This window comes from Nyctereutes procyonoides, unplaced genomic scaffold (genome assembly GCF_905146905.1).
Source record: "Nyctereutes procyonoides isolate TBG_1078 unplaced genomic scaffold, NYPRO_anot_genome, whole genome shotgun sequence".
Classification (NCBI taxonomy): Eukaryota; Metazoa; Chordata; class Mammalia; order Carnivora; family Canidae; genus Nyctereutes; species Nyctereutes procyonoides.
This window is the reverse complement of record NW_026575040.1, coordinates 10,705,429-10,846,598: the sequence shown is the minus strand read 5'-3', so window position 1 is coordinate 10,846,598 and position 141,170 is coordinate 10,705,429. Positions and strand designations below refer to the sequence as shown.

At 50.4% G+C, this 141,170-nt stretch overlaps 2 protein-coding genes, 1 non-coding gene and 1 pseudogene across 6 annotated transcripts; 1 reads left to right on the top strand and 3 right to left on the bottom strand.

Moving 5' to 3' along the window:
* The first annotated feature begins 4,789 nt into the window (after positions 1 to 4,789).
* On the top strand, positions 4,790 to 4,905 carry LOC129506493 (U5 spliceosomal RNA). The gene has a single exon (XR_008663818.1). It is a non-coding gene; the product is annotated as a U5 spliceosomal RNA (small nuclear RNA).
* Positions 4,906 to 13,430: 8,525 nt separating this feature from the next.
* On the bottom strand, positions 13,431 to 13,881 carry LOC129506491 (prefoldin subunit 5-like; annotated as a pseudogene).
* Positions 13,882 to 38,235: 24,354 nt separating this feature from the next.
* On the bottom strand, positions 38,236 to 79,618 carry IGDCC3 (immunoglobulin superfamily DCC subclass member 3). 3 transcript variants are annotated; one of them, XM_055319577.1, is made up of 14 exons: positions 79,518 to 79,618; positions 76,982 to 77,287; positions 46,803 to 46,947; positions 46,323 to 46,453; positions 45,764 to 45,901; positions 44,328 to 44,486; positions 43,016 to 43,181; positions 42,488 to 42,735; positions 42,134 to 42,298; positions 41,690 to 41,881; positions 41,433 to 41,537; positions 40,818 to 40,956; positions 40,475 to 40,694; positions 38,236 to 40,229 (listed from the first exon to the last, which is right to left on the bottom strand). In XM_055319577.1, the coding sequence occupies exons 1-14, from the start codon at positions 79,606 to 79,608 to the stop codon at positions 40,005 to 40,007; spliced, it is 2,430 nt and encodes an 809-aa protein (XP_055175552.1). In that variant the 5' UTR covers positions 79,609 to 79,618; the 3' UTR covers positions 38,236 to 40,004. The 3 variants fall into 3 exon arrangements, with proteins under 3 accessions (XP_055175552.1, XP_055175550.1, XP_055175551.1); XM_055319575.1 differs by having other exon boundaries at positions 41,690 to 42,298; XM_055319576.1 differs by having other exon boundaries at positions 38,236 to 40,226; positions 41,690 to 42,298.
* A 5,330-nt stretch (positions 79,619 to 84,948) lies between these two features.
* On the bottom strand, positions 84,949 to 123,491 carry IGDCC4 (immunoglobulin superfamily DCC subclass member 4). 2 transcript variants are annotated; one of them, XM_055319989.1, is made up of 20 exons: positions 123,419 to 123,491; positions 113,402 to 113,746; positions 112,576 to 112,717; positions 105,548 to 105,684; positions 104,045 to 104,185; positions 99,818 to 99,973; positions 98,763 to 99,176; positions 97,944 to 98,108; positions 97,263 to 97,400; positions 96,206 to 96,376; positions 94,964 to 95,200; positions 94,712 to 94,813; positions 92,654 to 92,837; positions 91,791 to 91,918; positions 90,080 to 90,250; positions 89,691 to 89,828; positions 88,285 to 88,390; positions 87,581 to 87,809; positions 86,677 to 86,838; positions 84,949 to 85,376 (listed from the first exon to the last, which is right to left on the bottom strand). In XM_055319989.1, exons 1-20 carry the CDS (start codon positions 123,486 to 123,488, stop codon positions 84,966 to 84,968), a joined length of 3,747 nt encoding a protein of 1,248 aa, XP_055175964.1. In that variant the 5' UTR covers positions 123,489 to 123,491; the 3' UTR covers positions 84,949 to 84,965. The 2 variants fall into 2 exon arrangements, with proteins under 2 accessions (XP_055175964.1, XP_055175965.1); XM_055319990.1 differs by lacking the exon at positions 123,419 to 123,491 and having other exon boundaries at positions 112,576 to 113,164; positions 113,402 to 113,457.
* Positions 123,492 to 141,170: the final 17,679 nt, after the last annotated feature.

Here is a 141,170-nt window from a genome sequence, read left to right as displayed (position 1 = left end):
TAGCATGCGTCCATTTAATTAAGAAATGTATTTCCAGGGGATCCCTGGGTGGCGCAGCGGTTTGGCGCCTGCCTTTGGCCCAGGGCGCGATCCTGGAGACCCGGGATCGAATCCCACGTCGGGCTCCCGATGCATGGAGCCTGCTTCTCCCTCTGCCTATGTCTCTGCCTCTCTCTCTCTCTCTCTCTCTCTGTGTGTGTGACTATCATAAATAAAAAATTAATAATAATAAATAAATAAAATAAATAAAAAATCTCAATTCTAAAAAAAAATGTATTTCCAATACAATGACACTTTTATGTTTAATAATTACCAAAACTTGTAGTATGTTTATGTTGTATGGGCCAAGTGTGTCTTACTAATAATCGCAATAATAAATTAATCCAGAAAAACAATTAATACATAGTATTTTAAGTTAAAACACTGGAAAATGTTTTAAAATTCAATTAATGTACTTATTTTGTCATAGTGAAATACGATTGAGTAATCAATAAAACATTTTCTGGTATAAAAATATTTGTATTGGGACGCCTGAGTGGCTCAGCAGTTGAGCGTCTGCCTTAGGCTCAGGGCATGATCCCGCAGTCCCGGGATCAAGTCCCACATCAAGTTCTCTGCATGGGGCCTGCTTCTCCCTTTGCCTGTGTCTCTGCCTCTTTCTCTGTGTGTCTCTCATGAATAAATAAATAAAATCTAAAAAAAAATTTGTATTAAATTATTAGTGAAATGGAAGTAGAAAAACAACTTTGAGAAGAGAAAGGAAAATTTTAAATTTTTATAATAAGGGGCCCCCGGGTAGCACACTTGCTTGGGCAATGGACTCTTGTTTTTGGTTCTGGTCAAGATCTTGGGGCTGTGGGATCGAGCCCCATTGTCCTCCCCATTCAGCATGGAATCTGCTTGAGATTCTCTCCCTCTCCCTCTGTCCCTCCTGCTCACATGCTCACTCTCTCTCAAATGAAAAAATAAATCTTTTTTAAAAAGTATGATGGTAGGTATCAAATCTCTCAAGGCATTTATCTTCCATTGATTGCATTTTAAAGTGATATAATAGAGTATCAATATTTACAATGCATGAAATGTCCACCTTTGCTTCTATTTAAATGAATGATAGTGTAAGTTATCTTATGGAAACTATACATATGATCTTTAAAGTGTGCACAAGGAATATATATTTTCAGAATTCTCTCAGGAGCTCTAAGAGCAAAACATTGGACTCCCAGACCTTAGAGGTGGGCCTTGTTGCAGGAACTGAGCACTGAAGAGAAGCAGCGCCTCCTTGTGGCCAGTAGAGAGGCTGCAGCAAAAATGAGCAAGGAGTCCTAGAAAGAAGGTACATCTGGGGACAGGAGCTGAGACCTAAGGTTTAATCCATCTTTCACAGGAGAGTCTCTCTCCACTGTAAAATCTGTAAGGGTTAGGTGTTGCTCCTAGGCTCAGACCTGCTACTTGTAGCTGTGCTCCCTGGGATCTGATCACAACGAATAGGAACCAGAGAACAACCTACAAGAACACGTAAGGATGATTTTAACAATCTCTTAATGCAGACCTCCACTGGAAGAGATAGGAGCAAAGCCATTTAATAATAATCCCACGAGTGCAGAAAAAGTATTTAATGAACTCAAATACTCATTCACTATACATACATGTATATCAATCTTGACATACTAGAAATAGAAGGGAATCTGCCTAATCTAATGAAGAATGCCAGTTGAAACACCACATGTAAATAAAATGTAATGTTTCTCTTTAGAGTCAAAAAGAATACAAGAATAAAAATTTCAGTCAAAAATTCCAATTAAAGGATTTTGTGGTCTATTTTTTTTTGTTTGTTTTTCAGGTTATATCTTATATTAAATATCAGTATGAATTGTTGCCAGGAATGGAAGAGCCAGCCACATCATAAACAATGAAATTGTTCCAGTCCCTCCCTTGAACTCCACATTTGCAATCAGACATGGGGTCAGGCTTTGGATTCAGAAGCCCTGGGAACTCCATGATTCTCTATGGAGCCTGGGATGCTAAAATGAATGAATGAATGAATGAATGAATAGCCAACCTTCCTTGTGGTTCTCTAACCAGTGAAAGCTGCCCAGGACCCTTTCATTTTTATTTTTTTAATTTTTTTTTATTTTTTTCCAGGACCCTTTCATAATGAAGCAGAACAAAGTCCAGAAGGTGAATATCCCCTAAAACTTAGGAACAGGGAAATACTCTTCAGAGTGCACAGAATTGCTCCTTTCCTGTTCCCTTAGTGCCTTAGCCCCTGGCCAAGGCCTGTGATGGGAGCTATTACCCCGTCACAGGCCTTGGGAAAAGGCTGCAAAGTTCCCACTCTGTGCATGGTCACGGGTCTCTAATTTCCATTACATTGTGAAATACAGCAAGCACACACAAGTATCAAAACAAATGTATGCATGGATGAACCTAACAAACATTTCTCTAAGAAACCAGTCACAAGAGGCCACAGATTGTTTACTTCCATTTATATGAAATATCCAGAATAGGCACTTTAGGGACAGGAAGTAGATTAGTGGTTTCCAGAGTCTGATGAACAGGGAGTGTGTGTGTGTGGCAGGGGAGAGGGAGTAACTGCCAATGAGTAGAGTTCTCTTTGAAGTGACAAAAAAAGTTCTAAAATTAAATTGTGGTGATGACTGCACAACTCTGAATATACTAAAAAACCACTGAATTATACACTTTAAATGGATTAATTGTATGGCAAGTGAATCCTATATCCAGTAAAGCTGTTTTAAAATTGTATTGAAAAAAAAAATTGTATTGGAGGGATCTCTGGGTGGCGCAGTGGTTTGGCGCCTGCCTTTGGCCCAGGGCGCAATCCTGGAGATCTGGGATCGAATCCCACGTCAGGCTCACGGTGCATGGAGCCTGCTTCTCCCTCTGCCTGTCTCTCTCTCTCTCTCTCTGTGTGTGTGTGACTATCATAAATAAAAATTAAAAAAAAACCTATAAAATTGTATTGGATTTTTTCAAATATGAAATGTAAGGGGCACCTGGGTAGCTCAGTGGTTGAGCATCTGCCTTTGGCTCAGGGCCTGATCCCAGATCGAGTTCCACATCAGGCTCCCTGCTCAGTGGAGAGCCTGCTTCTCCCTCTGCCTATATCTCTGTCTCAGTCTCTGTGTCTCTCATGAATAAATAAAAAATTTTAAAAATATACCTTTTAAATAAAATAGATGTCACATATGATTGACTTGTTACAAGCCAAGGAACCAGCAAAGTGGGAGGGAAAGTGCCAATTTAAAGAAAGTGTCAGGGGATCCCTGGGTGGCTCAGTGGTTTAGCACCTGCCTTCCTCCCAGGGCGTGACCCTGGAGTCACAGGATCAAGCCCCACATCGGTCTTCCTGCTTCTTCCTCTGCCAGTGTCTCTGCCTCTCTGTGTGTCTCTCATGAATGAATAAATAAAATCTTTAAAAAATAAGTAGATAAGGTGTCAAAGTTGGGAAGGAAAATGTGTATACAATCAGCCAGAAAAAAAAAAGGAGCTGCAATGTCCTTTCTCAAGGTTGTTCAGTCACCACAATAGTTAGGGAACCTGTGCAGGCAGGTCGGATCCAGTAACTGAGCGCCACAGAGGAGAGAATAGCACATTTTAAAAGCATACTCTAAGGGTGGGATGCCTGGCTGGCTCAATCCAACAAGCACCTGACTCTTGATCTTGGGATCATAAGTTCAAGGCACACATTGGATTTAGAGATTACTTTAAATAATGAATAAATAAACTTAAAAAAAAAAAAAAAAAAAGTAAGAGCATGGGCTAAGGACACCCGGAATCGGAAACTGGAGCAGTAGCTTCATTTCCCAAAGCAGCAGCAGGTGGGGCAGGAAACCTGAAGCCAAAAGCAAGCAGCCTCCAGTTTTAAACAGGACACTGTCAAGAATTCTTCTGAAAAATGCAGAATGTTGAAGACCGTATACCCTGAAGGTGCACAGTTAAAACAAGGGCAAACAAACAAACACCCTGCACCTACCATGAAGCTTAAGACTATTATCAACCCTTGTGTGCTCCTCCCAGCCGTACCTCTCACTCCCCACTGAGGGAAGGACCTGAATTCTGTATCAATCACTCATTTGCTAATTTTCTCTTTTTCTATTTAATGGCAAAGTCTTTACTCAACAGAAATCAAACTCAGGCGTGCACATATATAAAACATAGAACCTAAAAAACAACAACAACAAAAACCCCCATAGAACCATTGGCAGCCCTGGTGACTCAGCAGTTTAGTGCCCACCTTCAGCCCAGGGAGTGACCCTGGGGTCCCGGGATCCAGTCCCACATCAGGCTCCCTGCAAGGAGCCTGCTTCTCTTTCTCTCTGCCTGTGTCTCTGCTCTCTCTCTCTCTCTCTCTCTCTCTCTCTCTGTGTGTGTCTCTCATGAATAAATAAATAAAATATTTTAAATAAAATAAAATAAAACAAAGCATAAAACCCTATTGATAAGTCTCATCAATAGGGCGTTTAGATCCCACGTCAGCCAAACCTCCGGCTCGCCCCCTACTGGTGACGCCGAGGTACAGCGTGGATATTAACCTAGTTTCCTAAGCGGAAGAGCGGTTATTTGCATACCCACAGTGCACTGCACACGGTACAAGTTTAAAACGAGAACATTTAAAAAAATCCTTCTACTCACATATCTTACAGTTAGATCTCTGCTTATAGAGTAACCTGAAAACTTTTATTCAGGCACGGGGTCTTGCGTGAATTAGACACCATCAGCGTACTAGGGGTACTTTTTACCTGAGGTGGGAGTTAGACCCTTACTGCGCATACTCTGGTTTCTCTTCAGATCGTATAAATCTTTCGCCTTTTACTAAAGATTTCCGTGGAGAGGAACAACTCTGAGTCTTAGACTAATTTTTTGAGGCCTTGTGTCTGCAAGGCTACGTGATGTCGTGAAAAAAAAAGACAATTGTAGGGTTTTTTTTTTTTTTTTTTTTTTTTTTTTTTTTTTAGTAATTCCTGCGGAAGCTTTAGGGTTCACTTGCTGATGGGAAGGAAGCGAGTTTCTTTTTCGTTTTCTTAGCACGGTTGAGAATCAGCGTGTTATTTCGCTGTATTTATACTCACTATTGTTGTAATTTTAGGTTTAAAAGGTTTTTTTGCTTCAAGTTATGGGAGTGTAAATAGTTTGAGTTTTTTGTGTGTTGGTATCTCTTTTTTTTGCTTCTGATTCTGTGGTCGACTACAAATAAGGGGATTTAAAAGGTTTTTGTTTTTGTTTTTCTTTTTACATTTATTTTTTTAAGTTTTATTTATTTATTTATGAGAGACACAGAGGCAGAGACACAGGCAGAGGGAGAAGCAGGCCCCCTGCGGGGAACCCGATGTGGGACTCGATCCCAGGACCTTGGGATCATGACCTGAGAAAAAGGCAGATGCTCAACCACTGAGCCACCCAGGCACCCACATTTATTTTTTTTAATAATAAATTTATTTTTTATTGGTGTTCAATTTGCCAACATACAGAATAACACCCAGTGCTCATCCCGTCAAGTGTCCCCCTCAGTGCCCGTCACCCAGTCACCCCCACCCCCCAGGTTTTTGTTTTTAAAGATCTTGTTTATTCATGAGACGCAGAGAAACAGGCAGAGGCTCCCCGGAGGGAGCCCGAAGTGGGACTCGATCCCCCGACTGGGATCTCGCCCTGAGCCAAAAGCTCAACCGCTGAACCACCCAGGTGTCCCTTAAAGGCATTCTTTTTTTAATTGCTTTTTTTTTTTTTTAGTTTAAAAGTTTAATTTAGTTAGCACATTCTGTATTATTAATTTCAGGCGTAGAGTTTAGTGATCCGCCAGTTGCATATGACACCCAGTGTTCCTTAAATCAAGTGCCCTGCGTGATGCCTGTCCCCCAATTACCCCATCCCCTCCAGCAACCTTGTTTCCTATAGTTGAGTCTCTTATGATTTGCCTGTTTTTGTCTTTGTTTTTCCTTCCTTTCCCCTGTTGCGTTTCTTAAATTCCACACAGGAGTGAAATATCTCTCTCTCTCTCTCTCTCTCTCTCTCTCTCTCTCTCTCTCTTTTTAAGACTTTATTTATTCATGAGAGACACAGTGAATTAGGCAGAGGCTCCCCACAGGGAGCTGGATGATGTGGGACTGGATCCCAGGACCCCGAGATCATGACCTTAGCCAAAGGGAGATGCTCAACCGCTGAGCACCCCCTCCCCGGGTGTCCCTAGGAGTGAAATCATATGGTATCTGGTTTTGACTGGTTTCTCTTAGCTTAATGCCCTCTAGTTCCACCCACGTGCTTGCAAATGGCAAGATTTCATTCTGGATTTGAAGTGTTTTAAAAGCCAGTTAAGCAAGGAGGACGAAGGCTTTCTGGCTTGCTTGTCAAGTAGAAGCAGAGGGATTTGAAGGTTTTTTTGGATTTGAATGTTTTTAAAAGCCGATTAAATAAGAAGCAAAGCATCTGAGGTTGATTTTATTTAATTTAATCCAAGATCTCATTTCAATGTGATACCAGTATAGAAGATTAAAGGTGCTCTGCATTATCTTTTTTTGGGGGGGGGGTGCTAAACCTTCTAAATCTAAGTATGTATCTTGCACTTTATATATATATATATATATATATATATATATATATATATTTTTTTTTTTTTTTATTTATGATAGTCACACACAGAGAGAGAGAGAGAGAGAGAGAGGCAGAGACACAGGCAGAGGGAGAAGCAGGCTCCATGCACCGGGAGCCCGATGTGGGATTCGATCCCGGGTCTCCAGGATCGCGCCCCGGGCCAAAGGCAGGCGCCAAACCGCTGCGCCACCCAGGGATCCCCACTTTATATATTTTAATTGGGACTAGCGGCTCTGAGCTCTCAACCAGCACATGAAACTAATGACAGTATTAGGCACGGTCTTCTATTTATTACGTTGCAAGAACAGACTAGTTATAGATCTTTCTCTCTTCATGGAGGTTTGGTTTCTTTGCCTAGATTTTAGTTATTAGAATGATGTTACTCACAGTGAGTGTGTGCAAGACTTTCTTTTCCTAAAGTGTGGAATGGAACCACTAGGTCAGGGCAAGTAAATGTAATAATTTCCATCAATGGCATTAGTGTTGGTCATCCATCAAGGCTTCTCGTCCTTACTGGCTGTTGGTTTGCTGATTTTAATTTTCGCCTATTTGGGAGTCATGAAATGATATCTGACAGTGGTTTTAATGTACATTTCCCTAATTACTACTTGTATATATTGTATATATTTTCCTTTTTTCTTTTTTTAAGATTTTGTTTATTTATTCATGAGAGACACAGAGAGAGGCAGAGACACAGGCAGAGGGAGAAGCAGGCTCCGTGCAGTGAGCCCAACGTGGGACTCGATCCCAGGACTCCAGGGTCATGCCCTGGGCTGAAGGCAGACGCTAAACCGCTGAGCCACCCAGGGATCCCCGGTTGTATATATTTTCAAAGATTTTTTTGGCCATCATGGTTTATCTTCATTGAAATGCCCATACATGTCTTGCTCATTTTCCCCCTTATATTGTGAATCTTTGTGTTAGTTATTTTGGGAGGTTTTTTTTTTTAACGCAAACTGTAGACTCTAGCGACTTCTTAAAAAGATGTATTTATCTATTTGAGAGAGAGAGAGAGCACGCATGAGTGTGAGGACCAGAGGGGGAGAAAATCTCAAGCAGATTCCATGCTGAGTGCAGAGCCTGACGACCCTGAGATCAGAATCTGAGCTAAAGGGGCAGCCCAGGTGGCTCAGCGGTTTAGCACCTGCCTTCAGCCCAGGGCCTGATCCCGGAGATCTGGGATCCAGTCCCATGTTGGGCTCCCTGCATGGAGCCTGCTTCTCCCTCTGCCTGTGTCTCTGCCTTTCTCTCACTCTCTCTGTGTCTCTCATGAATAAATAAATAAAATCTTTTAAAAAAGAAAGAATCTGAGCCAAACCAAGAGTTGGACACTTAACCAAATGAGCCACCCAGGCGCCCCTATAGAGACTTTACGCAGTAATTCTTTGATGATTATATAATACGGTTAACTTCTTTCAGTTTATAGCTTCCATTTCCATTCTTCTTATAATGTGTCTTGGTGAACTGGTCTTTTAATGTCAGATTGATTTTTTTCTTCATTCTGATTTGTTTTCTTTTTTGTTTCAATAAATCATTGCCTCAAAGGGCACCTGGGTAGCTCAGTCAAGCATCTGCCTTTGGCTCAGGTCATGATCCCAGAGTCCCAGGAGCCTCATGTTGGGCTCCCTGCAGAGTGAGGTGCCTGCTTCTCCCTCTCCCTGGGCTCTCCTCTCTCCCTCCTTCCCCCCCCCCCATAAATAGATAAATAAATAAATAATTTCAAGTTATTAAGAGAATTCTTTTAAAGTTATGTCTTTCGGGATCCCTGGATGGCTCAGCAGTTTAGCGCCTGCCTTTGGCCCAGGGTGCAATCCTGGATTCCTGGGATCAAGTCCCATGTCGGGCACCCGGCATGGAGCCTGCTTCTCCCTCCGTCTGTGTCTCTGCCTCTCTCTCTCTCTCTCTGTGTGTGTGTCTCTCATGAATAAATAAATAAAATTTTAAAAAAAGTTGTCAATTTTATTAGTATTTTTTTCCCAAAGAACCAAAGTTGGAGTTTGACGATCCTCTCTAGTGTATTTTTACTCCCCCTCCACCTTGCTGTTTTCTGGCCATATATCTTCAATATACTCTTCTGTACTTTTGGGTAGTTTTTCTTTTGTTTCAAGAGAAATTCTTTTTTTTTAAAGCTTTTTTTTATTTTTATTTATTTATGATAGTCACAGAGAGAGAAAGAGAGAGGCAGAGACACAGGCAGAGGGAGAAGCAGGCTCCACGCACCGGGAGCCCGACGTGGGACTCGATCCCGGGTCTCCAGGATCACGCCTCGGGCCAAAGGCAGGTGCTAAACCTCTGCACCACCCAGGGATCCCCTCAAGAGAAATTCTTGCATTCAGCAAGGTGATTTTAAAATTCATTTTGGGGGCACTTGGGTGGCTCAGTTAAGTGTCTGACTCTTGATTTTGGCTCAGGTCATGATATAGGGGTCGTGAGAGAAAGTCCTATGTCAGGCTCTGTGCTCAGCATGGAGTCTGCTTGAGGTTCTCTCTCCCTCACCCTCTGCCTTGCCCCCTTCTCACTTGTAGTTGCACATGCTCTCAAATAAATAAATAAACCTTTAAAAAATAATAACAATAAAAACTCATTTGGAAAAAAATGGTCTATCACAGTGATAGTTTGTTACTACACCTAGTTTCTCATGTTCCACTGGTATTCTTTATTTTTACTATTTTATTTATTCATGAGGGACACACAGAGAGGCAGAGACTTAGAGGAGGAAGCAGGGTCCCTGCGGGGAGCCCCACGTGGGACTTGATCCCAGGATTGTGGGATCATGACCTGAGCCAGAGAGAGATGCTCAACTACTGAGCCACCCAAGTGCCCCACTAGATGTTCTTATTTTGCTTTTCCTACCAGACTAGAAGCTTCTGACAACCTCAGTCTCATCTTTTCTTGTATGCCCTGGACTGGGCCATGGAATAGTATGTGCAAGGAAGCAGCAGGAGGAAGACAGTCTCCCGTTAAGTGGTCTCAAGAGGAGCCAGTCCTCTCTGTGAGAAAATGGGAGTTTCTTCCTGCCTGCCTCACAGAGTGTTATGAGAAGCAGATGAGAGGATGGATACACAACGAAAATATTTTAAAGCGATGTGCAAAATAAAGCATTGCTCTAATCTTCTAAAACCAGACAATAATGCTGAGGCTTCCTGCAGGGCTCCTCCCTGTGACTTCAGGACAGGTACAACCTTCTCCAGCAAGGCGGAGGCAGATGAGACGAGCATACACACACACCAGCATCTCCAAACTGGAGGCTTGAGGTAACTTGTGCCTTCCACACTGAAGAAACTCCATTGTCCAGCCAGTCCCTGCAACTAGAACTGTGATGCTGCTCTGGCCACACCATGTCACTGTGCAAACAGCACCTCAAGGATGCCCCCCACCACTACCCCCGATTAGTTATGATACCTTACTTTGTTTTGTTTTTGTTTTTGTTTTTTGTTTTGTTTTTTTAAGATTTTATTTATTTATTCATGAGAAAAACACACAGAGAGAGGCAGAGATATAGGCAGAGGGAGAACAGGCTCCCTGCAGGGAGCCGGATGTGGGACTTCATCCCAGGACCCCCGGACCACGCCCTGAGCCAAAGGCAGACACTCAACCACTGAGCCACCCAGGGATCCTGATACCTTACTTTGGGTCTTTGAAGAGTGAAGGGAGAGAAAGCAACCCCAGGCACTCACTTCTGTTTCCTCAGTGTCTGAATCAGCACCATTGCGGGGAAAGTGCCCTCACAGTCCAGAACTGCTGCCCCCAGCCCTCCCTGGGGTCCCACATCAGCAAGTGCTAGGTGCCTCTCCTTTCACAGGGCCCCCCACAAGATCCCTTTCCCATCCAGCCTTTCTAAGGGCAGCACTGGAGGGTCTCCAGAACACATAGGAATTCAAATTACCCTCCCTTTCCAAGACAGATGGGTTGCTATCTAGGGGAGCCCCTTCCCTGTCAATAAAGCAGACTCTTTGTTTCCTCAAGGGTATTTTACCTCCTGTGGTGACACAGGGGACTTTCTGATCCTTTCTCTCTCTCTCTTTAAAAATATATGTAGTCAGGAATTTATTAGGAGGTATTTATTTATTTGGGGCATTTTTTAAAAGTTCTTATTTAAATTCCAGTTAGTTGCGGCACCTGGCTCAATTGGTTAAGCATCTGACTCTTGGTTTTGGCTCAGATCATGATCTCACATGGGATCAAGCCCTGTGTCAAGGCTCCACATTCAGCAAGGAGTCTACTTGACGATTCTCTCCCTCTCCCTCTTCCTCTGTCCCTCCACTTGTCCATTCTCTCTCTAAAATAATCTTAAAGGAAGCCTGGGTTGCTCAGTGGTTTAGCCTCTGCCTGCAGCTCAGGGCAAGATTCCGGGGTCCTGGGATCGAGTCCCTTGTCTGGGTCCCTGCGGGGAGCCTGCTTCTCCCTCTGCTTGTGTCTCTGCCTCTCTCTGTGTGTGTGTGTCTCTTATGAATAAATAAAATCTTTAAAAAGCAATCTTTAAAAAATTCCAATTAACATACAGTGTAATATCAGTTTCAGCTGCACCAATAGTGATTCAACACTTCCATGATACATCACCTGGTGCTCATCAGAAGTGTACCCCTTAATCCCTCCCCATTACCTACTTAACCCATCCTTCCAGCCCTCCCCCCCCTCCCCTGGTAACCATCAGTACTCTATAGTTAAGAGTCTGTTTCTTGGTTTGCCTTTCTCTCACTTGCCCTCTTTTTTTCCTTCTTTGCTCATTTGTTTTGTTTCTTAAATTCCAGATACGGTGGAATTCCACATACGGTGGAATTTGTCTTTCTCTGACTTATTTCACTTAGCATAATACAATCTAGCTCCATCCATTTTGTTGCAAATGGCAAGATTTTATTCTTTTTTTTAATGATTGAAAAATACTCGTGTGTGTACACCACATCTTCTTTATCCATTCATCCGTCCATGGACACAGGCTATTTCCATAATTTGGCTATTGCAAATAATGCTGCAGTAAACATGGGGGTGCATGTGTCCCTTTGAATCAGTATTTTTTGGTTCTTTGGGTATATACCTAGTATTGTGATTGCTGGATCATAGGTAGTTCCATTTTTAACTTTTTGAGGAACCTCCATTCCGTCTTCCACAGTGACTGCACCAGTTTGCATTCCCACCAATAGTGCACGAGGGTTCCGCTTTCTCCACGTCCTCTGCAGCACCTGTTGTGTTTTGTGTTGTTGATTTTAGTCATTCTGACAGGTGTGAGATGATCTCTCATTGTAGTTTTGATTTTCACTTTCCTATTGATGACTGATGTTGAGCAGTTTTTATGTGTCTGTTGACCATCTGGATGTCTTTGGAGAAATATCTGTTCATTTCTTCTGCCCATTTTATAATTGGATTATTTGTTTTTTGGGTGTTTTTATTTTTTTAAGATTTTATTTATTTCAGAGAGTGAGAGCTCATGAGCAGGGGGAGGGGCAGAGGAAGAAACAGACTCTCCCCTGAGCAGGGAGCAGGGAGCTCCATGTGGGGCTTGATCCTAGGACCCTGAGATCATGGCCTGAGCTGAAGGCAGCTGCTTAACCGACTGAGGCATGCAAGGTACTCTGGGTGTTGAGTTTTAGAAGTCCTTTATATATTCTGGATAGTAAGCCTTTATCAGATATGTCATTTGCAAATATCTACTTCCATTCAGCAGATTGCCTTTAGTTTTGTTTGAGTGTTTCCTTTGCTGTGCAGAAGCTTTTTATTTTTATGTTTCCCGATGGATTATTTTTGCTTTTGTTTCCCTGGCCTCAGGAGACATATCTAGAAAAAAGTTGGTGCAGCTGATGTCAGAGAAATTACTACCTGTGCTTTCTTCAAGGACCTTTATCATTTCAAGTCTCACATTTAGGTCTTTAATCCATGTTGAGTTTAGTTTTGTGTATGGGGAAAGAGAATAGATTCATTCTTCTGCATGTGGCTGTCCAGTTTTCCCAGCACCATTTGTTGAAGGGGCTGTTTTTTTCCCATTGGATATTCTTTCCTACTTTGTCAAAGCTTAATTGACCATATAATTGTGGGTTCATTTCTGGGTTTTCTATTCTGTTCTATGGATTTATGTGTCTATTTTTGTGCCAGTACCATACTGTTTTGATCGCTACAGCTTTGTAATATAACTTGAACTCTGAACCTGTGATGCCTCTGGCTTTGCTTTTCTTTTTCAGGATTGCTTTGGCTATTCAGGGTCATTTGTGGTTCCATACAAATTTAGGATTGTTCTAGTTTTGTGGAAAATGCTGTTGGTATTTTGATAGGGACTGAATGAAATGTATAGACTGCTTTGGATAGTATAGGCATTTTATTTTATTTTTTTAAGATTTTATTTATTTATTCATGATAGACAGAGAGAGAGAGAGAGAGAGAGAGAGAGAGGCAGAGACTCAGGCAGAGGGAGAAGCAGGCTCCATGCAGGGAGCCCGATGTGGGACTCGATCCCGGGTCTCTAGGATGGCGCTCTGGGCCAAAGGCAGGCGCTAAACCACTGCGCCACCCAGGGATCCCAGTATAACCATTTTAATAATATTTATTTTTCCTATCCATGAGCATAGAATGTCTTTCCATTTTTTTGGGTCTTCAGTTTCTTTCATCAGTGTTTCATAGTTTTCAGAGTACTGGTCTTTCACCTCTTTGGTTAGGTTTATTTCTAGTTTCATTTATTATTGTTGTTGTTGTTGCCATTTTGCCCAGCTTGCACACTTATTAGCATTAAATACTAGACCTTTCTCTTCCCTGATCCCAGGAAGCCACACCCACAAAGTCCCAGGTTTCTGAAGCCCTGAAGCAGAGTCCCTCTGCCCTATTTCTGAAACAGGCTCTCAGGCCTTGGGAGTAGCCTGATTTTCTCACAGTGCTGTGAGCTGCTGAATCTTCTGGCTCATGATCTCCATGACAGCCTGTTTCATGGCTTGCTTCTACAGAGCTGGCTAGATTTTTTCCATTTGCTTGGTGAGGAAATCTCTCTTCCTCTTGAAAAAGTTCTTGGCATCCTCAGATATCTTTTCTACGTAATAGTCTATTCCCACAACAATGAGTACATGTTCCACATCATGTAGCTTCCCAGGGACATACAGAGAACTCGTCAGTGGGAAGAGTAATTCTTTCCCCAGCACATTCGGACAATTTCTGGCTTCCACATGGTCTGTACCCCTTGACCTGAGCAATGGACACGGACAAGAACTAAACTTCCTGGCTCAGCTGGTTCTCGAGCATCTATAGCATTGGCAAGTTCAGCTTCATCTTAACTGACTGCTCCATGTTGGGAAGGAGGACTATCTTATCATTGTAAATGGGATTGGTTCCTTAATTTCTCTTTCTGCTGCTTCATTATTACTGTATAGAAATGCAACAGAGAGGCACCTGGGTGGTACAGTCAGTTGGGTATCTGACTCTTGGTTTCAGGTCAAGTCTAATCTCAGGGTCGAGATCAAGTCCCATGTTGGATCCTGCACTCAGCATGGAGTCTGCTTGAGTTTCTCTCTCCCTCTTCTTCTGCCCGTCCCACTGCCTGCTCTCCTTCTCTGAAATAAATATTTTTTTAAAAAAGAAATACAGTAGATTTCTGTATAGCAATTTTGTATTCTGTGATTTTATTTTATTTTTAAATATTTTATTTATTTATTCATGAGAGACAGAGAGAGAGGGGCAGAGACACAGGCAGAGGGAGAAGCAGGCTCCTCGAAGGGAGTCCGATGTGGGACTCAATTCCGGGTCCTGGGATCACACCCTGAGCCGAAGGCAGATGCTCAATCACTGAGCCACCCAGGCGTCCCATGCAATTTTATTGAATTTGTTTATCAATTGTAGTGGTTTTTTGGTGGAGTCCTTCAGGTTTTCTATGTAGTATCATGTCATATGTAAATAGTGAAAGTTTTACTTCTTCCTGTCAATTTGGATGTCTATTACTACTTTTTGTTGTCTGATTGCTGTGTCTAGGACTTCTGGTACTCTGTTGAGTAAAAGTGGTGATAATGGACATCCCTGTCTTGTTCCTGACCATGGAGGAAAAGCTCTCAGTTTTTCCCCATTTAGAATGATGTTAGCTGTGGGTTTTTCATATATGGCCTTTATTATGTTGAGGTATGTTCACTTCAAACCTACTTTGTTGAGGGTTTTTACCACAAATGGTTGTTCTACTTGTCAAATGCTTTTTCTGGGTCTTTTAAATGATCATATGGTTCTCTTTTTTTGTTTTTTTTTTTTAATATTTATTTATTTGAGAAAGTGCATGCACAAGTGGGGGGATGGGCAGAAGGAGACCAGCAGGCTTTGTGTATTGGGAGTTTTTTGATTTCTGATTCAATTTCTTTGCTGGTTGTTGGTGTGTTCAAATTTTCCATTTTAGCCTTGGTAAATTCCTATGTTTTTAGGAATTCATCCATTTCTTCTACATGGTCCAATTTGTTGGCATATAGTTTTTCATGATCTCTTATAATTGTTTGTGTTTCTGTAGTGTTGGCTGTTATTTCTCCTCTCCCATTTATGATTTTACTTATTTGGGTCCTTTCTCTTTTCTTTTTGATGAGTCTAGCTTAATGTTTATCAATTTTATTAATTTTTTCAAAGAACAGTCTCCTGGTTTCATTGATCTATTTCTTCTTGTTGTGTATGTATGTAATCTCTGCGCCCAACATGGGTCTCAAACTTATGACCCAAGATCAAGAGTTGCCTCTCTACCAACTAAGCCAGCCAGGCTCCCCTGTTTCTAATGCTTTTGTAGTTTCTATACCATTTATTTCTACTCTAATCTTTATTATTTTGTTCCTTCTTCTGGCTTTAGGCTTTGTTCATTGTTCTTTTCCTAGCTCTTTAGGCGTTAGCTTAAGTTGTTTATGTGAGATTTCTGTTCCCTCACAGAACCACTTTTGTGGGGCACCTGGGTGGCTCAGTCAGTTAAGCATCCAGCTCTTTATTTTGGCTCAGGCCATGATCTCGGGCTTATGAGATGGAGCCCCATGTTGGAGTCTTCACTAAACACAGAGCTTGCTTGGGATTCCCTCCCTTTTCCTCAGCCCCTCTTTCCGCCCCCACTCCCACTCGCTCATATGCCCCCCCCTCAAAAAAAGAAAAGAAAAGAACCACTTTTGCTGCATCACAAGGGTTTATTTGTGTTTTCATTTTCATTTGTTTTCATGTTGTTTTTCTTCTTTTATTTTCTGGTTGACTCATTCATTGTTTAGTAGCATGTTACTTAACCTCTATGTATTTATAGTCTTTCTAGATTTTTCTTGTGTTTGACACCTAGTTTCATAGCACTGTGGTCAAAAAAAGGTGCATGGTAGGATTTGGGTTTTCTTGAATGTGTTGAGGCCTGTCTTGTGGCCTAATATGTGATCTATTCTGGAGAATGTTCCAGAATGCCTGTTCCCAGGCATGGGTGTAGGGACACCCAGGATGTAGGGACATCCTTTTTAAAAGTGAGTTCCTTGGGGATCCCTGGGTGGCTCAGTGGTATGGTGCCTGTCTTTGGCCCAGAGCATGGTCCCAGAGTCCCGGGATCAAGTCCCACATCGGGCTCCTTGCATGGAGCCTGCTTCTCCCTCTGCCTGTGTCTCTGCCTCTCTCTCTCTCTCTCTGTTTCTCTCATGAATAAATGAATAAAATCTTAAAAAAAAAAGTGAGTTCCTTGACTTTTTTTTTATATAGAAATATTCATTTTTACTGCTTTTGTGTTTCCTACCTTCATACTGTCACTTTTGGTCTTTCTTTTCCACTCAGAGTCCCTGTTAGCATTCCTACAGGGCTGTTTTCATGGTCATGAACTCCTTTAATTTTTTATTTATCTGTGAAACTCTTTATTTCTCCTTCTATTTTGAATGTTAAACTTGCTGGATACTGTATTCTTGGCTGCAGGTTTTTCCCACTCAGCATTTTGAATATATTATGCCAGTCCCTTCTGGCTTAAAGAGTTTCTGCTGAAAAACCTTTTTCCTTTTTTTTTTTTTAATTTTTATTTATTTATGATAGTCACACACACAGAGAGAGAGAGGCAGAGACACAGGCAGAGGGAGAAGCAGGCTCCATGCACCAGGAGCCTGATGTGGGATTTGATCCTGGGTCTCCAGGATCGGGCCCTGGGTCAAAGGCAGGCGCCAAACCGCTGCGCCACCCAGGGATCCCCTGAAAAACCTTTTTCCTTATGGGTTTTTCCCTTTTAAGTAACTGTCTTCTTTTATCTTGTTGTTTTAGGATTTTTTCCTTATCACTGTATTTTGCCGGTGTAATGATAATATGTCTTGGTATGGGTTTGATTTTTGTTGATTTTGATGGGAGTTCTCTGTGCCTCCTTGATCTGGGGATCTGTTTCCTTCCTCAGATTAGGGAATTTTTCAGCTATTATTTTTTCAAATGAATTTTCTGCCTCCTTTTTCTCTCTCTTCTTCTTGGGCTCCTATAATACAAATGTTGTTATGTTTGATGGAGTCACTGAGTTCCTTAAGTCTATTCTTGTGTCCCAGAATTCTCTCTCTTTTGTTCAGCTTCATTATTTTCCATTATTTTGTCTTTTTTGTCACTAATGCATTCCTCTGTTTCTTCCTGCCTGCTGTTCATTGCATCAAGCCTATTTCCAATCTCGTTAATTACATTTTTCATCTCTGATTGAGTTTTGTTTGTTTGTTTTTTTACCTCTTGTATCTCTGTAGTAAGGATTTCACTGATATCCTCTATTCTTTTCTCAAGCTCAGTGGGTAGCCTCAAGATTGTTGCTTTAAATCTTCATTAGGCATGTTACTTATATTTGTCTTACTTAGATCTCTGCCTGTGGCCTTATCTTGTCCTTTCACTTGGGATAAGTTCTTCTACTGTGGTGTTTTGTTTAAGTCTCTGCCTTCTTCTGAGTGTTAGAAAAGCTAGTTATGTCTCCTGCTCCTAAAAGTAATGGCTTTATGAAGAAGAGGTCATGTAGTGTCCAGGGCCTAGCACTTCAGGGAGTGTGTCTGGTGTGTGCTGCATTCAATCTGTTGTATTTTGGCTACTCTTTCCTTCAGCCAGTTATATGCTGAGGCTCTACTTGCCTACAGTGAACAGTGTTTGGCCCCTGGCCTGAATGTGGTGGGTTTTAAATAGGTATGCTCTGATCTGCTTGTGAAATGAGACCCATCACCACCTCCACCAGAACTGAGGCCCTGCAGAATGCTCTTATCTGGAAATGTGGTGTGGGCAGGAGTTTGTGCTGGTCTTCTGGGGAAGGGGCCTGCTGTGCTGGGACTGAGGCAAGCCTGACTGAAAAGGGCAGTCCTGCTAGAGCACAAGGGATGGGACTTGGTGTAAGCAAGTTAGGCAACCAGTGTCTTTGCTGCTTCCTACAGGTGACTCTGAGTTTATGCTGGGGTTGGGGGTAGGTGGGGAGGAAATGGTGCCAGCCAGCCAGCTCCTTGGTTCTTGGTCTTTCTCTGTGAACACTGCCTTTCAGGGGCATGCTCCAAAAAGAGCAAATAATCTCTCCACTGTGTGCCCCCCTGCCCGCCACCCCCCCACCCCACCCCACCCCCGCCTTTCTTCAGATTGCTGTTTCCACAATGCATACTCTCAGGGTTTTGCTGCCTCCACACTGGAGCCCAGCCCAGCCTGCCAATACTTCTAAAAACTTGAATTTGAGCCCTGCTGTGGTGAGAGATCACAAAATTCAACTCTTTTTGTTTTCCATGCCAATGGCTATGGGTAAACATTCTCCTTGTGTGTTCCCCCGTGTGCTCCTCCCTCTCTCTCTCTCTCCTCAACCATGGCTCCCTCCCCTCCACAGCACCACGTGTGTGCACTTCTACCTTCTTCAGTGTGACCTCTTCTCTCCCCTTAGTTGTGAGGTTTGTCCTGTCAGTCTTTGGGTTGATTTCTGGGGTATTTAAGATGATTTGATAGTTACCTATTTATGTTCATGGGATGAGGTAAGCCTAGGGTCCTCCTCCTCTGCTGCCATCATCCCTCCTGTGTGATCTTTCCTCTTGATGAAGGGGCTAAAAAGCACTCAAGTTCAGTCTCCCATGGCTTCTGTCACACTGTCATCTTTTTTTAAGATTTTATTTATTTATTCATGAGAGACACACAAAGAGAGGTAGAAATATAGACAGAAGGAGAAGCAGGCTCCTCACAGGGAGCCCGATGTGGGACTCAATCCCAGACCCTGGGATCATGCCCTGAGCCAAAGGCAGATGCTCAACCACCGAGCCACCAGGAGTCCCTGTCATCCTTTATCCATCTATTCCACAAACATTGTCAAGACTTTCATCAAAAACGCAATTTAATATTTTTTCATAAATTCCACATATTAAGAGTTTTGCCCACTGCATTTATCAAATAAGAATTTATTCATTTCCTATTTGTAATTAATTAAAAACATATTTGACCACAAGTCAGAGTTCTGATCAGCACAAGGAGATTAGAGTACTTTCCCAGAGTAGGCCTAATGCTGGTCCAAGTTGGGGAGGGCCACGGGAAAGGGTACAGCCATGGACTTGTGACTAGGGCTCACGCTTGCAAGAGCACCTGGCTCTAGAGGTCTCAAGCAGATTGCCACTGGCAAAATACAAAGTCAGAGAGTCAGGTGGCATGAAACAAGAAATTTGTTTGAATGAGGTCAACACTGGGAAGATCCAGACTAGTGTCTCAAAGACTGTCTCCAAAGTACTGAAAATACTTGTAGGTTTATATAAAGAGAATGTGAAACAAAAGTTGGTGGGTCCCTGCAGGTGGGCAGTAAAGGTCAGGTGGATCATTGTCTTGGCATCAGTCACTGGGAAGGCCTTGTTGCCTCAGGGCAGTCCCTATTGCTTGAGGGGGAAGTTTCGGTTCCATCAAGGGATGCTTTGCCTGCTGGGTCTTTTGCCTGAGTTAAAAGATAAACTGGAAAGAAATCAATTAGAAAGTACAAACTAGAGATGCCTGTGTGGCTCAGTGGTTGAGCATCTGCCTTCAGCTCAGGGCGTGATCCCCGGATCAGGTGGGGAGGGAGTCCCATATAGGGCTCCTCCTGGGGAGCCTGCTTCTCCTTCTGCCTGTGTCTCTGCCTCTCTCTGTGTGTCTCTTGTGGATAAATAAATCTTTAAAAAAATTAATTAAAAAAAGAAAGTACAGACTGAGGTCAGAATCGTGTAATTGAAATCCTCTGTCACACGTGAAGCAGCTCCCAGCTCCAAGATTGCCTTCTCTTTGCTGTGTCCTCAGCCCCAGCCTGGAAACCATTGGCCTCTCAGTTGCACACTTAGGGGCAGAAGTCTGGGCAGTGGGGTTGTGGCCAGGGTGTGCAACTGGGTGGGGTGGTGCGGGTTCTCATCCCAGCTGGGAGACCTCCTCCAGTCTTGAGTGCCCTCTCCAGGGCTTGATTTCCCTCCCCATCAGTCAGGGGACGGCCTGAGTGAGATAATCTCCAGACTTCCCTCCAGGCTCTGACCTTTTATGATATAAACCCTGGGCTCTATCCTGGACTCAGAGACTGGAGGTAAGAATGTGACAGAAATGAATAGCACAGCGGGTGATCAGAACCGTCCCCGCCTTCAGCTGCGCAGCTGGGCCCACTAGGTCTGAGACACTGCTCCCTGTGGGGATGAAAGACAAGGCTGGGCCAAAGCAGGGCTGCCTGGTCACACCAAAGTGGCCGGGTTGGACATGCTGGCATGCCCCATACACATGGGCGCTCATACAGTGCACACGCATGCACGTGAACATGCATGCACAACATGCGTGTGCCCATTCATCTACATGAGCATGTGTATGCACACATGCGCTCATCCCAAGCATACAGCATATGCTACACGGCACCAGCAAGTTTGCACACCTGTACACTTCTCCATCCTAGGTCACCAGCTACCATTCCTGGGGGTCTGTCTGTGAGGCTCCGTATGGGGCATCCTGCTGGCCCAGATGTGTCAGCGTCTCTGGGTGGGCTGAGCCACTGGTCTGCAGCCTGCTTTTCAGGAGCAGACATCAGGCAAGGGGTGCGGGCTTTCCTGTGTAAACGTGCTGCTTGGGGTCTCCACTGCTGCTTCCCATCTGTTAATATCTCACGAATCTTAATTGTGCCCCCGTATCTGCCACAGGATGACGGAGGCCAGCAAAAAAGGGGGCTCGCGTTGCTGACCGGTAGGAAAAGGGTAGCGAGGGAGTGGGAAGGGTGGGTGAATGGACAGCGGGCAGATAGGAGCTGATTCCATATTGGCCCACCAGGGGGAGAACTTGGAACATTCACATCTGCATCCCTTCATTTACTGGGCATCTCCTGGGCTCTAGAGATGTTTCCTGAAAGGATAAATAGATGCCTAACTAGATGAGGGAGATAAGGAAACAGAGAGGAAGGAAGGAGGGAAGCAGGTGGAGGAGGGGAGATGAATAAGCCTAAACTAGTGGGGACAGGGTGGGAGGAACTTTTCCTTTTCCATGGTAACTAAAAAGAACTGGACCAACACTGTTGGGCCTGTGAGGACATTAAATTGTGGCATGGCATTTCTTTTCCTTCCTATTTCCTTTTGAGATGAAATCTGTCCCTGTTATGCTGTGACCCTGGGCGATCTCTCTCTCTGAGCCTCAGTTTTCCCATCTTAAAACTGGGCTTTCTTTCCCTCACAGTGTCACCAAGAGATTCAAATGAAATAATGGGGGTAAGGATAGTGCTTTGGAAAACAAACTGCCTAATTGGAGGGATGACAAGCCCACGTGAAAGCTGAAAGACAGTGCGGCACAGTGGTTACCATTCAGGCTTTGGAGTCCCACTGCCTGCGTTCCCATCCCAAATTTTCCACTGACCGGCTGTGTGACCTCAAGTAAGTTACTTAACTTCTCTGTGCCGCAGTTGCTCCATCCGTGAAGCAAGTGTGATGATAACATTATCTACCTCATGGGTTTAGTGCTACATGTGTTGGCACAGGTGCTTGGCCCCTAGTCCGTGCCACACAAGGGAGACGATTACAGTGTACATTACCACAATCAGCCACTGGCCCACTCTGTTGATCTGACTCAAAACAAAAGAAAAACGAGAATTTCAGTTAAAAGAGCTGTAGGATGGGATCCCTGGGTGGCGCAGTGGTTTGGCGCCTGCCTTTGGCCCAGGGCGCGATCCTGGAGACCCGGGATCGAATCCCACATCGGGCTCCTGGTGCATGGAGCCTGCTTCTCCCTCTGCCTGTGTCTCTGCCTCTCTCTCTCTATCTGTGACTATCATAAATAAATAAAAATTTAAAAAAAAATAAAAATAAAAAAATAAAAGAGCTGTAGGAATGTGAAGAGAGACAGTGTTTTATTTTTAATTTAAAAATTTCCCAAATGTGGGACACCTGGGTGGCTCAGCGGTTGGGCATCTCCCTTCCGGCTCAGGGCGTGATCCTGGAGACCTGGGATCGAGTCCCACGTCAGGCTCCCTGCATGGAGCCTGCTTCTGCCTCTGCCTGTGTCTCTGCCTCTCTCTCTTTGTGTCTCTCATGAATAAATAAATAAAATCTTAAAAAAAAAATTCCCAAATGCTGAGTATTTGCATGTGCATGTTTTAGTTTCACTATGTGACCATTTCATTGTCGTGTCATGGCTTGTTGCTTTATGACTTTAATTTTTCTTTTTAAAAAAGATTTTATTTATTTACTTATGAGAGACGCAGAGACGGAGAGACATAGGCAGAGGCAGAAGCAGCCTCCCTGCAAAGAGCCTGATGTGGGACTCGATCCCAGGACTCTGGGATCACACCCTGAGCCAAAGGCAGATGCTCAACCACTGAGCTACCCAGGCACCACTGTGACTTTAATTTTTTAAACGTTTAGTTAATGTTCTTGGGTAGGTAATACACCCACAGAGCACAAAATTTGCCGGGTTGCCATGAAATGCACTGGCTGGGGCAGGTGGCATTCTAGGGTGCCCCCTGCCTGGCTCATGCATGCATCCTGTGCCCACTGTGGGCAGGAGCAAAGGGTAGGGACTCGAGTGGAGGACTTGTTCCAGAAGCAGCAGGTTCACTCCCAGCCCTGGCTCTAGGGACACTGGCCAGCCTGGCCGAGGAGGACTGCAGGGTCAGAGAGGCAGGTGGACATGGAGCAGGGGACAGGAGAAAGAGGGACAGAGAGAAACAAGAAAGAGTTCAGGTTAGTGTTAAAAAAATGACAGTAAGCCCAAAATGGATTTGTTTATGCTAAGCCTCACGTCACCAAACCAGGACTTAATTTACAGTTTTGGCTCTCCTAGAAATGGGCTCTTCCATCAGCCACTCAGGAATTACCTGATCAGCACCAGAGACTAATTTGCCTTTGCCATTTCCTAAAGGGAAGTGACCTTGCTACAACCAATCTACTCATAACTTTGCTCATAAACTTCCTTGTTCCCAGTCCCTTCTGCCTTTAAAAGTCCTTCATTTAAAAAATAAAATAAATAAATAAAAATAATAAAAGTCCTTAATTTTGTACAGCTCCTAAGAGCTTCTTTCTGTTTTCTAGATTGGATGCTGCTCAATTCATGAATCATTGAAGAAAGTCAGTAAGGGGGCACCTGGCTGGCTCAGTCGATTGAGCATGCAATTCTTGATTTTGGGGTCATGAGTTCAAGCCTAGCCTCACATCAGGCTTAAAGATTACTTAAGAAAAAAGAAAGCCAGTAAGAGCTTTAGAATGTTCTCAGTTGGGGGCACCTGGCTGGCTGAGTCAGAAAAGCAAATGACTCTTGATCTCTTGGAGTTTGATCCCACATTGGGTGTAGAGATTACTTAAAAAAAAAAATAGAATGTGCTCAGTTGAATTTTGCTCTCATTTGTTTTTTGTTTCTTTTTTTTTTTAAATTTAAATTCAATTTGCCAACACCCAGTGCTCATCACATCATGTGCTCTCTTTAACACCTGTCACCTAGTTACCCCATCCCCCCACCCACCTCCCCCTATTGCTTTTTTTTTTTTTTTAAGATTTTATTTATTTGAGAGAGAACCAGCCAGCACAAAGGGCAGAGGGAGAGGGAGAAGCAGATTCTGCTGTGCAGGGAGCCCGATGCGGGGCTCAATCCCAGGACTCTGGGATCATGGCCCAAGCCAAAGGCGGGACATCTAACCGACTGAGCCACCCAGGCCCCTGAATTTTGTTTTTTAACAAGAGGTTAATTCCAACCTGGAAACAAGAATATCTAGAGATTAAATCACTTCTAAATCAGCTAAAATTGACAGAGGGGGCTTGTTGGGATTGAACTAGGTGTTTGCCAATGGGAAAAGCTCCTGGGATCTCTTTTCTTTTTAAATGAGATAAAATTGTTATATAACTTGTATGTTTCAAGTATAGGACTTTATAATTCAACATGTATATATATAATCACCACTTAAAGGTCTACTTACCATTATCAGCATACAATGGAGCCCCTTCACCCATTTTGCTTCCCTCCCCACTCCCTCTCCCTCCTGTCTGAGAACTACTAGTCTGTTTTCTGTATCTAGGAGCTTGTTTTTGTTTTGTTTCTTTAGATCCCATATATAAATGAAATCTTACAGAATTTGACTTTCTCTGCCTGACTTATTTATCATAATACCTTCAGGGTCCGTCCATGTTGTCACAAATGGCAAGATTGCATTTTTTTTAGCTGAGTAATATTCCATCATATGTATGTATATAAATACCACGTCTTCTTTATCTATTCATCCATAGATGAACATTTAGGTTGCTTCCAGGTCTTGGATATTATAAATAATGATGCAGTGGATGTGGAAGTCAGATATTTTTTTGAGTTAGTGTTTTCATTTTCTTTGGATAAATAACCAGAAATGGAAAAGCTGAATCATATGGTAGTTCTATTCTTTTTTTTTTTTTTTTTAAGGACTCTTCATACTGTTTTCTACAGTGGCTGCATCAGTTCATGTTCCCACTGATTGGGTAGGAGGGTTCTGCTTTCTCCATATTCTCTTCAACACTTGTTTCTTATGTTTTTTGGTAAGCCATTGTGAGGTGATATCCCATTATGGTTTTAAATGGCATTTCCCTAATAATTAGTGATGTTCAACTTCTCTTTGTGGGTCTGTTGGCCATGTGTATATCTTCTTTGGAAAAATGTCTATTCAGGTCCTCTGCCCGTTTTTTAGTTCGGGTTGTTTGGTTTTTTGTTGTTGAGTTGTATGAGTTCTTTAAATATTTTAGATATTAATATTATTGTCAGATATATGATTTGAGAAAAATCTTATCCTATTCAGTAGGTTGTCTTTTCATTGTGATGATGGTTTCTTTCTCTTTGTGGAAGCTTTTTAGTTTGATGTAGTACCATTCATTTATTTCTGCTTTTGTTTCCCTTACCTTTGGAGTCTGATCCACAAAAATGTCAGTAAGACTGATGTCGAGGACTTACCACCTATGTTTTCTTCTAGGAATTGTATGGTTTCGGGTCTCACATTCAAATCTTTAAACTATTTTTTAAAAAATCTTTTAATCCAGCTTGAGTTAATTTTTGTGTATGTTGTAAAATAGTGGACTATTTTCATTCTTTGGCACGTGACAGTCTGGGTTTCCCAACACCATTGTATGTTTTGGCTCCTTTGTTATAAATTAATTGGCCCTATGTGTATGAGTTTAATTCTGGGCTCTCAATGCTGTTCTACTGATCCATGCATCTGTTTTTATGCCAAACCAGACTGTTTGGATTACTACAGCTTTGTAGTATAGTTTGAAATCAGGAAGTGTGATTTCCTAACCTCCAGTTTTGTTCTTTCTCAAGATTGCTTTGGCTATTCAGGATCTTTTGTGGTTCCAAATAAATTTTAGAATTATTATGGTTCTTAAAAAATGTCCTTGGAATTTTGGTAGGGATTGCATTGACTCTGTAGGTTGCTTTGAGACAATTTAACAGTATTAATCCTTCCAATTCATGAGCACAGAATATTTTCCTATTCATTTGTGTCTTCTTCAGCTTCTTTCATCAATGTCTTGTAGTTTTCAGAGCACATCTTTCACCTACTTGGTTAAATTTATTCCTAGGTATTTAGTTCTTTTTGATGTAATTGTAAATGGGATTATTTTCTTAGTTTCTCTAATAGTTCATGATTGGTATATAGAAAGATCTTACACTTCTGTATTTTAATTTCATATCCTGCAGCTGAATTCATTTATCACTTTGAACAGTTTTTTAGTGGAGTTTTTTTGGGTTTTCTCTATATAACTGTTATGTCATCTTCAAATAGTGACAGTTTTACTTCTTCCTTTCCAATTTGGATGGCCTTTATGTCTTTTGCCAATTGCTGTGGTTAGCACTTCTAATACTATGTTGAATAAAAGTGGCAAGAGTGGGCACCTTTGTCTTGATCTTAGGGACAAAGATTTCAGCTTTTCACCATTGAGTGTCATATTAGCTGTTGGTTTGTCACATATGGCTCTTATTACGTTGGGCACATTCCCCAGTTTGAGAATTTTTATCATGAGTGGCTGTTGATTTTTGTCAAATGCCTTTTTTTCTGCATCTGTTAAGATGATCCTCTGATTTTTATCCTTTTGTCAATGTGGTGTGTCACCTTGATTGATTTACAAATGTTAAACCACCCTTGCACTGGGGTAAAAAGCAGCCTTGGGAGAGAACGAAGCTGCCCATGGAAGAAAAACAGTCCTGGTCGTATCACAGACTGCTGGTAGAGAGTAAGGATGCACAGTGTCGGGGATCCCTGGGTGGCTTGGCGGTTTAGTGAGCCTGCCTTTGGCCCAGGGCATGATCTTTGAGCCCTGGGATCGAGTGCTGCATATCAGACTCCCTGCATGGGGCCTGCTTCTCCCTCTGCCTGTGTCTCTGCCTCTCTCTCTGTGTCTCTCATGAATAAATAAAATTTAAAAATCTTAAAAAAAAAAAAAAAGGATGCACAGTGTCTTGGGATCATTAGGCGGGCTTCTTTAGATTCACAATGCACATGCCCCAGGACCAGCAAATCCTCTCATGTCTACTCTACAGAAACACATGCTGATGAGAACAAGGAGACTGTAAGGTTCGGTGAGGTACTGGACATTGGAAACATTATTTAGCATATCCATATATGGAAGTCTGTGTTCCATAGAAAAAAAGCCTGGAAGAGTACCTGAAGCTGATAATGATATTGTCCCTAAGAGGGCACTGGGCTTGGGGGCAGTTGAGAGGGGACTTCTGTAACATTTTTTTTTCTTTAAACAAGGAGAATGTTACTGTGTATTGCTTGTTTGACCTAAATTAATACATTTTCCTTATACTTAAAAAGAACAAAATTGAATCCAAAGAAGAAGGATTGTGAAAGGAGAGAAAGCAGAGAGATTTGGAGGTGAAGGAGAAGCCATGAGATGACAGGGAGAAAGATGAATGGAGGGGATATTTAGGACTCTGGTGAATGACATGCAATCTAATTAATCCTCCAGCACCTCTTCCAGGCTGTTCAGCAAAGACTCAAAACAGCTTTTTGATTCATTATTGGATGTTGGGCTCTTCTTCCAAATGTAAAACTGAGATCACTCGCAAGGCAGACTGGCCTTATTTGGCAAATATTCATGGAGAACCTTCTATGGTGAACCCTGAATGTATAGGGGGCAGTGAGACCTCCACAGTGACCTTTACTACCTTGAGATGAATCACTCAAGGAGCCAGGCAACAAAGGGTTGTAGAATCAGAGAGGAGGGAGCATTGATTCTGAGAATTATGAAGGCCTCATAGAGGTGGAGATGTGGTTGCTGAGTCTTGATGCAAACATAGGAATGTTCCATCAAGAAGAATTGGGAAAATGCATCTCAGGCTGTGTTTGGTGGACTTTCTCCCAGGGTTCTGGTTGTAGTCTGTGGGTTGGAAGAGTCCCAGAGAGCATGCTCATCTGGTGGCCAATGCTAAAGATGCCCCTCATGCTGAGAAGCTTCTAGGAGGCTGAGAACAAGCATTGGCTGAAAACCCTGGCCCCCTCACCAAAAACAGTTGGCATCATGGGACTCCAGATGTGATGCCCTAAAATGAATTGCAGCCTCACATGTGAATGATTTGCAGCTCAAGGTACTATCTGATTCTCTAACTAGTCAGGAGGAAACATGAGACAAATCCACACTGAGGGTCACTCTGCAGGTCAACTGACCTTATCTCTTCAGAAATATCAGTGTCAGGAAAACAAAGAAGGCTGGGTCTGTTCTGGAACAGCAGAGTAAAGAGACCTAATAGCCAAGAGAGTGCGTGAGTCTTGGTTGGATCCTGGATCTGGGAAACACAGCTCAGGTGGATGATGTTGGGATAACTGGGGATGCTTAATTATGGTCCATGCATTAGAGAATAGCTTTGGATTTTTTTTCTTTTAATGATGGAAATAAAAAAAATTATGTGGTTTCCCTAGGGTTGGGAGGAGATGCCAGGGAAGAGAATCCATTATTTTACAAGGGGAATGAAAGTTTGGGTTCCAGTCTTGGCCCTACCACCCGGCTGTGACAACTGCAAACTGCTGTGGTTGGTACCAGTGGAGCCTGTTTCAGCCGTGGGAACAGGGACTCAGTGGTGTCCACCTGGCGAGGCTGCTGGGGGCTGGTCAGTGCACCCAGGGGGAGCTGCAACCCGTGGTCACAGTGGCAGTGTCCAAAGAGCCAGTCCCTCGCCCTGTGTGGGAGAGGCAGACCAGGGGGTGGTTTGCACCCTTCGCTTCCCTCTGCCACCCCCAGAATAGGTGCTGTGCTCCCAGCCAGCGCTTTCAACCCAGGGTGCAACCTGGTTTAGATCCCTTTTGTCGGTTTCCAGAAAATTAAAATTTATCTCTCAGGGAGGAAATGAGGGGGTTGAGGGGCTTTCTTCTTCTTCTTCTCTTTAATGGGCCCTGAATAAGGAAATGAATGCAGAAAAGGAATCAGAAATATGATCCCCCCATTTGCTGGCTTGGAAAAGTCTGGGGGCTCCCTGTGCCCTCACAGGGGGCAGCAGGGCACAGGGTGTTTTATTGTATAATTAACCTTGACCTCTTTGGGTTCAAAGAGAGAGGTAAGTTTGAAATAAATCAATAGTCTGGTCTGGTCACTTCAAAGGCTTCAGAACCCGGTGGAAGATTCCATATTGTTTCAGTGTGTAAATTGGAATGGGGTGTGCGGTTCTTTTTGAAAGACCGGGAGGATGAGGCCTAAAATTAAAATTAATTGTGTATCCGCTTCCTTTTTTTTTTTTTCCCCGCTTCCTTTAATCAAGCAATCAGGAGGCTTTATTGTCTGTGTGTGTGTGTGGGGGGGAGGCCCCAAACACCGTGGGACCCCTGTGTGGCCCCTGGGCAGGGCTCTAGGACAAAAGGCTCTCTCCAAGCTTGGGAAGCACCCCTGGTCCCCAGCAGCCTGCAGCAGCCTTTTATTCCGACCTGTCTGGAATTCTCAGAACCACCAACCTGTCCTGGCGCAGGCATTGATCGAGCACTTACAGTGGCCCAGGTGTCAGGGATCCTTTGATTGCTCTCCTCCATCCCCACAACAAGCCAATTGGATTAAGTCCCATTATTCTCCGTGCTGCAGATGGGGCAGTGGCACTTCCGGGGTGGGGGCTCCCCAGCAAGTCCAGCGTGAAGATCAGAGCCACAGCACGCTGCAGGTGGCCGGCCTCCAGCCTCCAGCCTCCTATCCCAAGGCTTCAGGAGGAACCAGCCCTGGCTGCTCCACAGTCTTCCTTGGCTTCCCGTCTTCCTCCCCTTTCCTCCCCACCACCCCCTTCAGCTTTGCTCCCCTGCCTTCTTGCTTTCCACCAGCGCCTGGGGGTCTGGGGGTCTGGGGGTCTGGGTGTCAGTGCTGCTCCGCGTCCACTCTGGGTGGCTCCTAGGCTCCAAGGGGAGAAGATACCAGGCTCGTCCTTAGGACGCTCGCTTGCCAAGGCCCCAAGCAGGGATGACAGGTAGACCCGTGGCACATATTTGCTGCAGAAGGAAGTAGTCCTGTATGAGAGGGTTAAGCAAGGTGCAGAGGAAGGGCCAAAGCAGAAGCGGTTCTAACTGGAGGGATCAGGGAAGACGGGGGGTGGGGGGGTGGGAAGGGATCTGGGAAAGAAGGGGCCGGTGGTTGGTCCCCCTCCAGGCTGAAGGAGGCCCCACTGTGCCTGGCGTGTGCTGGAGAAGCCCGGAGCCCAGCTCCGGATTGGACTCAGCGCCAGGAGCCAAGAATTAGGCTCTGTTCTGAACAAGAAGAGGAGCAAGCATGGTCTTGGCTGCCTTCCACAGCTGACGTTTACTGCTCACAGCACGCGAGGTAGGTGCTGTCCTCATCCATGGTTTCTAGAGGAGGCAGTGGTACCAGGGGTTCAGGGATAGTCCTGGTCACGTAGCAGGACAGCAGCTGAGGGGGGATTTCAATCCACGCCTGGGCTCTGAGCCCCTGGATGCCGCTGCCTCTTGGGAGGGGGCCCTGAATGCCAGCTCAAAGCTGCTGCACTGCCCTGGGAGCAGCGAGAAGCTATGGCAGGTTCCGGATGCAACCTGCATTTTAGGACATGCCCAATTTCTTCGACCCTCCCTACTCCAGGGTCTGACATTTCTGGGTCTCTCCTCCACGTTCAGAAAGAAAGACTTCATCTGAGCCAGTTTATTATTTTTTTTTATTTTTTTTTAAATTTTTATTTATTTATGATAGTCACACAGAGAGAGAGAGAGAGGCAGAGACACAGGCAGAGGGAGAAGCAGGCTCCATGCACCGGGAGCCCGACGTGGGATTCGATCCCGGGTCTCCAGGATCGCGCCCTGGGCCAAAGGCAGGCGCCAAACCGCTGCGCCACCCAGGGATCCCAGTTTAGACCATTCCCTTCGCTCCCCACGTTCCCCTGCCCCCTTCTCCTCAGCACACAGACAGCAAGTCAGCAGACAGCACGGCCTCAGCACAGGAGGCCCACGTTCCAGCCGCAGCTCCAGCTCCAGCACCTGCTTCCCTGGGCCTCGGTTTCCTCCCCTAGATGAAGGGATGACGGAGGGACCCGCCCTGCCCACCGCAAGGCTTTGAGAAGACTCAGATGGGGAACGTGGAGGTGTTCCACAGTAGCCACCGGAAGCAGTAAGAGAGGTATCGTCTTTTTTTTTTTAAGATTTTATTTATTTATTCATAAGATTCTACTTATTTATTAATGAGAGACAGACAGAGAGAGAGAGGCAGAGACACAGGCAGAGGGAGAAGCAGGCTCCATGCAGGGAGCCCGATGCGGGACTTGATCCCGGGACTCCAGAATCACGCCCTGGGCCGAAGGCAGATGCTAAACCACTGAGCTACCCAGGGATCCCCAGAGGTATCGTCTTTCTCACGGCGCACTCAGGACTCCAGGAAGGCTCTTTCCCTTCGCAGAGGAAGGCCCTGGCTCTCCGGCCCTCTGGCTGGCTCCCTTTCACCCGGAAGGCCACATCAAGCTTTCCTCAGACACCTCAGCCTGTGCAAAACAGCGCCCGCTCTGGAAATCTCGTAACCGTTCACTCGGCTCTTTCTTGAGCATCTACTAAGTGCCAAGCCCCGTGCAGCAGATGACAGCTTCCTGGCTGCTCCGAGGTGCAGGTGCAGGTCCCAGGTGCCCTTTCATGCCTCAGAGCCCTCCCCGCCCCTTCCTCCAAGGCCTCCTTAATCCCGACTCCTAGGAGCTGCGTTTCCTTCTGTTCCCGCAGCTTGTTGCTGTTACCGTCCGAGGACGCGTTAGGCTGGCTGGCAGTAACTGTGTTCAAGCCTGTGCTGCCGCCCTACTGAGGGCCTGGTCTGCCCCTCGGGTGTGGGCCGGCACCTCAGCCGCTAGCTGCAATCCTCAGTCCCCAGAGCCGAGCCTCGCCAAGTCCACAGGGTGGCAGCAAAGCCCTCTGGTCACGACCCTCCTCCCCGGAAAGCGGGGCTTCCAGGCTGGAAACCTGCGTCCAGAGACCCCCTCCGCTGTAGGAGGCCTGGCCAGGGGCAGAGGTCCCTTTGAGCTTGCTTTCTTCTTCTTTTTTTTTAAAAAGATTTATTTATTTATTCATGAGAGAGAGAGAGAGAGAGAGAGAGAGAGAGAGAGAGAGAGAGAGGCAGAGACACAAGAGGAGGGAGAAGCAGGCTCCATGCAGGGAGCCCGATGTGGGACTCGATCTTGGGACCCAGGATCAGGCCCTGGGCTGAAGGCGGCGCTAAACTGCTGAGCCACCCGGGCTGCCCGACCTTGCATCCTTCTTCTTTCTTTTTATTTATTTTATTTTATTTCATTTCATTTCTTTTCTTTTCTTTTCTTTTTTATTTTTTCTTTTATTTTTTTATTTCTTTTATTTTTTATATTTTATTTTACTTTATTTCATTGTTTTATTTTATTTATGAAAGACACCGAGAGAGGCAGAGACACAGGCAGAGGGAGAAGCAGGCTCCATGCAGGGAGCCAGATGCGGGACTCCATCCGGCAATTCCAGGATCACGCCCTGGGCCAAAGGCAGACGCTTAACCCCTGAGCCACCCCGGTGACCCTCTTGCTTTCTTCTTGATCCCACTCTTCACCTCCCACTTTGGGTCACCTTGCCCTGCCCACCCCAATTTCTCTGCCTGTGACAATGGGATCATTCGAACACAAACTGCATACTTTCCTCATTATGAATTCATTGAGTCCTTTCAGCTTCTTTTTAGAAATGTTTTCATTTTAATTTTAAGATTTATTTATTTTTAGAGAGGGAGCAGGGGGAGGGGCAGAGGGAGAGAGGGAATCACCCGCAGACTCCCCACTGAGCACGGAGCCCCACACCGGGCTCAGTCCCACCACCCTGAGATCATGACCCAAGCTGAAGCCAAGAGTCAGATGTTCAACCGACTGAGCCACCCAGGTGCCCCCAGCTACTTTTTTTTTTTAATGACAGTTTATCGAGATGTAATTTATATACCATACAACTTATCCGTTACAGTGGGCAATTTAGTAGTTCTTAGTATATTCGGAGAGTTGTGTAACCACCATCACAACCAATTTTATTTTTATTTATTTTTTTAAAGATTTTTAATTTATTTATTCATGAGAGACACACAGAGAGCGAGAGAGAGAGAGAGACAGAGACGCAGGCAGAGGGAGGAGCAGGCTCCATGCACCGGGAGCCCGATGTGGGACTCGATCCCAGGACTCCAGGATCGCGCCTTGGGCCAAAGGCAGGCGCCAAACCGCTGAGCCACCCAGGGATCCTCACAACCAATTTTAAAACATTTTCCTCACCCCCAAAAGAAAACCTGTGCCCGTTAGCAGTGACTCCCCATTTCCCCTAGCCCCCAGCCCTAGGCAACCACTTATCTGTTCTCTCCTCTCTAGAGATTTGCCTATTCTGGGCATTTCATACAAATGGAACCGTCTGATATGTGGTCCTTTGTGACTGACTTCTTTCACTTAGCATGATGTTTTCAAGGTTCGTCCATTTTACTGCTAAATAATATCCTATTATATGAATATACCCCATTTTGTTTATCCATTCATCAGCTGGGGGGGCATTTAGATAATTTCTACTATTTATCACTGATCATATAGCTATGAACATCAATGTGCAAGTTTTTGTGTAAACTTTTGTCTTTTCATTTTTCTTGAATGTACACTGAGGAATAGAACTGCTGGGTTATCTGATAACCATATGTCCAATCTTTAGAGGAGTGGACACTGCTTCTCACAACAGTTGTACCATTTTACATTCCCACTGGCAGTGTCTGAGGGTTTGGAGTTCTCTACGTCCTCAACAACACTTGATATCAAATGACTTTTTTTACTTTAGCTATCCTAATGGGAACAGAGTAGGATCCCATTGGGGTTTTACTTTTTGTTTAATGTGCTTATTGGCCATTTGCAGAAATATATCTTCTTTGCAGAAATATATATTCAGATCCTTTTTCCATTTTTATTATTTTTTAAAATATTTAATCTCTATGCCCAATGTGGGGCTCAAACTCATGACCCTAAGATCAAGAATCACATGCTCTACTGGCTAAGTCAGCCAGGCGCCCCACCTTTGCCCACTTTTAAATTGGGTTACTTGTATTTTTATCATTGAGTTCTTTTTATCTAGAATCTGACTTCTTCATATATTCTAGATACAAATCCCTTATCAGAGATGTGACTTGCAAATATTTTCTCCCATCCTGTATTTGTCTTGGTACTTTCTTGATGGTGTCCTTGGAAGCACAAAGGTTTTAATTTTGATGGTGTTGAATGTATCTGTTTTTTTTCTTGATTGTACCTGTGGCATTATGTCAATTTTTGCCTAATCCAAAGCTACAACTATGTACATCTATGTTTTCTTCTATGTGTCAGCTTTTACATTTTTAGGTTTTTGCTCCATTGTGATTTTTTTTTTACATGGTATGAGGAAGGGGTCCAAATTCATTCTGTTTCATGGGGAAGATCCACTTGGCCTATTGCCATTCATTGAAAAGTATTGTCTTCCCCATAAATGGTTTTGACATCCTTGTCAAAAATCAATTGACCGTATATGTGAGGGTTTATTTCTGGGCTCTCGATTCTATCCTATTGGCATGTATTATCTGTCCTTATAGTCATTCCTGTAGCTTTGTATAAGGTTTGAAATCAGGAAGTGAATCTTCCAATTTTGTTCTTTGTTTTCAAGATTGTTTTTGCTATTCAGGGTTCCCTGTATTTCCATATGAATTTTAGGCTTAGCTTATCAGTTTCTGTAAAGAAGACAGCTGAGTCAACAACCCTTTGAGGTAGGAACATATTATCCCAGTTTTACAGATGAGAAAACTGAGGGCTGGAGAAGTCAACTGCTCATGGTCACATGACTAGGAAATGGCTGAGCCCAGGGTTCAGACCACCATGCCAGCTCCAGGGGATGCCATGCTCCTCACTCATCATTCTCAAGAACAGAGCATGAGCTCTGGGCCAGCTCTCAGGTGGCAAAAGCCTGAGGGTTTATGGCCAGTGAACCACCAGCTGGAATTAGAGAAGGTCCTCTGTATGGTGGCACCTGAGCAGGGCATGGAAGGGAAATCACTCCTTCTCCTGGGGCTCCAGTTCTTCCTACCTTAGTCTCAGCCTGAGTAACTAGGGGGCTTAGTCAAGGGAGAGGTGACCCCAAGCTTCCGGGCACAAAACTCTCCTGTTACTTAACCCAAGATGGTACCATAGTAGCCAGGGATTGGACCAAAGGGTTTTTTCTTTGTGATTCCGGGACAGTGTCCCCAGCATTCCAGTTAGAGGTTCTGTTCCTGCAGGCCTGCCTTCAGCAGTTACTAAGTGGGTCCTGGGGATACAAACTCATGTAGTGGGGAGCCAGAGCAGGAGGCAGGGAAGTAAATTCAGAGCCCTGAGCAGCACAGGACATGAGAGGCATTCAGGGGAGAAGGAGTCTCAGGCTGTAGGCATTTTGGAGTGAGGGCCAGTGCCAGACCCTGCACTGCGGCAGTAGTGGGGACCATCGGTGACCATCGGTGTCCTTGGGAGAACCAAGTCCAGGTACATCCCTTGAGCCCAAGGAGCAAGGTCTTTCCTCCCTGGTCAGCCTGGCTCCCTTAGTCCTTCTTTCCACCTCCCCTCTCCTCCCGCCTTTCCTGCCCCAGGTGACTCCAAGAGGGCCAGGGAAGCAACAGAGTTCCCAAATCAGACCCTATAAACTTCTTTGTGAGAGGAGCAGAGGTCTAGACATCCCTGTCCGTGACCCTGGCCTGGACCACTCTTGGTTGTTCCCACCCCTTCATTTCCTGCTTCTAATCCAGGCTTCCTTTCCCCATCCCTCCCCCACCACCGCTCTTCTTCCTCTCCCTTCCCTCCAGGCTCCGGAGCACAGGCCACTTTTGGGAGTCGACTGAGGTGAGTGGAAAGGGCTCCAGCTGGGCTGCGGCCATCCTGGGTGCCAGCCCTGGCCCTGCCTCTAACTTCCCTGTCCCCTTGAGCAACTCCTGCCCCATGTGGGCACATCTGTCTCACGAGAGAGACAGTGGTCAGTTCCAGCACATCGTTCCAGGGTCTACCAACCCAGGCTGGTGGGGCTCTAGGCTCGCACCCACCTTCTTGGCCCCTCACCCCTCACCCACGAGGTTAGAGCAGGTGGTACTGCTCCCAGGGCCTGTCCCGCCTCCCTGTGGCTTCAGGACTGAACACCGGGATTGTCTTCACCAATAATAAGTGGGGTTTGTGCAGGAGTGGAGAGCGCCTCTATCTTCCTGCAGCCCCAGCAGCAGCCCCTTCTGGTTGTTGCCCTCCTGGCAGGGAGGCGGGGGCTTCTGGTCCACCGAGCCCCCAGCTCGCACTTGTTCTCCACCTGTACCCTGAAGTGGTCCTGGGAGAGTTTTAAAATCTGTCCATAACTTTGACTCTACTCCCATCAAAAAGTGGAATGTGGGGCAGCCAGGGCGGCTCAGCAGTTTAGTGTCTGCCTTCAGCCCGGGATGTGATCCTGGGGTCCTGGGATGGAGTCCCACATCAGGCTCCCTGTATGGAGCCTGCTTCTCCCTCTACCTGTGTCTCTGCCTGCCTCTCGTTGTCTTTCGTGAATAAATAAATAAAATATATTTTTTTAAAAAGTCGAATGTAATTCCCCTCCCTGGAATAGGACCGGCCTCAGCAACTTGCCTCTAGTGGGTAGAACGTGGCCAAAGTGACACCACGTGATGTCCGGGGTTGGATTCAAGATGATCAGTTTTGGCCTGGCTCTAGTCACTCGTCCTTGGATCGCCACCATGCTTTGAGGACCCGAGGCCACAGGGAGAGGCCATGTGGGGGTGCCGGGGCCAGCAGCCAGCATCAGCCACCAGACATGAGAGCCAGCAAGCCTTCCGATGATTCCAGCCCCAGGCTTCAAGCTGCCCCTGTCGGTGCCCGGAAAAGCAGACAACTGTCCTCCTGAGCCCTGCCCAAACCACAAGTGTATGAACAAAATAAATGTTAGATTAAGCCACGAAGTCAGGGGTGGCTTGTGACAGAGCATTAGACAATCGGAGCAGGTTGCAAGCCCTGGCGGCTCTCTGCCCAAAGACCCTGTGTGTATGGGGCCGGGTGTCTTCAGCCTGAGGCCATGGGACTATTTGAGATTAGGAGCCAGATTCCAGTCAGCACCCCCCACCACCCCCCACCCAACTTTGACGCCTATTTCTGCTAATCTTCCTAATTGGAACCCTGCTTCCCTTTACCTTTGCTTGGTTCGTCCTTGTTAGAACAGCCCTGCTTATATTTGCATGTAATTTGTGTATAATTTGCATACATCTACATGGGTCATATTAGGTGGTTTCTAAATGTTTCCAGATGCCTCTCTGGGGAGGGTACTAGCATCTTGGACTCTTGGAGGGGACAGGGGCACCTGGTCTACTCCTGTCCGCTGCAAGATCTGCTTGAACAGATGACAAACCCATCACCTTCCCAGGCAGCCCTTGGATGGCTGGCGGCATCGAAGAATTCCTGTGTTGCAAAGTTCTGTGTCAAGAAAGGTGAGGTTTTAGGTCTATATTGGGGTTTAGCTCTTTTCTCTGGGAAAATCAGGGCAAGTCAACCACCTCCCCTGGAGACTCAGGACAGGTTCCGCGGTGAGTCAGGTTTCTCAGTTTGGCGTCCACACACCATCACTGTTTCTGGCCTGGCCTCGGCCCAATGGCCCCTGCACACCTCTTCCAGAAGTGCCAGGCCAGGGGCTTTCAAATGTTCTCTTAGGAGCAGAACCCTGTTTTCTCTCTCACAGCCCTGAGATCAGAATCTGAGCTGAAATCAAGAGTTGGACACTTAACTGACTGAGTCACCCAGGCACCCCCAGAACCCTGTTTTCAAATGAAATCTCATGAAGAGCCCAACATATAAGACAGATGGAAGTGGAGCTGCTCTCGTTGAGTATGCGCAAGGAGAGTGGAATCCCCCTGCAGAGAGGTTCACCCCCATACCCTCTCCACAGCTGGAGAAGCCCAGCTTGCAAATCACTATTTTGGTTTGCTCCTTGAAAAAAATGCCTCTGGGTATGGAGCCCAGCCCCCTAGAGCTTCCCAGGGGGAGCTCTGACTCTGTTTCTGTGGTAGAGGCAACACTGACCTTAGCAGTTGCATCGCACCACTGCCTTTTACTAAGCTTGAGGCCCCCTGAGACCTCAGGGTCTTTGTCAGCACAACCACCTTTAAGCCAAGTCTCTCTCGGCCTATCCCGAGTTTTGGCAGCTCCAGACCTGGCTCTGGAGCCTGGACTGAGGAGCAGACAGGGAGTAATGGAGACGCCCGGATGGGGATTATGGCTGTATGCCCTGGAGAGAGTCACTCAGCCAGATCCCATTCCCCAACTTTAGATTGGGGACGAAAATAGTCCTTCCTGGTAGACAATGCATGAAGAGTACCTGGCTCAGTATGGGTGAGCTGTCACTACAGAGCCGAGGGACTGGCCTCAGATTCTCACTGCGGGCTAAGGAGATGCTGAGAGGTGGTCGGCACCCAGACCCTGGAACCCGATGGCCTGGTCTGGACACAAACTCTGATCCTGCCACGAGTGGCTGTGAGATTTTCAACATAGCCTTCATTTCTCTTCTCCTTTGTTTCATCATCTGTAGAATAAGGTGATAATAACTAGACTATCCACCCCCCCCAGAAAGGTCGTGGGGACCCAGGGGACCTAGGGGACCTCCGTATGTGTGCAGGGCCCAGGATGCATGGTGCCCTAAGTGGTACACCGGGCGGGGGGGGGGGGGCTGCTGTTGTTCTTATTCTATTCTGGGCTCTGAATTTGTGAGGGTCGGCCTGGCCCACCGCTGGCCACCCTAACCCCAGCACTCCCACCCCTCCCAGGACCCGACACAGCCACCAAAATACTCAAGGTTCACTTTGGCAACAGGACTTTTATTCAGTCAAAATGAGTAGAATGTGACAAAAGTCAGGTCAAGTCAGGCCAGGTGGCTCCTCATCCTGCTCCTACCCCAGACCACTCTTCCCATGGGAGAGGGGTCTGCAGGATTGCAGGGGTGGGGCACAGAGAGGCCAATGCGGGGACACAGGGGGCACCGAGTGGGAGTTCTGAGGGCCTTTGGCATAGGCCCAGCATTTGGGAGGAGGGGTGGACTGCCATTTCCCAAGTCCACATGGACAACTCCAGTCTTCTAGGAAAACACCACAAATCCTACCTTCTTTATCTAATTAACTAAATTTAAGGGGGGGTTCCCTAGAGGGTTGGGGGTCAGGGACTTTATGGTCTAATCTCATACTTAAGGGATACACTTATCTTTTTTTTTTCCTTTAAAAAAAAGTTTTCCTTCTATTTAAAAAAATGAGTTAACCAAAAATAGGTATTTGTTTCCTTGGTTGTTTTTTTTTTCTTCTTCTTTCTACTTTAAGTATTTCAAAAAACACCACGACAGAAAAAGAAAAACAAGAAGTCACAAGAACATAAATCTTTAAACACACCTTGTATAAAAATATCTTCCAGCCACATCTGCAGACAGTGGTCATTTCACTGTCCAGGGGTTGGGTCAAGCAGGCTGCGTCCCATGGGACAGAGGGCTGGGCCACCTCTGCCAGGGAACCCCCCGATCCAACACGCGCACACCGGTCACACACACGGTACCCACCGGGGCCCAGCCTGCTGCAGGGCTCTGTGTCCGGGCAGGACAGGAGGCAGGCTGTGGGGTGACGCCCCACCCCTGAGGCCTGGGCAGGGAGAAGGTCATCGGGATGGATCCCAGTCAAGGAGCAGTTGGCCAAGGGGTCAGAATTGGGAGTGGACAGATGAGACCAGGTGGGGCAGCGGCAGCGTGCTGGAAGGTGGCTGGTTTGGGGTGATTTATACTTCAAGGAACACCTTTTCCTCTAATTTTTGGCTTCTTTTCACATTTTCTTTGACTCATCCCATCTTTATTTCTGCAGGTCCTGAGAGGCCCACCGTTGGTGACTTAGCCTCTGGCCTCCTCTCTGGGGGGCGATAGAAGGGCTGCGGGCAGGAGGAGGGTCCAGTGATACAACACAGGCCCGGACAGACGGCGAGCCTTGAGGTAGAGGTTTTCTTTCACACCTGGAAATGGGGAAGTGCCTTTTTTTTTTCTTTTTCTTTTTTTTTTTTTTAAACTCTAGACGACAATATGGGGAGGGAGAGGGGGTGCCCCTATAGGGGCTTGAGGTAGGAGTGCATTTGGGGCTCTGTGGGGTGGGGGGGGCTGAGGCCACGGCCCAGCTCCCCCAAGAACATTCATTCCGGCTGAGGTAGGTACTGAGAGCCAAACAGCAAAAATCCATCCTGAGAAAACAAGGTGGTGGAGGGTGACAGTGTCAGGGGCCCAGCCACAGCAGGGGCGTATTTTTGGAGTCTAATTCACTGTCCTCTCTTCTTCTTCTTTTTTTTTTTTTTTAAAGGAAAACATTAGTTCAGTTTCAAGTCATGTGGACACCAAGCAGAAGTGAGGGGGGACGGGCTCCTCCAGGAACCCCTCCAGGTCCTGGGGGGTCCCTGCTGAGGCTACTTTAGATCTTGACCACCTGAGGGGCAGTTGGGACAGAAATGCTGGGAAGTCCCCATCCGAGTCCCACATGACAGGATAAATCTTGCCTTTGACCTGAGAACGGGGTGGGGGGTCACCTCCTCCAGCACCTGCCAGACACTGGCTACTGTCTCAAGCAAGCCGGCTGGGCAGCTGGTGCCGTGGAAAGCCGGGGAGCCTGTCCTTCACTGAGGAGGCCGGGGCCTGTGTTCTGGGGTGGCAGGGCAGCCGCCAGGCCTGGGCAGGGGGCCTTGGCTTCTGACATCATCTCCTCCAGAAGGCTGAATCCCTCAAGCGGCAGCCTGGAGAACTGGGTCTCCTCACACAGCGCAGGGGCCCCAGGATCCTGCTGGGGAAAGGGCCAGTCACGCAGGCGTCAAGCCCACGAGCCCCCAGCCACAGGGTCAGGCCCTGGGCCCCATCCCCAGGGACTCCAGGCCCCCCTGCCTGATTCAGGCGCTCCTAGGGCAGCACCAGCCATACTCTGTGCCTGGAGCTTGGTAAAGGGCGACGACCAAGGTGAAGGGAACGCAGGATTGGGAGGTGGTGGTCTGAGCCTGAAGCAGGAGGCCAGCTCAGGGTGGGGGCACTCACCATGGCTCTGGGGTCAGGTCTGGGGTCTGGCCCCCCTGCTGCCCCAGCTGGAGGGAACAGCTGTTCCAGTTCTTTCGCATCCACAAGCTTCTTATCTCGGCCCAGAGGGGCCCGCTCTCCCCGGCCCGCCCCGTTCAGTGCCAGGATGCCAGGATCCCTTGGGCTCCGGGCGCCCTGAGGAGGGGAGAGCTGGTTCTCTACATCCTTACACAAGAGGACCCTAAGGGGTGAGCCAAGAATTAGGGGGAGGGTTCAGGGGGAGGAGCAAAAACAAGGATGGACGCAGTGAGCCCCCAACTCTGCTCTCCCCACGCTGTCCCCCACCCTCCTGCCCCGGACCCACCTGCCCCTTTGGCCGAACAGGAGGAAGAGGACACAGAAGATGATGCAGGTGACCCCAATGTGAATGCCAATGACGATGCCTGTGGTGGACGTTTGGTTGGTGGCTTCCTCCTTCCGGCAGTCACAGGGTGGGCTCAGGGCTAGGGGCGGGGGCAGGTTGGGAGCTGTGGCTCTCCTGGCCTGCAGCACCTCTGGACACCCAGCCTCTGGGGGCTCCTCCTTCCTCAGCTGTTCCCACTTCCATGTCTGCACTGCCTTTGCCTTATGGGACCTCAGCCTGACTTTTTTTGGGTCTCTTTACCACCTTTGTGCCAGATACTGGAAATGACACTTTACGTGGACCATCTCATCCTTACCACAGCTTTATAAAGTAGGTATTATTATCCCTGTTTTATAGAGGACAAAACCGGGCTCAGAGAGGTGGAGTAACTTGCCCATGGCCACACAGCCAGGGTGCTTTACTGCCGAACTTCCAACTCAGGTGTAAGCCTGTGTTCTCAAGGGCTGCATGCACCGTCACACTCTCCTCCTCTCCCCCTCTCCCCATCCCTGTCCCCCCTCCTCCCTCGGCACCTGGCCTCCCCGCAGGAGCCTGGCAGCCCCTCCCCCGACATACCTGTCCTCTCAGATGCTCCCCTCAAAGACACGAAGCGGACTGTGGCATTGCCCTCCCCGTGCTGGTTGTAGGCGAGCAGCTTCACCTCATATACTGCAGTGGGGTCTGAGGGAAAGGCAGCGCTGTGCTGAGAGCTCTCCCCAGCCCCCAGGGGCAGCTCTGTTGCCGCAGGGAGGGAGGTGACCCCTGTGCCCCAGCGCCAGCCACCGCACCCCTGCCCGGCTCCCCAAGTGCGATCTGATCTGCGTCCGCCTCACCGAGCTGGCTGAGGTTGTAGGAGGAGACAGTTGCAGGCAGCAGGATGGGGCCGGTGAAGGAGGCCCTGCTCGCTGGGCGGTACAACAGCTTGAAGCCGCCCTCGTGCTGGGCCAGCCGGGGCCAGGGCTCCCACAGCAGCTGCAGGGAGGAGCTGCCCAGGACCCGCACCGACAACGGGGGTGGGGCGGGGGCTGCGGGCACAGGAGGCCAAGATGGGGGGGGCTTGCCACCTGCCACCTGTGACCCTGCACCCCGCCCGCCCCACAAGCCTGGCAGCTCTCTGGCCGCTGCTTGCATGAAGAATTGGAAAAGGATGTGCCTTTCTCCAAGTGGGCTTGGTGGGGACAGGCGCCGGGTGGTGTAGGCCCACCCTGAACAAACATGCGGGTGTTTTGCTCTAACTCCTGGACTATGTGGTAGTGCGCTCCAGGCCTGGGCCTCACCTTCACCCAGGGTGCTGGCCAGCACAGGGGCAGAGGCTGAGCTGGCCCCCCTCGTTGTGTAGGCCTTGATGTAGAAGCTGTAGGCGGTGGAGGGTTCGAGGTCGCTCAGCAGGTGCTGAAAGGTACTTTTGCTGAGTGCCTCCTGGTACTCCAGCTCCGGGGGGTCTGGGGAGATGAAGGGGAGGGTTGTGTCAGGGGCACGAGGGAGTCCCACCAACACCGGTGAGAGGAGGGCATCCGGGGTGCAGGGGGGCGGGCAGACGCAGGAGGGAAGGGGTTGGGTCAGGACACGCAGGATTGAAAGAGATGATCAACTGTGAATAAAAAGAAGGGGCTCTACAGAGCCCCCCTCACCAGCAGCCTTCCTGATGTGCAGGACATAGCCAATAATCTCCTTGGTGTTGACCAAGGGTTCATTCCAGGACACGCGGACCTCGGTGGATGACACAGAGACCGCCTGCACGTTGAGGGGGGGCCCAGGCAGCCCCTCAGCCCATAGTACGGTCAGCCTGGCACTGGCCTGCGAGGAGCCAGCACTGTTCTCGGCCACGCACTGGTAGATGGCCTCATCTTCAGGGCCGATTCCAGAAATCGTCAGGGTGCTGCAGGGGCAGGGAGAGCCTCAGGTCCGGTCCCCTCCTCCTCCCCGCGTGTCCCTGCAATTTGGCCAAACCACCCCATTTGAGAGATGGAGAAACTGAGCCCCCTCCAGAAGATAAACAACGAGTCTGAGGTCTCTCGGGAGGGCAGCAGCGGAGCTGGAGCTCGCCTCAAGTCTCCAGAGCCAATTAAGCGCTCTTTCCTGGCAGGAGGGGCACAGCCTGCTCAGGCCCCTCAACCGCATCTTCCCGGTTCTCACCCCAGCCCACACCACACACGTGCCTGTTGTTATTCTTGAGCCTGACATGGCCTCCTGGGCCCAGCACCTGTCCGTTCTTCAACCATGTGACATGAGGGGGCGGCTCCCCCTGGGCTTGGCAGGTGAACATGGCCGTGGTCCCGGCAGGCCTGGAGATGGACTGGGGGTGCTGGACAAACTCGGCTGGGGCTGGGGGGGGCGGGGCAAGACAGCTGTGAGTGAAGCAACGGGTGCGTATGGGGATAGCGTGGGCTTGTGATGCACACGTCCACCCCTTAGAGTCCTCAAGGTGGGGCCCACCCTGTGCCCTGGCCCAGGCTCTAGGAGCTGATGGCAGGCCCCACCTCACTGGCCCCAGAGAGGCAGACCCAGGAGAGGACTCCATTTTAATGACTATTTAAAAGACTGACATTTGTATCCGAAAGCAATCAAGCTGAGCTCCCTGTTCAGGAAATTGTTAAATAAATAAATGTGCTAATAGGTTTGGCTGCACCTCCGAAGGCGCGAAGGCGCGCGTAATGACGGGGAGATGGATGGGCCCTTGGTACCAGCTCCCCTCGCCTCTACGTGCAATTCCCCCCTCCTCCAATCCCCAGCCTCCAGCTTCCATTAGCACCAGAGAAATGAAATGCTCCATCACTTTCATTTGGACAGATTAACGGCACATGGAATGCTAAACAAACAGGCATTTAAGTTCCTAATTCCCCTACCTCCCACCCCTTCCCTAGCTCTCTGCGGGGGAGCCACCCCAGAAAACCCGAGACTAGGATCCCAGCCCAGTTCATGAGGACAGTGGAGCCCCAGGGCAGGAGGATGGACAGAACCACCTGACTGGCCTCAGAGGCTAAGCCCACTACCAGCACCACCACCCCTCGGCCCTGAACCCACCCTGTGCGTTAGAGACCAGTTGCGCCTGCGCATGCACAGCAGGAGCTGGGGTGTGAGTGTGAGAATGACAAACACCTGAGAGCGTGCAGGCAGGTGCCACGTGTGTGAATGAAAACTGCACGTGGGCAAGAGGGACACATGTGAAGAGCACGGGGTTGGGGGAAGCAGCTGAGATTATAAAATGGGAATGATGGGGGGGGGGTGGAGGGAGGCCAAGGGTCCCACGTGGGGGGCCAATAGCCAAGAATGTGATCCTATTCTCAGCACACGCATTCCTGGGGGAGAGGTGAGACCTGCCTTTTGGCCTGGGGAGATGAAGGGGCCAGGGGTAGGAGGAGTGCAGGCCCCTGAGCTTGGGCCATGGATGTTGATGAAGCAAGGAAGGAACAGCGCACGGGGAGAGGGCTGCGGGGCTGGGGCTGGGGCTGGGGCTGGGGCGGTCCGTACCTTGCACCACCAGCCGGCCCTGTGCCGTTCTCCTCACCCGGGTGCCTGGCCTGTTGGCTGCGCAGACATAGACGCCGGAGTGCTGGACCGTCACGTCTGAGATGATAAGATTCCCGGTGCCCAGCACCTGGATGCCCTCCACCCCAATAGGGCGGCCATCTGAGGGAGAAGGGGAGGAGGAGTGAGGGGGGAGGTCACGGAGATAAGCGTGGAAGAGGGCAAGTGAATGATCCAGATTGATGGACATTCCACCGTGTTCAGGGAACCTCAGTCTACGCCTCTGCACCCTTCCGCCCAAGCATCAGGGCATTGTGGAAGAAGCAGGAGCAGTGCTGAAAACGTGCCTAGCAGCAGAGACCTGGGCTCTAAGTCTAGCATTTTCATGGATTCACTGGCAACCTTCGAGTCCCTTCCCTTCAGGAAAGTGAGGGCTGTGGATTAGATGAGTGTTTCCCAGGCTGGTTTGTCTCTCTTGAAAAAAGTTCCACATTCAAATTTTCACTCTTCTTGGGGACTGTCACGTTGCTCTTTAATATAAAGACCCTGAGAAGTCCTGCAGCAAAGGAAGCTGGTTAAATCTGTTTCCCAAAGTTGTTAGATGTTAGACCACCAAGCCATTCTTTCCTCCCTGTGGATCATGCTTTGGGAAATGCTGGACCAGATGGTCCTTGCGGTGCCTATGGGCTCCTCCTAATGGTGAGGCCACTCTTTCCAGCCTCTCCCAGGGACTGGGCCCTCCCCCCACCCCAGGATCAGATTAGCACAGTCAGAATGCAAGGAGACAGCTCCCCATTCAGTGGCTGAAGTGGTGAAATCTACTCCATTATCCTGCCTGCTGCCCCCTCCTTCCCCGATCACTCAGCTGCTACAATGTGGCACAGTCTCCTTGTGAATGCGACCCCACCCCATCCCCTCCAGACTCTCCTTCCCCTAGTGACCTTTCCGCTCAGACAATGTGGGCCCATCTGCACCCTTTCATTTCTCTCCTTCAGCTGCCTAGGGATTTAGGCTGGGGATTTAGGGGGCCAGGCTAGAGACTGGGGGGCCCAGGGACAGGGTGTGACAACTGGCTGAGATTTTGCGGGGTTTGGAGCTGCGCTGCTGGGGAACACAGCCAGGGGAGAGAGGCCAGGGACACGCAGGAGGAAGGACCCAGGGAAGGAGAGCCGGACAGCAGGGAGGCAGGACCGCACTTGGGATGAGGTTACCCAGGGAGCTAAGCCATTGAGCAGGGGGAGGGAGAATGTAGGGGGCAGGCCGACCTCCCCAGTCCTGCCAAGAAGGGAAACTTACCCTCTTCCTAAGGCCTCACAGAGCATGGACCCCCATGGAGAACAAACAGGATTCAAAGTCCTCCCCCACAGCTGGGTGATGAGACCGCCCTCCCAGGGGGTGGAATGGGGTGGGAGAGGCAGGGGCTGTAGGATGAGGCTCACCCAGGCGGCTCCAGGACACAATGGGGCGCGGGTTGCCCGTGGCGACACACTCAAGCACCGCAGTCTGGTGCACCGTCAGGGTGAGGTTCTCAGGCCCCACAAGGATCGTTGGCTCCTTGTAGGCCCCAGAGCCCGAGCCTGGGAGGAAGATGCCATGTTTCTTTCATTTCAGCTGTGACCCTTCCCACCTCATCCCACCCACAAGCCAGGACATGGGGAAGAGGGGTAGGAAACAAGATCCAGCCCCGAAACCAGTCCTGTGGGCAGAGAGGAGATGCTAGGGGCCCCAGGGCCTGCACACAGCCTGCCCTCTGCTCCCAGCCTTGCAGGGCCCTCCAGCAATGGGAGAGCCCCAGGGTAAGCAGAGGATGGCTGGTCCAGGTAGAGCGGAGCCAGGGAGCCGCCTCGTTCCCTCCGGACCCTCGCTGCAAGGAATGCAGACTTTGAGCTCCGAAGCTGCTCTACGCACTTGGCTGGCAAATCCCCAGGGCTTGGCTGAACAGGGGAGAAGTCGGGAGGCTGGTTAGGGGCAGAACTAGTCAGAGCAGGAGACACTCACCTGACACGGTGAGCCTGGCCCCGTGGCTGACCCGGACGCTGGCAATGTTGGAGGCCACGCAGTGGAAGACGCCACTGTCCTCGGCCCGAAGTCCTGTGATCTGCAGGACCCCCTTGGGCAGCAGTGTGTACCTGTTTTTGAGGGGAGGGGCACAGTTGACCACCAGCACAACCCCCGGCACCAACAGCCACACGGACGCTGACGTCACAGACCCAGCCTGGTACCCAGGTGCTGTCCCGAAGTCACCAACGTCATCACAGACACACATCAGGGAACTCTGGCGATTTCAGCTGACCGCAGTCACACACAGTCCTTGCGGATGAATCTGCCAGCCTCCAGTCTGGGCCCCGCCAGCCACGTGGACACTTGATCTCGACGCCGTTACAGAAGCACCACCCTGGAGGCCGCGGGCAGCCCTTCCCGGCCCAGACACTGACCCGCCTCTCCGGCTTCCCTCCAGCTTGCCCATGCGTGGCTCACCTCTCATCGTCCGTGTTGATGGGGACTCTGTTCTTCTCCCACGTGATCAGGGGTTTGGGAAGCCCATGGATTTGGCACTGGAAGCGGGCCACACCGCCCTCCTCGCCCACGGTGGCCTGGGGGTGCACGTGGAAGTCCGACATGGCTGGTAAAGAATAGGGACGTGTGTGTGGAAGATGCACACTGCTGAGGCATGAGGTGGGTGGCACGGAGGGTGTCACGGTCCCATGTCCTGGAGCCCCAGAACTCATCTGCCCGGGGTGGCTGAGAGCTTTCCTGGAGCTGGCACACGTTGGGCAACAGCTTGTGAGGACACACCATCACTTACCCCGCCTCCCACCATAAGAAGCCTCTCTCCCGCTAAGGGGTGGTTATGTGGCCGGGACACTCTGAGAAAGGTCTGGACACATTCTTGGACAACAAGCCCCTAACAAGGAGATCTTGGGCTGGTGATCCACAAAGGCCAGAGAAAACCCTGTCCCCAAGTCCGACTCCTCACTGTTTTAGCTGCTTTCAGATTTATTGTATAAATTCCCCCTAAGGTATCGAAGGCCCGAGTATTGCGCTGCGTGGTTTACAGAATAGGAAGCAGGTCCAGGGAGGGGAAGCAGTCAGTCCAGTGGCGCCCAGCAGAGACACCAGTCATTAGACCCTGGTTACCCGTGCCCAGCAGCCTTTTTGCCTTTCCTGGGCACCCGCATCCCCAGTTCTTCCGCTGCGTCTCGACGCACCCGCACCCGGAGAGGGTGGTATATCCATCCAAGGTGACAAGTCTCTCAGAAGACTGTCAGACCTACAATCTACATTTCAATGTGTCATAAATATTCAGGGACCCCCTCCCCACCCTTTGGGGGATCTGAACTGCTCTGAACTCTGGTCTGAAGAGGCCGGGGTAGAGGGGCTGTGGTGCAGCCCCCCCCCACACACCCCATTTTAGGCTGGTTAAGTGTCCCTACCCACTGTCATTCCCACCATCCCCAACCCCACCCCATAAGCCCAGGGAAGGCGCCCCTCCCACTCCGGTTCCCAGCTTCAGCACCAGGGCTGCCATTTCATTAAAATCCACTTTGCTTCAAGTGCGGGAAGGCGGCTCACCATCTGTCCAGGCAGGCAGCCCCTCCCCTCCGGCACTCCATCAACTGGGACACTTGTCCCCTCCCAGAAGGAGCCCTCCCCCCCCATGGTAGCACGGGCACTGGAGCCAGTCCGGGCTCCTGCCCTTGGCTCCCTGGTGTGGGTGGGCACAACCCGTCTCAGGCCCCCTCAATCCACAGGCTTGTTCTGGACTCCAAGGCCGCCCCAGAAGGCCGAGCCTTTGTGCCCTTCCTCTCTGAGAGTCTCTGGGGGCTGACTCTTTTGTGGCGCATTCTCCATCTCATTTGCATGTGGTTCATTAAATATAAACATGCATAAAAATCCCCCGCCCTGCCTCCTCCTCTTTCAGGGCCTCCTGGGAGTGCAGCTGATGGGTGTGAGCAGGTCCTTGCACATGTGTGCAAGGCTGTTTCCTGGGAGGATGTGGCTGTCTGCATGTATGTGGTCTGAGTGTCTGTGGCTGGGTATGAATGGGGATTTGTATCTCTCACCTCCTGTGGCTAGTGTATGATCTGGGACTGTGCAGATAATCACACGTGTCCTCATGTAGGTACAGTCCTTATAAAGTGTACCTTGGGGGCCCTTGTCTGAGCAGGAGGTGAGGCAAGTACCCTAGCTGGTGTCCCCATCCGGCTTGGTGAGAGGATCCCCCAGAGAGCACTGTGAGGTCAGCCTGCTCTGTCTCAGGCCAAAGCTGTGTTTGGCCAAGAACCTGCAGGTCAGCCCAGGGGCTTGGGAGAGGGGGCCAAGGCACTGGCGGGCCCCCTCTGCTGCCTCCAGGCCTCAACCTCCAGGAGGGCAGGGCTGGAAGTGGGTCCAGGGAGTGGAGAGGGCACCCAGGCACCCAGGTTGGCTGCCTGTGCGCCCTGGGCTCTGTCCATTCAGGAGCTGGGGAGCTGCCTCCCCCCTCCTCACTCCAGCTGGAGAAGAGCTTGCAGCCCCCCAGGGACCTGGGGCGGGGACTGATGGCTCTGCTGACTACAGATGCCGACTCATTAAGGAACTGACTCCTTTTGTGTTTCTAGCCCCAGCCTGGGCTCCCCGGGGGGCGCCTAGAGCCAGAGGCTGGCCTGAGGAGAGTACTAGGGGAAGAGCTGCTTCTTAGCAGGGTGCTAGGGATGGAGAAAATCTGGGCTCCTCCGCCTCACCCCGCCTCACCCCCACAACCTCCCCCTAAAACTAAACAGGGACAACAACAGGGGTTGAAGGTGTGCCGGGAGGGAAAGGCTCAAGCAGGACGTGGGCACAGGTAAGAAGCCAGCCCACATTCATACAGTGGACAACAGGACTCCTAAGGGTCCCCTGGGAGGCCCTTGGATGCCGCTGAGCCCACTCTGCCCAGGGCTCTACATTTCCCTTCCACCAGAGCAGCCCCCCACCAGACCGTCTATTAGCTTTACTTAACTGCCAAACATTTCATTTGAAGGGCAGCTTTGCCTTTGAAAAAGTACTTGAGGGTAGCCCGGGTGGCTCAGCGGTTGAGCACCACCTTCAGCCCAGGGCGTGATCCTGGAGTCCCGGGATCGAGCCCCACGTCGGGCTCCTTGCATGGAGCCTGCTTCTCCCTCTGCCTGTGTCTCTGCCTCTCTCTCTCTCTCTGTGTCTGTCATGAATAAATAAATTTTAAAAAGATAGATTTTTTTTAAAAAGATAGAGGCAGAGACACAGGCAGAGGGAGAAGCAGGCTCCATGCAAGGAGCCCGACGTGGGGCTCGATCCCGGGACTCCAGGATCACGCCCTGGGCTGAAGGTGGTGCTCAACCGCTGAGCCACCCGGGCTACCCCAAATTTAAAACCTTTAAAAAATAAATAAATAATTAAAAAGTACTTGAAAACCACTCATCTGAAAGCCAACCCCTTCATCTTATGAAGGGGCCACTGAGGCCCAGGCCCTCTGTAGGGGATCCTTAGCTCTCTGGCAACTTTGTCACTCTCCAAGGGCAGGTAACCCCAGAGTGGACTGCAGGTCAGACCAATCTCTTCTCACTGGTTGGGAGTTGGCACCATGTTACAGGTTGAGGGAAGATAAGCTTTGGAGGGGCTCCCATCCCTTGGAATCCAGCTGGGTGCACAGGTGTACTCTGGGGGAGGTGGGTGCAGTAGGAGGGGTGGTCCTCTCTACCTGAGGCTCCTTCTTGCATCACCTAGTCCTCACACCCCTATCCAGCCCTTTGGTCAGCCCTATATCTTCCTGAGATGTCCAGGGGGGTTGCCCTGAGACCCTGGGTACACAGTGTCACACACCAGTCTACTCGTCTATAAAGAAAGGGGAACTGGTGCTCCTCAGGGCCCTTCCAGCCAGGACTCCCACTGCTTCCATGAACAGGCCCTTGTCTGCACCCACAATCTTGCAGCCACTCCTCATTCACAGGCAACATTTTTTTTTTCTTTAGGAAGTGGGAGAAAGTTTCTAGGGGCCACTTAGGCTTCCTCCCACCTCTTGAGGTGGTACAGATTTGGTTCACAAGTTGGTTTTTGCCCTGGTTTGTGCTAGCAGGCCACAGAGTCGGAGGGAAGACGTCCTTCATCATGTCTCTCTGGGGACAGGATTTCTGGGCAACCATGGGCACACATGCCTGAGGATGGCAGCTTGGAGGCATGCTGAGCCCTGAACAAGTCATCCTGGAGGCCACGGTGTGATGGGTAATGGCATGCACAGGTTACTGGTGCAGCTGGAGACACTGTTTGTGGCCAGTGTTGGTAGTATCGTGTCCATGGCGGGACCCACCACCCATGAAGGGGGTGCTGTAACTTGTAGGGACTGCTTCGGGTCCCTCACTTCAGGCTGGGTAATGGGCAGTGGCTTGGAGGCCCTTCCAGTGTGAGGGCCAGACAGAGCGACAGGCGGACAAAGGCCTGCTTGGGGCCCATTGTGGAGAAAGCATCTTTGTCTTTTCCCAGTCCCTCTCTGCCCCCACTGCGGGTACAGCCAGGGGTGAGGCAAGATGGGCAGAGCAAGCCCAACAATCCTCGGGGGTGGAAGGGAGCGGGAAGAGGCAGGAAACAGCTCCTGGACACCCCCTATAAATCACCCAAGGGGAGGTGGTCTCCTGAGAGCCAGATCTAGACCAGCTTGGGGAGGGGAGGGAGGACTTTCCTCCTGGTCCAGGACCTCTGGCAGGGTCAGGCCTGGATCTGATTAGACAGGCTCCAGGGGGACGCTGGGGGGCAGGGAAGGGTCGAGGCAGCAACCCCCAAGCCCAGCCTCCCACTCTTTGACTATGGCCACATTCCTATCCGATATATATGATGACAAAAAGATCAGCGGGCATGTTGGGATGGAGAATTCAAAACACAGCCTTTACAGAGCGGGTGGCATTAGGGGTGTGAGACACCACCTCCTCCCCTCCCCTGCCCCAGCCATTCAAAAGGAACAACCACAAACAACAGCCGCTTCTGAAGGCCACTAAGGCAATCCCCTCCTTGTATCCATTCCCGCCAAGGATCCGGATCACCCTGGATGCCTAGCTCAGGTGACTGTAATGTTTTTCCTTACACTACAGACATGCCTGAAGCCCCACTGCTTCTACTCAATACCCCATCTCCTCTAGAATCACAGACTCCAATACAGTAGCCAGCTATTAAGCACTTGAACTGTGGCAAGTCCAAACTGAGACGGGGTGTGAGTGTAAAATACACCCTGGAGTTCAAAGATTGAGTGTAAACTAAAAAGACACTTGCATTAGGGAAAAGCAAATCAAAACCAAAGTGAGATACTACCTCACACCCATTAGCATAGCTACTGTCAAAGCAAAAATAGAAAACAAAAAAATAACAAGATAACAAGTGTCGGCAAGCATATGAAGAAGTTGGAACCCTTGTGTACTGTTGGTGGGAAAGTAAAACGGTGTAGTATGTACAGTATGGCAGTTCATCAAAAAATAAATAATAGAATTAGCATATGATCCAGCAATTCCACTTCTGGGTACAGACCTGAGAATTAAAAGCAGGATCTTGAAGAGATATTTGTATCCCTGTGTGCATGGCAGCATTATTCCTAATAGCTAAAAGGTGGAAGCAGCTGGAGTGTCCATCAGTGGATAAACACAATGTGGTACATACATAAAATGAAATATTATTCTGCCTTGAAAAGGAAGGCTATTCTGACATGCGCTACCACATGGATAAACTTTGAGGACATTATGCCAAGTGAAATAAGCCAGACACAAAAAGACAAGCACTGGATGGTTCCATGTAGATGAGGTACTTAGAGTGGCCACACTCATAGAGACAGAAAATGAAGTGGCTGTTGCCAAGGGCTGGGGAAACAGGGAAATGGGAGTTGTTTCACTTTTGGAAGATGGATGGTAGTGATGGTTCACACAATAATATCAATACACCATTGAACTATATACTTTAAAAAGTGGTAAAGGGGTGCCTGGGTGGCTCAGTGGTTGAACATCTGCCTTTGGCTCAGGTCGTGATCCCGGGGTCCAGGGATCAAGTCCCTCATTGGGCTCCCCGCAGGGAACTTGCTTCTCTCTCTGCCTATGTCTCTGTTTCTCTCTGTGTCTCTCATGAATAAATAAAATCTTTTAAAAAATGGTTAAGATGTTAAATTTTAGGGATGCTTGGGTGGCTCAGTTACTTAGACATCTGATTCTTGATTTTGGCTCAGGTCGTGATCTCAGAGTCATAAAACTGAGCCCAGAGAGGAGTGTGCTTGATATTCTTCTACTCCCTTTGCCCCTTCTTGCCTCCGCCCCTCCCTCCCCACAAGTGTGCTCTCTAAAATAAAAATTAAGGGCAGCCCTGGTGGCTCAGCGGTTTAGCGCTGCCTTCAGTCCAGGGCTGGATCCTGGAGACCTGGGATCAAGTCCCGCATCGGGCTCCCTGCATGGAGCCTCCTTCTCCCTCTGCCTTTGTCTCTGCCTCTCTCTCTGTGTCTCTCATGAAAAAATAAATAAAATCTTTTAAAAAATAATTAAAATTAAAATAAAAAAAACAAAACCCAGGAAATTTTATGTGTATTTTGCCACAATTAAAAAATTGGAAAAATTGTAATTGATAGTAGTAATTAATAATTTCAAATACTGATTACAAGTTCAAATAATATTTTAAAGACTTGGTTCACAAAAATCCAAAATCCTTATTAATAATTTTAAAATAACGATTATATTGGAGCACCTGGCCAGTTCACTCCATAGAACACGTGACTCTTGATCTTGAGGTGGTGAGTTCAAGCCCCACCAGTCTCTTGGTGTAGAGATTACTTTAAAAAAATACAAATAAATAAATGATAAAAAATTAAAAAATAAAAATAATGATTATATGTTGGAATAGTATTTAGATATGTTAAGTAAAACAAAATTATTAAAATTAACTTTGCCTGTTTCTTTCCTTTTTTTTTCTTCTAATAAATGTGACCGTCCCCTAGAAAATTTAAAATTACCTATGTGGCTCACATTATATTTCCACGGATAGTGTTGCTCTAGAAGACAGTTTTGTTCTTCACAGGCAACCCTTCAAATACTTGAGGTCTGGGTTGTTCCCTGAGAAACATCTTCTGAGGTGAAACACCCTTCACTCCTTCAGCCATTTGTGATGTGAAAGGATGTTCAGATGCCTTGAGCCGGGAGACTCTCATCTAGCCAAGTTCTAGGTGGGCAAGGCCCCCTTAAAGTGTGGCATCTAGAAATGGCCAGAGCCCCTTGGGGATGGTCTGGTCCTTTTATCACCAGGGGATCTTGAGCAGATTTCAGCCATCACTGTAGTGAATATCCCTGTGCTGTCCCAGTTTGGTAACCACTAGCCTCATGTGGCCATTTAAGTTAAAATTATATCAAGTTGACAGGCAGGTGGGTGGCTCAGTGGTTGAACATCTGCCTTCAGCTCAGGTCATGATCCTGGGGTCCTGGGATCGAGTCCTGCATCAGGCTCCCCATAGGGAGCCTGCTTCTCCCTCTGCCTGTGTCTCTGCCTCTGTGTGTCTCTCATGAATAAATAAATAAAATTATATCAAATTGAAAAATTCAGTTCCTATGACTTACTAGCCACCTTCCAAGTGCTCAACAGCCACATGTGACTACTGGCTACGTTATGGGACAGAACCAATAGAATATTTGCATCATAGAAAATTATATGGGACAGTGCTGGTCTAAATCCACTAGAAGTCTTCAGACCCCCAGCTGAGAGCCTCCCTTCCTCACCACCTTTGGCACCAGCCTCACAGCGCTCCTGCTGGCTCCCTCCCCTCTTGGCCACGCAGACTCAGACCAATGACAGGGCCCTTATTTGATCATACCCTAGGGCTAGCACATTGCATGACACAGAAGGCCTCACACAGCAAGATTTTAGCTCCTAATGGGGAAATAGTTGCTAAGAGCTTTTTGACGTAGTGGGACAGTAAATGGCATGGGTTCTGGAGTCATATAGAACTAAATGTTCAAAACTCTACACCACTGCTCTCAGCTGTGTGACCTTGGGCAAGTTACTTAATCTCTCGGAACCTCTACTTTCTCACTTATAAACCAGGGAGGATAATAGCTCACGTTGTTATGCTGCTGTACCAGGGGACCCAATGAGATATACTTGTAAAGTGCTTAGCACGTAATAAATCCTTGCTAGCAACTGCTGAGGGAAACTAGTAGAATTTGGAGTTAAAGGGAGCTGTGAAGTTACAGAAGAGCACAGTGGGCTTGTGGGGAGAGGGAGAAGAAGCTATCTTCTCCAAGGGGGAAGCCAGCCATCTTCCCTCGGAGAGGCTAGGGCTCAGAGAGCTAGTGGTAGGACCTCAAGTCCTCTGGAGAAATGAATGAAGACAGAATTTGTAAGGCCGGAATGGTGAGGGAGCGTCAGTGCCAGGGGACGGGGCAGCCAGGTGTAAACCAAGCTTACCTTCATTCTAGCTCACTCTTGCCTGGGGCTTCACAGAGGCCCCAGTAGGCAAGCTGTCAGCTGGAAGAGGCCATTGGGTAATTGAGGCCTTGATTTTTCTAGTAAAATGTTTATGAAGTCCATAAACTCATGCCTTTATTGGCCAGGCTCATTCCGGGGGATGGATGTGGCTCTCTGAGGTGTAGTTAAAGCACCTGCTGAACTCAGGCACCCGAGGGCTACTGTGGTCTCCACCTAGACCCAGCAGGCAGAGTGACCCTTGGAGGGCAAGGAGGCCAGCCAAGTCCTACCTCAAACGCTCTTCAAACTCCTCAAAGCACTTATGAATGTCCTATCTCTAACCTTCCATGGGAAGGAGGGAGGTGGTAGCAGAGGACCTTGAGTCCTTAGGATTGGCCACAATCCCCAGCGGGATGTTGGTGTTGTCCTCGGGGTTATCTGGCCCAGGCTAACCTTCCCCAGAAATCTATCCCTGTTGTCCTACTGTCTCAGTCCCCACATTGATTAGCCCTTGCCATTTGGGGTGGGGGAAAGTATGAGCTTAGAAGACCTGCATTTACTTCTCTGAGCCTCCAAAGGGAAATCTGAGAGTCCAATTAAGGTTCTGAATCCAAAGAGTATGTTTTTGGAACTGGGGGCGCTTCGTGTTGGATGATATGGGTGCACAGTGTCTGCTTACAGACAGCCCCAGAGGACTGCAGCATCTCAGAGGGCATGCTCAGCTTCGCCAGCGGTGATTGATTCCTCTAGGCCTTTGGTTGGTGACCCTGCTCTGAGAAGCCTCTGGATCCCTTTGTCTGCCTCCTTGCCTCCTCAAGCCCCTTACCCCCTGCCTCAGCCCCGAACCCCAGCCTGTGCAACTCCAACACCAGCTCACCACCCCCGCCCCAGCCCCAATTCTAACACAAAAGGCAACTTTGTCTTTCAAGTCAGCAGCCATAAATCCACATCTCTCCCCTCCCTCCTGGCAGCCACCTCTGACAAATGGGGGCCTGGATGGGGAGCGGTGGGGAGCAGTGGGAGGCCAGCCTCAGCTTGGGAAAGCCCCTGCATCCAGCTGTTGGCCTCTGTAGGACTGGGGAGCATCGAACCTTTATGGCCTGATCTTGGAGTCCAATGGACTGTAAGGCACAGCTGCAGGGGAGGCAATCTGGGGCTTCTCTGCACCTCTGGGCCGAGCTTTTACAACCCAAGAAGAATAAAACCTCTCAAAGCCCTACTTTTATGACTCTGCCCATAATGCAGGGATCAGGTTCTTCCTCCAGCTCCAGCTGTGAGCTCCTCCTCTCTGCACCCTCCAGCCTTCGCTGGCTGGCGGAGAGTATGCGGAGGGACAGGCACACACCTGCTTTACAAAACCTGGCGGATGGACCCTCTGGGTGGGGGTGCCTACTGCTCACACTGGTGGCACATTCAGGGACGGGGAAAGGGTGAGACGTGTCACCTACCTCCTGTGACCACCCTACCTGCCCCACTGCTAGGTTTTCAAAAGCAGTCCCCATTTCAAATATTTTGCCCAGTTTTCATCTCATAGGTCAGGCAACGAGTCAGAGGACGTGTCCTGGTTTGGGGTTTGGGAAATACAGTCATCTGTCGTGTGTACACAGCAGACCCACTGAATCAACTCTAAGTATTCATTTGACAGATACTTACTGACTGCTAACATGTTAGAGAAGACGTTCTGGGACCCCAGGAGCAAACGCCTTCCATCCCACAGACCCTGTCCTTAGCTGTCCCCACCCCAGTTCCTAAGTATTAGAAGGGTGAGAGTACAGGGCCAGGATCCCAGATACTATCACAATAACACAGCCCTGAAAAACAGCCCTGCAGAAGCCACTGATGGTCAAAGGCTACATGTGACATCACATGAGCCTGAGAAGTGAGGACTGCTACCCCTCTGGGCTCAGGGAGGTTATGTGACATAGCCAGTTACTGATGCTACAACAGGCATTTGAACTTCGAGTGGTCTAACCCCACACCAGGTGCTCTCTCCCTGCATCACGACTAGGCTGGGATGGGGTGTGGGCACACCTATTCAAATGCTTCTCAGACAGGACAGGGGTTCCTGCAGACACAGAAAAATGCAACATCCTAGACTCTGATGAGCATCATGCCTACTCAAGTTCAGAGACACCCATGGCAGAGCAGGGCAGGTATCTCTGGAGGGAACTCCTCCAAGGGCTTAGGGGCAGGTTTTACCAAGTATAACTCATGCAGATAAGCACCATGATAAGGTGATGTTATCCACTAATGATCCCTGAGCCCACACATTTGCTAAGTTCTATGAACACGAGTGTATCAACAACCCAGATGCTCTCTTCCTTGCAGCATTTCCAAATCAGCAATCCAGGACCCCGACCTGCAGGGCCCGGAGAGGGTGGGGCCTGCATTGTCCATTGGGCCTTATACAATAGAGAAGGAACTTATTTTCCTGGCTTGGGGCAGGAGGGCAAAGCACCGTGAAATATCAGTGGCTTCTGTGGGGTGGATGGCAGAGAGGAGGAAATGTAAAAGGGAGGAAGAGTTGTGAGCCGGACTCAGTCCTTTTCATAACTGGATGGATGATCTTGATAAAACCAGAGCCCCTCTCTGGGGCTCTGTATCCTCCTCCGTAAAATGAAGGAGCTGAGCTGGACAGGTTGTAAAGGCTCACCCAGCTTCAGCCTTTGAGGCCATTTGCTTCTAAGTGCGCCAGCCAGGGGCACAGGGTCAGGGGCTGGGGGCCGAATGGGGAATCCCTCTCTTAGACTTGAGAATGTCCAGGCCCAGCAGAGCCCCTCGCCACAGACTGCACGTCTCTGCCCATGTCAGGGTCACCAATCTTCCTTGTGTAAACCTGCCCAGGCCTACAACATCCTTAACTTCCCGTCGTTCTGGTCAAGACACCGGATCTCTCTCACCTCCCGGAAGGGCGTCTGGTTAGGTGGCCCAGGCTGGAGCTATTAAGTAAATTGCTTTCACATGACCATGAGGACAACTCAACAGATACTTCTCCCACATTTCCAGCGTCACATATTAGGATTTGTGGAGACTCATATGGCAGGGGTCAGGTAATGGGACAGGTGACCTGGGCTCGTGCCTGCCTCTGTCAGAGACTCTCTATGTGGCCTTTCAATTGTGATCTTAGTTCTTCACATTTGTAAAATGGGAGTGGGGCAGGATAGACAAAATAATCCCTAAGGCCCTTATCAACATTAAGATTCTAGGATAACTGGGTAAAGTGGTCTCCTCTGCATCCATGAAAGGACCCTCTCCTATTCTCAAACCTTGGATCTGCTGCTTTTTTTGTTGTTGTTTCATGGCTCTACAGAATCTCTGATGGCTCAACACCAAACCACAACAGATTAAGGCCTGTAGACCCCCCACCCCAACAATATTCCTGAAGAAGCCTTAACTGTCTGGGAAGAGGGTGGAGTACATTCCATAGGAGGATCACAGAGTTTCTTGGTTGGTATGGGGCCAATTCTTGGAAATATACTTCTTTGTGGAACCCCACTGCTGCCCTCTAGTTGTCAGAGGTCTCCCAAAGCCCTAGGAATCATCTTCCTTAGGGGTTTGAAAAGCTTTCCCATAAATTCAAAGGAGTCACCACACCCACTCCTAACTTTTCCCTCTCTTATTAATAGGGTGCATCATGCACCAGCTGCCCAAGCTATAAACAAACCAAGGGCTCACTGCCCTATCCTTCTCCCTATCTCCCACAACTAACTGGTCACTAAATCCTGGTGTATTGTCTCTTTTGCATTCCACTGCCTTTGCTTAGGCTCTTAGCGCTTTCAGCTGTTCCTGTAAGAGCCTCCCCTCTCCAGCCTTTGCACCTGCAGTCCTCCCTCCCTTTTCTTCCCCCATCCCAGAGCCATAATTATCTTCCCAACCACCCAATATGATCATTAAACACCTTTGGTGGTTCTCCATTGCCTTGAATCAAGGCACAAATGCCTTGGGATGCCATTTGAGGTCTTCATTATCAAATCCTGTTCTATCTTTCTAGCCTCAAAACCCAGCTAATTCTGCTTTCATGTGGTTTGCACTCTGACCATGTGAGACAAGTTTGCCTTTCCTGGAACATTCTGCTTTCTCTAGTTGCACATCCATCCTCCCCGTCTCCCAAAGGAGGCAGGATGAATTGCGCCTCTCTCCTTGTCCTTATCTGTATTACAGTCTATTGTTCACACGTCAATCTACCTACTAGCCTAGGAGTCCCTTACTGGCAGAGAACAGCCTACTGTGCCTTTCTACCTGGAGCACCTGGAACAAATACTAGGTAAATAATAATTCCTCAGGCACTGTTGCCTGAATGCTGACTTTAAGGATCAAATGGGTTGGGGTGGGGGGAAATCCTTGCCGGTCATCCTTTCTTCCATCTTCCACGCAAGCCCCTACCCCACCCCCAACGTAATTCAGCGTCTGTTCTTGGGCAAGTTACTCTTCTACCTAACTTCTGCGATGAAAATGAAGCAGTTAGACTGGGTCACCGTTCTCACACTTGACTGCGGAGCAGAATAATTTGGGATGCTGGGCAACAACGCAGATCTCTGGACTCCCCTGGCAGAGATTCACAGCCTTCGGTCCGGCGGCGTGCTCAGGAATCTGGATCCCCATTAAAGCTCAGCAGGGCGTCGCAAATGCACAGCCAGGATCGGGAACCCTTGGTCTGGCAGGTTCTTGAGGATGTGATCCGCGTAAGGCTGCGGCGTCCCACGGGGGCAGAGTCTCAGCCCAGCCCGCCCCCCCGCCCCCCCCCCGCCGGTCCAGGCGGCGGGACCGCGCAGCCTCGAGGCTCGGTCCTCGGGGCCGGGGCCGGGGCCGCGGGCGGGGTCAGCGCCGCGAGCCTGGGGCCCCGAGAGGCGCTCTCGCGGCGGCGGGGTAAGTGGGACCATCTGCTCCCTCCGCGGAGGTCAGCGCTTTGTGTCAAGCTCCCATCCCCCTCGCTCCTCCCCCCCCCCCCCCGTGCCCTCTGACTCCCGGGACTAGAAAGAAAGAAGCCCTCGAGGTCGTGATGAAAGTGGCGGCGTGATGGGGAGCGACGGCGGCCGCGGGGCGCGGGGGCGCGGGGCGCGCGGGGTCCGGGGCGCGGGGTCCGGGCCGGGCGGCTCCCGAGGGAGGCCGCGCCGGTTCCCACCGCCGGCCGGGCGGCCGGGCCGCTTTGAAGTGGCCGCAGCTGCACACCCCGGGCCGCCGCTAATCCCCGCGGGGCGGGCGCCCCGGCCCCCCCGCATAGCGCCAGTGTCCGCGCTGAATGGCGCGGGCTAATTACCTCGCTCGCACCGCCGCGGGTGAATGAGAGAATCCGGCATTGTGCGCGGCGAATGGAGAAAATAAGACAGCCATTGTCCTCACACGCCAAACGAGGGTTTGATGTCGCTGGGGCGAGCGAGGCACCATTTCCCGCCGCTCCCCCGCCCCCACCCCCACCCCCGCGGGGCCCGGGGAAACTGAGGAAGCCGCGCGCGCGCCCCCTCCCCGCGCCCCCTCCCCGCGCGCCTTCTCCCCCCGCGGGGTCTTCGGGGCGCGCACGGCCCCCCCCCCGTTAGACGCCGAGAGGGACCCGTGAGACCCCTGGCGGGGAGCCGCAGCTTGGGCCCCGGGCGCCCAGCCGCGTGCCAGCACCCCCGGGCCCGGGGAAGTTGGGGGGCCGCGGGGACGGCAGGCCCGAGGCAGGGCTCCGGGAAGAAGGGGAAGGCAGGCGAGCTGTGCGGCTCCTCCTCGGGGACGCAGAGGGAAATGGGGGCAGGGGCGGTGCGGCTGTCAGGGGGCGCCCCAAGCAGCGAGGCCACCGTTGCCATCCGAGGAGAGGAGGAGAGCGCTGGGCCGAGCCTGGAAACTGCAGCTCCAACCACAGGCCTGGGGAACCTGCTCCGCTAAGGAAGCAGAACTTAAGGAAATCACTGTGCAGATGGACAAGCTGATGAGCACACTATTTATGCATTCAACAGTCTGTGGGCTCTATCAGGCTGCCTGCTCTTTGCTATCACCACCAAATAAGGTGGGGTGTTTTTGTTGTTGTTTTGTTGGGGTTTTTTGTTTGCTTTTTAGAGGGGAGGGAGCAGGAGATTACATCCTTCAATATCAGGAAGCGTGTCTTACCTTTCTATCCCTGAGCCCTTAGCTCAGAGGCAGATAGGTACAGGACAGATGCTCTTTGAGATTTGTTGATTTGAGAATTGAGCTGCTTTAATATCCCTCCATTCTACATATCCTTTCCCTGGAAGTACACACTTCCTAATCCCTTCCGATTGACCCTTTCTGCCTAAAGGAAGAATGTTATACATATGTTCCGATGCCCTATCAGGCTTATCAAATGATAAAAGGGTCTGGTCTGTTGCTCTGATCAACAGTAGGCTGTTGGGCTGAATCGGTACCCCTTACTTAGCATCACTGATTGCCTATTGTAGAGCTCTTTCTGAGCCTTCCTTCCTTCCTTCCTTCCTTCCTTCCTTCCTTCCTTCCTTCCTTCCTTCCTCCTCCCTCCCTCCCTCCCTCCCTCCCTCCCTCGGAGAGAGAGCATGTGTGCACAAACAGGGGGAGCATCAGGCAGAGGGAGAGGACCCAGGACCCAGCGTCCTAGGATCAAGACCTGAGCGCAAAGCAGATGCTTAACCAACTGAGCCATCCCAGTGCCCCAAGGCTACAATCTTTTCTAATGTCTGAGTGACCACAACTAGATTATAAACCCATTATAGGCAGCCCATAGCCAGACTCTTAAATAGGACCAGCCATCTACCTACCCATTCATCCACTTATTTGAGAATAAAATTAAAAAATGGAAAACACTTGTTGAGCCACAATTGTGCCTTGTCTGACCAACCAACCATATTTAATGGTAACCAGCAGTAGCTATTAACAGTGATACAGAAAAAGCATGCTTTTTCTGAGAGGAAATTCTAGGTATAATCATTGTTTTTCTGACTCAATCCTGAAACAAGCTTTAATCTAAACCCTGGTCTTACCTTCAGATGTGGTCATAATGTTTTTCTTTATAATTCTCCTAAATCTTTATCTTAGGGTTATACACACACACACACACACACACACACACACACACACACCCCAAGGCTCTAGAACCTCAAGCTTGCTAGGCGCATCACAGCACCTGCTGCTGTTGAACTACTCCCTGCTTAGGCCAATCTGCCTAGTTAATTGGTTTAGAGAACAACAAAACACAAAAATAAAGCAGAGCTGCTGTGGATGGGGTAAATGTGGGAGACCTGAAGCCCCACAAATTTGGCTTCCCTCTTTCCCCATCTCCAGCCCCTGTGCCCCCTCCACTCAAAAGGGACTCTAAGGACCCAGGGACTCTCAAGAATGATGCTTCAGGGGATCCCTGGGTGGCTCACCGGTTTAGCACCTGCCTTTGGCCTAGGGCGTGGTGTGATCCTGGAGTCCCAGGATCAAGTCCCACATCAGGCTCCCTGCGTGGAGCCTGCCTCTCTCTCTCTCTCTCTCTCTCTCTCTCTCTCTCTCTCTCTCGAATAAATAACTAAAATCTTTAAAAAAAAAAAGTGATGCTTAAAGTCCCCTGATCTAGAGAAAAAAAGGATTTATCCAAGGAACAAAAGATAGTAGCAGTTAATTAAGTGGAATTAAAAACTTGAAAGAAAAAAAGGTAGGTAGTAGCACATCAAAGATCATTCTAATGCTATGTAGGCCACTAGCTTCATTTTAAAAGACTAAAATGACCAAACAAACTACAAATATAATTATTACTATATGTGTGCCTTTATCGTTTGCCCGGATTTCAGTCTGAGTACCTGAATGTCTAATCCCCAGATAAATTATACTTTGGAAAATGATCCACCACTATTCAAAAACCAAGAGGATCCTCCAGGCCCAAACTAGACACTTCATACTTTTAACTGAAAAAGTGCTTTTAAAAGAAGCCTATTTCTCTTCATCTCTCTCCTTTCCCCAAACTGAACACCATAAGCAAATTTAAAAAGTGCTCCATGGGTGAGAATTCTGATAGAAAGATAATGAGTATAATAATGATAGTGTGCTTTTTCCTCCTTATCCATTCCCACAGCAACATGTGAATATTCACGGGAGGCTTTGTTATCATGGTTATGATTTTTTAGATAACAGGAACGTTGGCATGTACATGCAGGGAATGTTCTTCCAAAGGGGATCACAGGAACCTGGAGGGCAGAGGGATGCATGGAAACTGGCCTAGCCTGTTAGCTCTTTTGGAGGTAAGGCCACTGGTGTGGCATTCTGGGACTTTCTCCAGCTTGCCTGGGAGGGTGTCCCACCCTGCGATGATAGTACTGGTAGCCACCTCTCCTGTGATGGCAAGACCAGGGTCTGAATTTGCCAGGCCAAGCCCCTCCCAATACTAAGGAGTATCACTGGTGGCTCAGCCAAATCCCTCCCTTCCCTGAGGTGGCTAGTGGTGGGACCTTGGAAGCAGGATCTTTCAAGGAAAGGAACACAATAGGGAGAGAGGGGTGCTTTTTAAGACCAGAAGAGGCTGGTATGGGAGACATGGGATACAGTTAGATGCAGAAATGCCCACTGTCCGCTCCTGACAGTAGGAACTTGGAAGCTATCTGAGGATGGCATAGATAAAACCACACCTGTAGGCCCTTGAGGATGAATCTCCGACATAAACATATCTGCCTTTCTCCAATCCAGGCTGTTGAGCCTCAGAGGGAAAGTGACCCCCAGCAGGCAGGAGCGGCTCCCCATTCTTTCATCTTCATCGGGCACCAACTCCAGGCCAAGCACTGTGCCCAGCACTGAGGATGTACAGAGGAGCTGGTCCCTCCCCTCAAAGAGTTTGCAGACCAGTGGGAGGGACAAGCTATATACTCATTGTCCCAGAAAGGGGCTTGCCTCTGAATTCACCCCCAAAACAAAGCTGGGCATACAGCCCCATGAATGCTTCTTTAATTGATGTAATAAAAACTACATCGTTTCATTTCAGGAAAGCCTTGATCCCATCAACGTTACACTTACCAGCTTGCCTGCAATGATCTTGATTTTTGTCACAGTTTGATGGGAAAATGACTGATTTGAGAAGCAAAACCAGAAACACAAGAGAGCAGGAATACCGAATAGGCTCAATCGTGAGGCTCATTTTCTGTGATATTACTGGTGATCTGACATAATGGAATCAAGAATATTCTAATTCAATCTGCCAGGGAGACTAAATTAGGGCTTCTCTAAGGTGCTTGAGGTTTGAAAATACCATTTTAAGAGACCTCAAAAATTAGGCTGAAAGGAATTATTGCAGAAAGAGGGGGACGTTCCAGATAAGCCAGGATGTGAGGGGCAAAACAATAACCAAAAGGGCGGTGAGGAAACAACATACCAGATGTGAAGATGGCAGAAAAAGGTCCAAGAATTGTTTGTCACCAAAGACTGGATTTCAGTTCCCTAAGATCCTGGCTGAGTTAGAGCCCGAATCCCATTTTGCCAATCAGCATGTTGGAAAAAACATCAGACCCCTTCTGTCCCAGCTCTGGACACCGAGGACTGGGTGGCGGGGGGGGGGGGCGCAAGCCCCTTCTTCTGGGCCTGTTTCAGCATCAGTGATATGAGAAACATGGGTAGGAAGTTGAGGAACAGGGGAAAGTGGGGTCAGGGTGAATGAGCAACACCTGGACCGCTCCCCCACTCTCCATTCCTGTCTGCCCTGGGGTGAGAACACCCCCAACACAGTCAGGGTGCCAAGCACTCATCCCGGTGGTGTTCAAGTCTGCCCTCCCCTTAAGGCACCCTCTCTGGGACCCTCTCTTCCTTTCCTCCTAGAGCTAGCCTGTTTAAAGATTTGCCCACAAACTATGGCCTAGCTCTAAGCCCTGCATCAGAAATCCCTGGCCTGCACCCCAAACTAATGCGGAGGAGGAGGAGAGGGGGGACCTCCAGCCCTCCGCTCTCCTGCTCCATCTTAGTTCCCCAGAGCAGCTTCAGGCTCCGGGTTGGTGGGGGTGAGTTCCCAAGTTAACCCGGTAAAATGTCCCTTCTCACCCTGGCCAGCGCAGCCCAGGGCGGGTAGTGCCGCCGAGGCTCGGAGTCCAGGAACCCCCCCCCGCACTCACAGACTACGTACACTCACACACTTGCACACGGGTCCTCGCTCAGTCCCACAGCAGCACCGGACACCAAGCATCCAGCACCGGCCTCGGCAGCCAGCGACTGCGCGGCGCGGGGTTAATTGAATGCACATTGATTCTGCAGCCGGCCACGCTCGGGGCCTGGGGGGGGCGGGGGCTCCTCCCTCCTGACACCGCGCTCGGGAGCCGTGTTTCTGGGGGGCTGGTGGCGGGGGTTCTCGGGAATGCCGCGGGACCCCCCCCCCCACACACACACACACAGGCCCGGGACTTGGGGCACCTGCAGGGCCCAGGGGGCAGGGGGCGGGGCGTAAAAAACGGTGAGGATGACCACGACCAGGGAGCTTTTCTAGCCAAACTTTGATCCTGACATTTAAAAAAAGGGGGAGGCCGAGCCCAGCGCGCCAGGAGAGCCAGAGAGAGAAAGAGAGAAAGATGCTGGAGAGCTGGAGCGGGCCTGGAGAGAGGCTCGGAGGGGAAGGGTTGGGAGGAGGGACGCTGCGCAAGACAAAATCCAGTCAATGTCTTGAACCTTAGAAGTGACATGGACTTGAGGAATTATTAAATCTGGTGCTTTTCGTTGGGGGGGGGGCTCAGGTTGTGATCCCGGGGTCCTGGGATCAAGTTCCCCGTTGAGCTCCCCACAGGGAGCCTGCTTCTCCCTCTTCCTGTGTCTCTGCCTCTCTGTGTGTGTCTCTCATGAATAAACAAAATCTTTGTTAAAAATCTGGTGCTTTTCACACTACCTTCCACCTATGAGGAAACTGAGGCCAAGGCGAACTGCTGAATCCAAAGTCACACAAGGGTGAGTTGAACTTTTACATTGTAAAAGCTAGAGGTGGGATCCGGGGAAGGCACAGAAGTAAGCATGATGGCATCTGTGTCAATCCACGCACCTTCCACGGCCCTCATCTAGTAGTGGTGGGGCTGCAGGTGTCTACTCCAAGGCAGTCCAAACCAGGCACCTCGTATGGGGCCCTGTCTTCAGGTCTCTCCCTCCCTCCAGCTTCCTGCCCTGCTGACACTAAAGCCCCAGTAAAGGAGGCCTCCTTTGGTGGCTAGGGGTTGGGGGGCCGCTAGGACCCTAAACCCTACAAATGTCTGGGTCCTACTCATTCTCTCTCCTCCAAAGGCCAGCCAGGGCAGTCAGTGCTCCCTCACATTTCCCACAAAGACAAACTGAGGCCCAGCAGCTTTAAGGGAGAAAGAAAGCTTGAACCCAGAGCCAATCCTCAGTGTAAGTCTACCTTCACTGCTCACTGGCTCTTGCTCCTTGAGGTGTCTGTAGTCCCACCACCACCCCATGGCAAAAGCAAGTAGAGGGGGGATAAATTCCAGCTTGTCCTTGATTTCTGCCCATAAAATTGTGCAGAGGCTTTGCAGACACAATCCCAGGTGAGAAGGGGCTAGGTTGGGAGGGGGGACATGGAAACATGGCCATGGCAGGCGGGTGAGGATGACCAGGGCCAGAGCACATGCCCCAGGAGTTATGAGCTTCCTTAAACCAAGAGCCTTCAGGCTGGGCATGGGGGCAGGAGCATGACTTTCAGCAGAAGTCAGGTTGCTGGGGACTGACTAATAGGAAGCACTGAGCACCCAGGGCTGCTGCTGGATCCCAAGAGGATCTGTTCTGTGCTTCCCAGAAATATTAGTCCCTGTTTCTGGCTGTCACCCCAGACCCAATGCCCGCCCTGATCTAAGGCACTGGATCCACTCCCCTTGCCAGTAAGGCCCCCTGCACCCTTCTAGCACACACAGCATGCCCCTCCCTGCTGTGCTGCTCCGGTTACCAAGAAGCCTGCCTCCTGAAGCCTGCCATCCAACTCATTGTTCAGTGGGGCCAGGAGGGCAGAGGCCCAAACGTAGACCCCTCCTCCAGGTTGGGGTGGGAGCCGATTCTTCTAGCCACCACAGCAGGCAGGGACTGCAGCCTTGGGTTGCACGGGGAGAGGCACGCAACCCCATGAGGCCTTAGGCCACCTTGCCCAGGCAAGGGGACAGCACAAGGACAATCAGCAGCCTGGCTCCTGTAGGCTGATTATGCCTCTTCTCTTCTCCTCCTCCTCCTCCCCCCACCCACAGGACCCCTGGGGAGAAGGATCCTTCTCTAGCCACACCAGTTCCTCTCCTGTGATTTGTTCTGAATTTTCAAACAAAGAGTAATTATGACAGATGTGGAGCAATCAGCGTCATTATGCGGAAACAAGAAAGGGAAAGGGAGCCGAGGGGGCCCCACGGGGGAGGGGAACTTGTCTTTCCTCCTCAGGAAGAAACAACTCCCACCTACCTCCACCAGCAGCAGCAGCAGCCGCAGCACCCATCCAACTTCCTTTCCTGCCAGGAACCTGTACCCTGCACTCAGGGTAGGACAAATCTCTCTGCAGAACCTCCCAGCCTAAATGGCCCTCCACATCGTGGGCCTCCAGCAGCAGCTGGGGGCCGGGGGCATGGAGCCCAACCTGGCCCAGCTGGAAGTGGCTCCCACTTTGGCCAGGGTTCAAGGCTCTGCTCCAGACACTCCTCATCTCCACCCTGTATGTGCTCAGGTACCCAGCTCTATTTCTGAGGCATTAATTCTGGTTATGTTCCCAAGGGACTCTAACCCCTTCTAAGGATCCTCAGGCCATTGAACTATGGGTCAGGAAGACCTGGGTATAAACCCACCTTCTCTACTTACACTGTGTGCCCTTGGCTAAGTTAATTAACCATTCTGGACTTCTGTTTACTCATCTATAAAATAGAACTAGTGATACTTATTAATGGAAATGTTGTGGGAATTAAGTAAATTAACACATAAAGGGCTTAGGACAGTGCAGCCCCATATTACTAGGAAGACTTCGACTAGTTCACTTCAAGTGCCAGCACGTAGGTGGCCGTCAAATCATCAAGCTCAGCATCCAATGAGCTTTGGAAACTCCTTGGATGTCAGGAGCCCACACTCAAGGTATGCTGGCTAACACTCACATCCACAACTACAACCACAGAGAAAGCCTGGGGCAGCTAAGAGAAGCAGAAATTTATGTCCATGTGTACCAGCTTCCCCTTGATGTGGGGAACATAAAAAGATCCCTCCCTTCCCCAACCAGAGAGGCACCAGGGCAGGTGAGAGGTGTGACACACCCAAGAGGCTCTCTTACCTGCCAAGGCTGAAGAACTAGCCACGTCCTTGGGCAGGTTACCTACTCAGGGACTCAGTTTTCAAGTCCGCAAAATGAGAAGCTTGGACCAGATGAGAAGCTCCAAAGATTGTCCCACTGCTCTGGTTGCCTGTGGTCCTGCTGGAGGCTGGGAAGCCCTCCAAGGTCTTAGCCAGGCTGGGATATGAGGGTCTTTTGCTTTTCACTCAGTGAAAAGGCTAGGATTTGGTTCTCTCTCACGGTGGTCTGCCCCTCCTCTCCATTTAGGTGGTCTGGTCTCTGTCTGCCCGCCCTAAGGCCTTAGAGCCTCTTGCTGGTACCCCCTCACATTCCAATGGCCTTGGGGCAGCAGCCAGACCAGAAAGTCCAGTTCCTGCCCATTATCACTGCTCGCATCTGTACTGCAACCCAACACCAGCATTCCAGAGAGCGGCCTGGGGCTGCCCCCACCACCCACCATGGTCAGTGTCCGGGCTCAGAGACAGGCCCCAAGCAGGGGCCAGTGTTCTCAGATTCCTCCCATCAAAGGTCTCCCCCCAGGGGGCTCCAGGTTGCTGGGGAGGCCATGGACCACTCCCTTGGGGAGGTCATCTTTCTCTCAGTCTCTCCTCTCCTCATCTCTTTGCTCTGTGCCCATGCCTGAGCTCACCTACTTTTGCTCCTCAAACAGAGGGATCTCTCTTCCAGCACAGCAGAGGATGGTGGACATAGGAGTTGCCACAACTGGAGAAACAGTTAGGAGGAAGGACAGAACAACAGAGAGAGGAGCTGGAGAAAGGCCCGGGCAGGGCAGGAGAAACAAGGGCTGAGGGCCATAAAGACAAAGACCCTAAAGTGTGGCCTCACAAGAAGGCAGAGGTGGAGGCCAGTTTGTTGGACAGTGTCAAAGGAACCAAGATCCAGAGATGAGGTAGAGAAAAGTGGGTGGGAGAAGCTGGGATGTGAGCCCTGTGCATCATGGTTTCCTGCCTGTGCCTGAATCGAGTGGCTGGCTGGCAGCAAGCCCATTCTCCCCCTCCCTCCATCTCCCCAGGGTCTGGGGTCTGGCCAGGAGGTCCTCCTGCTTGCCTCTCTTTGGGCATTTGCTCAACTCCTGCCTTTCCACTTTTACTGGTCCCAAGAGCACGTGTCCAGGCACCCCTCCTTGGGAAGCCTTTGGGACCACTCCAGTCTGTCGTCTCTTCTTCCCTTATACTTGAGGGCAGTCACAAATAGTTAGCATTTCTTGGAGCACGGTGAACAAATTTGGGGGAAGTGAGAGCAAGCTCAGAAATCAGAGTGGTCCTTTGTTGGGGTATGGAGTGGCACGGGCCAGCGGGCTCGGATTGCAGTCAGATTGCTGACCACCACTTAATAAATAAATAAGAACATGGTATAGACTCCTGAGGTGCCAAGGCCATGACCACATGCCCAGGAAGTAAGCCCCCACCCACCCACCCACCAATGACCTAGGGCTTGGCTCCCTCTTCTCTCACTTCAGCTGGCTGGGCAAGTATTAAGTATCAGTCCTTGCAGGACCTAAAAATCATCCACCACTGCCTCTTGCCCTGCACCCGTTCTGTCCACTCCAGCCTTCCAGTCTGGCCACAGTGCCCAAGGGAAGCCCTTGGAGAAGAGATGGAGCCCCATCCTGGGCCCCATGCACATCCTTCAGGCACACACCTGTATGCTAGCCACACAGGTCTACGGGGCAACACACATACACTACCGGCCTCTACATTCCTTGTTGCAACAAGGCTATGGCCACAGGATCTAGGGTGCCGTAGGTTATTTGTACAAGACAGACATTTTTGGAATCACTTGGTCCAGTTTAAACAAAGACAGCAGTGAGCTGTTTGGTTTTCCATCCTGGGTGCCCTTCTGTTCCATTCTACTTTTTTGAAGACTGTGTAGAACAGCCTTCGAGCTGCTGTGAAAAGTCTCTCTCTCCCTTTCTCTCTCTTCTCTCTCTCTCTCTCTCTCTCTCTCTCTCTCTCTCTCTCTCGCCAGCAGGGACTCTGGAGAGGAGAGGGAAAGGCAATACAAGAAAGCCAGGAGTGAAAAAGTCCTTTCTCCCTGGGGGTGGGGAGGGGACAGGGGGTTAAGGGGGGCTGGGGGCCTGTTTCATTTGCAGGCTGCAAATGCCTCTCCTATTCACGGGCCCACATTCCCAGCCAAGGCGCCCGGCCACGGACAATGCCGGGAACAGGAACAGAGGAGATTTGCACATTGTGTTCAAGGGGCCAGCTGGCTGCCTGCGACAGCGGAGCCAAGGTGTGGGAACCAGAAGCATTCGACTTCCACATTCAAGTCCTGCGGGTGGGAGTGAGTGGGGCCCTCCCCCCTTGGCTGGGGCCAGCGCGGCTAGGGACGGGGCCTCAGCCAGCCAGGGAATAAAGTCCGAGGCAGGAGACCCAGAGACCCCAGCATGAAGGGTACCAAGCAGTTTGGTCTCTGCTTCACACCCCATCTGGCGAGGAAGAGTCTTAGTTCTCTGGAGATAAACACGCAGCAGCCGCCACCCCATGATCGTGCCCTGAGTGTGTTATATTCCCCTGCCAATCCGCCCTGCTCCCAAGCTTCTGTTCCTCTGAGCTATGCTATCAATTACAAAGCCAGGAGAAACACACACACACACACACACACACACACACACACACAGAGCAGAGAAGCGCAGCAAGAGAAACAAGAGAGACCCAGCTCTGCACCCGGAGGGCCACATGTTCATTTAGTTTTTACCAAGCTCCACAGGCAAACGATGTGAGAAATACAAAAGAGAAGCCCTTTAGGAGCTTAAAATCTAGTTGAGGAGACAGATGGAATAGCCAGCCACAAAACAGTTACTTAACAATGTAAGCAGCCGTCGCTGAGATGAGGCTGATCCTGAATGCCGCAGACCGCAAACACTCCCCGCCTCAGGAAGCGGCAGGAGAAATTACTGTCCCTTAAGTGGTCTTCGGGGAGGGACCCGCTAAGGGACAAACAGGGGCGAGGAGAGACTGGGGAAAGGCCCAGCAAAGGCAAGCACGTCCCGAGGACCAGCTGGATGGCAAGCAGGCCTTCACACCTGAGAGCTGAGAAGAACTGGAGTCCAAGCACCCAGTTTTACAATGAGAAAAGCAAACCCTAGGGAGGGCGAGTCACTTGCCCAGAGCCACATGGGACCCCTGGTGTCTGGGCAAGGGCCCTTCCATCACACCTCACAGCTGCTCAGGAGTGTCAGTGTGGGGTATGGCCTGACCCTCACCCACCTGCACCTGACTCTGGCATACGTACGGGTGAGCTGCCTGGCAGGGGAGCGGGCCTCGGCAGTGCCAGCCACTCATCCCACCAGCGATATTTCCACTGCAACACCTGCCTCCTGCTCCACTGGGTAGATAGATGTGTGTGTGAGAGAGAGACAGTGGGGAGACTTCCTCAGGGCTAGCTCAGCTGAGCTGCCTTTCAAGAAGAGAAAAGTTTGGGCTCCATGTACTAGGCCTCAGTGTACAACCTGCAGGTGACATAGGCCTCTGGGGTTACCAGCCACTCCACCAGGAACCACTTCCCTCCACAGTCCACTGCCCTACCCCAAAACACTCTGGGGTCCCGTAAATACACTGAGCCACTCCCCACCCGCCACAAACTGTACCCCAGCCCATGGTTCTCCTGCCAATCCCCTTCAACGCCCCTCCAACCCGGTTCCACAGATCTATGCCCAGACCTTGATCCCAGATTCACACAACCATGGATCTTGCTATTGAAAGTGGGTTCCAGAGTAACTAATTACTTTCCCTTAGACGGTTTAAGAATGAATTGGACTTTAGAAGTGAGTACCTGAGGGCCTAAGAAATAGGTGACTCATTGAGGTGGAGGCATCAGACTAGACTTGAACTTTCTCCCTCTTGCCATACCCCACAGCCTCTTTCTGGGAGTCTGGGCTTACCAGGGGCCTTTCTGGAATCACCATAACTAGAGGAGCTTAGAACTGCACATTTCTCAGAATAATAATGTTACTATTTAAGGAATACCTTCTAGGTGCCCTGCACTGGGCTAAGTTCTTTACCCAGACTATCACAGGTAATCCTTATAGCATTGTTTGTTGGTAAGAAGTAGTTTTCCCATTTTAAAGAGAGGTTAAAGGGGCACCTGGCTGGTTCAGCCAGTTGGAGCATGCAACTCTTGATCTCAAGGTCATGAGCTCGAGCCCCACACTGGATACAGGGATTACTAGAAGATAAATAAGTAAACTTAAAAAAAATGTATAAATGACTTGCATTGGAATTTAAAAAGATAAGGAATATATATTATATATATTTATAAAATAAAGACTCGAGAGGTTAAGTGACTTGCCCAAGTCCATCCAGTGGGGGTATATTTGCTTCTGCAGTCCACCCTCACAACCAAGCCCTGTGCCAGGTATTTCATATCAATCACCTCATTTAATCCTATAGCAGTCCTGATAGGCTGATGAAATTATGATTTTTTTCAGATGAGGGCATAAAGGCTCAAGAGGATTATTAACTCGGAATGCCTGGGTGGCTCAGTCCATTCAGTGTCTGCCTTGAGCTCAGGTCCTAGGATCAAGCCCCACATTGGGCTCCCCACTCAGCAAGTAGCCTGCTTCTCTCTCTCCCACTGCTCCTCCCCATTGCTCATTCTTTCTCTATATAATAAATAAAATCTTTTTAAAAATATTTTATTTATTTATTCATGAGAGACAGAGAGAGAGAGGCAGAGACACAGGCAGAGGGAGAAGCAGGCTCCTCACAGGGAACCCGACACGGGACTTGATCCTAGAACTCCGGGATCACAACCTGAGCCAAAGACAGATGCTCAACCATTGAGTCACTTGGGCTCTTGTTAGACATGCAGAACCCGGGGATCCCTGGGTGGCGCAGTGGTTTGGCACTTGGCTTTGGCTCAGGGTGCCATCCTGGAGACCCAGGATCGAATCCCACGTCGGGCTCCCGGTGCATGGAGCCTGTGTCTCTGCCTCTCTCTCTCTCTCTATCGTAAATAAATAATAATTAAAAAAATTTTAAAAAAAGACATGCAGAACCCCAGGCCTTAGCCTAGATCTATTGAATCACCATATGAATTTTATCAGGTTCCCCAGGTATTTCATGGGCACAGCAGAATTTGAGAAGTCCTGCTCAAAGATCCCATAGATCTTTGCTCCAATTCTCCAAGGGGCCTGAGACCAGGAAGTGAAGCGCAGGGACTGAGGGCATCTGTCTGAGGGGAACTAGGGGTGGGTCCCCCAATCACCTCCCCTCCTTGTATCTAGCCCATCTTTTTTTTAAGATTTTCTTTTTGGGGTGCCTGGGTGGCTTAGTTGGTTAAATGTCCCACTCTTGATTTCAGCTCAGGTCATGATCTCAGGGTCATGAGACCCAGCCCAGGGTGGAGCCTGCTTAAGATTTTCTCTCTCCCTTTGCCCCTCCTCCATCCCTCCCTCTCTCTTAAAAAAAAAAAAAAAGATTTTATTTTGAGTAATCTCTATACCCAACATGTGGCTTGAACTTACAACCCCGAGATCAAGAGTCGCATACCCCACCTACTGAGCCAGCCAGACGCCCTATAGCCTAGCCTTCCTTGGGGGTCATCCAGGGGCACAGACCTTAAGAGGGGAGTCAATGCACATGTTCCCACTGGGTCACGAAATGCATATACCCCCTCCCCTACGCCCTCCCCCAACCCGGAGCCCTCCAGGGGGATGGCAGAGGGTCTTACAGGCCAACCCAGCTTCAACCCCTACTCCGCAGCTTATGAGAATCCCTAGGCCCTCCGAGGAAGGAGTTAAACCACGTTGCACTCTGGCTCCAATAATTCCACTCCCTGGTAGATTTCCCTGGAGTGCTTCCTAACTGAATCCCAGTGAGGGAGAAAGCTGGGGTGAGGGAGAAAGCTGGGGGCTGGGAATAGAGTCAGGCAGTTTGTTCTTGCTGGCAACGGCAGTAAAATCACCTTTAAATGAAGAATAAAGTATTGGCTCCCATGTGCCTCCTATGAAGCAGGCAGCTCATGGGGTGTGTGAGTTCTTACATCCATCCCACAACCGCAGGGGTATATGCACATTTCACAGGTGAGAAAACTGTGCCACAGAGAGGTTAACTTGTCCAGGGTCCGTCTCATTATTTTTTTTTAATTTTTATTTATTTATGATAGTCACACAGAGAGAGAGAGAGAGAGAGAGAGAAGCAGAGGGAGAAGCAGGCTCCATGCACCGGGAGCCCGACGTGGGATTCGATCCCAGGTCTCCAGGCTTGCGCCCTGGGCCAAAGGCAGGCGCCAAACCTCTGCGCCACCCAGGGATCCCTTCGTCTCATTATTAACAAGTGTCTCAATTTGCAGCTTCCAAACTATAAGCGCATGGAACTGCAAGGCAGAGAAAGCAGATGTGCTAGAAGCATGAATACTCTTAGGATTCTGAGTGGCTCCATCCTAAAAAGGAGATATTTGGAACCGAAGCCTCCAAGGAATCTGCCTGCAGTACAGCCCAACCTGGTCAGGCCATCTTTCAATGACAGCATCTGAGACCACTGGGAGGGAAGAGGGGGCATTCCTAGTTGTCGCCTCTGGCCCAGAGCTCACATGCCCTGCAGGGCTGCCCCCACAGACCTGGACCCCTGTCTGTCCCACTGGTGGATCCACCTGGACCCTGTGTCTGTGAGCGGTGCTTAGCCTGCCCCTCCCCGTGAGCCCCTAGGGAGCAGGCAGGAGAAGCAGGGGGCTCCAGAGGGCTCCTCACACCTTTCAGCAAGGCACCCTCCCATGTCACACAACATCTGCAGTGCCTGCAGGCACATGGGCCAGGAGTTAATACCAAAGGAGAAAACTCAGGCAGCTAATCAGCTTTGGAGGTTTCTAGGGACATCAGCTTGTGAAGTGAGAAAAGGAGATCTAGCCACCAGGTTGCTTGGTATCCAAGCATTCTCCCATGGGATCACAAGTCTTGCAATGAACAGGGAGGCCATATCAGACTGCCAGTGCTTAGAGGCAACCCTGGAGCTGTCCCCAGGACCCCACAGGATTAACCAGGCTGACCTCACCCAATGGCCCTTCCCCCAGCCACAGCCCACAGCTCAGTTTCTTACACCATAAGAGTTTAAGGAAACCAGACATCTTGAAGGTATTACCATTTATAGAAAAGCACATTTACAATTAGCTATATATAAACACCTGGGATTTATCTCCCAGAATTCTAGGTTGGCAACGCAGGGGTCAGTATTGGTGTAAGGTGGGGAGAGAGTGGGGGTCCCCTCCCCTAGAAATCTCATTTCTCTCATTGGCAAATCTTCCTGGGGGCCCCACCCTGTGTCCACGGCCACACTCCTCTACCTCACACCCGGCCATCTGCTCAGAGGCTGCCCCAGCCTTCCCCACACCGCCGAGGCTGGGGTTGAGGGGTCGCTGAGCCAGAAGTGATTCGGTCTCAAGGTCCAGGGCTGCCTCCCAGAGAGCTCCATATGGGGGCCTGAGTCAGCCTTCTTTAGAACAAAGGGGGATCTTAAACTCAGTGAGAGGGCTCCTGCCTCAGAGCGATTCATCACTCACCAGCCATTCCGAGCAACTGTGCAAATGCCCTCAGAGCCAGAACTGTCCCCCATCAGTGGGGGAAGCGGGAGAATGCCGTAGGAGTTAAGCAGGAGGAGTAGGATTCAGGCTGCCTAGAATGCAGTTCTAGGTCTTAGTTTTCTCATCTGGCAAAGGGGGGCAAAGACTGCCTATCTGCTTGGGTCATTGTGATGACTGAACAAGATCACTCATGTAAAACACTTAGGCAGGGGACCCAGCACACAGCAAGTGCTTGGTAAATGTTCGCTAGAATTATCACCAACACCTTTAAGGTGTGGCCTCTTGGGGCACCTGGGTGGTTCAGTCAGCTGAGTGTCTGCCTTGGGCTCAGGTCATGATCCCAGAGTCCTGGGATAGAGGCCTGAGCCCCGCATTGGGCTCCCTACTCAGTGGAGAGCCTGCTTTTCCTTCTCCCTCTGCTGCTTCCCCTGCCTGTGGTCTTTCTCTCTGTGTCAAATAAATATCATCTTTAAAAAAAACAAAACAAAACAGGTGTGGCTTCTTTAAGGAATACCCCCTCCAGAAGAAGTAGGAAGCTGTGAGGTAGAGAACACTTTAGCACTTGCTAAAACTTTTACCCTCTCTCAAGAGCAGCAGTTCTTAACCATGACACATACCCCACACCTGCACCCCTACCCCCAACCCCACCCCCGGCCTGCCACCTTCAAGATCCATAGATAATTCTGGTTTACACACCCACAAACATGCACAAATTAAAGAACAACAGAATTTTTGCAGGACAGGGCTGTAGAACATAATCATCATTTCATCACAACTGGTGGTCCATCAGTGTAAGCAAAGCACAATTCGAGAACTGACACACCTCACCTGGCCCTTTCTCTCCCGTGCAAGACACATCAGATATCAAGTCACCACAATGTACACTTTAAATATCTTACAATTTTATTGTCAATTACACCTCAATAAAGGCAAAAAAAATTTTTTTAAAGGCACATTAGCATGAAGGTGGGTGGGAGTAATGTCATTATTGTGATAACCTTGAAGTTAACCTACCACATTTTTTGTAAAACAAATTGTTGGCAAGCTTCAGAATATCATTATCCTACCCAAAAGATTTGAAAGTCAGCCCAGAATTTAAAACTGCATATAGCCTAATTAGCCTTCAAAATTCTCTTAAATCACCCATAAAGTATGACAGTTTTTTCTTGAGACACAAGAATCCTACTCAATGGACTGGGATGATACAGTATACAGGCATATGGAAACTCAGACACACGGACCTAAGAGTTAGATAAAGTTCACCCTCTCCCTCTCCCCCCAACAGTGTTTGGCTATATTCTTGTTGAATGACATTCCAATCAATTAAATGAGTATATGATACATTTGCACCACCACAAATGACTACTATGTACCTCTCAACTGACCCGGGCTGAGAAATTAGTCCTCCAGAAGGCTGCAGCTACAGAAGATGGAACTGCTTTCCCTGCCCCCAACCCCTGGGCTGACCCTGGACCCCCGGTCTGGGGGGAAAAAAAGGTAAGGGGTGTCCACTTACTTGCAGCCTGGATGCGAGCCTTCCGGCTGACCACCAGTCCAAAGCGGTTCTGAGCCACACACTCATAGTCACCCTCATCTGAGGGGCTGCCTCCCCGATCCAGCTGGAAGTGATGGATCATCAGGGACCCATTGGCCAGCAAGGTGGAGTGAGTACTCTCCAGCAGCTCCATCCCATTTTTCCTCCAGGTGATTCTCACTGGAGGGGTCCCCTCCACCCTGCAGCCCAGCATTATAGGCTGCCCAGGGACTGCAACATCATCACTTGGCTCCATAGCAAATGCCAGTTCGGCAGAGTGGCCAAGACCTGTATTGAGAAGGGGAGATGAGAGGAAAAGGAGAGGTTAGTGTGGAATGAACAGGCAGCAAGAACTCCTTGCACAGGTGTCTCAGATCCCCTGGATCTGTGCACCCACCCCATCTTTCTGTACTGTTAATAGGAATCTCTATTATATATAGAATTCAATGTATTATAGAACTCAGTGCTGTCTTATGCAGTATTTTTCTCAATCAGCACACCATCTCAGAAGGAGATATTATTTGTACCATTTCCTTTTTTTTTTTTTTTTTTACAGATAAGGGAAAGGGAGCCCAGAAATATTAAGCAAGTTGTCCAGGGTGTCACAATTAATAGTTACAAATCTGAGATCCAGGGGCAGCCCTGGTGGCTCAGCAGTTAAGCACCGCCTTCAGCCTAGGGCGTGATCCTGGAGACCCGGGATCGAGTCCCATGTCCCATGTCGGGCTCCCTGCATGGAGCCTGCTTCTCCCTCTGCCTGTGTCTCTGCCTCTCTCTCTGTGTGTGTCTCTCATGAATAAATAAATAAAAATAAATCTAAGATCCAATAAAGTAAGATTCGGGACACCTGGGTAGCTCAGTGGTTGAGCATCTCCCTGTGGGACCATGATCCCAGGGTCCTGGATCAACTCCCACATCGCATCCAACTCCCCTTGGGGAGCCTGCTTCTCCCTCTGCCTGTGTCTCTGCCTCTCTCTGTGAGTCTCTCATGAATAAATAAAATCTTAAAAAAAAAAAAAAGTAAAACTGATCCCAACATGGCTGTTGCCACCTCTGTGACCACTCTGGCTAAATGCTGGAGCCTTGCAGACGTTCAGGGGCGTGACCTTAAGTAAAGTGTGCAACCTGTCTTAGCTTCCCATCCGCATCTGTTTAAGTCAGAAACATAATGTGGCTTATGCGGTAGAGTTGTTGAACAAGATGAACAGACTCAAAATCACTATAAAAAGGTAGAAGTTCTAAACAAAGATAAAGTGAAAAAGTAATAAACCATTGCTTCTTTATGCTGGCACAGCCAGCTGAGGCCTGGTCTGAAGCCTGGCAGGGAGCGGGACGGGTGGGCCCAGGAGCAGGTACCGGCTAGGCTACGGCCCAGCCCCACTGCCTCCCTGCTAAGAGGCTCTGGATTTTGGTTTGTTCTGGTTGTTTTTGCCTTTGTCATAAGGAGAACTGAAGGGTCCCAATCGTCAACTCAGATTCCCCCAAATTCAGGAAGGGGCAGGTTTCTAGAATCTTTGCTTCCCAGCGACCCCACCGCTCCCGTAGAAGAAAACTGAGCCGCAAGAACAGCAGGGGAGCGAAGAGAAAGGGAAGAAGGTGATCCCGGAGTCGGCGGAAGCCCGGCCGAAAGGACGCGCGCCCCGATCCCAGGCGTGGTGCCAAGGGCCCAGCTTCTGCAACGAGCAACTAACTTACCAGACCAGTTACAACCTCACTCCGGGAGGCATGAACCCACCTGGTCTGAAAGGGCAGCCACAGACCCCTCGGCACTTTGGCAGGGCACTAGCGATCCCGGAGCCGGCCCCGCCCCAGCAGGCCGGCGCCCTCCCTGGTTGGGGGAGACGGAAAGTGGGTGGGGAGGAAGGGGGCGGGGGCGGGGGCCGGGCGAGTCCCCCGGTCCCGGGGAGAGGTAGTGTTTTAAGACATTCGAGGGTCACAACCTTTTGAGCCCCTCCCGCCCGCCCCCTGCGTCGCGGCAGCCTCGGCCCCCAGCCCCGGCCCCGCAGCGCCGTCGGGGGATAAAGTTTCTCCCGGATGCGGGCGCGAGGTGCTGCCGCCCCGGGGCCGAGCGGAGCGCGGAGAGCGGAGCGCGCAGGCGGACGCGGGGCCGCCGAGCCTCTGGGGCGGGAGGGGACGCTCCGGCCCGCGCCCCCTCCGCGAGGCGGGTCCCGCGCAGGGCGGGTGCCGCGGCGCCGGGCAGCGCCCTCCCCGCCGCTGCCCCCGCGCCCCCGGCCGCGCGGTCCCTCGGGGTCGGCCGCGCACTCCGGGGGCGGGTCCCGGCTCGCGGTCCGCGGCTGCCCCCGCGCCCCCTCCGCGCCCGCCCGCGCCGCCCCCGGCCCGGCTCGCGTCCTGCGCTCCTCGCCGCCGCGCCCTCCGCCCGCCCCCGCGGCCCCGCCCCGCCCGCTCCGCCCGCTCCGCCCGCGGGACCCGGTCCCTCCTCGCCCTCGCCCTCGCCCTCGCCCTCGCCCTCGCCCTCGCCCTCGCCCTCGCCCTCGCCCGGCCCGGGGCGCCCGCTCACCGTCGCTCGGCGCGGGCAGCAGCGGCGGCAGCAGCAGCAGCAGCGGCAGCAGGAGCCGGGGCCGGCGCGGCGCGGCGCGCGGAGCGGCCATGGGGCTCTCGGTCCGCTCGGCGGGGCTCGGCGAGCGCGGCTCCGGGGCCTCGGGAGGCTCACAGCGTCCCGCGGGGGCGGCGGCGGGGCCGGGGCCGGGGCTCCGGCCGGGGCCGAGCCCGGGCGGCGGCGGGCTGGGGCCACATGCCGGCCTAGGAGCGCCGGGGGCGCGGGGGGAGCGCCGCTCGCGCCATCTTGCACCCTCGCGGGCGATCTGTCAGCCTCGCCGGGGAGCGCGCTCCGCACTCGCACTCGCACCGCCCGCGCCGCCCCGCCCCGCCCTCCGCCCGCGCCCGCGCCCGCGCCCGCGCCCGCCGCCCCCTCCCCGCCCCTCCCGGCCCCCTCCCCCAGCCCCTCTCCCCGGAGGCCCGGTCTGGGGAACAAAAGAGCCGGCGAGCGCTTTACGCGGCCGGACATTCCCGGCTGCGCGGCGGACGCGCCCCCTGCGCTTTGAACTGTGGCTGGAGCGGCCGGCGCCGTCCCGGGCTGCTGCCCGGCAGCCCCCCGGCGCCCCCCCGGCGCCCCCGGCACCCCCCGGCGCCCCCGGCGCCCCCCGCACCCCCGGCACCCCCCGCCCGCGGCCGGCCTGGGACGCGGGGGCTGCGGAAGGCGAGACCCGCGGACTGCAGAGAGACTCGCGAAGCCGTGGGACTTGCCCTGACCGCCTCTCTCCGCTGCACCCTCCTCCACCGCGTCCGAGTGTGCATCTTCGAGATCATTCCCTAAAAGCTTCACGAACTTGTCAAAGGTTCGCGTTTCCCCGGTTTCTGATCCCGCCACCCAAAGGCTAGGACGTTTAGCTGCAAGGCTGGCCTCTCTAGACTGCAGAGTTCTGGCGCTTGGATGGACCGGACGTAGAAGGGCAGCTTCCCCCACCCCACCCCGGGTTCGGGGGGCCTTGAGCTAGCAAACCCCGCAGGACAATGAGCACGCTAAAGGAATCTGGGTTCCCACCCCAGTCCTGCCCAGCTAACCCAGGCAATCACTCCGAGCTCATCCGGAAGATCAACATAATCCTGTCTCTCCTGCTCACCGCTAGGGATATTTAAAAGGACACGGGTCCTAACAAATGACCTGGTATCTGGGAAAGCAAACTGAAAGTCAAAATTCTCGGTAACATTTCTGTCACAAAGAAGGCTGTCAACGTTCCATGTCAGAGAACACACGAGGCAAGGCGAACATGAATTTTAGGGAAGATAGGCATGTATTACTTCTTAGGGGATCCGTGCCCAGGCTAGCTTAGCTCTCAGAGATCTTGAGCCTTGGCCACCCGTTATTTAAATGATCTTCCGTTGAGTCCAGCATGGTGAGCTAGTCCATCTGCTAAGTTCTCGGAGCAGGACATTTAAAGACGGTAGTCTTTTCCTCATTCAGCTATTTTCTTCCTCTGGCATTGGACTGGGATGACACCAACTCTAGAATCTTGGAATCAGGGGTGTTAACCATACATAAACCTAACTTTGGTGCAGATGAGTAAAAAAGTGCAGGTCTCCAGATCAGAGAAGTTTACTATTGATGGGGTTTGCATAGCCTAGGGACGCCTTACTTACAGTAGCAACTAGAAGATGAGTCTGAGAGGCAAGATTTGAGGCATATGAGTAAGCTATGGGAGGCAGTGGAGAAATTCAGGGTCAGGATGCACACCGAAACCCCAAACGGATTTTATTGTGAGGAAGGGCAGGCAGGCATTACGGGGCCTCCACTGGCCAGAGGAAAGGGAGGGAACGGGGGGGGGGGGGGGGGGGGGGGTAGCCCTGCCTGGGCCCAGAGTCCTGGAACTCCCTCCTGCAGGGCTTGAATTCTCAACAATCCCTTCGTGGCTTGTCCTAGACTCAGAGAGGTCAAATTGGTGTCCTGAGTTGCTGTCATTTTAAATTCATTTTGACAAGTGTTTAATTCTTCTTTAACACAACCCTTGGTCTGAGAGTGATATGCAAATAATGGCTATTCTGCTGCATGCAAAATGTGCAGTATCTCTCCCTATGATCTGTCAATTAACACGAGTCTGGCCCATCAGCCGCTTTAGGGGTGGTCCCGGGCAGGGGCAGCCTCTGGCTCTTGGTTCCTTCCGTAGAAAAGCATGCACCAACCAGGCTCTGTAAAGATTTTAGCGGAGCATCTGCCAACCTTCATCCTGAGATGCATGTGGGGTGTGGGTGTGGACTTTTGTGTGTGGCTGTGTGCCCATGTTTGAGTTAATGGATACAGGGTGTTTGGGGAGGTGGGCGTGCATGCATGGGTCCCTAAGCTTGTAGGCACAGTGCCCATATGTGTGAATATGCAGCCATGAGGAACTCTGAAGACCAGATTTATGCAGAGTAGTTGAGCCTGGGTGGCTCAGTTGGTTAAGTGTCTGCCTTTGGCTCAGGTCATGATCCCAGAGTCCTGCTCCCTGCTCAGCAGGGGGCCTAATTATCTCTCTCCCTCTCGCTCCCCCTGCTTGTGCTCTGTCAAATATAGATAAAATCTTTTTAAAAAAGGAAAAAGAACAATCGTTTAAGCCCAAATCTCTGGAGTTGCTCATTCACTCCTCCCTTGCACCCAAGAAAGGTAAAAAAAAAAAAGGTGTGCCCAGATGGAAAGAGATCCCCAGACAGCCTAAAAGAGTGCTGTCAAAGAAAGCATCTTTCCTAAGTCTGGCTTTTTCCTAAGTGCCTGTCGAGGGAAGAAGATGGTCCAGTTCTTTCCCATGCCCACCTGCTCTCTACCCTCCAAAACCCAGCACTTCTCATCCTGGCAGGAAATACGTTCTCTAAGGCAGAGAGGTTGAGGAAATTCTAGTCATTCCACGTTTCTGGAAAATAGTTTATTAATTCATTATAGGGACAGATACATGATCAATGCCTTGGCTTAACACTAAAGAAATATCATATTTGTGAGGAGGAAGAAAAAAATGCTGGAAAAAATAATTAAATAATATGGCATAAACTAAATACAGACATAAATGAGCAGGTACTGATTACACTTGTCATGCATCAAGAAAAGGAAGGTTTCTAAATAAGACTCAAAAAACGTAAGGCATCAATGGTAGGTGACAAAGGGATTAATACCCTGTAAAAGGCCAACAGACTCTTTTCTAATAAAAATACTGCTACAAAGACACAAACCTAACACTTCCAAATTACCCAGAGCCCAAATCATATATAATGCTAGTGAGTAATGGCCACTTTCTTATCAACTGTGAGTTATAGGCAGATACCAGATTTATTACTTATTTGCTTTTGAGAAACAATTTTCCACCCAACCTAATGGGTTATAAATTGTCTCATTTGCAGCTATTTAATTTAAACCAGAGCCTCAGTGCCTGTTAAACAAGAACATGAAAAATGACTATGTGGTGTAATGCTAAGAGCTTACTGTTAAAACAGCCATTGGATTCAGGGCAGTTTTCTCTCTTTCGGAAAAAAAAAAAAAAAAAGAAAGAAATCAAACCAGCAAAAATAAAATGAGGCTTTTGACCTTCAGAGCAATGGCAAAACACATACAGTGGCGTCAGCCACAGCGACGCTGGATGCCACAGAAAGAGTACAAGTGACAATTCCATCTTAAACGAGATACAAACCAGCATTAATAATCTGTAGCGCTATCACGGGCTGGCTGAAGCAGGGGAGGGGAAGGAAATGTAGGTGCGGATGTCAGACGGGAGTGACACCCGAGTGTAATAAACACAGATGCTGAAAGGGTCTGATGGAGCTGCAACTCTGCTGAGAGACATGTCACCATTTAAAAAAAAAAAGAAAAAAAGAAAGAAAGAAAGAAAAAGGATAGACTGGTTATTTCTAATTTGGCCCAGAAGCCAAAGTTAACCATTGATGTGCCAATTGGTTAAAAAGACACATTTAGGGAGAAAAAGCTCCCACATTCTATGCTCCTAGGAGAGCCTGGGGTGCAAAATCAAATAAATGACCTTGTCTTCTCTACACAGGAAATAGAAGTCCAGCTTGTCCCTGTGTGACAGGTCAACAGAAGATGACTTTAGGATTGAATTTAAAGGGGGAAAAAAAAAGAAACAATGAAATGAAATGAGCCAATTACCCTTGTCCTGTGCAAAGGCTTCGGTCCAGCTCCCAGAGGGTGAAACTCCTCTTACCCCCATCCATCAGCTCCTGTTCCAGGTACACAGAGTGGGAAGCTGCTGGGCTGTGGTGCCCCTAATCCCCACTCTTTCTCCATTTGGCTTCAGCCAGGGGGAAGCAGGTCCCAAACCCCCTCCGTCCAGCAGCCCTGCTTCCCTGCCTTGAAGGGAGGGGGTCACATTCCTCTTTCCCTGTCTCAGAAGTCCCCTTGTGTGACTTGGATCCATCAACTCCAAGGAGAGCCCTCTGATCTCAAGCTCAGGGAGAAAAATGCCAGGGGAGCTGGAAGATCTCCGAACCCACACTGGGGCAGGTAGTGTGCCTGGGGGAGGGGGGCATATGGCAGCACAGAGCCGAGAGGGGCAGGAGGATGGCCGGTAAAGTGAATGGCGGACACAGAAGTCACGCTATGGCCTCAAAGCAGACATGAGGTAGTCATGTTGTTAGGGAAGGATGCAGAGATTGAACCCAGGCAGGTGAACCAAAGACACATGGTCTGGCAGAGGTGTGGGAGACAACAGAGATAGGAGACAGAGAAAGAGCCAAGAGGAAAGGAAAGAGTACCAGGGAGGAAAAGCAGGAGAACTGGGAGCTCGGCTGACCCTGACCCAGAGACAGAGCACAAGGGTAGTGAAGGGGAAGGGAGGAGAGGAGAGCCAGAGCAAGCAGATTTCCAAAATCAGGCACTTCCCAAATGACAAAATGACATAATGCAGAGTTGCTCTGAGGGGAGCCCGACTCACCCTCTCAGTTTGGGCAACAGGGCCCCGGGCGATGGGTAGTGATGCAACTAAGACTCTAGGCATTCAGAGCCTACTGCACTCTCGCCCAGCCGGACTGGAACATGGGCCGGGGCTGTCTTTGTCAGACAGGGCATCGCAGACACTCTCAGAGTGTGTAATAAATGGCTGGGTGATGGAGGAAGGGGGCCCGCAGGGCTGGGGACTGACCATTCTGGGGCACCGTCCTGACCTGGAGGATCAATCAGGCCATTGTGACCACTACCTAGCCAGAGTTTCCCGGCTCTCCAGCTAGCACACATACATGTGTACATCATGTATAGCTGTGCCTCACAGGTCCCTCACATATAACATGTGTCACAGACTGTGGGGGGAGTGAATACTTCACTTCTTCCTCTCCCCACGGCCACAGCACCCCAGGAGCTCCAGATGGCTTGATAGTGTTCAGAAACTGCAGGTACACATGTGTACATACTTGGTTGGCCACAAGTGCCATGTCCCATGATCCATACTGGGCTGCCCAAACTGCACGCCTAGGGGAGCTAGGCAGAGGAGGGGACTGGGGCTCTGGGCAGGCCCGGGCTGGTTCCTAGAGAGCAGGGGGCCTTTGGCTGGCAGCTGTTCCCAGGGGCCTCCTCCAGAGCCTCACTGGGCTGGAGGTCCCGGTACGGATAAGACACGTTGGCTGCCTCTGGCAGGCAGGTAAGTCTGTCTGGCCCAGTGGTTGCCTGCTCACATCCGCCCACCTCCCTGTCCAGCCAGTCTACCCCTTGCCCGAGATCCACGACTCCCGAAGTGAGGTCAGGAGCTTCCGAAGGCAGGGGATCCTCAGGTTCCAGGTCGTGGAGGTGGAGGTCCGGGTTCCCTTTGGATGCACTAAAGTCAGAGTGGACAATGACTTCAGCCTCCACCTGATTCCTGCAGGCTGGGGGCGGCTTCTTCCTGCCATTGCCCTGGTCACAGCAGAGAACAGAAAGACAAGGTGACCATCACTGAGAGTGACAGTCAGAAGAATGACCAACAGGGATGCCTGGATGGCTCAGTTGACTAAGCGTCCAACTCTTGGTCTGGGATCAGGTCATGATTCTCCTGGGATTGGAACTGGCATCCAGATTCCAGCTCTGTGCTCAGCGGAGAAGCCGCTTTAAGATTCACTCCCTCTGCCCCTCCCCCCTCACTCTCTCTCTCTTTTTTAAAAAGTTTTTTATGATAGTCACACAGAGAGAGAGAAGAGAGAGGAGAGAGAGCAGAGACATAGGCAGAGGGAGAAGCAGGCTCCATGCACCGGGAGCCCGACGTGGGATTCGATCCTGGGTCTCCAGGATCGCGCCCTGGGCCAAAGGCAGGCGCTAAACCGCTGCGCCACCCGGGATCCCTCTTGCTCTCTCTCTAAAATAAATACATAAATCTTTATAAAAAATGTTTTTAAAGATTTTATTCATTTGAGACAGAGCGCGAGAGCAAAAGAGAAAGCACAAGCGAGTGGCAGAGGGAGAGGGAAAAGTAGGCTCCCTGCTGGCTTGATGCCAGGACCTCGGGATAATGACCTGAGCTGAAGGCAGACACTCAACTGACTAAGCCACTGAGGTACCCCAATAAATAAACCTTAAAAAAACGACTAACAGGGATGCCTGGGTGGCTCAGCAGTTGAGCGTCTGCCTCTGACCCGGGGCGTGATCCTGGAGTCCCAGGATCGAGTCCCACATCGGGCTCCCTGCATGGTGCCGGCTTCTCCCTCTGCCCCTCTCTCTGTGCCTCTCATGAATAAACAAATAAAATCTTTTTTAAAAAATGACTAATATACTTGGGGCAGAGAAGGACTGACCCACTCCCCCAAGCCCTAAAGCATAATGACTATCCTACAAGAGATGATGACCAGGCCCATGTGAAGGCAGGGGAAAATAGAATACTACCCATTTGCCCTTGCCCAGAGTTCCAGAAATACCAGATTTAGTCAGAGCCTCAGTGTATAGGGGGAAGGGCAGGTTGCACTCAGGCCAGGCCCATCCTCGGATCCATAGTAATTCTGCTGGAGCCCACTTAGGCATCAGGAGAGGAGCAACTGGTGAGACAGATTCCTGCAAACTCTCTGCCCTCCACCCACACGCCTTTAGAGGTTCCAGGGGGCCTCCTAGCTGGACTTCCATCCCCATGGAAGTTACCATCAGGGGTCACCAGAAAACTCCCTACTTGCTCTTCACAAGCCCAGAGCCCCTCCTCTCCGTTCCTGCCCCTGCCTCCCAGGACACTGACCTTTATGGCGTCATACACCAGAGCCTGCAGCAACAGCGTCTGCCCCGTTCCAGCAGGGGGCAGCAGCGCCCGGGTCAGAGATGGCATGGTGCCTGCTTGGGGCAGCTCACAGCCCGCCCAGGAACCTGCCCAGCTTGGCCCACCTGGCTGAGCCCAGGAGATCTGCGAGGGGGGAAAGATATGAGAGCATCAGGCGCTTGGCTGGGAGAAGGAAGCATAAGGGAGGGAAGTAGATGGAGGCTCTTGGCCTCCTGGCCACCCCCCAACTAAGGCTGTGGGGAGGAACCAAGAGTCTGGAGGTGAATGTGAGGATGGAGAAATTCTGCAGAAAAGCCCAATACCACCGGCTCTGGGAACACCTAGAGGTGTCCGAGCAGGGCAGGGTCTCCTTCGCCACACAGGCAGACAAAGAGGGGTGCAGCACCCAAGGGTTTGAGCAAGCTCGCAGAAAAGCGCAGGATGAACCACCCCTGCTGGCATGAAGGGACCTGCCCTACGTGGGCCCACCTCATCCAGGTCCTGGGCTCTCTTGGTCACAGCCAAGCTGCCCAGCCTCTTGTCTTCCTATTGGGCAAGGCTGGGTCTTAGAGGTTGCTCCAGCTCCCAGGATGATGAGGGATCTGGGGGCTGTGGCCACGGAGGGGCCCTTCCCTCCTTCCGTGAGAACCAGGCTGACCTATTTGGCCAGGGATGAAGGCCCATCTGCTTCCCAGTCCTGCCAACCTTTTCAGAGGAAGGAGGGAGTGCCTTTTCTTCTGCAGCTGGCCCAGGGAAGAGGAGGGGCAGGTGAGGGGGGTGGCGGGGACAGTGGAGGGGTCGGGCATTGTGCTCTTGCGCCCCCTGGTGCCCCGTTTGGGAATGAGCTGTACTGTGGGGCTCTGACCTACCCAGGCTCCAGGCTTACCTTCCTCTTGGAGTGACCCCGGCAGTCCGAAGCACCGCCACCCATAAGGCTGTGCACTTCAGCCCTGTCCTCGATGTCTGAGGGCGGTGGAGACCAGTCCTGGGGGCGGGGGTGCACAAGGGACTCCAGCTCATGGGCAGCTGGGGGACTCGGGGGGCCAAGGCGGGCTCGAGAGTACAGGGCGGGGTTCCCAGTGTTGGCCGTGGAGGAGAGGCCTGGGAGGGCTTCCCTGGAAGGAAAGACAGAGTCAGGCACAGCGATCCAAAAGTGAGGGGTGGAGGCAGGCCTGGGGTCTAGTCCTGCCTGTGTCCTTGGGCGGGAGTCTGGTTTCCCTGTCTGGGTGATGATTAAGAAACTACATTCAAAACAGCTGTGACCTTGCAAATGGCACCGTTCCTCCCCAGGCTCCAGGTATCTTGAGATTTGGGGTCCCTCCTTCCAAGATGCTGGCAGCTACAGAGGCAATGAGACAAGGCACCTCTGCCCAGGCTCGCCCTTGCTGAGGAGATAGGCTGGGGGGCTCCCCCAGGCCCACTTCCCATTCTTATGAGGACATCACCTCCAATCCCTCCTTCCCAGAGTCTTAATTTTAGTGGAGCTTCTGGGAGTGCCTCGGGCAAGTCACGGCCACTTTCCCTGCCCTCTCATCTGCAGCGCTTCTGGAAATCTCTCCTGTCTGCAGTCAGACTGGCTCCTTCACCCACCTGTGGGGGCTGCGGCGCAGGCCGGCACACATACAGGCCAGGAGGCAGAGGAGGCCCAAGCAGACACCCACAATGATGCCTGTGACCGAGTGCACGTCCAAGGAGTCTGGTGGGGCAGAGAGAGGGAACAGAACAGGTCAAGGCCAAGAGAAGTTCCAGGGTTCATAGGTCAGGATTTCTGTGGCTTCCTCAGGAGACCACTGGTCTGAGTGTCACCCTCTGGACACTCAAAATCTTCTGATGCAAGGAGGACTGGACACTCCTACCTCTCTCTCTGACTGTCCTTCCCACTGGACATCTGAAGTTGTGATCCCTCTCTATCAACCTGCCCTTTCAGCGAAACACACTAGGACCGGTTTCATGGGTGTGCAACAAGAGCTGTCACATGGGAGCCACAGTTAGAAGGACACCATGCTTGGTTTAAGACTCTGCTATCACCATCTTGAAATTCTAATTTTAAAAAATATTTTATGTATTTATTTATTTATACATTCATTCATTCATGAGAGACACAGAGAGAGAGGCAGAGACAGGCAGAAGGAGAAGCAGGGTCTATGCAGGGAGCCCTATGTGGGACTCGATCCCAGGTCTCCAGGATCACGCCCTGGACTGAAGGTGGCGCTAAACCGCTGAGCCACCCGGGCTGCCCTTAAAGATTTTATTTATTTATTTGATAGAGAGAGCACAAGCAGAGGGAAAGGGAGAAGCACACTTCCCACTGAGCCAATAGCCCAATGCAGAGCTGGATCCCAGGACCCCAGGATCATGACCTGGGCTGAAGGTAGATGTTTAACCGACTGAGCCACCCAGGCTGAAATTCTAATTTTTTAATAAGAGCCCCACATTTTTTTTAAATTTTTATTTATTTATTTATTCATGAGAGACGGGGGGGGGGGGAGAGGCAGAGACACAGGCAGAGGGAGAACCAGGCTCCATGCAGGGAGCCTGATGTGGGACTCGATCCCTGGTCCTCAGGATCATGCCCTGGATTGAAGGTGGCGCTAAGCCGCTGAGCCACCCGGGGTGCCCAGGGCCCCACATTTTCATTTCACACTTGGCCCTGCAAATTATATAGCCAGTCCTGCTACCCCTTTCCACCCCATAAAGCTCATCACCTCTCCAAGCCAATACTCCCATCAAAGCCATCTCCCAGAGAACCAAGTTGGTCTCCCATAAATCTGGCCTCTTAGACTGAATCACCACTGAACTACACCCATTTCCCATTCAAATTTGTCCTCTCCACACAAAACCATGAAACCAGCTGTCCAAAACGATGAAAGGGGATCTGTGCCCAGGGGTAGGGCCCTGGAAGAGATGACTTTAGCGTTAAAGGTCAACTCCAAGGGCCTCAGAAGACCTCAGGCTGCCCCCAGGATGGACGCACTCCTCCCTTCCTGCCCTCATACCTGAGAGCTTCTCCTGGAGAGTGATCACATCCTGCAGGCCAGAGAAGGGCCCAGGCCCCACCTCTGTGCGTGCCCCCATCTTGAAGAAGTACCTGGTGTCGCTCTCAAGGCCGTGTACCTCAGCACTGAAGATGTTTCCTGGGGGCAGAGGGAAGCAAGGAAAGCAGGGCTAGGGGGCTGGGTGGGTGTGGGGTGCTGGGATAGCCTGGAAAGCAGGACTGAGAAGGTCTGCTCTCCCACTCAGGCACTAGCTCCTGCCTGCTCCTCCTAGGATCCCCAGGAACAACCCTCAGCCACACTCTCACTGCTAACCCAGCCACTGGAGAGGGTGGAAAAGGAGAGAGGGTGGGGAACCTCTTGCTCAGATGCCCTGGTGTGGGACCTCTCACCCTCTGTGGTGAGCAGGGTCCACTGGTGCTCAGGCTGGCTGTGATTGTTGCTGTATAGGATCAGATACTCCACGATCTCTCCATTGGGCTCTGTAGGGGGGCACCAGTGCAGCCGAACGGTGGACGGTGTCAGGGGGCTCAGGCGCAGGTCAGATGGGGGTGTCGAGGGCCCTGGGGTGCAGGGGAGGAGATGGGGAAAAGTATGGTCACTGAGAGCCTCAGCTCCAGCGGGGGCAGCTGGGAGACAGGGCATGAGGACGTGGCCTCCCTTCCTCCTCCTTCACTGGAACAAACCACAAACCACAAAGCAAAATGAGATCTGATCTCTAACTGGGGAGTTTCTGGAAAACACTACCATTCCCCCCTCCCAGAAACTCTTCTTCACTCCTTGGAGCAGATCTTAAACATCCACACCCAAATACTTCCAAAGGTGGAAGAGACTGGGATTCCAGAGACCTGGGGGCAGAGTTCAGAATTTTCTGGAAGGCTTACATTTCATTTCAAACTCTCATACTAAGTTTCTCCTCTATTCCATGGTAAAGTTTAACATAAAAACCGTGTTTATAACTATCATTTAAAGTTCCTAACTCACCTGGCTACCTCCAAATATCCAAGTAAAATTAGTTGATGCCTTGTGAAGCCTTTGTCTATGTCTGCCCTGGACACAGGTCCTCAGGGTCATGGCAATCCCAGTACGAGAAGTACAACCTTTGTTGTTTTGTTGGTATTTTGTTTTTAGAGAGGAAGCTGATCCTGGGGGTAGGGGTGAATGAGGAAGGGTGAGACGAAGTATGGACCCAGATGACTAGGGATTTGGAAAGGGAGAGATTTGGGGTTTCAGGTTTTCAAGGCCCAGTGGAGGGTGGGATGGGGACCCAGGGCTCTAAGGCATAAGACAGCCACAGCATCACAGGCTGCCGGAACCCTCCTTGCTTCTCAGCTATCTCATTTCTAGTCCCCCCAACTACAAAAGGAGAAAACATCCCCCATCTGTAGCACAGCCAGTTGTGCTGGGGAGCCAGGGTCATAAAGTCTCCTCTGACGAAACATCAGGAGCCCCTAAACTCCCTATGCAATTTAAGACCCTAATAACTGAAGTGAGAAGTGGGTGAGAGACAAATTGTAAGCAGTATTTTAAAGAGCAAATTCATCAGAGTGCAGGGCTTTCACACCCCACCCCCCCAAACATCATCTTATTTCAGATCCTGAGACCAAGGTCTTCTGTCAATGGGAAGGTGGACAGTTTGAGGGCTGGCGGAACCAAAGAGCCTCTGTTATGAGAACAAAAGTCCATTTGTCTTGGAATGCCATTTCCAGAGGTTCCAGAGTCACAGACTTGCACCACGAATGGCTCCATTCCTTCTTTTTACAGGTGGGGACACGGGGTCCAAGGAGGAAGGCACCTGCCCTAGCCTCCCTGTGTGCCAAGGACAGGATGGAGACCCAAATGCAGAATCCAGGACCCCTGCCTCCCTGACCTGGTGCCTTTTCACCAGCTCAGTGAGGTCTTGGCAGTCTTATAAAAGAAGCCACTCCTCTAAATCTCATGTGTATGAGGAAATGGTTAAGACCAGCACAGGACTGGCCTATATAAACGCAAAGCCAAGGATAGAGAGATATAGGGTTCCGAAGGACAAATTAGAAAAAAAGGCCACTGGGGTAAGAAGGAGTGGGGTAAAAGATGGGGGTTGGTGGCAAGAGGGCCACTCACGGTCAGGCAGGGTGGAGCGTTCCACCACGGAACCGAAGGGCCCGTCCATGTCCACACCGTGAGACTGTACCGCAAACTCGTATTTGGTGAATGGCTTCAGCCCACCAATGAGGATGTCTTCTCCAGAGCTGTGGAGGTAAGAAACGTGACTAGCACACCCTCCTAGCGGGGCAGGCCCGTCCAAATCCACTCGCCCACCCCAGCCCAGCCCCAGCCCCTACCCTGGGTGGGGAATCTACTCACTGGCCTGGAGGCCACTGACACCACCCAAGAGTCCTACAGAGAAGTCTGGATGCATGCTGCTCCCAGGGCAGTCTGTCCAATCTGCAGCCTAGGCCCTCTGCTCCAGGAAACCTTCCCGGATTAATCCAAGTCATCGTCCACCAAGGATCCATCTCTGATGCATCTTTTCCTTGACTTAATGTACTTTGGCTGCAGTTGTACATATCTACCATGTTTCTCTATTTTATTCTGTTTTATTTGCTCTATTGTGTTTTTGATTATACTTTTATGTGATTTTTCTTCTGCCTAACCAGCGGTCCTCAGGACAGAGGCTGTGCCTCTCCATCTGACTGGGGGGCTCTTTCAGGAGAGCATCTGGGCTGTCTCTTCCCTGTCATGTCAGGAGGCCTCTGAGATTGAAGAAATGGTCCATTGTGCATCACGTTCCCTAAGGTTGAGTGTGAGGCTCTGTTGTGAGGGGATGGGATGGGATGGACTCCCCTTTCCACCTGGCACCATCAGGGCATCAGACTCTGTGTGCCCCAGGGTAACATGCGAACCATGAAAGGTTCCTGAATCCCCGAGGTCCCTCCCCGCATCAACATCTGCTGCCCCCAGCCCCAGCCCCCTGGCTTCCCCACCTGGTGTAATAGGTGACCAAAGAGGCATTCCTGAGCCCCCAGGGGCTGAAACGCACAGTGTAGTTGACAATCTTGACTGTGGTGAAGTCTGGCTTTTTCCACCGAAGCCAAATGGACGTGGAGCTGTTTGATTCAGCATGGACGTGGGCAGGGGGCAAGGGTGGTCCCCTCTGGATGGGCAAGTCTGGAAGGTGAAAACAGAGCGTGTGAAAAGGAGGAAGGACACTCATCCCAAAATATGGGTGGTGGTTCACAGTTCCAAGGCACTTTTTTTCACCCTCTGTCTTCTGATCCTGTGGGTTGAGTAGCAACATTCCCACTTCACAGATGAGGAGACTGAGGCTCCCAAGAATTAAAGAGATTTTTGCCAAGGTCATATGTACAGCAAACTGTACTAGAGAGAAGCAGCAAATTATGGTGATTAAAAGCACTAGTTTTGGAGCCAGGTTTGCCCTGGTTCCAATTCCAGCTCTGTCACAGACTTGCTGTGTGACTTGGGAAAAGCTACTTAACCTCTCTATGCCTCCATTCCCTATTCTGTCAGTGGGGCCGATTAACAGTACCTCCTTCATACTGTTGTGATGAGCATTAAATTAGCCAATACTTGTTAAGGATATAGAAAAGTGTGTGGCACGTTGTTATGGACTCAATGTTTGTGTTCATCTGTTGAGACTGGAACCTGTGATGGAGCCCTCATGAATAGGACTCGTGCCTATCTTTGTCCCTCCGGGCAAAGTACCACAGACTGGGTAGTTTACAAACAATAGAAATTTATCTCTCACAGTTCTGGAAGCCAGAGTCTGAGACCAGGATGCCAGCATGCTCAAGTTCTGGTAAAGAGCCCATGTGTGGGTTACAGACTGCCAATTTCTCGTTGTATGACCTTACGGAGGAGAGCAGAGAGAGGAAGCGAGTTCTCTTGTGATTTTTATAAGGGTACCTATCTATTCCTAAGCCCCCCCCTCCTGATCATAATTATTTAACCCTACTTATCTCCTAATACACCATATTGGAGAGTAGAGTTTCAATGTATGAATTGGGGGGAAGGAGGGCGTGCAAACGTTCAGCCCATAACTGTGCCCTTATGGAAGAGCCCCCGGAAGGCTCTCCAGCCCCTCCTGCCACGTGAGGACACAGTGAAAAGATGGCTATGGTCTATGAACCAGAAAGTGGGCTCTCACCATTCACTGACTCTGCTGATGCCTTGATCTTGGACTTCCTCCAAGACTCTGAGAAATAAATGCTTGTTTCAACCACCCAGTCTAGGGTATTTTTAATGGCAGCCTGAACTGAGACATATAGTAAGTATTATATATTATAAGATGGTTGTGTTTATTACATCAATACAGAATAAAATAAACTCCATGACAGCAGGTACCTTATCTGCACTGTTCATCACTAAATTTCCAGAACAGGTTAGTAGACAGTAAAATATTTGCTGAGTGAACAAATTGGAATTAGAAGCTAGGTTTCTTGGTTCCTGGTTGAGTGCTCAGGGGGTGTCATGATGGGCAAATGGGGTAGCCCATGCAGAGCCACGGGGCAGCATACTACAGTGGACAGACTTTTGTCAGGCAGTCAGGAGACTTGGTTCTAGTCTAGGCTCTGTGCCACCTTGGGCAAATCCCTTTATTTCTCTGAGGCTTAGTTTCCCGATGGGCCACAGAGGGACACTCTCCCAGCATAGAGTGGAGGGATAATCTGATAGACAGTAATGTAGGTGGATGTGTTTTTAAAAAATGTTTAAAGGTCAAACAGGGTCAGGAGTTACTGATCAACCATGGGATTCCTCTCTGTTCAAACCTTCCAAATTACCACTGCCATGGATGATGAAAATCCAGTGGCACGCCTGTAAGGCACTGCACTAACTGAAACTTCTCTCTACAACAGAGGCTGTCTGGGGCTAGAAGAGGCCCTTTGAGCCTTGGAGAATGGGACTGGGGGAGGCCGAGGCTACTGGATGGCTGACCATAGGACTGGCCCAGAGGAAAGGGGAAGGCAGTAGCACACAGACCCCTCGACGGAGCCCTCCTCCCGCTGCTTCCTGAGCCTCCTCACCTGGCGTGGGAGCCTTTTCTGTTTTGCCCTTCCACACTGCCGCATAGCCGTCCTCGTGTTTGTTGAATGCCACAAGCTTCACCTCGTACAGCCGGCCAGGGGCTGGGGAAGGTCACGGGGGTCACTGGCTAGAGGGGCCTCTGAGGCCACCTTTTCATCCTAGAGAGCGTCCCATTCCCAGCTCTCATGCCCAGCTGCCCAGGTCCCACCCAAGGCTAAATCTGTCTCACTCCCTCCTGCAGCCCTCCTCACCTAGCTGGGTCAGCTCATACTGCTTCACTTTCTTCTTGAGCCGGACAGGCCCCACATCCCAGGCCTGGTCTCCGCGGCCCCCTGGGGGACTCTCACCACCAGCCTCCTCCTCGGCCCCCACCTCCCGCCAGTAGAGTTTGTAGCCAGAGATCTGGGCGGGGTGGGGGGGCGGCTGCCACGACACCACCAGGGACTCCATCCTTGCCCGGACCTTCAACTCTGCAGGGGCAAAAGGGACTGGGGGCAGAGGAGCAGGATGGGAAGAAGGAGTGAGAGAATGGGGAATGAGAAGGAAGGCAGGGATGGGAGAAGGGGATGAGGCAGGAAGAAGCCAAAAGCAGGAAGCCAGCACTGAGTGAGAGCCTTGCCAACCTCCTCCCAGTGAGTTGGCACTCAGCCACCACCCTTAGTGCCAGGCCTGGGCTCAGGCTAGAGGTGAACTCATTCTTCTACATGCCAAGTGCTGAGAATGCAGGGATGTCTCCTGGGTGTTTGCAAAGAGGTTAGCAAGGAGCACCCCTGGGGTAGGAGTGACAGTATATGGCACAGCACAGGGCTCTGGTTCTTCTTCTTCTGAATGAATGAATGAATGCATGGGTACGGACAGGCAAGGGAGGGTCACAGGGGTTGCTGAGGCTGGAAAGGAGCCATGGGTGTCAGGAGCCTATGTGGAGCCTAAGAGTGGGGTCTTGCTATGTGTCAGACACCATTCTAAGGACCTTGTACGTGTGTTTTAACTATATTCTCAGAAACCCATAAAATGACAAAAATACTATTGTCTCCATCTTACAGATAAGAAAACTGAGAAGTTAATTAACTTGTCCAATGTCATACAGATAGTATGGGTGCCAGGTTCTATCTGCCTTAATCATTCCATTATTGGGCCTCTCGACAAAACTGACAATCCGAGTTGGCAGAAGCAAGCAAAGAACAAGTTCTTATTAAGTACTAAACATGTGTTTACAATGCATTATTAATCCTCATGCCACCTTTGGCATTAAGGGAAGCCTCAGAGCTGTGAATGGTTTGTCCAAGGTCACACAGCAGAGAGAAGGGACACTGGAGGCCAGGTTTGTCTGTAAAGGCCAGCCTTCACCTCTACACTTGCTTCCCTTCCCCGTCAAACAGGGGGAGCCATGGAAGGTCTCTGATTGGAGAGGGTGGTTGGGCCTCTGTTCCAAAGGCACATGTACACCCACATGGTCACACACACTATCTTTCCTCTCCCCTCAAACCCCATACCGTGGCTCTGGTTGTGCATACTGGGCGTCCGGTGCTGCATCCACTGGGAAGGGGTCCCATAGCCAGCCCCGGTGCCAGCCGAAATCCGGACTCGATACACCTTGTTGGGCTGAAGTGCACTCAGTGTAAACTGTGTCTCATTTCCAGGCACCTCGGTGGAGAAAACCTGATCTGCCGGGACAGAAAATATGGCTGCAGGGTGGCTACCTTAGGACCATGACTCCTCAACGTCCCCATACCAGCTACTCTACCCCAGATCCCAGTTCCTCAGTGCCCATGAGAGCCTGAGGCCCTCTGAGCACTGAAGCCCTGGTGCCTGGACGGACTACACAGCTCCAGAGCTGACTCCTGTGCCTCTGGCCTGGGCTGACGCAGGCCATCGGCTTCAGCTCAGAGTGGAAAGAACCATGGCGAGGACTCCACACTTCCCCTTAAGCTGTCATCATCCCCTTAGGCACACACTAGAGCGCAGGCGCAAGGGGTTGTCTCTGAAGGCCATCAGGCACCACCTTCTGGAACCCTGGTGACCACCCTAAGCCCCCTTCCTCACCCTTCCCTCCTTCTTCACTCTCACCCTAGCCCCCAGCCACTTGTCTTCCCCTAACTCTTTATCCCTTTCATATCCTCTCCCCTAAATCACCTACATCTGCCCTAACACATCCTCCCCAATGCTGTTTCCTCAAACCTGCAAGCATGCCCTCCACTGCCCATCCCTTATCTGCTTTTTGAATTGGAAGGGACTCCAGGGATTACCTAGGCTACTCGCCTCATTTCACAGATGAGGAAACTGAGGCAGGGACTTAACAGCATTATCCACTATAGCTGTGGAGGAGGTGGGGCTAGAACCCAGACCTCCCTCCGTCAGGAGCTTTGCCTCTTTGGCTTCCCTACACCCAGACCATACTCCTCTTGTCCAGGTTCCTATTTCTCTACTCCACAGCTCTGCCTCATTGCCTTAGACATCCCCTGACCTCTGCTTGGGTCCGCAGCTACTCTGGTCAGCCCTTCCTATCAACAATGCCCAGCTGAGGGGAGCCCTCACCCTGCCTCCACTTACCTTCCTTTCCCAAACCGTACTCTATCTTGTACTTCACCACCTGCCCATTGCTCAGGCTGGGAGGCAGGGGCAGCCACGCCACCCTGATGTCCAAGGGGTTGGGGCTGGACAGGGAGAGCTGGGGCGCTGCACTGGGGACTGAGACAGAAGAACATCAGGGTGAGCTCTGCTCCACCGACGTGGAAGGTGAGGCCCAGGAGCGGTCAGAGACTTGCCCAGGTCACACAGCAAGTCAGAAGGAGGCCCAGGACCAGGATCTGAGGGAGGAAAGGGAGCCTCTCAGGGGAGCCCCAAACTGGATATGAGGGGATATCTTTCCCACCCCAAAGTCAGAAAAAGGTTTGGGGCACAATCTTCTACATCCAGTGGGTTCACGTCACCGGCCCCTGACTGACTGGATGGTACATGGGTATTGAAAAGGGCCATATGACATAGGGAATCAAGACCTGGACTCAAGTCCCAGCTGTACTACTGACCTTGGGCAAGTCACTCTCATTTTCTGGGCCTCAGTTTCCCAGACTCTAAATTGGGAAGAATCCATATCCACCCCCTTACGTGGCACAAAAGATGGTAAGAGGCAGGTAAAAGTGCCTTGGCATATGCTGGTAAAAAGAAGCGAGCTACCATCCCCAGGGAATTTTTTGGAACCCAAGGTGCCTCTTGCAGGTTTAGAGGCCCTACCATCATCCAGTGTGTGGACCAGCGCTGGGGTGGAGGTGCGGCTGGCCCCTAGCTGGGAGTAGGCCACCACGTAGAACTCATAATCGGTGTTGGGTTCCAGGTCCCGAACCTGCAGCTCTGTGGTGTCATTGTTCACTGCAAACTGGTATTCCACATTGTCCATGCCTGGGGCAGTGACACAGGGGACAAAGGGACTGTCAGAGAGCCACCCCAAAGGTCTGCCAGCTGGAGGCTACCTAGGGATCCTTCATATTGTCCCAGGCTCCAGAATAGTCTGTGTCTAACTAAATCACCAGATCCCATGAGCTGGAGAGTATAGACTTCCCTGGCTTCTAGTCTCACTGTATTAATTCCTCCACCAATTAGGAAGTTCCTTCTCGTGTCTAATTGAAATGACTCCCACTGCAGTTAATAAACCGGCTCCCGGAATGCCAAGGCATTTTCCCTGGGAGGAAAGGCATCCTCCTTCTCCTCTATCAAAACAGACCGTGGCTGAGGGGGAAACGGGCCACGCACACGTTAACCCTTCCAGCTTGGCATCGAAGGCTGCGGCCTAGGGCATATCTAGGCGGGTCTCTCCCGTAGGCTTTCACCCCGTGCGTCCCAGTCCCATCCCGTCCCCTCCCGTCCTGTCCCGGGAGTCCCATCCGGTCCCATCCTATCGCCTCCCGTCCCCTCCCGTCCAGTCCCCTCCCGTCCCATCCTGTCCCCTCCTCCCCTGTCCCATCCCACCCCCAAAAGTACCCGCCCGGCAATCCTTCCGTCATCTAACTTGTGCCGCCCTCAGGGCGCCCCCTCGCGCGTCCCCAGCAGACGTACCCCGTGCCTTCTGGTAGTGGAGGGAGAAGCCGATGATCTGCTCGCTGTGCAGCTCGGGGCGCTCCCAGGCCACCAGCACGGCGGAGCTGCTCAGCGGCGTGGCCGTGACCCGCGTGGGGGCGCTGGGCAGCCCCTCGCGCACCACGACGGCCAGGGGCGCGGCGGCGCACGCGGTGCCCGCGCTGTTCTCGGCCACGCACTGGTAGTAGCCGGCGTCCTGCAGGCCGATCTGCGTGATGACCAGGCTGCCGCCGCCGCCCTGCACCTTGACGCGCCCGTTGGGCCGCAGCGGCGCCCCGTCGTGCAGCCAGCGCAGCGCGGGCCGCGGCTCCCCCGCCGCCCGGCACACGAAGCGCGCGGTGCTCGCCCGCGTCCGCGACAGCGGCTCGGGTGCCTGCGAGATGGCCGGGGCCGCTGGGGGCGGGGGATGGGGGGGACACGCTGACGGCGCGCCCGGGCCGCGGGGGGCTAGGCCGCCCCCAGGTACCCCCCGCCGAATCCACCTCTGCTCCTCGCCCAGGTGTCCCCAAGGCCTCCGGAGCCGCCCCTAAGCCCCCTGGCTCCTCCTGGGCTTCCCCCACTCGCTCCGGGGCCGGCACCGTGACCTGCTTCCCGTGTCCTTCCGCGACCCGCACCCGAGAGACTTACCCTTCCGCCCTGTTAGCCCAGCCTTGCACAACCCCGTCCCCGAGTGCCACCCGGACCACTCCACTGTCTCCCCTAGCCCTCAGTCCCGTGACCTAGGTCCCCTCCCTCCCCCCAAGCCGTACCCTGACCACCCCTCTTCTCTCTCCCCACCCGCACCCAATCCCACCCATCCATTCCCCCACTTGCCCTCCTCCACTCCACCACCCAGAGCCGCCTCCCCTGAGTGCCGGCCCCCTAGCGCTGGCCCTGTCGCATCCCCCAGGGTGGGCCCTCAGTCCTTCCAACACACCCAGCTGCCCATCCCCCGTCCCCAGCTTCCGTTCCCCGGCCCTGCTGGCCCGCCCCACGCCGGCTCCCCCGACCCCCACTGCCCGGTGGCCCCCCCCCCCCCCCCCCCGGCGCCTCACCCAGCACGCGGAGCTCGGCGGCCGCAGTGGCGAAGTCGCGCGTGCGGGGCTTGTTAGCGCGGCACACGTAGACGCCTGAGTGCCGGGGCTGCGCGCTGCTGATGAGTAGGTTGGTGCGGCCCAGGACGATGACATCCGTGGAGATGGGCTTCCCATCTGGGGGAGGAGACGGAAGAGCGGTGGAGGAGGGCCCAGAGGACTGCCTCTCCACTCCACTGCGCCCCGGATGGGGGGGTGGGGGGCTTCCCACCCGCTAACAGTCCTTGATTGAATGCCGGTTCCTCCACTTGCTAGAGGAGTGACCCTCTCTGAGCCTTCGTGTCTCCCCCTGTAAAATGGGGAGAGGGGAGTCCCTTGCTGGAGGGATGCTGTGCGGGTGGAACACAGGTTGGTGAGAAGGCCAGGCCCAATGCGGCCACCTAACAGGTGCTCAGTACACCAGTTATTACTATTACCCTTATGATTAAATGGATTTCTCTTAAGAAGGACACACTCCTCGGGGATCCCCGGGTGGCTTAGCAGTTTGGCGCCTGCCTTTGGCCTAGGGCGCGATCCTGGAGTCCGGGATGGAGTCCTGAGTGGGGCTCCCAGCGTGGAGCCTGCTTCTCCCTCTGCCTATGTCTCTGCCTCTCTCTCTCTCTCTCTCTGATGAATAAATAAATCTAAAAAAAAAAAAAAAAAGGCGCACTCCTCCTGTATGGTCTTATCCCAATACTGTGATGAAGATATGGCTGAGAGGTCTGCCCAGAACCAAAGGTTTGAATATATGCAACTTTTATCTTGAATCTGAACTGAGAACCATTTTTAAAGCCCCTGCTTTCTGAACATGAACAGAAAATCCAGAGAAGAAATGCAAATGGCCAAGAAACACACACAAAAAAGTGTTCAGTTTCATATAATCAGCGAAATGCACACCAAAACACAGATTTTAATTTTCGCCTATCAAATTGGGAAAGTTTTTTTTTAAAAACGGTAAGCTGGGGCACGTGGGTCACTGAGTCGGTTGAGCATCTGCCTTTGGCTTGGGTCATGATCCTGAGGTCCCAGGATGGAGCCCCGCATCCAGCTCTCCCTCTGCCTACCACTCTGCTCCTTGTGGAGCCTACTTCTCTCTCTCCCTCTGCCTACCACTCCCCCTACATGTGCGCTCTCTCTCTGTCAAATAAAAAAAATCTTTTTAAAAAAATAAAAATAAAAATAAAAGCATAAGCTGCCAGAGAAAGGGTAAATGCTGAGAGGGGCTCCACCTTGACTATGACCCAGGGATCCCATTTGTGGGCACCTGTCCCGGAGAGGTATGAACAGGGCTGATCACTATGGTGTTGAGAGTGGGCATTGGGAAAGGACTTCAAAATTCAACGGTAGGAACTGGCAAATTGCATTATAGTTATATTCAAATGATGGAATATGGTCATTAAAACTGCTTTTTGAAAAAGTTTTAGGGATCCCTGGGTGGCGCAGCGGTTTGGCGCCTGCCTTTGGCCCAGGGCGCGATCCTGGAGACCCGGGATGGAGTCCCACGTCGGGCTCCTGGTGCATGGAGCCTGCTTCTCCCTCTGCCTGTGTCTCTGCCTCTCTCTCTCTCACTGTGTGCCTATCATAAATAAATAAAAATTAAAAAAAAAGAAAAAGTTTTAGAGGGACACCTGGGTGGCTCAGTGGTTGAGCATCTGCCTTTGGCTCTGGTCGTGATCCCAGGGTCCTGGAATTGAGTCTCACATCATGCTCCTCACAAGGAGCCTGCTTCTCCCTCTGCCTCCGCCTCTCTCTGTGTGTCTCTGATGAATAAATAAACAAAACATTTTTTTAAAATATTTTTTTTTAGATTTTATTTATTTATTAATGTGAGACACACAGAGAGAGAAAGAGGCAGAGGGAGAAGCAGGCTCCATGCAGGGAGCCTGATGTGGGACTGGATCCCGGGGCCTCCAGGACCACGCCCCAGGCTGCAGGCGGCGCCAAACCGCTGCGCCACCGGGGCTGCCCCATAAAACATTTTTTTAAAAAAAGAGACAGTTTTAGAGATGGTTATGATATACTGTTGAATTAAAGTAAGACTTGGACTTGTAAATATAGCATGCTCCCAATTTCTGGGAAAAATGTACATGTGCATAGAAAAAATCTGGAAAGGGGTGCCTGGGTGGTTCAGTCAGTTAAGTGTCTGCCTCCTGCTTGGGTCATGATCCCAGGGTACAGGGATCCAGCCCTACATCAGGCTCCCTGGTCATTGGGGAGTTTGCTTCTCTCTCTTCCTCTGCTCCTCCCTGTTCATGCGTGTGCTTGCTCTTTCTCTTTCTCTCCCTCTCTCTTGCTCACTCACTCTGTCTCAGATAAATAAATAAAATATTTTAAAAAGGCAAAAAAAGAAAAAGAAAAAATCTGGAAGAAAATACACTTGTATGTTAACTATTTTAATCTCTTTGGGTGGTGGAATTTCTGCTTTTCCCTGGTTTTCTACAACAAACACACATGACCTTCGTAACCAGAAGAAAACAAAACAAAAAGCCATGCCTCTTCCCTGACTTGGTGGAGTAAGTTTCTAGAAAAGGAACAGTGACTGGCATCAGGAAGGACATCCTTTTCCAGGCTTTCTCTTCCCAGTCCCTGTCCAGGAGTACTATTAGCAGACTTTCTTCGAGGGAGCTCCCAGGACCACCAGTGTCAGGATTCTCTGGGGCAGCAATTCTCAAATCCTCCGTGTGCACTCGAATCACAGAGTCTCTCAGGGGACCTTGTTAAGATGCAGAGGCCTAGGGCAAGCCCCAGATTCTGCATTTCTAACTAGCTGCAGCGGGTGGGTGCAAAGACCACAATTTCAGTAGCAGGACCTAGGGCAGTTTTAAATATTAAGGTTCTTGGCTCACAAACTGTCCAGGCACGAAGGGAGGGAGTCTGCAGTTTTAACAAGCTCCCTGCAACATCCTGATGCAAGGTCAGCATTTGAGAAACACTCAGAACTTCTGGGCGACAACACCTACCCTAATAATAGGGCCTTGCTGGTGCCAGACTCCCCCTAACTAGGCAAGTGTCACAAGTTCAATGAGGTGTGTAGGTCGGGGAAGTCCAAAGATAACAGCACTGTCCAATCTCATCAGTTCAGTGGGAAGTTGTTCAGTTTATTTTTTTTCTTTAAACTCTACATAATCATTACATACCCTTTTGAACGTGAGATAAAACTTACAAAAAGGAGACAGTGTAGGCTAATAGACTGAGGCAAAGAAGAAAGGTAAAGAAAGTGTGGTTTAAGACTTACTTTTTCCATCAACTTGGGAAAAGTCACTTCTCATTGACAAAGGAAACAAAGATAATCTTTGCTGGGGCGCCTGGGTGCTCAGTGCGTTGAGTGTCTGACACTTGGTTTCAGCTCAGATCATGATCTCAGAGGGGTTGGGCTCCCTGCTCAGTACAGAGTCTGCCTGCCTGTCCCTCCCCTCCCACTCTGCTCTGCTCCCCCTCTTGCATGGCCCTCCCCCCCAGCACACTCTCTCAAATAAATAAATAAAATATTTTAAAAATCCTTGCTTTTCTTCCATTCAGGACTGTAGGAAGGGGTGTACCAGAAACAGAACAGGCTCTAAAGTTTGGGCATTAAGCTCTCTGAGCCTCAGTTTCCCCATCTGTCCACTGGGAATAAGAGTCCTCACTCCTACCCCCTTCAAAGGGCTCCTCCAGGCTCTGGCAGGAGGCTGGGTGGAGCGCTCCATAGGCGGCAGGGTGCTGTGTGACCAGCATCCTCACTACCCTGATGGCATCTCGTGTAACGCAGTTCCCCCCAGCACTTATCACTTGCTGCCTGATACTGTCAAATCTCTCTTCCTAAGTATGCATCTTATCTCCCTCACCCAGACGATGAGTGGAGAGGGCAGGATTCTTGTCTCTCTCACCTGACTTTTTTTTTTTTTTTATTCACTGCGCCCAGCATGAAGCCAAGCATACAAGGCAGCAGCAATCCGAGTGGACCAGCAGTGGGGTCTGGTCTCACCCGACTCTAGGTCTCCCACATTCACTTGGAACACCATTGAGACCACTCTTAATAAGTGGACTCAAAGTGCTTCATAAAGGAAACATACTCCACACTGATTGAGGACTAAGTCTGTCTGGGCGTTCCTCAATCCTGGGAGAGGAGTTCCTGTGACATGGAGTGATCACCCTTATAGCTTCCCAACCCGAGGATACATAAGATACCACGTCCTTTCCCAAGCCCTCAGGTCACCTCCCTCCACTTACCCTGTCGGACCCAGGACACAAAAGGGATGGGGTCAGCTGAGGCCACACATTCCATCACTACACTCTGGCCCGAAACCACAGTGGTGTTCTCAGGGGCTGCCACAATGACCACGTCCTGCCCCCTGGTGGATGCCAGGGACCCTGGAGAGAGATGGCAGGCAAGCAAGCAGCCTTACCATTAGGTGTCCTTCACTTGATGCTCACAGTCACCTGGTGAGGCACATGGGGTGGGGAACAGCCAGGGTTTCATTGGACAGATGGGAAAAGCAGCTGCAGAGTTTGGCAGAGCTGGGACTGGAACTCAGAGCTCTTTCTCTTGGCCTCTGGCATACCACCCCCAATCTCCCCTACCAAATGGAACCCACCACCCTTCAGGCAGAGGACCATCAGGGTCCTGGGTAGACTTAGAGCCTGGATTTTGAGTCTACAGTCATAGGTTCTGGCTCCAGCACTGCCATTAATGTACTGTGCGACCTTAGGCAAGTCCCTTCTCCAAAGGGCTTTGGGCTCCCCTGTGGGAAAAGGAGGAGGTAGGCTCGAGTTTCCTCCGCTTCACAGCTCCAGGAGCAGGGATTCCCTGCCAAGTTCTCCCTGTGACCCAGGCCCCAGGGTTAGCATGGTGAATACCTGGTTTGTCCAGCAGGTGGAGGCAGAGACCCCCTTTCCCTCATAAGGGCCCCAGCACAGGAGGGACAGTGAACCGGACTCAGAGACCTGGTTACCAGCTAAACCACAGGAAAGTAGGATGGAGTGGAGGTGGGAGGGGTGAGGAGGGGGATGGGAAGAGATGTGCAGAAGGGCAGGGTTGGGGGGGTATGTCATGGCAGAGGAAGGCAAGTGAGGCGCCGCTGGGGGAGGCCTGCGCTGAGATCTATTGAGCACCTGCTAGGTGCCAGGCACTTTCTACTCTTATCTCAGCTCTTCCCACAGCCTCCCTGAGCTAGACATTTGATAACAGCCCAGGGTCACACAGATGGTAAGCAGAGAGGCCAGGATTCAAACCAGATCTTTCTGACCCCAGAGCCTGTGCCCTTCCTACTGCATCACACCAAGACAGGAGCTTTTCAGAGAAATGGAAAGAACAGGAGCACCAGACTGCAGGGAACTGGATTTGCAGTGCCCAGCCAGCAGCAAGGGGTGAATCTGCTCATGCCCAGAGGGCGGGGACCAGGGCTTCAGGGCACTGATACCTGTCTTCGGATGCCTTCCCTCCCCCCTCCCTCCCGTTCGTCCCTATCTGGGGATGCCCCACTCAACCTTAGGGAGCACAGAGCATCTTGTTGGAAGAGAGCCCAGGCCTGGGAGTCTGAAGTCTCGGGTTCCAGCTCCAGCTCTATCTCTGACTTGCTAGGTGGTACTGCCCTCTCTGGGCTTCCTCACCGCACCTGTCTAATGGCACTCCTACACTGTCACCTGTTTAAAGGCAGAGCCTGGGCCTCAGGAGGTACCTCTCAGCTCTGATGTGGCTGATGTCAGAAGACCCCATTCCCCCTGCCCGCGTACCTCTTTGGGCCACGCTGAGCATGGCCTCGTGGCTGAAGCGCTGGCGGACTGAGCTGGTGGCCACGCAGCGGTAGGAGCCTGCATCACTTTCCTGAATGTCCAGGATCTGGAGGACCCCGTTGGGAAGAGTGATGAGCCTTGGGAAGGGGGAAAGGGCACCTATGAGATGGGCAGGAGCTCCGCAGGGAGCGGTCCTGGGCCCACCTCCCCCTCCAGCTTGAACTACCCAAGGCATTGCACTTTCAAGCATCATTCATACTAAAAAACACAAACTAAAGCTGTGAGATACCATTTTCACCTATCAGGTTGGTAAAGATCAAAAGGTTTAAGGACACCCTATGTGGATGAGGGAATGGGGAAGGTCGCCCTGTCCTGGTGGTCATGCCAATCGATACACCTGCCTGCAAGGGCAAGCCGGTAACAGAATCAACCCTGCACGTGCCTTTCAACCCAGCAACACTGCTTTGAGGACTCTCTCCCACGGATATTCTCAGGCATGTATACAAAAACATGTTTAATGATATTCACTCGAGCACGGTTACACAATGGTGGAAGACTGGGAATAATCCAAGTGTCCATCTGCGGGGTGGGAGCTAACTAAATCGGTTCGGGTACATTCATACAATGGAATGCTAGACAGCTGTTAAAAAGGAGGCAGCTCCATGTGTCCTGAAACAGGACGATTTCCAAAGTATGTTTGGTACAGAACAGTGTGTGGGGATATGTGCACTTGTACGCTTGCACTGAAGGTCCCTGGTAATGGTGGTTGTCTCTGGGGAGGGGACCTGGGATCCTGGGGCTGATGGTGGGAGACTTACTTTTTATCATATAGCCTTCTATACAACATGAACTTGTTTACCCCCTGCCTATTATTACCTTCTCCCTCCCTGATAAAAATCCCTTTTATTCACACAATGTCATCTGACCCTCAAAACAGTCTGAAGAGATAGCAGGCATTACAACCTCCATTTTACTGGTGACAAAACTAAGGCTTCAGAGGCACTAGGGTGTTTTCCCAGGGACTCACAGCTGGAGCAGAGTTGAAACTTGAATCCAGGCCTTCTGGTGCCAAATCCCATGTTCTTCCCACTTGCCTGTCTCAGCAGCCATCAGATGGCTAGGGAAGGGATGGGGTCCCTGGGAAGCCCCAGTCAATACACACACTACCTAGGAGGGGTAAGGATGGATGAAGGTGGTATTCTCTGCCCTATTGGTTAAAGGGTTGGAAAGCGGCTCAGGTTAGAAAGGTCTGGAGCCCTTGCTTGGGAGATAGTGCAATGGAGGCAAGGCTGTATCCTTGCAGAGGACACTGGGGTGGTGGTAAGTGGAGTGGGCTCTGGTTCAAGTGGAGGGGGTGGGTGATGGGTCTTCCTGAATCCTCCATCTATGATCCTTGAAAGATTAGCTCATGTTTGAGAGTCCCAGTTTCTCAATAGAGCAAACGCTGCTGGTCGCTGGATGTAGGCTAGGCCAAGGTCAGAGAGAGAATGGGGCAGCAGTGTGCCTGATGAAGGTCCCATGGCTCATGGAGAAACGGGTATGAAACAACCCAAACACAGGATAGAAGAACTAGCTCAAGGGTATTGGGAGAAAATTCTGGCCACAGACCTGGTAACTGCTATGGCCCAAAGACTTAGAGAATGAGCATAAACCTACTTCACTCCCTCCCTCATCCCACAGGCAAACCCATCTGATGTCTCACCCTCAGCTCCAGCAGCTGCTTGCCTCAGTGCTGGGGCCAGCAGGGGAGAAGGCACATGGAGGAAAGGGTGGCTAGAGGTAAAATCCTGGGCCAGGAAACTTTGATGGGAAAGGACAAATGGGAGGGAAGGAAGGAAGGAAGGAAGGAAGGAAGGAAGGAAGGAAGGAAGGGAGGGAGGAAAGGATAGCTCTTTCCTGATGTGGTGTCATCACTGAGCCAACAGAAGTGGGATGAAACCACTTTCACTGTTCATCTAAAATCTTTTGTTTTGTTCAAATTTGTTTTTAGAAGCTCTGTCCTTGGAAAGATGTCCAAGATATATTGGTTAGTGGGGGCGGGAGGGGGGGTCACAAAACAGTGTTTATGAAGCAGTTCTATGTTTGGAAACTAGATAAATGATATGTTAGGATATGCACAGAAAAAGTCAAGGGCAGTAAAGCTCACATCATTCAGGGAGGTTTTCTCTGGCAGTGCGATCACTGGGAATGCTTATTTGTTGTGTTTAAATTTTTTTCTTGAATATTTATTAGGTTGGAAATCTAAAACTTTTAAAAATTGAAACTGAAAAAGGCATATGCCCTTGAACACTTTGTGGAACTCCCAGCTCTCACACAAAAGAAGCTGTGACATAGAGGAGAGAACTGGTTTCAGCAGATGTGATTTTACCAAGCGACATCACATGTCTGGGCCTTGGGTTTCTCATCTGAAAAATGGGTTAAATAGTTCTGTCCTGGGATCCCTGGGTGGCGCAGCGGTTTAGCGCCTGCCTTTGGCCCAGGGCGCGATCCTGGAGACCCAGGATCGAATCCCACGTCAGGCTCCCGGTGCATGGAGCCTGCTTCTCCCTCTGCCTGTGTCTCTGCCTCTCTCTCTGTCTCTCTGTGACTATCGTAAATAAATTAAAAAAAAAAAAATAGGGATCCCTGGGTGGTGCAGTGGTTTGGCGCCTGCCTTTGGCCCAGGGCCGGATCCTGGAGACCCGGGATCGAATCCCACGTCGGGCTCCCGATGCATGGAGCCTGCTTCTCCCTCTGCCTGTGTCTCTGCCTCTCTGTCTCTGTGACTATCATAAATTAAAATAAAAATAAAAATTAAAAAAAAATAAAAAAAATAGTTCTGTCCTGCCTAATTCAAAATCCCGACCCTAATGTGTTAGGAACTCACATTAGATAATGGACACAAACACTATCTAAGAACTGCAGATTCTAAACACACATTTACAATGATATAAACAGTACACATATTTTAAAAGATTGGGAAGGGAAAAATCACAATACAGTCACAACTGTTTGTGTCCAGTTGGTAGGTGATTTTTTTCCCATTGAATTGGTATGCTTTATTATTGTAAAATTAATTCAAACCTCAAATAAAACAAAATAACTACTTCTAAAATGAAAAGCGACCTCTCTCCAAAAGGAAGGGATCATTCCCTTTCCAAGCCTGAGCTTGAGCCTGCTGCCCCGCCTCCCAAAAGGGATTCAAGAACACAGCAGAGGGGGGCGCCCGGGTGGCTCCATTGATTGAGCATCTGTCTGCCTCTGGCTCACGTCCTGATCCCAGGGTCCTGGGATTGAGCCCCATATTGGGCTCTCTGCTCAGTGGGGAGTCGGCTTCTCCCTCTCCCTGCTCCCCCTGCTTGTGCTCCCTCGTGCTCTGTCAAATAAATAAGTAAAAAAAAAAAAAAAAAAAAAAAAAGAACACAGCAAAGGGGCACCTGGTTGGCTTAGTGAGTAGAGCATAAGCCACTTGATCTTGGGGTCATGAGGTTCAGCTCCAGGTTGGGCATAGAGATTATTTAAAAAAAAATAAGAAGTACACTTTAGAAACTACACAGCTGCTTTCAGAAAGATCAAGGAGCCCCCACCTCAAGCCCTTCAGAGATCCACCTAGGGAAAAGGGACCCTGGCTGAGGGTCACAGGGGGTTGACAGACACCTTGGGTACTGGGAGATGGGTAGGGTGGAAGGCTGGACCGGGAAGCCTAAGGTACTGAGGTCCATTGATGCTCTGTTTTTAAGTGTGAGTGACTAGTGATAACAAAACAACTTTGTGGATCCAGACACACATTTTTTTATCCCAGTGGTTGCGTATTTATTTTTATGACTACCTTATATTTATGGTAAGTCTTGCTGGTTTTCCATTTTACTGCAGTGAGATAATGTTCCTTTTTAGTATGTGTTAAAGTTACAAAAGAGAGCCGATTTAAAGAAATGTATTAAGTAAGTGATTGAATAAATGGCTTCAGAATGGCCAAAGTTATAAAGGGGGTTTGTGAATTCCTGGGATTTGGGAAACATTGCTCTCATTGATTACTGGTTCCCATGGAAAGAAAATTATCCCCTATCATTAGAAATTAGTATAAGTACCAGTGAATTGCCTTGGGGTCTAATCTTCACCATCAGCTCCAAAAAATATGCATATATACCTTGGCAGAGTGTGTTTATTAACTGCACATGTGTGCACCCAATGCCAAGGCATATGGTCTCCTCCAAACCGCTGGGCTGAGCTTATGAATAGCATATTTGTACATGTACTATATCTGGGCATGTGTAAAAATACATACCTTGGGCATAATCAAGTTGCTGTTTTAGACATTTCTTTATTTCCCCCACACAATGTGCTAGCCTGGCTTATTTATAGCTAAGGATCACTTTTCAGAGGACTTGGGGGCAAACATTCTGAGAGCCCAGGAACTGGCAGCTCCAGACTTCTGGGAGAGGCCTGTGGCTTCGTAGAATGATGCCTGAACTAGATGTTGAGAGGCGAGGGAGGCCTACTGTTTGCTGAGAAACTCTGGGGGAAGTCACTTCTCTCCTCGGAGCCACAGTTGGACCACCTGACTTCTAAGCCCATCTGCAGCATGAACTTCTTCAGACCTTGCAGCTTCCCCACCCCAACCACCAAATCACAAGGGGCCTGTGTGTCATTCGTGCCGGGTTTCTGGCATCCCACACTCTGTGTCCTAGTTCTGTGACCTGGGCTGAGTTTCTTCTGTCTCTGGTCCTCAGTTCTCCCATTAAACAATCCAGATAATAGTATCTGCCATAACCATATGCGTAGACCACAGGAAGGATGCTCATGGTGTGTTAAGTGAAGAAAAAGTAGAAGTTGCTCTATAATTCCATTTTTGTTTTGGGAAAAAAGGTGAATGAGCAAAAAAATCCAGCATGGGGGCACCTCGGCTGGCTCAGTAGATAGAATGTGTGATTCTTGATCTAGGGGTCGTGAGTCTGAGCCCCACATTGGGAGTTTACTTAAAATAAGCAAACAAACAAAAAAACCCAGTATGTGCAGTAAGACACAAATTTTAAAAGAGGATATTGGGGTGCCTGGGTGGCTCAGTGGTTGAGCATCTGCCTTCGGCTCCAGTCATGATCCCAGGATCCTGGGATGGAGTTCCACATTGGGCTCCACAAGGGGAGCCTGCTTCTCCCTCTGCCTGTGTCTATGCCCCACCCCCTCTGTCTCCTATGAATAAATAAATAAAATCTTTAAAAAAAAATAAAAGAGGATATTTATAAAAATTCCAGAGGATAGCCATCAAAACTAATAGAGGTTTTCTATGCACAATAAGTGTTTCTTCTGTTTTGCATATGTAAATGTGAAAAGTCCATCTTCCAGGAATATAACCTAAAAGTAAATAGAGGAAAATATGGAAAACATGAAATACCTACCTTGAAAGATGATGGGAAGGATTAAGGGAGAAAACAGCTCTCATTAAATGGGGCCTATCATGCCTTTTGACATGCAGCAATTTCTCTGCTCTCTCCTACTCTCTCCAGGGGCTGCCAAGAGTAGGCTCTCCCTTGGTTCTCACTTAGCAACCCCCAAGAAGCACCCACCAAGGGGCCGACATTTGGAAGGCACAGAAGTTAAAGCGTCAGCCAGCGCTACAAAGGCTGGTCAGCACTTCCAGCATCGCTCCCTAGAATGCTCACTCATGGGATGTTAACCGGGTTAACACAGCAAGACAGGCTGTGGGCAGATGAGTCTAGGAAGTGCTGGGTTCAACGAGCTTAACAGGCTTTCCACACAGGGCTTCTCAGAGCCTTGTCAACTCCAAGGGGGGGATTTAGAGGCAGTTTGCCCAACGTTATTTGACCACAGAATACTTTTCCTCAAGAAGCACCTTTAGTGACTAATGTTCTACAAAGAACAGTGACCTAATCCAACCCTTTCATTTTTTTTCTTTTCCTTTAATTTTATACATGGGGAGGATGAAGCTGAGTGAGAAGGGACTCTGTGAAGAGCAACAGGCTAAGCAATCATCCACATCAGCAGCTTGACCTCCTACCCTTCTTCCTCTGTTACAACTGTTGCAGGGATGTGCCCTGTCACTTTTCCACCCAGAAATTTCTTTCACTTCCACCCCTACATAGATATGAGCAAAAGTCAAAGGAGCTGGGACAACTCAACACACTCAAGACAGATGAGTCTCAAGGCAGGGAGACCTGGAAACCAGTGTTTCTGAGCCCAAGGAGCCCTACATCCACCAGGAGAGAAGGAGAGAGCGAGCTGGTAACTACAGCTAGAGAGCTGGGGAGGTGGGGGGATGCTGGGAAAGGCCTTGGAGCTACATTTCCAAAGATGTAAGAATCCATAGGGCGACAATCCTGTTGTGATGCCAGCTTGAAGTCCACAGAAGCAAATGAGCCTCGTGCTTCCTGCTCGTACTGCAGGTACATCTGGGCCTTCCCAGGAGGCCACAGAAGTCCTGGGTCTAGATTCTCCTTCTCTGTCACCCAAGAAACTCTTCCCTGGGATCACTCTACCTACCCACTACCTTGATGAAGAGGGAGCAGGGTAAAATGGGAAGGGTCTCCACAACCAACCCCCCACCCTATTTATCAGATCCTGTACCCCACGGGTTGGAATTGAGAGAGGAAAAAGGTTATGCATCCTGGGTAGCACCTCCAGAGGATCCCGGCAGAGAGAAAAGCCTCCCAGCAGTGTTTGTGCTCTTAACGAACAAACTTCCTGCCACTGACTCACTGTGTGGCCTTGGAAGAAAGGTAGCTTCTCTCTGGCCCTTAGTCTCCTCAATAAGGCAAGTGATTGGACTAGATAAGCTCTGAAGGACTCTATCACTGCTCTCTATCCAAGCTCCATAGCTTAGTGGGAGGCATTCTTTGCAGGGTACAAAAAGTGCTTGCCCAGCTTCTCTTTGGGGTCTAAGTGAGCTGAGAGTCCAGTCATGGTTGTTCCTACGTCAGTCTAGACAAATGGAGCCACCATGACCCTCAGTATCCTGCTTCCAGAGCTCATCCCAGGGCCCTCTCTGGCCCGCCCACTGGGACCCACTCCCCACTCCCCTATAGGACACTCACCGAGGCTCCTCAGCCACTGGTACCTGGTCCTTCTCCCAAGTAATGACGGGCGCTGGCAGCCCTTCAATGTGGCACTCGAACCGAGCAGTCCCATTCTCTTCCACCACCTGAGACTCCGGGTGTAGAGAGAAGCCTGCGAGTGCTGAGGGTGAGGTCGGTGAGACGTGGGCAGGGACAGCAGAGGAGCACAGGAAAGAGAGGGGGCACAGACAGTGAAACACACATACACACATGCACACATGCACACATGCACACGTGCACAGACACACAGAAGCGCAGGGAGACAGAAGCACAGGCAGGGCAAGTCCCAGCCCACAGACAGTTGAAGAGGCAGCAGGGGGATGAGAAGTGGTGATTACTGGTCAGACACTGTGTCAGAATGAATTGCAATGCCCCCCCCCCCCCCCGCCAACATCACCATGATGGTCAGCCTGCAGTAAGAAGCACATTTCTTCTGGCCTAAAGTTATTTCATGAGAATCTGTGCCTCCTGAGAACCCCAAGGGGGTGAGCGGGGTGATGGGGCTTGACTCCAGGCAGTCCACCTGCTCCAGTGCCCCAGTCTCTTACCAGCCTTTCTGGCAGGCTTCCTGGGGAAGAACACAACTTAGACTCTTCAAACTCAAAGGGGAACAAAAGGAGGAGGAAGAAAAGGAGAGGTGGGAAGAAGGTAGCCAGACCAGGAAGGGACCTATTGAGTGGGACAAGAGGCAGGGAAAGGGGAGTGGGCTCAAGAGACAGGCTTTGTGCAAGGAGGTAATGGGGATCCCACTTCCCATACCCCAGGCTTCCTGGGTCTCAGCTCAGCCCCCGATGCAGGCACTTACTGGCAAGCTTGACCACCGCAGCCTGGCTGGCCACTACTCCAAGGGGGCCATGGGCCAGGCAGGAATAGCTGCCCTCAATGACTGCGACGGCCCCAGGGGCTCCCTCATCACTGTCGTCCGGTGCTAGTGGCTGGGACAGCCAAAGGGAGCCATTGGGTAGCAAGCGCAGGTGGTCGAGCTCCGGCAGGGCGCCTCCGTCCTTGCTCCACGTGATGCTGGTGGGGGGTCCAGCAGACCCCAGACTACAGTCCAGCACTGCAGCTTGCCCTGGACCCAGGATCACTTTAAGTGGCCCTGCACCACAGCTCAGCTCCACAGTGGTCTCCTGGGGCCACGGCAGCTCCCCTGCAGAGAGAGGTCGGACACCAGGGCCATCAGCGGGTATCTTCCCACCACCTCCCACAGCCTCCAGGTCCTGAGTCACCCACCGAGGGGCTAGGGCGACTCACGGAAAGACAGGTCTCATGGAGAGACTGCTGTCTGGATCCTGGCTCTGCCCCTACCACGTGGGATCTTGGGCAATCTGCTGCTCTTCTCCATGCTCACCTTCCCTGGCTGCTCGGCTTCCTCATCCACCAAAAAACACCATTCATAGCAACAGTCTTCATAATAGGCAAAAAAGGAGAAACAACCCAAATGCCCATCGCTTGATGAATGGATAAATATCACACTCAGCCATCAAAAGAAATGAAGTACCAATACCGATACTTGCTCCATGGAGGAACTTGAAAAACTTTATGCCAAGTGAAAGAAGCCAATCACAAAATGATATGATCTCATGTCTGTGAAATGTACAGAATAGGCAAATCCAGAGACGGAAAGTAGATTAATGGCTGCCAGGGGCTGGGGAGAGGCAAGAATGAGGAGCTATGGCGAAAGGATATGAGGTTTCCTTTGGGGGTGATAGGAATGTTCTGGAATTAGACAGTGGTAATGGTTGTGCAACTATGTGAGCATACTAAAAACCACTGATGTGTACACTATAGATGGTGAATTCTGTGGTGTGTGAATTATATCTCAGTTAGAAAGGACACAGGAATTCCTTCCTCATAGTGCTGTTGTAAGCCAGGGGTAGGAAAGGAGTACCCCACGGTGTCTGGTCCAGCACAGAATTGGCACTCGGTAATGTCATCCCTCATCCCTCCCTGGAACCTTACATACCATCTTGACCACTAGCACCCCACCTACTTCTGCTTGGTGACAGGAGGGGCTTAGCCTTCCTTTCTACAGCTCATTTTCCTGAGGTCACTCAGCACGCCAGAGCCTGTCTCCAGGGGCCCCAGAGGAGCCCACAGCTCCAACACAGCCCCATGCCATAAAAGGGATGAGTAGGGGAAAAAGGAGGAAGGGGATGTCATCCCAGGGTTAAGGCAAAAGACTCACAAAGGCCAATGCTTATCACTTCAACCAACATTTCAACAAGGCCCAGTAACCGTTACTCATAGGGAAGTGGTTGGCTCTCCCAGTTGTGTCTTCCAGAAGGTTGACTTGATGCCTCTTTGTCCCATACAAGCTCAAGAGCCCAAGGTCCCTTCTCATTCTCAGGCCTGAGATTTTGCTTAAAGGTAGAATGGCGCATCTGACAGTGAACCACGGACAAAGGTGAGTATAATGGCACGTACCTACTACGAGGCAGGTCTGGGCAGGCAGCCACGGGAGGGCATGCAGAAAGCCAAATGGCTTGGGAATCAGGCAGCCCTCAGTTCCGGACCTGGCTCTGTCACAGTCTAGCTATGTGGCCTTGGGCCAGTCACTTCTCCTTCTGGACGTTAATTCACTCAAACGTAGCAGGTGATGTCTGGGATTCTATGATGTTAGGATGATTCAGTGAATAATCATACCTGGACATACCTACGCCTAAGCAAACATACAGAACATCATCTAGACACACACACACTGTAGACACGACCTTCCACACCTCAACGCATGCACCCCAGTTTCTGCCACACTCATCAAAACCCGGACTTGATGAGGTCCCACACTTAGGACCCCTGTCTGTCCCCAGGCTTTCTTGCCAGCACTTCTAAAGAAAAATAAGACTGAACTGCAAAGAGAAGTCCCAGCTGGCAGAGATAAGGAGGGCTCTGATACTGCAGGGTGAAGGGTGGACAGGCCAACAGGCAGGCCGAGCTGGACCCCACATTTCTTAATTCACCAGGAAGGCCCCGCTGGCGCCTCCCCGCTGTTCAGCTCGGCTCAGCAGCATTACGGATGGATGCGTGCAGGGAGAAGGCAGGCCTTGTCCTCACCCAGTGTCCATTCTGCCTGGGGAAACCCAACTGGCATTCACATCACCTCAGGCTCTTGGCTGTGGCAGGAAGAGCATTTAACCTTGGGGCAGAACAGAAGATCGAGTTTCCGGTCTTGCTGCTCCACCTACCAGCTGTGTGACAGGCCACTTAACCTCTCTGGGCCTTAGTTTCCACATCTGTAAAATGAGGATGATACTACCAAGCCTGCGAGGAGTAGGCAAGATGACACATGTCAGCACAGCAGCCATCAAGGGACCACAGCTCATTGTTTAATGGTACTTCTTGAACTGTACAAATGTTTCGGCTTTTTTTTTTTAATGAATTTTTTTTAACTGTACAAATGTTAATTACTGTTCTTAACAAGCAGTCCCTTCCACCTCTGAGGCCCTTGATTCTGTGATTCAAACTTAGGGTGGTGGTGGGGGGAGGCCAGCCCGGGCTCTCAGCCCAGCGGCTTCCAATTGCCCGGTTCCAGCCGCTGAGCAGTCAGTTTGCGCTTCAGGGGAGAAAAGCCCCACATGACACGAATCCCTGAGCCCTCCGGCAGCCTCCCCGCCCCCCCAAAGCAGTCCAGGGCCTGGAAAATCCCCTGCCGCGCTGAACAAACAATGTGAACAGTTGGGGCCTGAGCAGCTGCTGGGTATGTCAGCAGCCTGGGCTCTGGCGGGCAGGACAGCAGCCAGAGAGGCCAGGAGGCTGGCTGGGGAGCCCGAAGGAGGCTCCGATTCCCTTCCTGAATATTCATGGATCAGCAGATGTCTGGCTTCCCCACCTCAGAGGAGCTCAGCACCCAACAAGGTAGAACAGGGCAGCCAACAGGGATCTAGATGTGCAAACAGGAGTCCCCCTGGAGAGGGCCGGGCTGTGCCCATGATGCTGGAAACGTCAGCGAAGCTTGAAGCTTGAGATTCCTCATTGTATAGAAGTGGGGAAACTGAGACATAGAAAGGCGGGCGGGCGGTGGGGGGGGGGGTTCCGTCTCTCTGGGAGACAGTCCTTTGACCTTTTAGGGATGAACCCAGCACTGAAGAGACAGTTGCTCTGGAGTAAGAGGGTTCTCGCTGCTTGGTGCCCAACTCAACTCTGTGCCCAGGACACACACCCACAGGGGCTCAGCTCAAGCTCCAGGCCTCTGTGAGATGGCCCTGCCTCCCTGGAGGGAAGTTGTTTTTTTTTTTTTTTTAAGATTTTATTTATTTATTTATTTATTTATTTATTTATTTATTTATTTATTTATTTATAAGAGACACACAGAGAGAGAAGCAGAGACACAGACAGAGGGAGAACCAGGCTCCCTGCGGGGAGCCCGATGTGGGACTCCATCCCAGGACCCTGGAATCATGACCTGAGCTAAAGGCAGCTGCTCAACCACTGAGCCACCCAGGTGCCCCCGGAGGGAAGTTTTTTGTTTCGGATCACAAAGCTACTTGGAGGTCCCTTAGCCATCCTTCCTTCCTCTTGCCTAGACGGATAACGAGGTATGGTGGGGGGCCCAGACTTGGTCTGGAGTCAGGGTCCTGGGTCATTCACTCTATGCCCTTGGGCCAGCTACTTTTCTTCCTTTCAGCCTCAGCCTTCTTTCCTTCCAGCCTGAAAAGGAGAAGTCTCCACTCTTCTCATTGTCACCAAAATTCTCCCAGTAGCAGAGGAGAGTATACCCAGGAGGCTTGCTAACTGCCCCAAATGTTTTGATTTTTAAACCTTTGGCACATTTTGCATTCTGCTTCATTACACAGCAATGTTTCTTTTAACATAAACGTGGTTCCTACACACCAGACTTTTTCGTAAAGTGATGCTCTGAGGCCTGGGCCTTGTTTGTCCAGTGACTTCATGGCCACCCCTTTCCCACCACCCCCAGCCCATGGCCATGGCTGACCCCCAAAGTCCTTCCCACAAGCAGTTCTCAGCTGTCCTTCTCAGGACTGGGGACACGATGGATTCTTGCTGCCCACCAGCTTGTCCTGGCAGGGGCTCCTTTACCACCATTCCTTCGCCTCGGCTCCTTGGTGAGACCCTGTCAGACTCAGAGTTTCTGTACTTGGGAGACCTGAGGCTATCTCTCAATCTTTTCCTAACAGATTATTTTACCCACCTATAGGATAAATTAGATTTTATGAGGCCAGTTAGAACCCAGAGAGAGGGGGATCCCTGGATAGCTCAGCAGTTTAGTGCCTGCCTTCAGCCCAGGGTGTGGTCCTGGAGTCCGGGATCGAGTCCCACGTCGGGCTCCCTGCATGGAGCCTGCTTCTCCCTCTGCCTGTGTCTCTGCCTCTCTCTCTCTGTGTGTCTCTCATGAATGAATAAATAAAATCTTTAAAAAAAAAAAAAAAAGAACCCAGAGAGAAAGGAGATTCGCTGCTGAGCCCCAGGGTTAGCTCAGTGCTGTTTTGTGGGGTTCGTGGGGCCTGGTGTAAGCCAGGGTTCCATTTTCCAGTGAACTCTCAGGAAAGGGGACAATGGGTGGGGAAGGGGAACCAAGCCTAGCCATCTCCTTCATTAAGCCAACAACTCACCACAAACATCAATGCCTCGTCACTTCTGAATTTCAGGCCCCAACGTATTTACAACTTGTTCTCAGTGTAGGGGCATTTCTCCATGACCCCATCAACACTCTCTTTTCCCAGGAGACCCAAGTCAGTGTCTTCCAGATCCCCTCCCCCTCCATGTTGGCTGTGCCTCCCTCACCGCACACTAAGCCCCTCCCACCAACAGCTGGAAGGAGACTTTAGGAACAGTTGCCTGGGACATAGGGAAGGCCACATAGTTCCCTTCATCTGTGATCCTGAGAGGCCCAGCCTCAGTGGACTTGACAGCAAAGCCACACTCAGCCCCTGCCTACCTCCTGATCCCATCCCTGCATCCCTCCGGCCCCACCAGGCCAAACCACTTTCTCTGAAAGCGCACTGCTGTTCCCTCTCCTTACAGTAGCTATGCCATCCCTGGGTCTGATTTAGTTGCCTCTCCTTTCTCTGCCCCGTAGGACCCTGAGCACCTTGGTCACTGCAAGGTTTTTTACTTTCTTTTTTCCCCAATTAGGCAACGAGCCCAGAATCATGTCCTAGTCAGCTTTCTAAATCTCCAGTGTACTTGAAACAGCACTCAGTATACAGTAGGGGCTCCATAAATATTCCTTGAACACACAAGTGGACATGTGGAGACACAGCCCCTTATGCTTTTCCCAGCCTCAATATCCTTATCTGTAAAAATTATGAGGACTCCCTAAGGGCTAGACATAATGGGAATAATATGTGTGGAAACTGCCTATATGGGAACTAGCAGACACTTAACAAAATGCTTAAAAAGCACAGAGAAAGAACAGCAAATTCACACTGAAAGAAACTCTACTTAGGGGCCCCTGGGTGGCTCAGCGGTTGAGCATCTGCCTTCAGCTCAGATTGTGATTCTGAGGTCCTGGGATTGAATCCTGCATCAGGCTCCCTGCAGGGAGCCTGCTTCTCCTTATTCCTATGTCTCTGCCGCTCTGTGTCTATCATGAATAAATAAAATCTTAAAAAAAGAAAGAAAGAAAAGAAAAGAAAAGAAAAGAAAAGAAAAGAAAAGAAAAGAAAAGAAAAGAAAAGAAAAGTTCTGTACTTAAACATAACCAGGACTGGGGAGCTCACTACCTTACCTGTTCTCCTGCCATATGGCTCACATGATTCAAAATATCTTTCTCTTGGTCCACCTTTCTCTCCCTGTATGCTCTGATCACTTGCTGGAACTTTGTCCTTCAAACTATATGACAGGGTAATGAGCCTCTTATTGAACCATCCAGAAGTCTTGGCTCTGCACCAGCTTACATGCTCAGGTCTGCATCTGAAAGACAGTTTACTGAGCCTCCGCTTCCCTGAGCTCACTGACCCCAAGGCCCCTCAAATCCAGAAGATGACTCAGTCTCAGCAGTGAGGTAACTAACAGTCCAGTCAGCTCAGAAGACAAGGATTCTAATTCTCAAACATTATCTCTTTGATTTTCCTCCCCAGTCTCAGCTCCCATCACCCTCCTCCGGCCAGGCTAGGGCTGGCATCTTTCCCCATCAAAGCTGCTCTTTCTCCTCCTCCCCTCTCCCCACACCCCAGGGAGCTGGGAGCCCCCTAGCCCACCTGGCAATGACATCTGTTCTGCATCTGGAATTCTGTGTCAAGTCTGGTTGTTGTACCTCAGAAACAGTAGAGGCCGAACAGGAGTTAGGGGTGGGGAGGAGTAGAGAAGGGTGAATTCCAGAGCCCAGACTCAAGACACACCAAAGGAGGGAGGCCAAGCCCAAAGTTGGGAACTTCTTATGTGAGGGGAAGGGGGAGCAGAGAGACTGAACTTGGGTATTTGTATACCAGACCCAGGGAAAGTATGGCTCCCAGAACCAAGAGACTAGTTCCAGCCCCAGCTCAGTCCCTATCCATGCAACTTCGCAAAGTCACTCAGTTTTCTCATCTGGAAAATGGGTCCATGCTAAAATTATTCCTAGGGAGCTGGATGGGGGATGGGCTAAGTGGGCGAAGGGCATTACATTATTTATTTATTTATTTATTTTTAAGATTTTATTTATTTATTCATGAGAGACACAGAGAGAGGCAGAGACATAAGCAGAGGGAGAAGCAGGCTCCATGCAGGAGTCCGATGTGGGACTTGATCCCAGAACTCCAGGATCACGTTCTTGAGCCGAAGGCAGATTGCCCAACCATGGAGCCACCCAGGCGTCCCTGGGTGTTATATATAAGTGATGAATCACTAAATTCAACATCTGTAACCAAATTTACCGTATATGTTAATTAACTAGACTTTAAATAAAAATTCAAAAAATTATTTCTTCAGTGCTGACATTCGATGACACTCTAATCGTGAGATAGCTTAACTTGAAAGAAGTACCTTTAGGAGAAAAAAAAAGAACTGCTAATTTACACATAACCCGTGATGAACTGGGCCATGAAAGTACCTAAAAAAATCAATGAAGATTTAGGTAACTTCTGGATAAGAGTCACTATTAAGAGAAACTTGGTTGATCTGGTTCCTACCTCCACCCCCAGGTCAGAGGGGGCCACCCCAACTGAAGGGAGGTGGGCTTCTGAGTCTCTGGGCTGGAGAGAGGTTGGGGTTGAGGGAGTTTCCTGGTGAGGAGGAAGCAGCTCTGATGTTCTTGGAGCCTTCCTGCTACTGACCTCTGGTATTCCTACCCCCCTAAATTCTGGTTCGGTGGAGGTAAGAGCCCCACTTCTTGCACTGATGAAACCAGCACTCCGCATTCTACCGCCACCCCCAAACAGGAATCCCATTCCTGTAAGTCTCCCCAGTTCCCAGTCCCTGGCCAGAGCAGTGTTGGGGGATGCCCTGCATTCTTCCGTGCTGAGGTTGCTGAAGTGTCTATTATTCTGTACCTTCTCCTCCCTCCTCCCTGCAAACTCAGCCTATCCTCAGATCCTACTGATTCTACTTACTAAATATCTCTAGAAGCCAGCTATCCTGGCCACACCAACGGCCACTACACGCTTGTTGCCACCATCCTCTTTTCTGGAATACTACAACAGCCTCCCAAGAAGCTGGAGCATCCTGCCTCCAGCCCAACCGGATCTCCAGGCTGGCTGCGTTGAGCTGATGCAAAGCTGATCTTAAAACTTGCCAAGGGCTCACTGGGGGCTTTCAGGCTAGAAAGCTCAGTGGGACTTATAAAGACCTTCAAGAGCCCAGCCCCCCCTCCCCTTCAGCCTTCTCACTACACTTCTTGGCCCCTGTCCCATCCCCCTCCAACCTCCCTTACTCTCACCCCTGTGCTCTAAACTCCAGCCGGAATTAGCTTCATTCAGTGGCCTAAACGAAGTCACCTCCGAGTGCCCATATGTCAGTTCACTTTGAAAAACGTTGCCCATCATCACTGGCCTTCTACGGGGCTAACTGACCCTCTGCATTGGGCTCTATTATTTGTCACTTCCTGCAGGATGCCTTTCCTGACCTTTCCTGATCACCTGTCAGACTCCCCCCTCCCCACATCAGACTGCAAGGTCTGCACCAGAGACAAGGTCTGTCTCCTTATTTATTATATTCCAGGCACCAGGCACATGCTAATTAAAAAGGGTGCTCAGTAAATATTTGTTGAATGAATGAATGAATGAATGAATAAGTGACCTTGGTCCAGATCAGGATGGCCCATGAGAACTCTACAGGGCTGTCTCAAGGCCTGTTAGGCTTTGGGGGACTGAGGGCCAGGAGCCTCCCTGCTTTAGCCATGCACACTGGCTGCCAGGGGAGCCCCAGCTGGGGCCCTGCCCCTGGAGAGCAGGGAGAGACCAGGTCGCCCACGCAAACCGAGCCCCTCGCAGGAGGCCCCACCCGTAAAGCATAATGAGAGCCGGGTTCCCCGCCCTCACCCCGCTAGGCTGGGTGACCCCGAGCCCGTCCCTGGAGCTCTTGGAAGAGCCTAAGAGGGTAGCAGGCACAACTATTCCTTAATCCCCGGAGCTCCGGGAGGACTGGGGCCTCCCCTGCACTTGCCCGCCCCCTCCACCTGACAATTCCCGCGTCCCAAATCCGGGCAGGAGAGGGGCGTGTCTTTGTCCGGATTGAGGGGGTCCGAGCTTTGGCCGGCACTTTCCCACCCGCTCTTTGGGTTTCCTGGAGATGGGCCTGGGGCTGGCCGGAGGAGGCTCCTGCCCCGCTCCGCCGTCCCTGCCTCCCTCCCACGTGGCCTGGCTCAGTCTCTCTGGAAAGCCGCAGCAGCTGGAGAGAAATCCCCCCTCCCCACCCCCACCTCCAAGTCCCTCCCCGACTCGCCCCGGACACATCCTCAGCTCCCCCCTCGGCTGCGAAGGCAAGAACTAGGCGAACAAAGCGGGCAGCCCATCCCCCGCCCCAGCCCTGCCACCCACCTTCCCCGGGGGCCGGGCCCCGACGCGCACAGCGGGGAGGGCCGAGCGCTGCGCTGGGGGACGGAGCCCCGGGCGCCGAGCACTGGGCGCCGAGCACCCCAGCCCCAGCTCCTCCTCGGGCCCGGACGCCTGTCCTACCCCCCCACGCGGCCCTGAGCGGGGGGCGCTGCGAGGAGGCCCCGCGGGCCCGGTCAGCGCTTCCCGGACCTGCCCCCGGCGCGGGGGGCGGGAGCGACACGCGTCCCAGCGCGAGGGCGAGGGCAGGACGAGTCCACGAAAGCAACTGGTTTCCTGCCCCCTCCCCCGGCCCTCCGAGCCCCGGGCTGGGGGCGCGCCGGGGACCAGCCCCGCGCCCCGGGGGCCACACCCACCGGGCAAAGTTGAGTGTGGTGTCACCGCGACCCCCGGTCAATCCCGGACCGCCCGCCCCGGGCAAGGACACTCCCCAGAAGCCAAGGCCAAATACTTAGCTCAGCCCCATGAACACAATCACACACGATCCCGACACCAATGGAGGTGCCGACACACACACACACACACACACACACACACACACACACACCCCTCCTCTTCCACACACTCTCAAGCCAGGCACACGCGCGGGCGACCCAGAGCCGCAGCCCGGGCCCGCGGCCGCGACACGCACTGCGGACACTCGGGCCGCACGAGCCCGGGCCCCGCTCCGCGCGCTCAGGCTCACGCTCCGCAAACCAGGGGCGCCCCCGCCGCGGCCAAGTCCGCGCACCCCCGCCCCGGCCCGGCCCGGCCCGGCCCGGCCCCGCCGCAGCTCGCGGACCCCGGGGCGGGCCGCGCGGGACCCCGCCGCCCGCCCGCCCGCCCCTCCCGCACCGGCCCGCACAGCCCGGGCCGCGCAGCCCCCCCCCCCGCCGCCGCCGCCGCCCCCTTACCGCGCGCCGCCAGCAGGCACAGGGTCAGCGCCACGAGCCCGCCGCCGCGGCCGGCGTCCCCCCGCGCCATGGGGCCCGCCCGCCCGGCCGCCGCCGCCGCCGCCGCCGCCGCCGCCCCGCGCCTCGGCCGCCGCCGCCGGGGGAGGGCGCGCCGGGCGTCAGTGGCCCGGAGAGGCGCGGCGCCGCGGGCGGGGGCGCGGCCTCGGGGGCCCGGGCCCGAGCGGGGGCCGGCGCGGGGGCCGGGGCTGCCGCCGCCTCGCCCGCCCCTCCATCGCCATCTTGGGCGAGCGGCCGGGGCGGGCGGGGGCGCCGGGCGAGTGCGGCCGCCGGGCCCTCCGGGGACCCCCGGGCCCGCGCCCCCGCGCCCCCGCGCGCCCCGCCTCGCGCGCCCCGGGGCGCCCGCTCCGGGCTCCGCGTGTGTCTTGGACTCCCGGTCCCGGCGTCTCTTTCCGCCTCGGGGCGTCCGTTTCTCTTCCCTGTCGCTGCTCCAGGGTCGCCTCCCTCCCGGTTCCAGGCTCCGCGGAGGCAGAGTCAGGGTCGCTGTCCCGCTGGCCCGCCTTGCCGCGCGAGCCCAGGGCCCCCCGGCCCAGATCCCGGCCCGAATCCCGGGAAGCTGCTCCCCCGGCTGCAGCGGGAAGCTCGCTGGGGACAGGACAGTACCCTCCGCATCCCCATTGCCACGGCCAGCCCGAGCTGCAGACGTCTCCTGGCCTCCTCTTGCTCCTGCAGTCATCAAGCCAGGCGAGCGTGCCCTACCCCAAGCCCTACCGCATCTAGACCTGCCACGACCCGGCGAGGGATAAGGAAAGTTGGATTGCGCCCATTGTACACACGGGGAACCTGAGGATGGAGGAGGTGAAGTGACTCCCCTAAGGACATGAGGCTAGGGAGCGGCAGATACAGGATCAGAACCCTGGTTTTCAGACTCGGAAGGTCATTTCCCACTCATTTCTTCAATGATGCCTTTCCTGCCCTTGGCCAGACTGGTTTTTCCAATATCTGCACAAATGTTTCTTGTTCTAGAAGTAGGGATTCGACCTCAGGCTAGGATAGGGAGAGGAGCTCAGATTAAATGACCTATATATAAGTTCTCTTCCAAGCCCAAGATGACATGATTTTTCATTCCTTAGGCCTCTGATGTTCCCATGGCTTAGTCATTTTGTCTGTGTACCTGGTAGGTGTCTAACCCATTTGTTGCTAGTTATCCTTTTTTTTTTTTTTAAAAAAGAAAGATTTTGTTTATTTATTCTTGAGAGACACACACACAGAGAGAGGCAGAGACATAGGCAGAGGGAAGAGAAGAGGTTCCATGCAGAGAGCCTGATGTGGGACTCCATTGGGAGATTCCAGGATCATGCCCTGAGCTGAAGGCAGATGCTCAACCACTGAGCCACCCAGGATCCCTGTTGCTAGTTATTCTTAGTGATCACCTGTCCTTTGCAGATCTAACAGAGTCTGACTGTATATTCATTGTCAGGCCCATCAGCAGCATTTGACTTGGGTGAGCATCCCAAGCCTCAACTTGCTTCTTTTAGTGATCTCACTTGGCCACTAAAGCTTTAAATGACATTTTTTTTAAAGTTCTATTCTCAAATAAATAAATAAATAAATAAATAAATAAATAAATTTCTATTCTCATGAAAAAGCTGCACGAGGAACGCCTGGGTGGCTCAGCGGTTTAGCGCCTGCCTTTAGCCCAGGGCGTGATCCTGGAGACCCAGCATCAAGTCCCACATCGGGCTCCCTGCATGGAACCTCTTCTCTTCCCTCTGCCTATGTCTCTGCCTCTCTCTCTGTGTGTGTCTCTCATGAATAAATAAATACAATCCTTCAAAAAAAAATAAAAAGAAAAGAAAGGAAAAGAAAAATCTGCACCATACCACAGAAAAAGTCACTGCAGAATCGTTGTCCAATCTCCAGCTCACTTTTGCCAGCACCAACACGGGTTCATCTAGTCCCCCCGACTTTCTGCATTCTAGCATTCTTTTGGGGTGTTCTTGATATCTTTTTCTTTGCATACAGGTCATGGACGTTGCAACGTCTTGGACGTTGAGGTTTGGGTTCAGTTTTCTTTGTATAATCCAAGGGATCGTAAGTCATGCCAAAGCCAGGTGTCTTGCCACCACCAAAACGGGTTCTGAATCCAAATACGAAGATGACATCTGGCGTGGTCTTGTACATTTTGTCTAGTTTTTCCCGAATTTCTGCCTTTCCAGGGTGAGGAACATCAATGACTATTTGTTTCTGCTGAAGTACTCTGTTGGTCACGAACTTCCTGGTCCACATTGTTACTGTGTGGTTCATGATGATGGCCGAACTTCAGGCAGCCAGGAAGGAAAAGAGCTTAAATGACATCTTTATGCTGAAGATGCCCAAATACATACTTTCAGTCTGGATCATCTCCCCTAAACCCCAGACTTATACATCCTGCCACCTGCTCAGTATTTCCATTGGCTTTCTTTCTTTCTTTTTTTTTTTTAATTCTTTTTAAATTTTTTTTAAAGATTTAATTTTTATTTATTCATGATAGACATAGGGAGAGAGAGAGACAGAGGCACAGGCAGAGGGAGAAGCAGGCTCCATGCCAGGAGCCCGATGTGGGACTCCATCCCGGGACTCCAGGATCAAGTCCTGGGCCAAAGGCAGGTGCCAAACCGCTGAGCCACCCAGGGATCCCCTCCATTGGCTTTCTAATAGGCATCTCAATGTGATATGTCCAAAACGCAGTCCCGATCTTCCCTGTTAAAATGGTGCCTCCCACGGTCCTCCTTCTCAGGTCCTAGCAGTGCCATCCTTCCTGCTACCAGCTGATCTAAGTACTATCACCTCTCACCTGGGTCATTGCAGGAGTCCCCTTGTAGATCTCCTTTTCTCTGTCGTTGTGCCCTTCAGTCTCTTCCCAGTACAACACAAGTCATCCTGTTAAGATGTGCACAAGATCATGTCACCTGTCTGCTCAAAACCCACCAATACCTTCCATTTCAGAGCAAAAGGCAAAGTCTTTCTTTAAAAAAAAAACTGTTTATTTATTAGAGAGAGTGTAAACACAAGAATGGGGAGGGGCAGAGGGAGAGGGAAAGAGAGAGAAAGAATCTCCAGCAGACTCCCCCCTGAGGACTTGCCTTGCAGGGCTCCATCCCATGACCCTGAGATCATGACCTGAGCCAAAATCAAGAGTCAGATGCTCAATCGACTGAGCTACCCATGCACCCTGAAAGCCAGAGCCTTTTAATGATGAGAAGTCTTCCAGTGTCCAACTCCCTCCTTCCATCCTCTAGGACTTTACCCACCTAGTTCAGTCTGGAACTCTGCCTCCCCCACCCCTCCTGTCCTCATAATGTGCCCATTCTTTCTAACATGCTATACATTTTACTTATTTTATTCATAGTCTGTCCACTCAACAGAATGAGGACTTCGTGAAGACAGGGATTTTGGTCTGCTAGGTTCCCTGCTGAATTCTAAGCAGCTAGACCAGTCCCTGGCACTGTGTAGGTGTCAGGGGACCAAGGTAAAAGATACAAGTCACTGCCCCCAGGGACAGTAGTGTTCTGAGTGACATGGGATGGCAGGGAGAATGGGGAAAAGAGGAGGGAATGTGGTGTGTGTGTGTGTGTGAGTGTGTGTGGAGGGGGAGCGGGTGAGAAAGAAGGCTTCACAGAACTATTGATTGTTGCAGATGTTTGACCTGGGTCTTGACAATTTAAGGAAGGTAGAACTGACAGTGAGTGGAGAAACATGCTCTGTGGAAGCCCAGTGGTCTGAGAGCACAGGAAATGGCAGATCCAATAGTTAACTGCACAGATATCCATGGACCACCCCTTACAGGTCAGCCTCTGCTCTGGGCCCTAGAAGCATAGTGGTGAACAAGATACTTGCGTGCATGGTGCTTAGCCTAGCACCATAAGGGAGACAGACAGGTAGGCAGGCAACTCTAATACTGTGTGGTATAGGCTGTGATGGGATATAGGAAGGAGGGCCATCGAGGCTGGACCCAGAGGGAAGAAGGAAAGGCTTCTGGAGGAAATAAATACCTGAACCAGTGTAAGTAGAATATGGGAGTTATGAACTGGGCAGGATGGCAGAGTGGAAGATAAAGCCAAACAAGAGGGCTAGGGTTAGATGGGGCAGGCCATGTACTGCTCCCTAGTGAGCAGTTGATGATTCAACCGTCCATTGAATGAGTAAATGAACAAGGTGTCATTATATAAAGAGTATCACTAAATCCGTAAGCTACATGCAAAAAAACCAGTTAACTTCTCTGTATTCATATTTCAGCACACAGGCCATGGTAGGGAGTAGATATGAAATGTAAGAAGCTCAGGATGGCCAAATCCAGCGTAAGGAGTAAGAGCCACGGTCCTTGTCCTGCTGCTTGTTCATGACTTTGCACAACTTCCTTTCTCTCTCTGGGCCTCACCTTCATCATTGAGAAAAATAAGAGGGCTGGGGTCTGATGCACATTTCAGGAGGAGTTCCAAAGAGTTCACACCATTAAAAGTGAATATGGTACCCATCTTAATTTCTTTTCCAATCAATAAATATTGTATTATATTCCCCTTTCAAATAGTGACATGGAATACCTCCAATGATGTATGGGGTGCTCATGAGTGGATGACCACAGATAGCTAATGAGCATGCTCAGGTGAACATCATTAGCCATTGTCATGGTTTTGGGGTTTTTTTCCACGTACCCTGAAAGAGGTTAAATGGTTGTTAATCTTAGTTATTTATATATTGTTCAACTTATAGCCATATTGGACCATGAGGAAGTAGGAAGAGCATTGTTAGCTATACTACAAAAACCTGATGCTGAGGAGAGAATGATAATTTTGCAAATTTGCCTCAAGTTGATCCTCATTGGAAAAGAATAATATAGTTTTTTAATTAAAAAGTCATTAGTCTGGGGCACCTGGGAGCCTCAGTGGTTGAGCAACTGCCTTTGGCTCAGGTTTTGATCCCAGGGTCCTAGGATCAAGTCCTGCATCAGGCTTCCCACAGGGAGCCTGTTTCTCCCTTTGCCTATGTCTCTGCCTCTCTCTGTGTGTGTCTCTCATGAATAAATAAATAAATAAAATCTTTAAAAAAAAGTCATTAGTACTAATATTCTAAGCCAATGTTTAAAAATAAAATTTAATGATAATTCAATCTCATCTGGCTTTTTGTTTACCAGAAAGGCAGACCCATTGTATCTACAATGTTATTTATAAAGAAGTACTTCCCAATAGATCCCAAAATCTTTTAGTTCACATTTCAGAAATAAATATAAAAGTCAAAAATGCGGGAATCCCTGGGCGGCTTAGCAGTTTAGTGCCCGCCTTCAGCCCAGGGCGTGCTCCTGGAGACCCGGGATCCAGTCCCACATCAGGCTCCCTGCATGGAGCCTGCTTCTTCCTCTGCCTGTGTGTGTCTCTGCCTCTCTCTCTCAATCTGTGTCTCTCATGAATAAATAAATAAAATATTTTTAAAAAGTAAAAAATGCTAAAGCTTTTTATTTTAGCACAGTATGTAATCATAACATGAAAGCAAGTTTTGTCTTCTTTGGATCCTATAACATATGGTTAGATTTCAATGTACATTTGGTCCCCAAATTTGATATATAATCTTGTTCATTGACAAGTCGTGCTTTTTTTGTTTTCCAATTACTTTAAAATCAGCATGCATCACTTCTTAAATGGGGAAGAGGGTTTTAAAGAACATCAATTTAGGGGCAACTGGCTGGCTTAGTCAGTAGAGCATTTGATGCTTGATCTCAAGGTTGTGAATTTGAGTCTCATGTTGGACATAGAAATTACTTAAAAAATAAAATCTTTAGGGGTGCCTGGGTAGGTCAGTCAGTTAAGCCTCCAACTCTTGGTTTCTGCTCAGATCATGATCTTTAGGTCCTGACATTAAGCCCCACCTCCAGCTTTGTGCTTAGCAGGGAGTCTGCTTAAAGATTCTCTCCCTCCACCCCTCCCGCAATTCACACATGCCCTTTCTCTCTCTCCCTCTTTAAAAGAGATAAGTCTTGGGGATCCCTGGGTGGCTTAGCAGTTTGGCACCTGCCTTTGGCCCAGGGCGCGATCCTGGGGTCCCAGGATCGAGTCCCGCGTTGGGCTCCCTCCCGGCATGGAGCCTGCTTCTCCCTCCTCCTGTGTCTCTGCCTCTCTCTCTCTCTCTCTCTCTCTCTCTCTCTCTCTCTCTCTATATATATATATATATATATATATATATATATATATATATAAAATGAATAAATAAATAAATAAATAAATCTTAAAAAAAAAAAACGAGATAAGTCTTGGGACACCTGGGTGGCTCAGCAGTGAGCATCTGCCTTTGGCTCAGGGCGTGATCCCAGGATCCAGGATTGAGTCCCACGTCGGGCTCCCTGCGAGGAGCCTGTTTCTCCGTCTGCCTGTCTCTGCCTCTCTCTCTCTGTGTCTCTCATGAATAAATAAATAAATCTTTAAAACAAAACAAAACAATCCCTTAAAACTCAAGTCTCATTCCTTCAAGGTGACCACCCAGGCCTCACCCATTTGTTTGTACCACTCAATAGGCACTGTATTATTTCTGCCTATATGGGGATTTCCTTATTTACATAATTAGTTTGTCTCAGTCTCATGTCTCAGATGACACTGCAAAGCTCCCTGAAGGCAGAAACAGGCATAATACAGGTGATCATGCCTATGGTACATTTATAAAACAATTACCTGGGAATCAGAACACATTTCCCTAAAGAACCGACATGACAAATGATGGCTCTGTTCTCAGACTAGGCAATCTAAACCTCTTTAATTCATTAAATATCTGAAATGTTGTATATCAGCAATGAAAATGTATTGCCGAAAACAACGGACATGCTGTCAATGAAACAAAACAGAAAAATCAATGGAAAAGTTGACAAGTTTGGGATTGAATTAGTAATAAATATATATATTTAAAAGAGATACAGGATGCCTGGGTGGCTCAGTGGTTGAGCATCTGCCTTTGGCTCAGGGTGTGATCCCAGGTCCCCTGATTGAGTCCCTCATCAGGATCCCTCCAGGAAGCCTGCTTATCCCTCTGCCTTTGTCTCTACCTCTCTCTCTGTAGCTCTCATGAATAAATAAATAAAATATTTTAAAAAAATTTTTAAAAAGGGGGATCCCTGGGTGGCTCAGCGGTTTGGCACCTGCCTTTGGTCCAGGGCCTGATCCTGGAGTCCCAGGATTGAGTCCCACCTCGGGCTCCCAGCATGGAGCCTGCTTCTCCCTCCTCCTGTGTCTCTGCCTCTCTCTCTCTCTATGTCTATCATGAATAAATAAATAAATCTTAAAAAAAGTTAAAAAAAGATAATAATTGGGGCATCTGGGTGGCTAAGTGGTTGAACGTCTGCCTTTGGCTCAGGTCGGGATCCTGGGGTCCTGCGATGGAGTCCCGCATCAGGCTCCCTATAGGGAGCCTGCTTCTCCCTTTGCCTATATCTCTGCCTCTCTCTCTCTCTCATGAATAAAAAAAAATCTAAAAAAAAAGAGAGATAATTATTAATGAGATAAAACAAAGTTCTGCATTAATGAAAATGATTCAAAGTTTATTACATGACTCACATCTGAATACATTTACACAGTTATTATGATGTGTAAGCACTGAATATTGGTCTAAGTAAAATTACAATAGAACTATACCGAAAAGATGAGGGGGATAGGAAATGTGTGTTTGGTGAAAATGGAAAGGAAAACAGTTACATTCTAAGCTTTCATAGTGGAAATGCCACTAAATAATGTATAAAAACTGAAAAAAACATCAGTAACATTACATACTTTTAAAAAAAAGATTATATTTATTTATTCATGAGAGATGCAGAGAGAGGCTGAGACACAGGCAGAGAGAGAAGCAGGCTCCATGCAGGGAGCCCTATGTAGGACTTGATCCCAAGACTCCAGGATCACGCCCTGGGCCAAAGGTAGGCACTAAACCGCTGAGCCACCCGGGGATCCCCACATACATTTTATTTAGCGAGGTGTTTTAGAACTTGACTCTATAAGCTATGTGCCTGTGAAATTGGGATAAAAGTAAATGTTAAAAAAAAAAAGAGAAAAAGGTGACACAATTCTCTGTATGGTTCGGCCAGATGCCCTCCTATCCTGAATCATCCTTCCTCCTCAGCGATCCAGGCAAACACTGATCCACTGCCCCATTCCCATCACTGCCTTGCTGCACTTGACAGCTGGGAACCACTGCTCCTCAACACCCACCTCTGCTCAAGGCCAGCCTGCCCCAGCAAACCTGGGATTCAGAGGACTCCTTCCTGGTACCCTTTTATGGAAACCCCTGCACATTGGCATCATGGGGTTGAGATCTGCTCTCTCCCAGGGGCTCTGGATGCTCTGCTGCAGCTGCACATGCTGAGCATGAAAGGATGGGCACACTGCCTTCAGCAGAACTGAAAGGTAGGTGACACAGGTCACATTTTCCACCTCACCCCCTTTTCCTTTAAGTAGGCTTTATGCCACGGGATGCCTGGGTGGCTCAGTGGTTGAGCATCTGCCTTCAGCCTAGGGTGTGATCCTGGGGTCCTGGGATCGATTCCCACATCAGGCTCCCCGCATGGAGTCTGCTTCTCCCTCTGCCTCTCTTTGTGTCTCTCATGAATAAATACATAAAAAAAAAAGTAGGTTCTATGCTCAATGTGGGGCTTGAACTCATAACCCCGAGATCAAGAGTTGCATGCTCTACTGAAAGAACAAGCCAGGCGCCCCATCAACCCCTCTTTGGAAGCTGCACCCCCTCCTGCTGGAGACTGTGTCCACCCACAGCCTCTGGGGGCCAGGGCCTTGTCCCCAGGCCCGTCCTGCTCAGTAACCTCTTTGCTCCTCATGTTCCCCATCAAAGCATGTCTACCCAGTGACCCACCCTCTCCTGTGGTCTCTCAGACATACTGAGCCTGTGGAAATGAAGCAGGCGGAGGAGCTAAGGGTAGATGCAGAGCCCCCTTAGCACTCATTATTCAAGACCTGTCACACTCCATCTCTAGCCTTCCTGCCTGTTCCTTTCATTGTCACACTCAGGTGCCCACCTCCCTGTGTGCCCACTATGTCCCCCACCATCCTGCTTTATCCCTTCACACCTGTGTGTAAAGTCTTCTCTTTGCCTGCAATGACTTCCTCCCACCTGGGGAAACTTTCCTTAAGACCTAATCCAAATGCAACCTCCTTTGTGCAGCCTTCCAGAAAAAATATTAGCCCAAGTTTGTTGAGTGCTGTGTGCCAGATACCAGGGGCTTGGCGTGCATTTTCTCGTATCAGAGCTTGTAGCAACTCCATCAAGTCGTTCCATCATTAGTTCTAGGTTATAAAAGAGGAAGCTGAAGTACAGAGAGGTTAAGTAACTTGCTCAAGGTCACACAGCAGGAAGTGATTCAGCGGGAGTCAGGATAGATCAAAGGCCACTCCTAAGGGCTGTCCTGCTCTGCCTCCTGGGAGCTCACACAGCACTCGGCATTATTTCTTTGTGCTCACCCGCTTTTGTTTACATGGCCATCTCCACTTCTGGATTCAGAATCTTTTGAGAACAGAGAATGGGTCTGGCTCCTCTGAACATCCTCAGATCCCTGGATCCCTCAGCAGGAGCCAGGCCCGTGGCAGCTGTTCAATTCATGTTTTTTGCTAATGGAACCAGTGAAGCTAGAATTAGCATTCCACTTCTGCACTGTGACCTTGGGAGAGCCATACAACTCTCTGACCTCTAATTTCTTTCTGGGGGGAGCGGGGTGGGGAAGCCACGGGGGTGGGGAGGGGGGAATAATACTCATACCTAACTGATGTTAGCTTAGGAGATCAAACTGAACAAGACATTGTCATGAGGAAATACCCTGTAAGTGGCGGGACGCTCACCATTATAGATGGTAGCAGTTGGTACTCAGAGGGCAATGCGTTATCTGCTCACAGGTAAAACCTGACGCCTTGGGACGCCGGGGTGGCTCAGTGGTTGGGCATCTGCCTTTGGCTCAGGGCATGATCCTGGGGTCTGGGGATCGAGTCCCACATCGAGCTCCCTGCATGGGCCTGCTTCTCTCTCTGCCTGTGTCTCTGCCTCTCTCTCTCTGTGTCTCTCATGAAAAAAATAGAATCTTAAAACAAAACAAAACAAAACATGGTCTTCCTCCAAGGGCCTTACCCTGCATCCTAGTAATGTGCAATACTGGATGAGCAGCCATGGGGCAGGCAGGCGGGAAATATCTGAGACCAAGGCAGTCTAGTTACCCTGATGGCAGGCTTCTGTACCCACCCTCCTTCCTCACATCCCAGATGCTTGGGGCTGAGTCCCATTCCTCTCCCCACCCAGCATCTACCTTCTCCCCAGGGCTCGGGCCTGACAACTCAGGTCTGGAGAGAACTGCTCCCATTGGCAGCCCTGCACTCTTTGGAGGGGTGGGGTCCAGGCCAGTGGTAGGAGCACTAATATCAGCTTCAGAAACCACCTCCAGGCCCCCATCCCATGCCACGCCTGAGCTTACCTCAACCTGGTGAAGGAGGTATTAGAACCCCACTTTGCCCAAGATTAGAGAAGCAAAGGGCTTACTCAAGATCACAACTGTTAGATTTGAACCCCAAGTCTATCAGGTTCCAAATTCTCCAGTCTTTCCCATGCTCCCCCTTCTTTCTCTGGGCAAGTTCAAGGAGATTTATATCCAAGATCCACCCAGTACATGCTTTCTCAGCATGAGCTCAGTCCCTGAAGGAACTCAGATTTCAGGCAAATACCATATTTCCTTGATTCTAAAATACAATCCAGGCAGCCCTGGTAGCTCAGCGGTTTAGCGCTGCCTTCAGCCCAGGGCCTGATCCTGGAGACCGGGGATGGAGTCCCATGTCGGGCTCCCTGCATGGGGCCTGCTTCTGCCTCTGCCTGTGTCTCTGCCTCTCTTTCAATCTGTGTCTCTCATGAATAAATAAATAAGATTTAAAAAAAATACAATCCTATTCACATTTTTATATTTCTGGTATCAGGACCTTACAAATGGTTAACATCTTAGATTTTAGTAAATTTAGGAGAAGCCCTAGAGATCCTATTCCAGTGTCTCTGTCCAGCTCCCAGCGAGTCTTGTGACTTTGAGGGAGTCACCTTACCTGCTGGTACCTCAGGGAGTTGTTTCTCAGCCTGACTTTGGATATCAGCTCTGCCACTTGACTGCTGTATGGCTTTGCAATCTTCTCTGGGACTCAGCCCATGCTGGGTGTGGAGCCTACTTAAAAACATTTTTATTTAAAAATTTAAGGGGATCTCTGGGTGGCTCAGCGGTTTAGCACCTGCCTTCAGCCCAGGGCGTGATCCTGGAGCCCTGGGATCGAGTCCCACATCGGGCTCCCTGCAATGGAGCCTGCCTCTCCCTCTGCCTGTGTCTCTGCCTCTCTCTCTCTCTCTCTCTGTCCTCATGAGTAAATAAATAAAATCTTAAAAAAAATTTTTTTTTTTAATTTAAAAGGGCAGCCCGGGGGGCTCGGCGGTTTAGGGCCACCTTCAGCCCAGGGCCTGATCCTGGAGTCCCAGGATTGAGTCCCGCATCAGGCTTCCTGCCTGGAGCCTGCTTCTCCCTCTGCCTGTGTCTCTGCCTCTGTGTGTCTCATGAATAAATTAATAAAATATTTTTTTAAAAATTTTATTTATTTATTCATGAGAGACACAGATTGAGAGAGAGGCAGAGACACAGGCAGAGGAAGAAGCAGGCTCCTTGCAGGGAGCCTGATGTGGGACTCGATCCCAGGTCTCCAGGATCACAGCCTGGGCCAAAAGTGAGCACTAAACCACTAAGCCACCCAGGGATTCACTGAATAAAATTTTTTTTAATATTTTTTTTAATTTTTATTTATTTATGATAGTCACAGAGAGAGGGAGAGAGGCAGAGACACAGGCAGAGGGAGAAGCAGGCTCCATGCACCGGGAGCCCGACGTGGGACTCGATCCTGGGTCTCCAGGATCGCGCCATGGGCCAAAGGCAGGCGCCAAACCGCTGTGCCACCCAGGGATCCCTGAATAAAATATTTTTTTTAATTTATTTATTTATTTATGATAGTCACACAGAGAGAGAGAGAGAGGCAGAGACACAGGCAGAGGGAGAAGCAGGCTCCATGCACCGGGAGCCCGACGTGGGATTCGATCCGGGTCTCCAGGATCGCGCCCTGGGCCAAAGGCAGGCGCCAAACCGCTGCGCCACCCAGGGATCCCTGAATAAAATATTTTTAAAAAAATTTAGCCACTAGGCTAAGAAGCACACTCCTCCAGGCCTAAAGCATGGGTAGGGGACAAAGAATAAAAATTCCAATGACATTTCAAAGATGAGGTCCTAGAAGCTTAACTTAGGGAAAATTTGGGGTGTTTTGGGGGCAGTCCTATTAGTGAATTGGTAGATGGATGCTTAGGAGCCTAAATAGCAAGGTCAAAATATTCATTTGAGGGAGGCCTGCCTCCTCTGCCTGTGTCTCTGCCTCTCATGAATAAATAAAATCTTTTAAAAATATATTCATTTGAAAATTATTTGAGGGGCTCCTGGGTGGCTCAGTTGGGTAAGCATTTGACTCTTGGTTTTGGCTCAGTTCCTGATCTCAGAGTTGTGAGATCAAACCCCACCCGCGTGGGTCTTCTCACTCAGCAGGGGAGATGGCTTAGGATTCTCTCTCCCCCTCTCCCTCTGCCCCTCCCCTGCTCACACTCTCTCAAATCAATCAATCAATCAATCAATCAATCAATCAATCTTTAAAAAAATTTGTTTGATACTCAAGTATCTAAGAAGCCTTTCTGGTGTGATTGTATGATGGGGAGAACTTGCCAAGTTTAAATATAGTGCCGACTCTCAGGGTCTGTTATCTAACTTGAGAAACAAACAGAATGGTGTAAAATTAAGTGTTAAAGTGAGATAAGCTTTACTGAGCACGTTTATTGCACACTAGGCACCAAGTACTTTATAGTGCAGTAAACAAATTTAATCCTTACAACAATCTGTTGAGGTTTCTGGGATTATTCCTGTTTCATATTTAAGGAAATGGAGGGTCAGAATGTTATGTAAACATGCCTAAGTCCATAAAGCTAGCAAGTAGCAAAGGCAAGGGTGGAAGCCAGGATCCAAAGCCAATGCTGTTATCATTTTGCCATCCCACTTGGGGAAATTCCCATAAGCTCTGTAGGATGCTTAGAGGAAGCTAGGTCTGACCTCAAAGTGCATGTTCTATTAATTGAAAGAGGAATACCTCAGGATGCTTGTGATGACTGAAGAGCCTAGGTGAGGGAAAGCCAGGAAAGGTCAGGTATCCTAGGGCCTTGGATTTGATTAGGGACCAGAGCAGGAATGTGAAAACATAAAGTTCATTTAAGAAAGTGGCAGTGTTGGGATCCCTGGGTGGTGCAGCGCTTTAGGCCTGCCTTTGGCCCACGGTGCGATCCTGGAGACCCGGGATCGAGTCCCACGTCGGGCTCCCGGTGCGTGGAGCCTGCTTCTCCCTCTGCCTGTGTCTCTGCCTCTCTCTCTCTCTCTCTCTCTATCATAAAAAAAAAAAAAAAAAAAAAAAAAAAAAAAAAAGTGGCAGTGTCCTGCTGGGTGTGTTAGGGAGGTGGGAGGTGAGTTGGTCCTGAGAACCTACTAAGGACAAGGGCTGTGTCCTCTTCCTCTGTTCTTTTGTGGCCTACCAAAGGCCTGGCACATGATTGTTACTGTGCATTTGCTGAATGAAAGTTGAGAACAGCTTCTTTGGAGTTGTTAGGAACTTTTAAAAAAGATTTTATTTACTTATTTGAGAGGGAGAGAACAAGTGGGGGGAGCTGCAGAGGGAGAGGGAAAAGCAGACTCCCGCTGAGGAGGGAGCCTGACAAGGGACTCTATCCCAGGACCCTGGGATCATGACCTGAGACCTGAGCTGAAGGCAGATGCTTAAGTGACTAAACCACCCAGATGGTTTAAAAAATTTTTTTAGGGATGCCCGGGTGGTTCAGCGGTTTAGCGCCTGCCTTTGGCCCAGGGCATGATCCTGGAGACCCGGGATCGAGTCCCACATCAGGTCTCCTGCCATCCTGCTTCTCCCTCTGCCTGTGTCTTTGTCTCTCTCTGTGTGTGTCTCTCATGAATAAATAAATAAAATCTTTTAAAAAAAGATCAGGCCCTGGGCTGAAGGCGGCCCTAAACCGCTGAGCCACCCGGGCTGCCCTTTTAAATTTTTAAATTAAAAAAAAATTTTTTTTAAGTAGGCTCCATGCCCAGCATGGAGCCCAGTGTGGGACCCGAACTTACAACCCTGAGATCAAGACCTGAGCTAAGGGATGCCTGGGTGGCTCAGGGGTTGAGTGTCTGCCTTCGGCCCCAGGCATGAGTCCCACATCAGACTCCCTGCATGGAGCCTGCTTCACCCTCTGCCTGTGTCTCTGCTTCTCTGGGTCTCTCATGAATAAATAACTAAAATCTTAAAAAAAAAAAAAAAAAAAAAAAAGATCTGCGCCAAGATCATGAGTCTGATGCTTAACTGAGCCACCCAGGCATCCCAAAATCACTTGGATTTTTTTTTTTTTCCTAAAGATTTATTTATTTTAGAGAGGGAGTGGAGGAGCAGAGGGAGAGGGAGAGAAAAACTATTCAGCAGAATCCGTGATGAGCAGAGAGCCCGAAGCTGGGCTGGATCTCACCACCCTGAGATCACAACCTGAGCCCAAACCAAGAGTTGTATGCTTAGCCAACTGCACCACCCAGGTGCCCCTGAGTTGGAATTCTTAATCTTCGCCTCCAACCCAGGCTAGTTTGAGAGCTACCCACCATGACCTTACAGGTCCTAGACTGTGGCAGGAAGGACAGTAATAGCCACGAGGAGGAATGGACAGTTGAGACAATGCAAAATAATTAACTGGTGAGGCAACACTCCCTAAAGCACCCAACTGAACTACACATGGTAGCATTTACATGCATGCTGAGGGATGCAACTATGACCACATATATGCCCAGAAACCCAGCTAGCATGGAGAGGTCATTCTACAGAGCAGTGTGGTTTCTAGAACCTACATGGCCAGAGGACCTTCCTGCAGAGAATTATCACCTAGAATGTTAAAATCAACTACACCACTTCGGCAGGGTGAAGACAGCAGGAGCTTGGGGCTGGGAGCTGGGGAAGAGTCTTGGAACTGGAGAATTATTTCTCCACACTTTATTTATTTTTTTTTATTTTTATTTTTTTATTTTTATTTATTTATGATAGTCAGAGAGAGAGAGAGAGAGAGAGAGAGAGAGAGAGAGAGAGAGAGAGAGGCAGAGACATAGGCAGAGGGAGAAGCAGGCTCCATGCACCGGGAGCCTGACGTGGGACTCGATCCTGGATCTCCAGGATCACGCCCTGGGCCAAAGGCAGGCGCTAAACCACTGCGCCACCCAGGGATCCCTCCACACTTTTTTTAAAAAAAGATTTTATTTATTCATGAGAAACATGGACAGAAAGAACGCAAGAGTGGCAGAGGGAGAGAGAAGCAGGCTCCACGCAGGGAGCCCAATGTGGGACTCGATCCTGGGTCTCCAGGATCACACCCTGGGCCGAAGGTGGTGCTAAATCGCTGAGCCACCTGGGCTGCCCTCTCCACACTTCTATTTCAAGGACTCAGGTCTGGGAGCCCATTTAGAGAGAGTATCTTTCAGTAAGGAACACACAGCAAACTCAACAACTCAGCTGAGTCAGAGCTGAGGCCCATCTAATCCAGTTCAGTGGGTGCTGAACCTCTTCCAGGGGAGCAAGCACAGGGCACCAGAGCTGTGGACAGAAGTAGGCTGACGAACGTTTAAATCCTGGTAGTTCCTGAAACCATTCCAAACCATTCCATTCCCATTACAACTGTAATTGTAAAATTACAATCATGGGATTTTCATACTGCAGTTGTTTCACCTCTGTTCTCCCTAAAGCACCAAGGGATCAATCACTGTTTCAACCATTGAGTGAGAGAGGTTAGGCTAAAGAGAAGTCTACTGGCTTCACGGCCATAGCACCAGCCCTGACAGGACTCTGGTATATAGGAGCCCTAGAGCCACGGGGATGCCTGCACCTCCAGTACAGTATTTGCAAGATGCTTATGGCCAGGTTGAAAGCTGACTTAAATTTTTTTTTTTAATTTTGAAAGGTTTTAAGTAATCTCTACATCCAACATGTGGCTCAAACTCACAAATCTGAGATCTAGAGTCACACACACTGAGCCAGCCAGGCACCCCAAAAACCTGATTTCTGGTTAGCAACAGATCTAGGCTGAGTTAAAGACACCAAGGAAGGGGCACCTGGCTGGTTCCAACAGAAGAGCATGTGACTCTTATCTTGGGGTCATGAATTTGAGCCCTGCTTTGGATGTAGTGATTAAAAAAAATAAACTTAAGGGAGGAAAAAAAAGAGACCAAGGTAGTCTATGTTTCCCCCATAAGGCCGTAAATGGGATATACGAAGCCGGGGGCAGGGGGGGGGGTGCTCACTGGTCACTCCCTGCTGCAACAGGTAACCTAGTGCGCCTTCAGTGTATCCCGGAGGGCCATACAAACGCCATGTGTGTCATGAGGTGAAAATGCTAGGAAGCACTCGTCTATAGCACTGCCCTGTTTAAAGATCTTTAAAATTTATTTTTCATTTATTTGTAAGAGAGAGACAACAGGGGGAGGGGCAGAGGGAGAGGAAGGGAGAGAGAGAGAGAGAAGCAGACTCTCCACTGAGTGTGGGCTCCACCCAGAGACCCTGAGATCCCGACCTGAGCTGAAATCCAGTCAGATGTTCAACCAACGGAGCCACCGAGGTATCCAAAGATCATCTTTATTTTTAATCATTTCTGTACACAAAGATTTAAGACCCTGGGGCGCCTGACTGGCTCAGTCGGTAGACCACACAACTCTTGATATTGGGGTTTTGAGTTAGAGCCTTACGTTGGGGGCAGAGTTTACTTAAATCTTTTTATTTTTTTACAGAAAATCTTTTTTTTAAAGATTGATTTATTTATTTATTTATTTATTTATTTATTTATTTATTTATTTATTTATTTATTATAGTCAGAGAGAGAGAGAGAGAGAGAGAGAGAGAGAGCAGAGACATAGGCAGAGGGAGAAGCAGGCTCCATGCACTGGGAGCCCGATGTGGGATTCGATCCCGGGTCTCCAGGATCGCGCCCTGGGTCAAAGGCAGGCGCCAAACTGCTGCGCCACCCAGGGATCCCTTTTTTAAAGATTTTATTTATTTATTCATAGACACACAGAGAGAGGGGCAGAGACACAGGCAGAGGGAGAAGCAGGCTCCATGCAGGGAGCCCGATGTGGGACTTGATCCCGGGTCTCCAGGATCACACCCCCGGCTGTAGGCGATGCCAAACCGCTGCACCACTGGGGCTGCCCAATTTTTTACATAAAATCTTAAAAAAAAAATTTTTTTTGGGGGGGATCATCCTTCCTTTGAGAATCTGATAAAGCCAAAGCTTTTCTCCCCAGAATGCACTTCCACTCATTCATGCAATATTTTGCATTCCACTGCTGAGGCTTAGAGAATCCAGATTAAGTGCCTGCTCTGGAAGGATTATCAGACAAACCACAAGTTTACTAGTTTTAGGGGGGTTCATCTGCTTCTCTCTCCCCATCTCCAGTACAGCTTCAACACACCAGAGAATTGTCAAAGAAACCTCTGAAAAAAAGGATTACACTGAACTTCCTTGCAATTTCCCAGGGAGCATGCAGAGACCACTATCTGGAAACTCCAAGTGGCATCCCTGAGAAACCCCCAGCTGCTCAGAAGGACTCGCTAATCAC

Excerpts from the sequence above, each read along its gene's own strand:
- IGDCC3 (XM_055319575.1), bottom strand. The coding sequence starts at position 79,608 with ATGGCCGCTCCGCGCGCCGCGCCGCGCCGGCCCCGGCTCCTGCTGCCG. Across the intron at positions 46,454-46,802 it reads ATCAACACGGACGATGAGAG|GTACACACTGCTGCCCAAGG; the intron begins GTGAGCCACGCA and ends CCTCAAAAACAG. Across the intron at positions 45,902-46,322 it reads GGCCAGGCTCACCGTGTCAG|GCTCGGGCTCTGGGGCCTAC; the intron begins GTGAGTGTCTCC and ends TCTTCCTCCCAG.
- IGDCC4 (XM_055319989.1), bottom strand. The coding sequence starts at position 123,488 with ATGGCGCGGGGGGACGCCGGCCGCGGCGGCGGGCTCGTGGCGCTGACC. Across the intron at positions 99,177-99,817 it reads CGCCGAGCTCCGCGTGCTGG|CGGCCCCGGCCATCTCGCAG; the intron begins GTGAGGCGCCGG and ends CCCCGCCCCCAG. Across the intron at positions 86,839-87,580 it reads GGGGTCACTCCAAGAGGAAG|ATCTCCTGGGCTCAGCCAGG; the intron begins GTAAGCCTGGAG and ends CCCCCCTCGCAG.